Source organism: Amblyomma maculatum, unplaced genomic scaffold (assembly GCF_055883805.1).
Source record: "Amblyomma maculatum isolate TAMU_Amacu unplaced genomic scaffold, ASM5588380v1 scaffold_53, whole genome shotgun sequence".
Classification (NCBI taxonomy): Eukaryota; Metazoa; Arthropoda; class Arachnida; order Ixodida; family Ixodidae; genus Amblyomma; species Amblyomma maculatum.
Window position 1 is genome coordinate 265,245 of NW_028146778.1, and position 144,179 is coordinate 409,423.

The following is a 144,179-nucleotide window of genomic DNA, read 5'->3' on the forward strand; positions in this document are numbered from 1 at the left end:
CTTTACGCCTAACACAGTATGGCAATGTGCAGGCCGCGCATCCAGTATGTGCAGTTCCACAGCGGCCGCATACAGCGGCGCTCGTACAGAACGCTTGCATGTGTCCTGCTTCGTGACAAAGGAGGCACACAACAGGGCGATGTTCGAACGGGTATGCCTTCACACTAAAGTTGTAATAATAAACACATTTCGCTATGCTCGGGGCTTCCATTGCAATTAGGACAGTGTTCGATTTCCCAACCATGCGTGCTGCGAGTATGGTTCTATGCGGCGAAAAAATATTGGCGATCAAATCTTTGCTGGAGCTGCCGGGCTCGATGGAATGCAACACAAACAGTACAGTTTTTAGGCGGTGCCATTTAGCTGGTAACTCCAACTGAGCCCCATGTGGGGTCGCAAAGCTTACGAAGATGGCGGGTTAAGTTTACAGCATGCTCCGACTCTTTCACGATTGCCGTTATTGTATTGCTGCGACTGTCAGGTTGGTACACTGCAAGTTTGGCAACGCTGGGGTCTACGGCGTGCTGGTTGAGTAACGTTGCTAGTCGGGCACGTGAGAACGATGAGATGTCTATTGGTTCCGTTGGTTTAATAACTATCACATGGTAAGGCATGTCTCTTCCCTAGTGAAAAATCCCGTATCGCGACAAACGGGTTTGAACCGGTCCTGTATTATCCCGTATAAATTTGATTCCGGTGGGACCAGTCCTGTATGAAGCTTAAACTGGTTTATATCAAACAGGTCATGTCCGGTATGAATCTCAATCCGGACGATCCAGTCCGGTATCGAGTTAATACAGGGCAGACCATTTCCATTATGCAACTGATACATGACATCCCAGTCCGGTAAGGATATGAAACAGGGCGGACCAGTCCTGTATTGAGCTCATATACAGGACAGGTCATGTCAGGTTTAACAGTAACCGGACAAATTCGAATGAATGAAATGATACGGGACAGAGTATTTCCGCTTCTCAGTACAATTCGGGCGGATCGTGAAGCTCAGCCAGGATGAACACGTCGGAACATGCCTTCACGATAAATAAGTATGAAACCATACATAATATACGTTAAAACTTTTCTGTATATGTGGAGTACGCGTTGTTTTGTACATACCTAGAAGATAGGAAGCCGTGGATGTGTGCGCTAGCAAGTACATACATGCATCGCGTTTTATTTTTGCGTGTGCAACAGTCGCTGCAGCTTGTACGATTTTGCGGTGCATCTTCATAATCTGCGACTGAAGATCTGCCACCTTCAACGCGAAAGTGCAAGCAAGAACGTAGCGTTTCGTTAGCGCCGATAAAATACGCTCGAGAATAAATGAAACATCGCTGACCATCGAAATATGCACAGGTCAGCCGGACATCGGCAGTCGCTTCCTCGAGTGTTTACGCATGCAAAACACTTGGTCAGAAGTAAATTCATTGACGTCGCGGCTTCGCTGGCAGCAGGTGAAGCTAAAACAAGCAGTATAACAAGTGTTGGTGCACCGCATATATCTATATGTAGCAAAAATTGCATGTGTTCGAAGACGATGACAAAACACATCAGCACTAGTAAATTGTGACATTCGGAGGTTTGTCTGCAAGAAAGCGATACATTGTAAAGATGCGGGACACGGATAACACTTCGTGATAGCCAGGAAAAAGTTGCAGCGTGTTTAAAGGGCGATCGTTCAATTACGACCACAAATTCTACACCCTACAAAAATGCACAAACTACAAAAGAGCAATCCCGACTACATAAGCAGATATATAACCTCAATCACCGCGTCCTGCCGTGGTGTAGTGGTTAAATTGCGTGTTTGCTGGCTGAAAAGACCGAGGTTCGAATCATATGTATATTTCTTTTCCTTTTCTATTTCCTTTTCGTTTCTTTTTCTTTTTTCTTTTCTTTTTTTTCTTTTTCAAATGTCGTGGTGTTAAGTAGTGTTCAGCCTGTATCAATTAACCAGAAACCGGACGAACGCGTCGTTTCTGGAACTGATACCGGGCAGAGTATTCCGCTTCTGAACAGAAGCCGGGCCGATCGACGAAGCTCAACCGGAATGACCATGCCGGACACGCCAGCGCACAAAATAAGCATGATACCAAACATATTATACAACTGTTCTGTTTATAAAGGGCACGCTTCGTTTCCCAAATACCTCGAAAATGCGAAGCCGTCGAAGTTTGCGCTAGCAAGCATATACGCGCGTCGCGTCGCTTTTGCGCGTACAACAGTCGCTGAATCTCGTACGATCTTGCGGTGCGCCTTCATATCTGCGACTGAAGATCTGCCGCCTACAACACGAAAGTAGAAGCACGAACGTATCGTTTCGCTAGCGATGACAAAAAACTGTTCGAGCAAAAATAAACAAACATCGCTGACTATCGAAAGATGCGCAGATAGCCGCACACCGGGCGACGCGTTCTCGAATGTTTACATATTGAAACCGCTCAGTCGGAAGTGTATTCATTGACATCGATGCTCCGCTGGTAGCACGTGAAGCTAAAACGCCCAGTATTACAAGTATTAGTGCACCGGATATCTCTGTATGTAGGAAAACTTACTAGAGTTCGTAGACAATGAAAAACACATCAGCACTAGTAAATTATGATGTCTTGAGGTTTGCCTTCAATAAAGCGACGCATTATAAAGATACGGCACATTTGGGAACCCTCGTGATAGCCTGCAAAGATATTCAGCGTGTTTAAAGGGCGATCGGTGAATTACGGCCACAAATTCAACTGCCAAAGAAAATATACAAGTACGAAAGAGCAAAAGTAGCTACATATACTTAATAATTACCAATGTAACCAAAATCCGCCATAGAGTAGTTTTTTTTTTCTTTATTGCATGGAAAAACTTCCGTAAAAAGGAACAACTCCACTTACTTAAACATGTCCATGTCTAAAGTTACCGGACTGCTTAATACGAGCCCGTCATATCCTCAGCCCGACAATGCACAATCATCAGAACATCAAAAGTCTGGGAGACGTACACATGCGTCTAGATACGGCATCCAGTTTGGAGGTTCTTCACGTGCAGCATATACACTTCTCACCAAAGCACACTGCTCCCGAAACACGGATTTCGACGATCTTGGTGGCTCTGCATGCCTGTCGATCATGCGGATTTTCCAAAGGCTGAACAGTCCCATCAACACAAATAGATCGTAAGGCACGACAGAGTTTTTGTCAGGAGGCAAAAATCGAATTGTATAAGCGATAGCGAACGGTCGCAGAATCATGAGCTCCGTCAGAGCGGCGATAGCGGCCGATGCTGGCCGCGGAAACAGGTTTAGCGCCGAAGAAGATAAGGACTACGAGATCGTTTTGCCTACCCTGCCCACCGGACGTGTTGTGTTAAACACGATGTTTTTGCACGGCGACGTGCGTATGAGGCCCTACAGGGTCGAGGACTTCAGGGATGCCCTCGCTAACGTTGGTGCGCTCCCCGACGTCGTGGCGTTGGGGGCGTACCAAATCAACCATGTGTGGGCGGTAACCATGAACAGCACGGAAGCCGCGAAGAAGCTGGCTGCCTTAAAGGAGCTGGAAGTCAAGGGACGCCGCTGCCTCATATTCGACCCTGAAGACCAGCAGGTGAAGCTACGCCTGCACTGGATGCTACACGGTGTCCAAGACGAGGACATCCGGACTGCTTTCGCGGCGTTCGGAAACGTGACCGAGGTGACGCGGGAGCGTTGGCGCGTCGTTGGAATGAAGGAAAAGGGATCCACCACGAGAACAGTGCTGCTCAAGTTGAAGCCAGGTATGAAGGTGGACGACCTGCCCCACTAGCTTCGCGTCGCCGGCGAGTTGGCTCTCGTGGTGGTTCCCGGGCGGCCGATGCAGTGCCTGCGGTGTCACGGCGCAGGCCACGTTCGCCGTGACTGCAAGGTGCCCAGGTGCTCCAAGTGCAGGCGCTATGGACACGCGGACGAGGACTGCGTCCGCACCTACGCGTCAGCGACCGGGCTCGGTGCGAAGGACGACAACAGGGAGCTGATGGACGTCGCCGAGGCTGAGGAAGCAGCAAAGGGTGCCGACGTGCTGGACAAGGTTCCCGTGTCGCAGGGCACCTCGGTGACTCCGAGTGGCGACGCCCCCCTTGCCGATAAGCCAGAGCTCGCGCCAGCTACGGTGAATTTGCCACAGCCAAGCGAGGAGACCTCAGCGGACGCGGAGAGCCTGCCGGCTCCCAAGGACGCAGAAGCAAAGGAAGTGAGCGAGGTTCACCGGCACAACTGCGGTGGTCGGACGACAACGGCCGCTACCCCCGGGAAACGCCCACATGCCGACACCAGCACCGGCGACGACAAGGAGGCAACGCCCACTTCCGAGGAACCACCAGCAAAGGCGCCTCAAACAAGGAGGCCCACGTTGAAGCTTCGCTCAAACCTTGCGAGCGAGAGGCGGGCCGGCGACACGGCGCCTCTCGAGCACGGCCAGAAGCTCGAGGAGGACGGCGCCAGCAGCGACGGAGGCGTCTAGCCTTGTGCTAGGCGCGAGAGGTAAGCACCGTGCTTTCGGTCTCTTCTTCTTATTTAAAAAATGGCTCCTGCATCACCGTTGAAGGTCGCCACGCTAAATGTTAGAGGTCTGGCAGGAAAGAGAAAACAAGGCCAGGTGTACCGACTTTTAACGGAGCATGATATTGGCGTATTAGCTGTGCAGGAGACGAAAGTTGACGGTGAGGAAGAGACCGAGAGCATGGTGCAACGTTTCACGCCTAGGTTTTTTGCTGTGGTTAGCCACGCTGTAGGAACATCGGCTGGCTGTGTTCTTTTTGTGAAGTTGCCGGGGCTTGAAGTGCTTGGTCATTTTTCTTGTGAGTCGGGCCGGTGTGCACTTCTAGATTTTTCGCTGAATAGCACGGATTGGCGGATTGTCTGTCTCTACGCGCCTAATGTAGCAGATGAAAGGGCGCAGTTTTTCCAAGGCATCCAGCAGCGGCTCTGCACCGATAGACAACTGATCGTCCTAGGTGATTTTAATTGCGTCCTTAGTGCGCGAGACAAGACAAGCCGGCGGCCATACCGAGACGTAAGCACTGAAGTGCTATCGCGAATTGTTGAGGAGTGTAACCTCGAGGATGTGGCAGAGTGTCTCGAGGGAGCCCGCACCGTAAAGCTCACGCACTTCCAGGGTTCGAGCCATGCAAGGCTGGACCGCATTTATGCATCCCTCGACATCTTACCTGAATGCAATAGTTATGAAGTAGAGCCGGTATCGTTTTCAGACCATTGTTTAGTTAAATGTTCTTTTGGATGGGTAAAGAGAGGGAATTCTTTTTCGTGGGAAATGTGGAAATTCAATAATAAACTCTTGCAGGATGAACATTTTACCCGCATAGTAAAAGAAGAGATTGAAAAAATAAACCCAAGTAAAAATATGCACCTTTGGCAACAGTGGGAGCTGTGTAAAGAAACTATAAAAATTAAAGCAATAGAGAGGGCAACCTGTATACGGTTTGAGGAAAAACAGAAAGAGACGGAGTTAAGGACACTGCTCCGTACGTTGCTTAAACAGGAAACTCGAGCGCCGGGGAAATGGATTGAAGATATACGGAAAACAAAGCAAAAACTAGAATTGATAGACGAAGATCGTTATCGAGGTGCGTTAGTGAGGGCAAGGGCAGAAGACACAGCTGCAGGGGAGGCGCCATCAAAACGAGCGCTGGGGTTCTAAAAAGCAAACGCTCAACGGAACCACATCGACCAAATAGATTGGGGCGGTATCTTGGCGGCGGACAACGACCACATCAAAGCAGCGTTCAACGCCCATTACCAAACCCTCTTCGCATCCCACACGGTAGACGCTATCACTTTTAAGAATAAGTTTCTGGCGACGATACCGCGTCTGGACAATGAAGTGAAAGAGAGATTAGAACTAAAGATAACTGAAACAGAAGTGGAGCACGCTATTGACAGTTTAAATGCCGGTAAATCGCCGGGACCGGATGGGTTCAGCGCGGGTTTTTACAAAGAATTTAAGTACGAAATCACACCTATTTTGAACGCAATTTATAACGATGCCTACACAGTAAATGCCCTGCCTCCGTCATATGGGTCATCCCACACCGTACTCATTCCTAAAACTGATGAAATAGACAAATTACGCCTGGTAACATCTTACAGACCCATAGCACTTACAAACGTTGAATATAAAATTTTTATGAAGGTTTTGGCCCGAAGGTTGCAAACGGTTATTAAGGATATAGTAGGACCACACCAAACGTGTGGGATAAAAGGGAGGTCAATAGTGACCAACATTCAAAAGGCGCGAAGTGTCCTTGAGTGTTGTGATGACTGGGATGGCCGGGTCGCCATGCTTCAGATCGACCTCGAAAAAGCATTCGACTGCGTCGATCACGAAATTTTGTTTTCCCTTTTAGAACATGTGAATATTGGTTCAGTTATATGTAAGGGTGTGGCCCTGGCGTACCGTAACTGCACGACGAGAGTGATTATTAATAAGAGTCTGGGAGCCCCCATTCGACTGCAGCGTTCGGTGCGACAGGGCTGTCCCCTCAGCCCTCTTTTGTTTTGCATTTATATTGAAACATTGTGCATGAAACTTATGCATAATGTCAACATTAGTGCGTTTAGGTTACAAGCAGCCGAAGTGAAGCTGCTCGCGTATGCAGACGACATCGTTATTTTTACGGTTGACCAGGAGAGTATCACCGAGGCTGTCAAATGTATCCGTGAGTTCTCTCAAGTTACCGGTAGCGGGGTGAACTGGACCAAGTGCCTTGGGCTCTGGCATGGACAGTGGCCGTCGAAACCAGATCGCTTTGCCAATGTTACGTGGACAGACACACCGACCAAGTACTTGGGCGTCGAGCTGGATGCCTACCGCGAAAGCGAGCATTATTGGAAAGGGCAAATGACCGAACTACGGGATAGAGCCGAGAAGTGGAAAGGCGCCAACATGTCGATTTTTGCCAGAGCTACTGTATGAAATCTTTTTTTTATCAGCAAACTTTGGTTCGCAATGCAAGTTTTGAGTTGTTCGCGCGTAAACGTACAGAAGTTACACAGGATTTTCGCCGTTTTTGTTTGGGCAGGTAAATGGGAACGCTGCAGCAGGACGAATTTGTTCCGTCGGGTAAAAGACGGCGGTTTGGGACTCGGCCATCTGTTTTTACGGCAGGTGGTCAACCGGTTTTTGTTTTTTCGGGATGCTTCGGACCCTTTCTTACGCACCGTCTGCCAAGTTAGACTACGGCGCCTACTGCCGGAGTTTGTTGTCTCCACCGAAGAAGCTACGGGTGGGATTTTTGGTTATTACAGGGAGGTCGTCGCTAGTGTAAGATTTCTTTCAGTGCGTTTTTCTAATGAATATTTGTCCACTGTAAAATGAAAAAAGCTGTATCGCGATTTATGTGACATTGTTTTGCCACAACCCTTGTACAGAACCTTATACAGTGGAGGTCCGGGCAGAGATGTCTTGAAGAGAGTAAAGAAAATGCAGGTGTCGCCAGGAGCTAAGACATTTTTCTTTAAATTACACACCGGAACATTATCAGTAAAGAAGTTTTTGGAGGAAAGGGATTTTTTTTTACCGTGGGGGGCGCACTGTTTAATCTGCAAGCAGCCGGAAACAATAGACCATGTTTTTTTGCATTGTTGGGAAGGGGTTTATTTCTGGGATGTTTTGCAACGTACGATAAAGAAAGAATTTCCACTAGACTCCCACGGCATCCGGTATTTAAGCATTGATAATGAAGATGGCGTTCCGTATGATTTAATCATGCTCATGGGCCTCCACTCTATATGGCGCTCCAGAATGGCGGGCTATCACTGCGACAGGGACGCTCGACCCGCTAGAATATACTTTCGAGAAAGTGTGAATTGGTTTATTGCCATTGTAAGAGTGCGTTGAAGCTCAGGTCGGTGTTCAGGTCGACCGTCTAACTAGCGCGTCAGTCTCTTGCGTCTTCGTCTTTTGTCTGCCGTCTTCTTTTTCTAGCACGCGCCTTCCTACATACACTCGTCGTCTTTGTCATCGTCGACAATTACCAAGCGTTGGTGTGACACTACAATTATCCCCGGGAGAAAAAGGAGGCATCCTGCCGACTCATGGTGTGGACACAACAGGCGGGTCGTAACAGGGCTTGAGGCGGTCAACGTGCACCGTTTCACGCCCGCGGCGACGCATATCCGGTGTCGGTACAAGCGGTTCTATAACGTAGTTCACCGGAGAGGTCTGGCAAATAACCCGATATGGGCCATGGTATCTGGAAGCAAGTTTGGTAGAGAGGCCGGAAGGGGTGGCAGGAACCCAAAGCCACACGAGGGAGTCTGTGCTGTATGAAGGAGCTGGACAAGACGGTGCGCGAAGGAACTGCTGGTGACCTTGGTTCTGGGTTGTAAATGAGCGGGCCAACTGGCGACATTCTTCTGCATATGCTGCTGCTTGAGAGACAGTGGTCGCTTCGGAGGTGTCAGGGCGATAAGGAAGTATCGTGTCCATAGTTGAGGTGGGTTCACGGCCATATAGAAGGAAAAAGGGGGAGAAGCCGGTCGTGCTTTGTATGGCAGTATTATAGGCGTACGTGACGAATGGGAGAAGCCGGTCCCAGTTTGAGTGGTCGGACGCGACATACATGGCCAGCATGTCACTTAAGGTGCGGTTAAAACGTTCCGTCATGCCATTTGTCTGCGGATGGTAGGCCGAGGTAGAACGGTGGACAATGCGGCACTGCTGAAGAAGGGCTTCAATGGTCTCGGAAAGAAAAACCCGGCCACGGTCACTGAGCAATTCTTTAGGTGAACCGTGGCGCAGAACGAGATGGTGCAGGACGAAAGACGCAACGTCTGGCGCCGACGCCGAAGGTAAGGAAGATGTTTCTGCGTAGCGGGTAAGGTGGTCAACAGCCACGATGACCCAGCGGTTACCAGCTGGAGTGACTGGTAGTGGCCCGTAAATATCAATACCAACACGATCGAATGGTCGGCTGGGGCAGGGCAAGGGCTGCATCGGAACGGTGGAGTGGTGTGGAGGGTTTTTGCGGCGTTGGCATTCCTGGCATGCGCGAACGTAATGACGCACGAAGCGGTACATACCCTGCCAGTAATAGCGGAGGCGAAGACGAGTGTAAGTTTTCAACACTCCGGCGTGGGCACACTGAGGATCGGCGTGAAAAGCGGCGCATATTTCCGAACGGAGATGCCGAGGAATGACAAGGAGCCACTTGCGTCCGTCGGAGAGGTAATTTCGGCGGTAAAGCATGCCGTCGCGGATGGAAAAATGACGAGCTTGGCGTTGAAGCGTTCGTGAAGCTGGGCGCAGAGAAGGTGTAGATAAAAGCGTGAGAAGAGAAGCAATCCAAGGGTCTTGCCTTTGTTCATTGGGCATGTCGGCAATTTCTAGCGAAAATGAGTCACTTATGGTGATAGCTGTCGAGTCAGGGCCACATTGAAGAGGTGACCTCGACAGGGCGTCGGCATCAGAATGCTTACGGCCAGACCGGTAGGTGACCTGAATGTCGTACTCTTGTAAGCGGAGGGCCCAACGAGCAAGACGGCCGGATGGGTCTTTAAGGGTGGACAACCAGCAGAGTGCGTGATGGTCCGTAACAACAGAAAAGGGACGACCGTAGATATATGGGCGGAACTTCCCAATGGCCCAAATGATGGCCAAGCACTCCTTTTCGGTTACAGAATAATTCTTTTCGGCCTTTGTTAAGGTACGGCTGGCATAAGCAACAACGTACTCTGGGTTGCCGGGCTTTCGTTGTGCTAGGACAGCGCCGAGACCTACACCGCTGGCATCAGTGTGAATTTCGGTAGGCACCGTAGGGTCAAAATGGCGGAGAATCGGAGGCGACACTAGAAGGCGGCGAAGTGTCGAAAAGGCCTCATCACAGTCGGATGTCCAAGACGAAAGAATGGCGTCACCGGCAAGGAGATCAGTCAGCGGCGAGATGATCGAAGCGAAATTGCGGACGAAGCGACGAAAATACGAGCACAGCCCGATAAAACTACGCAGCTCCTTTAGAGAAGTTGGGCGTGGAAACTCAGCTACTGCACGGAGTTTCGCAGGATCTGGACGAACACCGTCTTTCGAAACAACGTGTCCCAATATAGGAAGCTGGCGAGCCCCGAAGCAGCACTTTTTCAAATTTAGTTGCAGACCGGCATCAGTCAAACACTTTAGCACACGTTCGAGACGGTCCAAATGTGACGTAAAATCTTTTGAAAACACGACAACATCGTCCAGGTAACAAAGACAGTCATGCCACTTGAGTCCGCACAGAATGGTGTCCATCATGCGCTCGAAGGTGGCCGGCGCGTTGCACAATCCAAACGGCATGACGTTAAATTCATAAAGACCATCAGGTGTCACAAAGGCGGTTTTTGGTCGATCGTCAGCTGCCATGGGTACCTGCCAGTAGCCCGAGCGAAGATCCAGAGATGAAAAGAATTCGGCACCTTGAAGGCAGTCGAGAGCGTCATCAATACGTGGAAGGGGGTATACGTCTTTTCGTGTTATCTTATTCAAACGCCTGTAATCAACACAGAACCGTATAGAGCCATCCTTTTTCCTCACGAGAACAACTGGAGAAGCCCAAGGGCTGTGCGAAGGCTGGATGACGCCACGCTGAAGCATGTCATTAACGTGCTCGGTGATGACTTGACGTTCAGCAGCCGATACCCGATAAGGGCGCTGGCGTACCGGGGCGTGCGTACCGGTGTCGATGCAGTGAGTGACTACGGATGTGCGCCCCAAAGATGTCCGAGGAAGGTCGAATGAGGAACGGAAGCGCTGCAGCAAGCTGACGAGCTGGTCGCGTTGATCTGCTGAAAGGCTGGCATCCAGACAGCCAGAAAAAGCTGCAGTGGAGTCGTCGTTCTGTACAGAAGCGGGCAAGTCAATAGTATCGAGTTGCAGTGGGGTTGGGTCTTCTGAGACGGCAGATGTCATAGCGTCATCAAAGGACTCGACATGACCAAGACGTTCTCCATGAAGAAGCGTTGACGGACAAGGCGACGGGTTAGAGACGTATATGGCGCTGTGGCCACCACAGAAAGTCAGAAGGGCGAAAGGCAGGACTAAGCAATGGCAACGATTAGCGGCGTGAGTCGGAGTGAACAGAACTGTCGATTCAGGAAAGCCGGCGCAGGAAACGGGCACGAGGACGGTAGAGCAGGCGGGGATTTCAGTATCTTCGGCCACAGTTATCTTATCGACGTGGAGCGGTGTGTCAGACGAGGCGGCCGGTGAAAGCGGAGACAATTCGATGCTGGCTCGGGCACAATCAATAATCGCATGATGACTGGTGAGAAAGTCGCAACCCAGAATCAGTTCGTGAGAGCAGTGAGGCAGCACAAGAAATTCGGCGACGTACAAAACACCCTGAATGACAATTCGAGCTGTGCACGCCGCAAGCGGTTGAATGCGATGGGAGCTGGCAGTTCGGAGAAAAAATTTCGAAACAGGCGTCGTAACTTTACGAAGTCGGCGGCAAAGGTTGGCACTTATAACAGACACAGCGGCGCCAGTGTCCACAAGAGCGAGAACTGCGACGCCATCAACAAACACTTCGAGAACGTTGGTAGGAGAAGACGGAGGACTTGCACAAGTAGAGGAAAACGCAGTTCTTGCCTCCGGAACTGCGGCTGTTAGTTTTCCTCCGGGCCAGCAGGAGAGCGACGGCGCAGCGGCGAGAGGGAACGACGGCGGGGAGACGGCGATCGACGGGAGGAGTGGGAGGAGCGGTCAGGATAAAATGAGTCCGTGGAAGTGCCAGCAGGGACAGGGGGAGGGGAAGGTTCCAAGTTTGAACTGTAGTTATAACTGTACAGGCGGGGGCCATTGCGGTATGACTGCGTGCGCTGGCGACAAAGCCGGGCGACATGGCCAGGAACGCCACATGAATAACAGATCGGGCGGTTGTCGGAGGTCCGCCATGGATTGTTGACCGGACGTCGAGGAGGGAGATAAGGGCGGGGCGGAGGTGGTGGCGGTGGTAACGGCGCAGCATACGCGACAGGGCCGGGTGGTGGTCTGGCGGTGACAGCGGCGTACGTTAACGGGGCTGTCACAGGTGTAATTTGAGGGCTTGGCGGTAAAACTTCTGCAACCTGCTCCTGGATGGTGCGTCGAAGTGCAGAATCTATCGATGTGGTGGTTGCGGCAGAAGCAGGGAGGAGCGATAGTTGGCGAGCCACTTCCTCCCGTATAAAGGCCTTGATCTCGGGAAGGAGGGAAGGTGGTTCAGAAGTGAGGCCGCATGCTGTCGGAGGTACGAATAACCGATCGTTCACGAGAGAACGCCGGGTAGAAGCTCGTTGCCTTTTGAGGACGTCGTAACTCTGACAGAGCTGAACCACTTCGACGACGGTTTGGGGGTTTCTGGCCGTCAACATGTGAAATGCATCGTCGGAGATTCCCTTCACGATTTTGGTGATCTTGTCAGCTTCGGACATGCAAGGATCAACACGCCTACAAAGATCCACAATGTCCTCTATGTAGCTGGTGAACGTTTCATCGGGATTCTGAGCGCGGGCTTCGAGGCGTTGTTCGGCGCGCAGTTTGCGCACAGCGGGGCGGCCGAACACCTCGGAAAAGCTCGTTTTGAAGGCCGACCAGGTGGGTAGGTCGGGTTCGTGGTTGCGGAACCATAAATTTGCTACATCGGTCAGGTAAAAGAGGACGTTGGCTAACTTCGTGGTGTCGTCCCACTTGTTGTAGGCGCTTACGCGTTCGTAGGAGGATAGCCAATCGTCTACATCTTGGTCGTCGGCGCCACTGAAAAAGCTGGGGTCACGCTGGCGAAGCCCACCAGAGCACAGGATGGTAGGGGAAGCGGTGGGATCAGTCGAGTGTGGAGTGGCGGTCTGGCTTGTTGCCTCAGGCATGGCGGATGGCGGAGCGAGGGTGCGGCTGCGAAGCTCCAGCTTGAGAGGAGGGAACGAAGAGCAGCCTCCACCAAATGTAAGAGTGCGTTGAAGCTCAGGTCGGTGTTCAGGTCGACCGTCTAACTAGCGCGTCAGTCTCTTGCGTCTTCGTCTTTTGTCTGCCGTCTTCTTTTTCTAGCACGCGCCTTCCTACATACACTCGTCGTCTTTGTCATCGTCGACAATTACCAAGCGTTGGTGTGACACTACACCATACAGAAAGTGGCTGCTGAACCTCCCGAATGGCTCTCAAGGGTAGAGCCTTTGCTGTCGTTGCGGGAGTTTTAATGTACTGAGACGAAGCCAGCCTGACATTGGCTGATGATGACCTTCCAATATGTACTTTGTTTTGTGTTATTCGTGTTGTGTTCTTGTGAAATGGTATGAACCAAAGCCAGGAACTTCGACCTAATACCTCCGGAAGAGGGAGGATCCCGCCGCGATGACTGCGCGGAGAGGCCGCAAGGGGCGCTGCTGGTCGAGTGGGTGCATGCGAAAGCTCGCGAACTCCTGTCGTCTGCTACCGCGTCTGTGCCACGCAGCCTCGCGCGATTGCTTAGGACGTGTGAAGTCAACGTTTGACACGCATCATCTCTTGGATTGTGAAGCTGGAAGACGCTGAACGTGAGCAGAAACATCCTAAGATTTAAAGGCTCAGCGACAATGCAAAGAGCGGACATGTTTAGTGCCGTTTTGTCGAAGCGGTTATCGGTCCAACGAAGAAAAGGTGTCTGTTTACTGCACAGGCGGACCTAGCACTGCTTGCTGAATGGGAAAATAGAATCAAGAGGGCAGACAAAAGGCTGACACCGAAGGCTGTTGTGTGTGAAAACATTTCGAGGGCGAATCCATCGAAAGATCTTTTCAGATTACGGTGAACGGCGTCGTGAACGAACTCGCCCGAGATAAGCCATGCCTGAAGCCTGATGCTGTCCCTATAATATTCAAAAATTACCCAGTTCATTTTGTGCCTAAAAAGACAGTAAAAAGGAAGGTGCAACACAGGTGCGGCACCTAAACAACGAAAGCGAAATGTCGAGCTGGTGGCTCCCGAGTTGTGCTCCGTCGTCGATGGGAATGATGCCCGGGTTAACCCCGATTGCGTTATTCGTGGAGGTGCATCAGAGGAACTCCAGAAAGGTCCGATTTGGAGCAAACAGACATTTTTACAGGACCAGTGTGTCATAGCGAAGCGACACGGCAGTCTCCGTGCCGAAGTGATGTTCAACACCCATTCGATAGAATTCTGATGCCGGTGACATGTAGGAAGTTGACTGTTGCGTTAAATGGCGCTTTGACTTATTCCTGTTGCGAGACCGAAGCTGATGACTTCTGGAAGCTATTCATCGAAAGAATAGGGACTTTGGAAAACCTCTTGAGCACGGTTTTGTAATTGCCGCAATTTACTTCCGAGGAAGAGAAAAGGAAAAGTGCGTGCTTACAGCCTGCCATGTGGCAAAGATTTTGATTAAAGAAATGGTTCTCCGTGGCCTCTGTAATGGATGTGGCATGATTCCTGTTGCAGGCAAGCACACCTCATACAGAAACATGTACTTTGCAGAAAAATGCTTGCTGACCACCGATGAAAAAGGAGAGTCATGCTTACACAGCAAATATTTACGGAAGCTCTCGCGGAACAACATGTACAGAAGAAAAAAGACGAAGGGGTCTTGCAGTGACAGAAAAAGTTCAAGAATTGTACTCGTGCTTTGAGAAAGACGACGAAATGCGTGGCTGATGCACAGCAGCAGGTTGCTCAAATGAAGGAGCAGAATAATACAATGAGCGAAGAAGCTATTGAGGCAAAAATACATACACTCCCGAAAAAGCAGCAGTCAGCTGTGGGAGTTTGTTTCCTGGCCGCAAGACAAAAGTCTCTGAGAGGGATGCCTTATGATGATGCCTGGATTGTCGTATGTTTGCTAATGCGAATGCGGAACCCAAAGCTCTAAGAGCACCTTCGCAAGCAGAGCATTATGATTCTGCCTGGACGAAAATATTTGCAAAAATATCTGCAATGATTTAAGGGTGGCTTTGGGTTGAATGCCAAGGATTTTACGGCTTTAAGCGAAAGACCAAAAACATGGAAACGTTCAGCCGTCATGGAGGCCTTCTTGTGCACAAAATTAAAAAACTGATTTATTTATAGGACGGGAAAGGCACGGTAACTGTCTCACTTGTCTTCTGTGGACACCGCAACCGCGCCGTAAGGGAAGGGAGGAAGGTGGGAGGAAAAGTGGAAAGAGAAATAGGAGCCGTAGTGGAGGGCTACGGAGTAATTTCGACCACCTGGGGATCTTTAACGTGCGCTGACATCGCACAGCACACGGACACCCCTTCGTTTCGCCTCCATCGAAGCGCAGCCGCCGAGGTCGGGTTCGAACCCGGGTACTCCGGCACAGTAGTCGGGCGTCTTACCACTGCACCACCCCGGCGGGGAACAAAAGTAAAATTAAACTCTCGGAACATCTCAATGTTTAGGCAGCGGCTGAGTTTCAAGACTACTTTGATTGGTTGGTTCACAGGAAGGGAAAAGCGCAGTATCTGTCACGCTTGCTCTGTGGACACCTGAACCGTGCCGTAAGGGAAGGGAGGAAGGTAGGAGTGAAAGCGGAAAGAGAGAAAGAGGAGCTGTAGTGGAGGGCTGCGGTGTAATTTTGACCAACTGGGGATCTCTTAACGTGCGCTAACATCGCACTGCACACGGACGCCACTTCGTTTCGCCTCCATCGAAACGCAGCAGCCGTAGTCGGGTTCGAACCCGGGAACTCAGGCACAGTAGTCGGGCATCTTACCACTGCACCAACCCGAAAAGCAAAATTTCAGTTACTTAAGTTTCCACATAGTCGTGTAATAAGTTGTCTTTAATTTTGTAACTGAAACTTCTTAATATATATATATATATATATATATATATATATATATATATATATATATATATATATATATATATATATATATATATATATATGTGTGTGTATATATTTATACGCACTCAAAGTTGCGTAGACGAGCCCTACACAGTGTCTGTTTCTTGCTGGCTTTTAAAAAATTTGTTCTCGTATAATTTTGTCTTTAACTTATGCACAAAACGTGTTTTAATTGCTTGTGCCACTCATCTGAGAAACACCAAGGAGCCCCCTATCGATCCTGGAAGGGAACTTTTCTTCATCTCAGACTTTCCGCATTTATGAAAAATGTGCGGAATGGATTTGTGTCCAAAGGCTACCTGACCCCGTCTGGCTACGCTCACAGCAGTATTATCGAGACAGCGTGGGAGTCGGACCGTGAAAATGTTACACTGAAAGCTATGCCCAACATAACAAGTTCACACCTGAAGCCAAATTCATTTGAAAAATTTAAAGTAGATTTAGCGTTTCAACTGTTTGGTGACCAGGTGATCAAGGGACTCTATGTGTACAGAAAACGTATACATTACGCGTACAGGAATGGGGAACCAACAGACGAATTCCTCAAGAAAATGAACCGGCTTATCCGCATAATGACCTCAAGGACGAGCCAAAAGGCGATGAAACCTGGAAATGCAGATGAAAAATTCCTAAAAAAATGTTTACATTACTTAGACACATGGCAGCGCCATGCAGAGCCAGCTGGAAGAGGATTTCTTACCAAAAACACGGCTTGTTGACTAAGGGTTACGATAAGGAGCACATTAGACTTGCTATCCTATCTTAGCTCCACTGTAGGATACAATTACATTTTCACTTCGCGTCCGAGTAAAGACAAATTAGAAAACGCGTTCGGCATTATAAGGCAGTCATCCGGTTGTAACGACCACCCCACTGTTTCGCAGTTTCTGGGGACTGTTAATTTAGGGTCCTTTTATAACCTGGCAAATCCACCGAGAGGAACTAACTGCTCAACAGATGTTATCAAAGCACTCTTGAGTGAAGCGCCTGTATCACAGTCCAGCACCAGGGCAGCGCCACTTTTAAACATTATTGATGATTTATTTGACCATGGGAAGTTTGATGAAGTCGAGGAGAGAATTGACAGTGTTCTGTTCAAAAATGACCATGCCGGGTACGTAGAAAAGAAAAGTAACGCGGCCTTGATATAATATGCTGCCGGCTATGAGGCGAGAAAAACAATCGCAAAGAACGCATGTCCGCAGTGTGCATCTTGTCTTTGTGTGACGCCAAAAGACGCAAAAATGGACGAGAGCTCTCACTTCACGGCTCATTTTGACAACGGTAGACTTGCCTACCCTAGTTCCGCCCTGTCCACTGCAGTCAAGCTAATCGAGGACGAATTCTCCGCCTTCTTCAGTAAAAATATTCTGCACGAAGAGAGCTTGCTAGATTTTGCCAAGTGCTTAAGTTCACTCTCATTGCCGCAGCTTGGCTGCTCTATCCATGAGAAGGAAAACTTGTCTGAAGTGATGAAGTTGTATGTCTTGTTAAGGTTAAAGGTTTTCCTTAATGGCCTGAACAAGGAAAGAGAAGGTCAAAGGCAGCGACAAAAACTCCTCAAGTTGCTCCGCTACCAGTAGCCTGAAGTGTGAATAAGTCTAGTTTGTCCCTTCTCTGTACCGATTTGTTCTAAAATACTGTACAATGTTTTGTGAATAAATTACATATTTTATGTTTTTCTGTCTGCAGAAAATGAAGATGACCAGAATTTTCGATTCCTATTTTTGTGTTTTCAGATATCCGTAGATATCATGCATGTAATTACCATTAGCTTGACTCATTAGAAAAGATAAGCTTAAAAGCTGCTGCAAAATATTGTTTTTAAAGCTTGTTTATTTTGATGCAGACGAGAAACAAGTTAAATTATTTGCATGCTTTGGCCGTGCCTTCATGTAAATGCGCCATTCAGCTTATGTTCTCAACATCTCGCTATCTGGTAAGTGGGCTAGTAGAATTGTAAGGAAGTAGCTGAGATTGGTGGAGTAATAAGTCGAGGTTGTAACATTATCGGTTTGTTTATTTGCACATTTGGGCAACATACAAGTAGTGCCCACGAAGCAAGACAAAAGAAGGTGCTGAACCTCCAACTGGGTCTTGACTTCGCCTGGTTAAGCAGCAGGTGTGGTATTGCCTTATACAAAAAAACAAACAAACGCTATCTTCGCCGTCATTTACACAACAGATTCCAAATATCCAAAGGATTTAAATTCATTTTCAAATGTCAATGAATATATAAATTTATCGCGGGGTCATTTTAAATTTCACTGCCATAAAATTCTTGATTTCAATGATTTGATTTCCATTGCAGCGAGGCATCTTGCACGATGCTTTAGTAACAGAAGAAGGACGTTTTTGTCATCCTTTTTTTTCACTTCAAGTATATATCGTCGAATTAAGGCTATGTGGTAAAAGGTTTGAACTTTCTGAAATATTTTTGCTCTCGAGAGCCTAATAACTGAAAAAAAAAAAATGTTCGTTGGATACTGTCGAGTTTGTTGCCGATGAAAGCAAACTGCTAAAATACGCCAACAAATCTATCTCCATATGATACCGCAAAATGTGTGCACTATAAACGAGCTCGCTGAAACATTCTTAGCGCGCGAAATACAGCGTAATTGTTTACTTCTCGCTGCTCCGAGCGCGCGTATCACGGCGCCAATTGAACGCAGATGCACCCACCTAGGGCGCCTCGATGTAGCGAGGCGGCGCTGGTATCGAGGCACCCAACACCGAACGACACAACAGCGGCCCAAGCGGGCGCCGCCGGAAATCATCCTCATTAGGACCCTCTCCTGGTCCGCCCTTGCCGCACTAGCCAGTGTATTTCTAGCCACTATAACGGCAATTCAACCCCTCCGCTCCGACGGAAGTCCACACTGATGCAAGTGGGATTGGTGTCGGTGCTGTGCTTGTGCAACTTTCGCCAACCAGCGAGCATTTAATTGCGTATGCAAGCAGTTTCCTTAGTAAACCTGAGCGTTACTACACTTTTAAGGAGCAAAAGTGCCTCGCTGTAGTTTTGTTGTTCAGCGCTTGTTGGTGCTACTTATATGGACGCCACTTCACAATTGTGACGGACCATCATGACCTGTGTTGGCTCGACAACCTTCGTGATCCATCTGGTCGTCTGGCACGCTGGGCCCTTCGTCTGCAGGAGTGCGACTTCACTGTTTCTTACAAGAGTGGCCGTAAACATGCCGATGCAGACTGTCTTCAGGTCTCCCCCTTCCTACGACCAAATGTGACTCTGCTGACTTCGATCACTACATCTCCTCCGTTGTTGCCGAGTTTTCCGACCTCTCGGCTCTACGGACTGCGCAAGAGACCTACATAAGCCTCAGGCCACTGCTTGTAGCAGCGCGGGATTCCACAGCTGACAGCCCATTCGGTCTCCATGATATCTTTCTGTACAAAAAGGCTTACTCAAGCACCGGTACAAATTTCGTACTTGTGATTCTAGAGAGCTACTGCTCGTGCACCCTGAGTGTCATGCACGGCGAGCCCGCTTCTGGTCGCCTGGGCTCTGCACAAACCCTCCACCGTGCACGCGACCGGTTTTATTGGCCGAAGATGCGCCAGACAACTGAACGATGTGTGCCGAGCTGCACTGAGTGCCAACGACACAAACGTCCCACGTCCACGCCACAGGGCCTTCTACATCCTGTGACTTAACCCCATGCTGCATTTGAGAAATTTGGAATCGACCTTCTGGGTCTCTTCCCGAAATCTTCCATGGAAGTCGCCGGATCGTGGTTTGTGCCAACTGCCTCATCCCCTACTGCGAAACGGCCGCTCTTCCTTCAGCCACCGCTCACCACATGTCCATGTTCTTGCTCCGTGCCGTCATCCAGAGCCATAGTAATCATCAGTGATCGAGGTGGACAGTTTACGGCCGATTTTGTGGAAGACCTTGTACGTTTGTGCTCTTAACATTTTCGACACTCCACACCATATCACCCTCAAACCGACGGTTTGATGGAGCGCACCAACCGCACACTCGCCAACATGCTCTCTATGTACATTGCATCAGACCACAAGACCTGGGATACAATACTGCCGTTTATAACGTTTGCCTTCAACATTGCAACACATGCGACGACCGGCAGCAACCCATTTTTTGCTTCTCCATGCCCGTTATCTTCAGTATTTCATCAATACAATTCTTCTCTATTCCGTCTATGACGAACCTTGCATCGCCAAACTCTTTGTCGGGCAGGATACGCTCGCTGTCTCGCCCTTTTGAGGAACCTGGCTTCGCAAGAGCGTTCCAAAGCTCGGTAGCACAGACAGCATCGCCATGTCTTTTACGCACCTGGAGACTTAGCCTGACTTTGGCGACCTCTCCTGAAATGTAGTTTAGCCCAAACAATGTTGAGGTATTAGGCTTGCCCTTATGTTCTCCTCGACAACGTTAGTGACCTGAATTGCAAAATCGCATGCATAACCGCCACTGGTCGTCGGTCGGCTACAACGGAAGTCGCTCAAGCTACCGAGATGAAGCCGTGCCTATCGCGTGAGAACGAACTCCCTTGCTCAGGGGAGCTTCGGCTGTCCCAGGGAGAAAGTGTAGCAATCCTGAAGAAGAGAAAATACATAGAAGATAGGGAAAAAGAAGTTGAGAAAGTCGTGGAGACTCTCGTGCCCGTGCCGGACTCCCAGCTGTTGACCAGCTGAGATCTCTGCCTCCTCGAACTGTGCAGCGCTCCGACGTCAAACCGAAAATAATCACGATATTGTTACGGACGATCAAGGACGAAGAAGCGGGCAGGAGCGCTCACGTTAGTCCCACCTACAGTTCATTAAACGTCATCTCATGGTCATCCAACATGTCCCTGTTCTCTGTTCTCCTGTTTTCATTGGCTTGGCGTTTCGTAAAATTGGGTTAGAGGTGCGAGGTACTTCATCATCACCCCCTCATCCTGGTCAGGATTTCGTTGCCCTACGACTTCTTGCGCTGTCGGCTGAAGGTTAGGAGGCATCGTATGGCTGTTTCTCAGCCTGCCAGACCCAGCAAGACCTTGCCGGTCCTCCGCCCCGACCACAAGACACGATGAAGGAGAAGCTGACCCGAGACGCCACACATGACCACAAGACACAAGGAGAGACCCGAACTATCCTATGTGACCACATTGACCAGATGTGCCGACCAAAGACCCCACGACCCAAGACACCACTACAGTTGAAGACATACTCCCCTGCCTGTGCCATGCGGTGTGTGCGTTGGCATCCGCCATCGAGTGGTGGCAATGTGTGGCCTAAGAGTGTCCTGGGCAAAGGTTTGTCGAGAATCATCGTGTCGGCAAGCCGTTCTATTGTTCCTTCGTCCTTTTCTTCTTCAAACATCCAGACACGCCCAATATCACGCCATGGAATCGCCAACATCGGTAAACCTCCTCGTTCACGATCGGGACGATTGCTCAGTGGCCCCGGGTCATGTTACGGACGAGCAAGGAAGACAAAGCGGGTAGGGGCGCGCGCGGGAGCGCTCGCGCTGGGCACGCTAACAGTTCATTAAACGTGATCTCACGGTCATCCAACATCTTCTCTAGGTACCCTGTTCTCCTATTTTCATCGTCTTGCCGCTTCGTAACACTATTATCGGTTCGCTAACGCTTGAACTGCAAAATCGCAGTGTTTTACGGGTGGCCAAAGAGAATACTTCATCCGGTAGTTCGTTGAAGATAGCTGAACATAATAGTGCCTGGTTGCTTTACTTGCTTTACAAAATGCTTTACACAGGAAAACTCTTGTTGCTTGATAATATTAAAGTATCATCGGCATAAAGGAATATGGTGGACGCTTGCCCGTGGTCACGTGTATCATTCACATATAGATTAAACAACAAAGGAGATAAAATAAACCCTTGCGGGACAACGCGCAACAGTTACCACGTCACTATAGATAGGCTCAAACATGAATACTTGTGAGAGATTGTGAAGCTGGTTTTTATTGAATAAAAGGACCCCTAAATCGATATGAGTACAGTTGCGAGCCTAAAATTTGATGATGTACCGTATTGAAAGCTTTCTTTACGCCCAAACAAAGCCCAAATGTCACCTCATTGTTCTCTCAATCTCTGGTGCAGTAAATTGAAGAGATTTTTCAATAGCACCTGTGTACCTGACGCACTTGCAAATCCGTACTGATTCACACTCACTAGGTTATGATTAGTAACAAATGTGTTTATCGCAGAAAATGCGTGCTTTTTTAATATCTGGGATACGCAGGAAAGAACAGATATTAGGCGGTAGTTGGAAATATCATTCTTCTTCCTACTTAGCACAGAGGAACAGCGCGAGCATTCTTTATTGATTCTGTTCATGCAGCACTTTTAATTATGCCGTTTAAAATAAACAGCAGAACATGCTTCAAAGCTGTAATGTTTCTAACCAGATCATCTATAAAAATGTTGTCATTTGCGGCAGATGTATTATTTTTCATCCTAGGCAAAATGCTGAAAAAGTCAGATTCCGTCATAAGAGGAAGGAAAGCCGATGGCGATAGACGTTTTGTAATTTTAGTCGAGCTCAAAGTTCGGACTGCGACCCATTGCGCAGCGGAAAAAAAGTTATTGAACTTATTCGGCAAAATATGCGATGCTACACCGAGATTCTTCTTTAGTGATTCCTGGATTGACAAGCGTATGTTACTGCTTAACTGGTTTTTCAGAGACTAAGTGTTCCTGGCGTTACGACGAGTGCTGTGAAACTGGTGTGCAAAGAACGTCTTCGATACGCGAATAAGTGCAGTTACCTTGTATGCCGCCACTTGTCAGAAAAAGGCGACAGGGCACACGTGCTAGAAACTGTCCCAAGCTAACTATTTTGTGGTTTCACATTGTCCTTGTGGAATTTAGTGAATTAAAACCATTCACAGTTAGTATCTCTTCATTTGACGTTAGTTTGGGCTCACTTATTACAACAGAACACAAGAATATAAAAATTCATGTGGTAATTGCCAGTGCACCTTCCTGTCATTTTTCAATGGTGGACAGGACCATGACAAAGAATAAAAACTGAACATGTAGCTAAGTTAAGTTAAATTGGTTCACAGGAAGGGAAAGGCGCAGTAACTGTCACACTTGCTCTGTGGACACCCGAACCGCGCCGTAAGGGAAGGGAGGAGGGTGGGAATGAAAGTGGAAAGAGAGAAAGAGGAGCCGTAGTGGAGGGCTACGGAGTAATTTCGACCACCTGGGGATCTTTAACGTGCGCTGACATCGCACAGCACACGACGCCTCTTCGTTTCGCCTCCATTGAACATGTAGCCACTAAAACGATTCCTGCAATAGAAAATAAAAAGTAGAGATTGAAAACCATCGCGCACGAGCGTGCATGTGCGTTGGTGCGTGTGTGTGTGCGTGTGTGCGCGTGCTTGCGTGCTTGCGCGCACGCGGGCGTGGGTGAGAAACGCTCTGGCCTCATAATCTTGACGGAGGTGCTTAAGTGTCCCACCAAGTTTTGTACTTGGGGAATAGTGCTGAGTGGAAAATTATGGGGTAGCGCATTCCACACCTTTATTGAAAACGTATAACCACGTGCGATTGCGCAGCGTGCCCCGGGCCGGACCGGCCAATTTACCAAAGAGATGAAGAGAAATGCGCCCGAGCGCTCTGCGATGTGGAAGCAGGATTAAGAACCCCAAGGGACTCTACAATAGCATATTTTTTATAGCATGACCCGCTTGAGACCTTAAACCCATAAACCAGAGCGAAGATATGTAAAGGACGTGATGAGTGGCGGTTAACTCCTGAAACGACAAGCTCCGAGTCCGAAAGCATTCGAACGTCCTCTTTGAAGCAGCTTGTCTTCGTTCTAGGTGCAGCACATGTTGAAGAGGCACAGAGCTCGTAACCAAGACAACTGGTCGGTGATAAAACACGAAATGGGCTGTTCTAATGAACAACGCTATAAACAAACCTATGAGCTAGAACAGATTAAGATTTGCTGAGCTAAAGATTATGACCAGGTGTCGAAGTCTAGTGTGCATGCAAGGTTGCATTAAAGAGCTTTTCCAGTGGTAACGCCTGGATTACTAGCTGCAACTAGGATAGCGGTGCTGTTGCATGTCGAGGCGAGTTAAGCTCTAGTCCTTCTATAAAGAAGCCCATGTCACGGCGGCACGAATTATAAGCTGCACATGTGCAAGAGGTGTTATCATCTTGTGCAGGCGGTATCGCCCGTGGATATATGAAATTGCGGATGTTTCTACTACTGCAATGGCCAGAGATCATTGGCTGAGGCGGAGCGGCATGGGAGCTGTTCTGTAGATCTACGGCCATCATCGGCCTACGTGATATCGCCGAATCAAAATTCTAGGTATTGTGCACGTCGAGGACTTTCCTAAAAAAGGGTAAGAACAAAACTTCGGCTAGCCATTTTGGGGAGAATGGCTAGCCATGTTTCTAGGCGTAGCGCATAAATCTTTGTGAGTAGTGGAAGGTTCTGCACATAGCCAGAGACCGTAGATAACAAGCTTTGCACTCTATCCCCGCTGTTTGCCGCAACTACTGCCTGTAGCAGTCGCTAATTGTATTTTGCGGCCGGGTCGGCACGGCAGGCTATGCGACAGCAGCCACAATTGAAATGTTTTTTTTGTAAGTTCTAGTGCCTGCATGATCATGGGACTATTTTGCACTGTGCTGGAAGTTGTTCAAGATTGCTGTGCGATGGTATAGGTAAGAAAATTTCCTAGATCAGTGCAGAATTGTACAGCTAAAATGCGTAAGCTGCTGGGTTGCTTTGTTGTCCGCGAGATCTGTCAGCAGAATTCCGTGAGTGACAGATACCGGGTCTGTTCTTTTCCAGAAATTACCTAATTTGCTCTAATTATATACCTTGTTATTCCTCATCAACAATTTTGCTGCCTACACAAACTTCTTTGATGCTCTATCTGACGGTACAATATTTCTCTGATATACCAAATAGGTCCTCGTTTACAGTTCCGACAATGTCATGCCCATGCGAAACCCGCTTACACAATCATACAATGCTTACGCAATAGTAATGAAATAGGCATGTAATTAGCTCTGCGTGCTTTGCCTTGAACTGGAATTGTGTTTTATGCGCCTTGTATTGTAAGCCTGTTGATTGGTAAGTAACCACAAAATGTGTCGACTGCAGAGTAGCGTAAGTTCAAAGGGGCTTGTGTCAGAATCTCGTCGGCATGCGATGTTTCCTTCTGCGCATGCGCGAATGCACTAAATATTTGTGCGAACAAAGACCACAATAGGCCTTCGCCCCGCCGTCATGGTGCAGTGGTTGGGGGGGGGGGGGGGGTTGGACTACTGTACTCAAGATCGCGGAATTGCATCCCGCCCTCGGCGGCCGCTTTTCTAGGGCGGCGAAAAGCAATGCGCCCGTGTGCTGTGCGATGTCAGTGCAGGATAAAAGCCCCAGGTGGTCGAATTTTCTTGAACCCTCCTCTGCGACACCTCACATAGACTGAGTCGCTTTCAAAAAGTTAAACTCCACAAACGAAACCAAAAAATAAGCCTTCGTTTGCACTGCTCCGTCTTTGATTTCATTCAGTGATTGCTTCCAGTCACATTTGGAGGCATGTATGAACGCGGGCACTGAAAGGTACCGCTGTGAACAGTCATACATGCGCACAACACTATAATATATACTGACTGAACAGTTTATGGTGGCTTCACTGCCTCCGTAGTTTTGCCAGCAGAGCTCCATTTAACTGTAAAAGACGCGGCTAAGGCTGCAAATTGCGTTGTACTCCCTACAGCTGTAAGTATGATGAACTATATAACGGTTTTCTGCTAATAGGAGCAGGCATAGTGGGCTCCGACCTGTGCATGCACGAGGTAGTGCAAGATGATCAAAAAGATGTGTGGTTGCTGTTTCGTCGGTGGAGGATGGAAGTAAATATGGAACCTTGAAGTAACGATAGTGACCGCCGGCTGCACAGTGTGACGCCTATTTTTCCTCTGACTAATCGAGAAATTATGATTGCACTATGAAGGCATACAATGAAGCGCAGATACGGTGTAAGAAAATCTGTGGCCGAGGAAACAACTCGTGTGTTCATAAATGGAGGCAACTTCTAAATCATAAAAATCACTCTTGAGCACCTGATAAACGGAAATACCTTTCGAGGACATCGTCGTTGGCAGAGATAGTACATGAAGATGAGACAACTAAGTTTACGGTCTCTACGCTAGATACAGTCGCGCATTGCTAATTTTAAAAGATGTTCTATTTTCTAAGGCATATTTTGTAACTTGTGATTTACGATAAATGCTATTTCTACTGACTGCATTCGTTCGCAATTCGTCCTAATATTCTGCACTGAGTAGCAATTTCATAAACATCATCTTATATATGCGGATTTGACTCAGGGACACTTATTTTGGGCCCTTTTGGAATTTTTTGGCCTCGTTTAAGGTGGGGAAAAATATCACATTATTTGAATTATATTTTGTACATGTAAATTAATGCTTTATAGTGCTAACTGCTCATGTATATTTACAGAAATTGGGAGGTTTGAAAGTGAGTATAAGTAAATTTAATTTTAGGCACTTTTGTTTTTTTCTTAATTTTCTCTCATCCCATAGATTTGCGAATTTTATCGTGAACTTTACCTTCTCGCTAGGTCAATGCTTACTTGAGTTCTCGAGTTCTTGAACTTTGTTACTGGTGATAGCCAATCCCTTTTCCTTTCCCTTATTGATCAAAGGTTTCATTGTAGTTTTAGTGTTACTGGTGAAGTTGCTGATCTTATTCTTGAGACATTCAATGGATGTAATGATTATTCTTGTTTTGTTTTACCCTTTCAGAAAAGTAGCCTTTTACCGCTATGCTCCACTTGAACCTATTCTATGTTTCATGCTATGCTTTCATGTATGCTCCCTAGACAATAATTGAGCACATCCACGACAAGCACAAAGACAATGAGACAACGAGCGCAGACTTTTGTGTATATCGTTCATCGCGAGCAGATTTTTCTGACTGTGCGGCAACCCCCAGGAAACACGTTCACACTGTTGCCATGGCGTGGTTTTTTGATGTGTTGCTCTCTCTAAGAGATGATTTCTCAAGCAAGTTAAGTAAACCGGATCCGATATGTATTTGGATGCACATTTCATCTGGAAGATAAAATGTAAGATCATAATCGAGAAAGATTACAAGAACATCTCAACTATTTTCCATGGCAACAGGTTTTTTAAATTTACCCGCACTCACAACGCCTATAAAAGCGTTGAAGAAATGTGTACTGAATAAACTGTCTACTGCTTATCACATATAGCAAACAAACTAATAAAATAGTGATAAGGGCATTATAGAAGCTTATATCATAAGTTCAACAATGTCCAAGATAATGTCTTTCCATACAACGATTGCGTCCCAAAACCAGTTTCATTATTATGGCACCAAGGGGAAGAAGACCAACAGTTGCACATACGCAAACAGTGTTATAAGAAACGTTTGTACCTTTATGAATTAAATCATTATAAAGTGTCATGCTGCTCCTATGGGCAATTCATGGCTATTATTGAAGACCAATGGTAAGAACTACAGTATGTCGCACACTAAAGAAGATCCTGCTGAGAAAAAGCCAGCTACAGAATTCCTCAAACGTTCATTTCACGCAAAGCTCATGAAGTGTACTTAAGGACGGTGAACATCATTGCTACGTTAACTTAATATTTGAATGATTTGATTTCGCTCTGGTGCGTTCCCAAACCAACTGCGAGTAAGCAACACGCGAAACAAAAGGGCAATAAAACTATGGGGCAGTTGTTCAACAAGTATGAGGTGAGTTTAAGAGGAGGCTTTCGTGAAGCTCGAATAAATCATTTTCTTATCAAATCGCATTGCTAAGTATTCGCAATAAGCAAGTGAGAGTTCAATCTCGAGCTCTTCAGACTGCGTTTAATGTGAAACTGTTCTGACCTCGGCTCGATTTGCAAGCGAGGTCGTTTTTACAACTAATTCAGCGGTTTTTGTTTGCTGTTTCAACGTTTCCCTATCAAACACAGTATTTATGTTGGGGTGTAATAAGTGTGCGATGAAAGTGTTTGCATGTTTGGCTGTACGTTTAGCATGCTAAGCAATGAGATTGAGGCTACTTCTCAACTAAAGGTAACTTGGTCGCGGAAATGTTCCTGCTCAAGAGGTTAAATTTTGGCATTTTACTTTTGTATGCACCCGGCAGGGTTACCCAATTACGCATGTGCCACTGCGAAGATACCTGCTCCGGAGACAGACCTTGTAATAATTTTTTGCCCCCCAATCGCCGTACTTTACACCGTATGACCCATGACTTATGGAGTTTAAGTACTTGGGGGCATAGAATAAATTGTTTCTTAGAAAGTGCCTCTTTCACAGACTTGCGGAAGACAGGTTCAGAGAAAACCTTCCTTTAAACGTAACCACAAAATTCCGCTGCCTGAAATGAAACAGATTTTCAGGAAATTTCAATCATTGATCCGTTGTGAAGATTACAACTATTTGAATTGTGAGACAGAGCTGCGAAATTTTTTTCCTCACAGGTGGCTTCAGTAAATTACTGATCAGGGTAATGAAATGTGCAGTTTTAATGGCAGGAGACGCTAATATGGTACCTCATCCAGTACTGCATTTGTGACAAACGAAGGGCGTAGTCTCAGCATCTTCAATGCATTGCTAAAATTTGGCGGCATACTATCCACGCGCACTCCTTTGTAAAAGCGGATTTGGTAGCATTTGCACTGATTGCCTCGAGCGAGTATGAATACGAACACAACTTTTCATCATAAGAAACGAGGCAACGTTTTTTTCTCGCTTTATATATAGGCACTGTTCATTCTCTCTCTGTCTACGAAAATGAACATCGTTGTTGGTAATAATAGCTGACTTCACTTCGCCTCTACCACTTCAGTCAGAGAATCTTACGCCTCAGTCAACACATTATCAACCTACTCGATGAGAACCTCAAGCAGCTCTGAACAAGTTACTGTTACTGAAAAAGCGTGTTGGAACTTTTGCACTCATTTCTAACGTATTTTAGAATGCTAAAAATGTCATTTAGAAATTTTTTTACGACACAGATCACTACTTTGGTGAACGGGGTCATGCCACGGTCATCGAATATGTTGCAGTGTTTTAGTCTGGCAGGTAAAACTGGACCTTAGTATTCTATTTCCGAACTTTGAGCACCCTAGAGGCATTCCTTATTTTGAAACGAGTGCCCGATGGTGACACCGCGAAGCTCCTCCACCGACAGCGATCGCAATGTTGAAACGCTTGGTGATGTCACAGGCCGACCCAGGCAAACGCGTAGTCTGCTGCTCTGCCGGCTCCGATAAGCAGCCAATACACTTTACTGTGTTCGAGCTTGCTAAGCGACCAGTACAACTCCGAATACGTGTACTCAGCATGCGTCTGAAAACAGAACACAGACTGTACTGAGGAGAGATTTAGTTCTTACCCAGCAATCAACCTTCAGGGCGACAGGCGTGATGGCATGATTGCCCCACCGCTGTAAACATTTCCGCGCAGGCCGCGCCGCCTGTGCCTTCCATGCAAGCTGTCCGCGCCAGCAATAGGGCTGATCACTTCTGCCAATATCAGAAAAGCATGCTAATTTTTTTATTGTAATGATATTAGGCCCTCGAGAAAGTTGTTTCAAAAATGATTGCTTCTTGTGAAATGCCGACCTATACGGTGGGAGTTCTTGCTCATAGCAGGTGCGGTGACGGCCATATTCTTGTACGCTAGCTCCGCTGCTAAGGAGTCCGCGAAAGTTATCATTTCCTTTATTATGAAATATGGGGTGGGGTTGAGAGTAAAAAGAAGTTTCATGATTCAGTGGCCCATTTACTAAACGCCACCCTGATCAATTACAAAGTGCCGTTCGTTGTGGCTTCAATGTGAAGTAGTTTAGCCCAGGGGGCTATGGAACGAAAAATGGTAGGGGTAACATTAAGAGATAGGAAGCGTGCAGAGTGGGTCAGAGAAATAACTCAAGTGAACGACATTCTAGTGGAAATTAAGAAGAAGAAATGGGCATGGGCAGGACATATAGTGCGAAGAGAGGATAACCGATGGTCGCTGAGGCTAACAAACTGGATACCAAGGGAAGGAAAGCGTAGCAGGGGGCGGCAGAAAGTTAGATGGGCGGATGAGATTAAGAAGTTCGCAGGGGTCAAGTGGATGCAGCTAGCACAGAACCGGGTTAAGTGGAGAAATATGGGAGAGGCCTTTGCCCTGCAGTGGGTATAATCAGGCTGATGATGATGATGATGAAGTTTAGACCTATCGGCGATTAGGGAAAAGCAGACAGCCAGAGCGCCGTCGTCCTTAGGGCTCGCCTGCGCCATTGCTGTAAGCTTGCGGCATCCGGTGCTGTAAGCCTGCTGAGATTATCGTCTACTTTCATGATGTGGCTAGGGCCAGATTTGTGCGGGCTAGCGAACATGCCAGTAAGACGGGTGGGCCGGGGCATTAGGTGCCTCGATGTAGTGCGCCGCGCCCTATGCACTACGCTGCTGCTCTGATGCGTGGCACCCGAACATTGTACAAAATCGCCGTCGTTCGGCACTATATACGTTACGAATTTATGTGTTGCTTTTAAGACGTGTTTCAGTGTAAAATGTGTACGCATTTCAAGCAGGGCAGCTCATGCGCCTTTCGTATTCGGGCACAGAAGTGCACCTGAATCCTGCCAAAAGATGCCGCTGTTGCCTACGTAAAAATCACTAAGAGAGATAGAGGAAAGGTTTTTTTGCTGTAGTCTCTTTAAACGGCACAGGTGCTGTTTGGATGACATTACCGCGGCGTCGCCCAAGCGCGGTTGACGGTGCTCGTGCTCAGAAAATGCAGCATACGACGCAGCGTCAACACTATGTCGTCACCGGCTGCGCCGGTTGCAAGATAAGCAAGTTGTTCACAAAGAAACCAAAGTACTGGTTTTAAAAATATCTGCAGCTCTGATGCAGCTAAAATTTTGAAATTTATTTGCTTGCCACATAAGCAATAATATGCAATGAACAGGTTATATTAAACATTGGTGTCATCACCCATTTACGTTTTTTGTGGTAGAACATTTCGACACTTATGTGCCTCACAACTGCGTATATATTATAATTTGGCTTGACTTGAAAATAATTTTTCTAAGCTGCGCTAAAAACGATGAAAAAGCCTTTTTTTTTTCAGAATATATTCGTTCATAGCTTGGAATTGGAAGTCATACAAATTATAGTGTGCACACAAGAGCCAAACGAAACTAAAAGGTGTAAAGCAATCCGCAGTACACAAGCCTAAGTTTGTGCAATGTTACTTGTTTATTCGGGACACAGGTGAACATAAATCAGTTCCCGATACATTTGCTTGCGGAATCGGGCTCCCCTTTACACGTTACTAGGTTTTCTTCATGTCTGCTGCCATTTCCTTCAACGATTTTCATTCTGCACCGTTGTGCACACTTGTCATATGGGCGGTTATATTTTGCTTTAAGAATCATTGCATAAGCACATAAGGATGTCGCCTGTCTTTACTTTTACCTGGACAAATAGAAGAAAAGTATTGCCCCAAACCATTTTGGCTAAGCTCGTGATAAAAAAAAAAAAAAATGTCCGTAATAAATGACGGCGTCGTCGTCGATCATAAGAATACAGCAGCCCTAAAAACTTGCTTGCCTATGGCAGGCTTTATATTTGAGTGCGTTGGTAATTTCTTGTCAGAAATTCTCCGAATGCATAGAAAGCATGTGTTCGGAGCCTCAGTTTCTCTAAAAATTGCACGTATGCACCTGGGAGGCTCTACTTTGCGCGTGTCAAATACTCGGACCCGTAACCGCCGTTTGAAGCATGGTAGCATTAAAATATTACGAGCATATATCTGAATGCTATTGACTGGCAGGTGGCCTACAGCGGGACAAATTGATCTTAAATTTCGAGCATCGCAACTTCGTGAATTCAGAACCACGCTTGATTTAATGTTGCAGGTGGCAGCAGAGGTACACAAAGATCCTTTTACCACTTTTTGAAGCCTCACAGCCTAGAAAATATATAATAGTGCATCTTATCTGCACTAACCTATCGGGATGAAACGTGGTGGATAACGAAAAGGGTCCTACTTAAGTTGAAGACAACGCAGAGTGCTATACAACGGAAAAAGGGTAGGTGTAACGAGTATAGGAAACGTCCAGAGTGTATCAGAGAAATAACTGAAGTTTCTGATATTCTTGTTGAAATCAAGGACTCGAAAGGAATTAGGCAGGACATGTAGTGCGAAGAGAAGATACCCGATGGTCGCTTAGGGTATCAAACTTGATTCGAAGGGGAAGAAGCGTAGCAGGGTTCGCCAGAAAAATAGGTGGTTGATGAGAATATGTAATTCACAGGGGTCAAGTGGATGCAAGTAGCACAGGACAAGATTAGTTAAAGGAAAATGGAAGATGCTTTTGCGCTGTGGCATGTTTAGTCCGGCTGATGATGATAATTATGAGCCTTGAAATAGCCAAGGCATATATGTGGCCGGTGGTAGTCGGCAGGTAATATGACCGGGCACTCTGAGGCAAGGAGGCTAATGGCCCTTTGGCGCTAATTTTCATCTTGCGTATAGAGGTCGCCGATCGTGCTATTGATCAGATGTTGCTGTGGCGAATAAGCACAAGATGGCGTGGCTGAGTCGGAAGCAGATGCGAACTTGGGCTGGCACGTGAAAGAGTAAGCTAATTATCAAGCACACAGAACCCTTGCTTCGCCCCCAGTCGCCCCTTTAAGCCGTTTGAAGCCTGGACGTCCCGAACAATCACGAACTTGTTTATGTTTCGCAGCATCGGATTGTGCCTTCATTAGACCTAAATTTGTGATGATTGCATTGAGGTGACACCTTCACCTGAAAGAAATTGGCATCGTGTAATGAATAATGTATCCGTCTATTGTTTACATAGGTGATAACACAAGCATGTGGCATCCTGTAGACACATAACGCAGTTGACTACACGCGGCATTAATCTCGTTCATATCCGGGACATTCCTTTTAGTGTCACATAAAGCTAGCCTCCGCGAAAAGTTTTGTGTTAGAATTTACCTAACGAAAAGTAGAAACTTTATTTGAGTGTGTATTTATACTTTTATAGCATACTAAACATTATTATGATACCTAGGGATATTTTGTCAAAAAAAATCTATTCAATAATCTGAAAACTCTTGTCTTGAGTGTACAGTCATCAGCAATATGAACTAGAACAATCATTTTGTACAAAATTGCTAATATTATCGGTATTTCTCTAATAATTATGATGGAGACCTACAAATGTATGCATCCAAAGGAAACCTATCTAAAAAACAAAATTATCTGTACTTGTCAAGCAATATTATAGAGTAATCAATAAATGAACACAAACTTTGTTATAGCTCATATTGCTCATGACTGTACACTCCGATGCTGAGCGGGTGACACGGCAGTGGGCTGTCTGGTATCAGTTCTCCTATTCCCGTATAGAACCATGTAAAATGCTTGAGAGGTAGAATTTAGCAACTTTCAAGCTGTGTTCTACTGTCTTTAACCGCTTGTGACTCTAAATATCGGGCCATTTTTAACGCCGTTGCTTATTTTTGGAAACACGTTTACAAAGCATAGATTTGCTTTGAAAAGCCTCAAGCAGGAATATGGAAAGTGTATACTACATCAACTGTACTCCTGAAGCACTGGCATGTCTAACATGTAAGACGGAGTTCGGCTAATTAGAATAAAATTGGATAATTACAATATTGGGTAATCCGTAAGTTGAGGGAGGGAACCCAAACACTTCAGTATAGCGGTACGTTCAGCTAAACAATTCGTTAAAGACGTGTTTCTATAAATGCGCAGTCAGGGACTGGTTTGTAGCCTTCCGTTTTCAAATACACTCATGGTATTCATAGCTGTAAATGGTTTTTTTTTTTTCAAGCACGGGTCTGTTTTTTTTTTCTCAGAAAGAAGGGCAATGGACCCATATTAGAAATTCTGGAATCGAAGCCTCAACCTATGCTCTCCGTGTTTCATGCTGGTTCAGTGTGTGCAATAAACCATTATACCATATATGGTGTGAAATTGAAACGGAATTTTTTCGATAGGGAATTATGGAAGACGAAATTGCGGTCTTCAGTCGTTTAGATAAAATGGGTTTTTCTGCAATACGCTGGCATCGCGTATTGCAAGGAAATCTGATGTGGGGCTCTAATTGAAAAATGCCCACTAAAGCTTGGAATCACACCGTATCGTGTCAATGAGCAGTTTCTCGTATTTTGAACGTAAAAATTTATGATATACGTGCGCATCCGAAACTGGAGCTATGCGTGATGTTCTTATCTTTTCTCACGCTCTGATTTGGGCGCAGTGGTGCTAAATATCTGTTCTCCAGAAAATCCACAGTCTTCTTTGCAGTTGCGATCTAAAGTCACGAACGTAGCTGTGGAAGATGATAGTTGGCTAGTGAAAGGTCCAGGCATTAATTAAGTCGGCGGTCTGTGCGCTCTGCACATGACCTAACGGAATTGGCAGAATCTTCGAAGACGAACTCTTTGTTTCCCACAGCGGTCAGAGCGGCAATTTGAAAATCGAACCTTTTTCCACACGCTCTGATCCTCATTCGATCCACGTTCGCATAATCCTACGGTTTGGTTAAAGGAGGATGTATGTACTACGGGTGCCACATAATGTGATACCTTGCGACCGCACGCTGATGATTATGGGTGATATAACATGACCAAATAAACAATTTTGGGACTCAGCGAGTGGCAAGTTTATATACCTGAACGAGGGCCGGGAAGGACGTGACAGATGGGACCTAATAACCCTGCCATGTGATATCTTTGAAGGCAGAGCTCAATTGTATCATTTTTATTGTTTTTTTTTTTTGTAGCTGTGAAAAAGCATGAATGATAATATTGTCAAGTGTCTCGGGGGGCCATGAGAAGAAGCTACAGAAAAAAGAAGAATAAGAAGCTGCCGTGCGCTGCGGACGCGCAGGGCCTAGATTTATAGATAGATAGGAATGAGGATGGAAGGCAGTTACGTTAACCAGTAAGGCCTCCATTTTGCTACCCGACACAGGGGAACAAGGATAAGGTTATTAATGAGGGGAAAAGAAAAGGGTGGAAAGGGTGGTTTTCTTCTACATTTCAGGTGAAAATTAAAAGTCTATAATGGCTAAAGAACAGTATTTTTCTTCTTAATTTGCTAAAACGTTATGCGGATAATTGAAAAATATATTAGACTGCTGGGAAGTATTTTTTTTCCTTTACCCTTTACTAACCACACATTTTGGCTACCGAATTTGCAAGTGCTCATTCACTTGGGAAATACTGAAAGCAAGATGCCTCTATCTGAGAGCGTGGTGACCTCTTTGCATGAAGCACTATCAGTGGCACAATTTTTGGTGAAATCTTTTATGAAACAAAGTAAAAATATCGATAAAGTGAAAGCAGGTATCTAGAGGTTTCTTTTATCAAATATGGCTCCTTTTATTTAAATGATAACCGGTAATTTTATTCATTTTTCATTATGAATCCCATCAATGTGGTTGTCAATAATTTCGACTCGTGCTTGAGAAGATGGGTCAATTGACTTGGTTTAAGCTCGGTAACAAATGTATATTGTTTAGCAGTGTTTAACTATTCCAAAGTGGATATTTCATATAAAAATAAAACCTATTTTATTCCGCCTTGTGCAAACATTTGTAGCATTTATTTACTTATTTGCATCCCCTGGGCTTTCAAGAAATGTTAGAAAGGGGAGGGGCTTTTATACAACATTATATATATGAAATACAAAGAAGGTGTAGAACATAATTTTATCGGAAAAAATCAAGTAAATTTAGTACAACGGCAAGGGAACAAAATAGTTAAAAATATATAAAATTACAGTACCCGGAAAAGAGAAATACAGGAAACAAAAACTAACAGAAAATCAATTTTATTTAGGGATAAAGTCACTTTTCAAAGTATTTGTTAGTACTTTGCAAAAGTTATCGGTGTCGGTATAACTTGTTGTTTTCACGGCCATGCTCGGTAAAGAAAAAATCAGCACCCAAAAACGCATCTACCTAAGGGTATTGATACAGCGCATGTCCTTTTGCATGCTATCAGGAGCATCATGCGTTTCAGCAATACACTGACCCCACCTTTTCAGGGGTAGAGTTTTGACAGACGTTTTTTTCGATGGCGATATTTAAGTCAAACTACAGGACAAATATCATTCTTTGAAATAAGAAACACATCAAGCAGTGTCTCTCGATTATTCTCTTGCGTCCGAGCGACGTCAGCGCTGCGTCAAAGAGGAGCTACACTCCATGTAGCCAAAACTACGACAGCTCATTCTACTGTTCTTTGTTAAATAAATTTTTTTCGCCGATATATATAGCACGATTGCACTATTTTCACGTATTCTCAGCTTGAATTTATTTATGGTCCTATACTCTTTTATAACTTTTTGAGCTATAGCGAATTTAGAGAACCCTTATACCTAATTTACTTCACGCTGCCAACGAGTCATCTTAGAAAGCAAGATGTTCTTTCAGTAACAGATTGATCTCTCCTTGTATGACTTCATGTCGGATTGTCGTGAAGGCGTCATGGATGTCTTGCTTTTAGCATTCATCGGTCACACTTTTCATTGTTCTGTTCACACGCAGTGAACAGCATATGTTTAGTATCTGAAATACTTCAGTTTTTCTAAATGTTGTCCTTTAGGAAGAAGCTTATGAGATTTGTGCCACATTCTATTGTTTTATCTCAAAATCAGCCTTTTAAAAATGACCAACGCTCCATCAGAAGCAAGTATTAGGAAACGCTATTTTATCTAATTCTGTATAAACGCTAATACACTTTTTCCAGCTTCGTTCTTTAACTTACCTTTGTTTTCCTCACTTCGATTATTTGAAAGAATCCGACAGGAAAGTCGGTTGCGTTAGTAAGCGTTTAATACTTTCTTTTGAAGAGCAAAATAAACTTTGCTATGCAGTGCATTTTGTCACTTTAGCAAAATCTAGGAGAAGCGACGAAATAAGAATTTCCTGCAAGTGTATCTTGACTAAGCACTAAACTCCGCTGATGCTTTCCATACACAAAAGGTAATCTGTTTCTCAAATAGCTAAACTACGATAAAATGCTGGGTTATTTCTTAGCCTGATAGTCCAATCTGAGCGGGAGCTTGGACATTACCTATTTTGTTTTTTTTATCGTTGTTGGGAAATGAAAAGCTGCTCAAGGAAAGACAGAGTTATGGGCCCATTTTTTTGAAGACAGGACATATTTAATCATTAACGAGAATGCTCAACAGAAGATGTCAAATAAGGGCTTTTTACTCACAAAATATAATAAGGAGTAAAGCAAAAGAGGAAGACTAGAAGAGCTTTGTTGGCCATGAGGTGACAAATGAGAAGTACGAAAGTAAACTGTTCATGTCTAAGCCTGGGTGGTGTCTTAAACAGCATAGCAAAAAGGAAACGCGTTTGGGCAGAAAAGAAGGCGAAACCAACAACATGAGTGAGAGAAAAGAGGCCGTCATCCATGTAAAAAGACAAATAAAAAACAAGAAAATTGGCCTTTGAACTGCATGTAATAAAAGATGACTGGAAGACAAAAAAAATCACTGGGAGATGACGCGAGGGCTACAGGAAAGAGCAACAGCAGATGCGAACGAGAAGAAAAAAGAGGAAGACCATCGGGGGAGAGGTCAAGCTCTTGCTTGAGAGTATGATGCTACGGCGCTAATTGCTGGTCCTCGCTCCTTATAAGCACTTTCCCCCTCGCTTGATTACTAATACCTTACATTGAGTAAAATTTGTTGGGCTAGTTGGTTCATAGTTCAATAAAACACGCTAATAAAACACGGACGAAGGAAAGGCAGGACGCACACAAACGCAGACTCTTCGACCAATCACGCAGAAGCCGCACTTGTCACCAAGCTTCAGACTTCATGATCTTTCAAATCCTTCTGGCATGTGCCCACGACGGACCAATATAACCAAAAAGTAAAAGGACTTGGATAGGCACGATCTTCTTCTTCAAACAAAAGGCCTTGTTTGAGAATCGGACTCTAATGTCGGATTCTCAAACACGCAGTCTCCATCAAGCAAGGCAGCCGGAGGGATCTTTATAAAGTTGGTGAGGCAAACCGGAGCATGGTAGTCGCTCACAACCCTGAATGGTCGTCCGTACAAATAAGGGCGAACTTTAATGCGGCCCAATTGATGGATAGGCATTCTTTCTCTGTCTTCGAATAGATAGCTTCAGCTTTCGGCAGTGAGCGGCTAAAGTATGCGGTACGCGCGGACGTTGTAATGTTTTTTTTTTTTTTTTGTGTGCTCCAGTTTGCTCAACAAGAATGGCGCCTAGGCGAACGCTGTTTCCGTCGGCATAAATTTCCCGCATTTGCGCCGAAGTATCCGAGTACAAGAGGGGTCTATACACGGCGCCTAAGTTTGTTTAAAGCATCATATTGCGGCGCTTCCCGTTTAAAAGGTACGTCAGTCTTTGTAAGCTGCGTAAACGGTTCGGCGTCGCGCGAAAAATTCCTGACAAATTGCTGATAATAAATGCGCTGCCCAAGAAACCTGCGTACAACTTTTTTTTTGGCTGGCTCTGGAAACTGTGTGATCGCAGCTGTTTATTCCGGGTCAGGGCGAACACCATCCTTGCTAACTATGACCTAGGAGCCGTAGTTCCTCGTAGGCGTTGGGGCATTGCTCTGATTTCAACGTTATCTCTGATGTCTTGATTGCTTAGAGCACTGTCCGAAGCCTTTTCAGGTGGTCTTCAAAGCTTGAGGAGAGGGCAACGACATCATCTAGGTATACCAGACAAATCTGCCGCTTCAAGCCCGCGAGCGTAGTCTGCATTACAAGCAACAGAGACCGGATTGCATCACCTTCAACTCAAATAGGCTGTCCGGTGCGATGAATGCGGTGTTATCGCGATGTCTTTCGTCTACAAAAAATTTACCCATAGCCGCTCTGTATGTCCATCGATGTGAAGTATTTATTGTTGCATAACCGCTCCAGTGTGTAATTTAAGCGGCGGAGGGATTAGGTGTCTTTTTTGTTATGCTATTCAAGCGCCGGTAATCGACACAGATGCAAAGAGTACAGTTTTTCTTCTTTACCAAAACGACTGGCGCCGTTCAGGAGACCCCTAATGGGTCGATAACTTCGTCCCGAAGCATTTCGCCTACTTGATCGCGAATAGCCAAGCGTTTTCGTGAGGGTATATGGTAGGGGCTTTGGCGCAGATGTCTGGCGTGTTCATCCGTAACAAGGCGGCGCTTGGCCAAATCAGTTTGTCGCATTTTACAAGCTAGCGAAAAGCACTAGCTGTAATCTTGAATAATGGCCAGTATCTCGTCATGCCTGCTTCGGGGTGGTGCTGGATGAATATGGAACCTGGGATGGTGGCCTTCATCAGTATTGCCATTCGCGGGCTCGATAGAGGGAAGGGGCGAATACATCGCTGATAACTCCTAATTCGTCGACGAAGGCGGCCGTTGTTCTCTTGTTGAGTTGCTGGTATTCTTCGGAGAATTTGTTTAGCAGTACCTGAGCTTGTTTATTCCGGAAATTGGCTACGCCTCTTGCGAGTCCTTTATCCAATAAAACTGGGTGTTTCCTTCGACGAGCCCTTCACAGATTCCTATTTCTTTTGTTCTCACAGGGACCTTGACTCGTAATGTACATTTTCCGTCGCGGACGTTAAAAACGACGTGATGCGTCGAAGTTCTCATAATAGCTATGGCTTTGCCCATTGAAAGGTTGATGAATTTTGAGCGAAGGTCGATAATCGCCCGATGCTTATTCAGAAAATCCATACTCAAAATCGACGCACGAGCATTACTGTAGTACGGCGAATCAGGTAGGGTAGGTACCTCGATTTGTTCTCATCCTTGCGTTGCATCTTTCAGAAAGCATAATAAGGTTACCGCCAGCGGCATACGTATTAGCGGGCCATCCCAAGTGGTCGTCACTTTCTTGAGCTTGGCGGCAAACGCACCACTGATGACTAAATGGACGGCTCCGGTGTCCATTAGGGCGGTAACCGTGCGATTGTCGATAGCGATTTCGTGGTCGCTAGTTCGTGTCCTCGTATTGCATGTGGGCTTCGGTGTGAGATCCATGCTTCATCGTTTGCTGAGATTGCGGCTGGGGCACACCGTTGTCAGTTCGCTGGGTGGCGGCGTCAACTTGGAGTCAGGTCACGTTCTTATCGACGTTGGCGTTGTGTGGAGCGGCGGTTTAATGGCTGCGTGGTCGTCACTCGTCGTCGACGGTGAAGGATATCCCTTTTTTGCCGTGAAGCAACCTCACCTGAAAAGGCTGCCCTCTTAAGTTTGCCCTGCGCGGGAGAGGAGGCCTTCCTTACACGTAACTTTGTCCCATCGACGCAAAGCGGCACCTCAGCGGCAACGAAGAGCGTGAGAGACGAATATTTTAACGCATACTCTCGGCTCCGCAAGAAGTTAATTTCCTGTTGTCGCTCGCTGAGACGGTGCCGTGGGGCGTCGATGGCCAAACCACGCAAGCCGGTATGCCTGAAGAGCAAGTGACGAAAGATAAATCAAGCCTCACCACAATGGATGCAGATAGGTCGGTTGTTAGAAGTGCGCTAGGCGTCGCATTTCCTAGGGCTTGAGAGCCGTTCGCAGGCTTGGCTGGTGGGGGCCAAGGGGCGACTTTCGGGAAAAGGACGGTAGTGGCGAGGAGTTGGACTGTCAAGCCGGGGCGCAGCCCGACGTACGATAGCAGCGAAATTCATGTATGTTGATTCTTGCGGGTCAGCTGTCGGACCCGTCATTTCAGAAAAGCCCAATACTTGCTGGACGTCCTCACGTATGACGTCCGTGAGTGACGCAACCTGAGGCTGCGCGTGCGAAGGCAGGATTCGGCGTAATTCTTCACAAATGAGTTGACTCATCATTTCGCCGAGGTTATCTCCACTGGTCGATGTGGTGTCGTAGTTGCTTCCAAACAGCGTTTCAGTAAACTGGTTGTAGAGCCGCATGCTTTTTTTAAGGTCAATTTGATATTCGCTGTTACCTGGCATAATATTGTCATCGTCTTTGGTGGCTGGCGAAGAAAACCATTATTAGGTGATCTTTCACACCGCGCATCAACAGGTTCACCTTGGTATTTTCTGTCATACTGGGATCGGTGCGCGGAGGAGACGCTTTATCTCCTCAACATAAGCCAAGATAGGCTCATTTTGGAGCTGCTTCTTGATTGGAAGAAAGTCTGAGCTCTTGCTTTTCGGACAGAACTTGCAAAGGCCATCAAAAATCCGCTTTGAATGTCGCCAAATTCTCCAAGAAGTCTCGTGATTTTCAAACCAATCTAGGTTAGGTCCTTGAAGAACAAAGTAGACTTGCCTAAGTTCGACAGCGTCGTTCCAGCCACTGAATTCTGCCAAGTGAAACTGGAAATTTCTCCACCCATAATCTAGCCTTCTGCCCCGTATCAATATTAATAAACCCGAGGTTTTGGAGCCAGCTCGGCTCCTTCTTCAAGGGTGCATGAAGCGGGGCTTGGTTTACATATAAGTAAATGAATGGTCAAGGGGGAGAAGAAGAGGGGAGCGGAGGTGATATGGGCGTGATAAAAATGAGAAGGAAGGAGTGGGAGGTTACGACCTAAGATGAATCATGGTGCCGCAGGTGCAGGGGTGCCCGCTGGCGTCGTTTTTATTTTCTTCAGCGAAATGTCAATGAAGGAATGAAGACCTTGTAAGTAGACAGCAGGAAGGTTGCCTATTGTCCGGTTAATATTGCTTGCGGCCGAATGTATATGCTATAACTCGATAAGGGGTCTAAAGGTTCATCCAGTCTACCGTGTCTTTAGTTGGCAGTCTTTAGAAGACGGGGACTCCCGGGGCTGCACGAGCCAACGGATGCTGTTGACTGGGCCATTGCAAAGGATGATGCCATCCGGCCGGAGTCGAACGGGGTACTGCAGATGACAGTGTTTGGGTTGGAGCCCTTGAAGTCGGCAGCTGGCTCGCTAGCCTATTGGAAGTTCCCCATGGGTGGCAGGAACAGGGCTGTGGTCTTGGCTTGAAGGCGTCCACCGTGACAGGAAGGGCAGCACCTCCACAAGATGTCACGTAGTGGTGACTATGCCACCGACTACATATAAAAAGATTTGATCTTTACAGGCGTCAAATCTAAATTGGGAAGACTCCCACGCGTAAAAGAACTGAACAACTAGGCGGCGGCGATAGCGACAGCAAAGTTCAGCGGTCGTTAATCTACTAACTCCGCCATACCGACAAACGTTCAATTTATAGGTGGCGAGGAAACATTCATATAAAGCAGCAAAGGGTAGCTCGCACAACCTAGAACTTTGCAGAAACATATGTGCGTAGCCATTATTTTCGAGACACATTTCGGCGCATCTTCCGCGACAAAGAATGTGATAAAGCTGCGTCTCGCGCCAACTAGCTTGCTTAAACAAAGAAAACAGAATTTATTCGTGTGCCAGAATCTGAGTGATAAGGCTGCATGCCGCGGCGGCTAGCGAAAAAAAAATCAAATTAATATTTGAATGGTATGCAGAAATATTTCAAAACTATTGAGCACGAAGCTTCATCATATTAAACTTTGTCTATTATTACGCAGAGAAATTATTATGGTTTCCTAGTTTCAGGCCAAAATGTACCAGGTGCGTAAGGTGACAGAAGTTCAAACGTTTGTTTGTTTTCGTTTCGTAAAGGGCGACTTACATCCCCATCCCAAAGAAAGGCAGTGCCAAAGATTGTTCCAACTACCGCTCGATCGCGCTTATTTCGCATGCTAGCAAGGTGATGTTGAAAATCATCCAAGGTAGGCTGCAGCAGTATGTGGATCGGGAGCTTCCGGACGTGCAAGCTGGGTCTCGCAAGGGAAGAGGAAGTAGAGACCAGACTGCCAACCTTCGCTGGCTCATGGAAAAAGCAAAACAGTTCCAGAAACCCATCTATTTCTGCTTTCTTGATTATGCGGAAGCGTTTGATTGCGTAGATCACAGCAGATTGTGAAAAGCTCTTCAAGAGATGGGAGTTCCAATTCACCTCATCTGTCTCCTCAGGAAACTGTATGACGGGCAAGAGGCCACAGTCAGAACTGGGCATGGTCTTACTGATTGGTTTCCGATTGAGAAAGGAGTGAGACAAGGCTTCATACTGTCGCCCTGTCTATTTAACCTATAATGCTGTGTGCGCCATGAGGAAGGCCGGTCTGGACGAGTCTTCACCTGGAGGGAAGATTACCGGAAAATGTATCAAGAACCTTAGATATGCGGATGATACCACTTTAATGGCAGGAACTGATGTGGAACTAAACAGACTTCCGATGCGCGTACTAGAAGAGAGTGAGAAGTTTGGGTCTAAAATGAACATTAAAAAGGCGAAGATCATGGCGTCTTGCCCTATCAAGTCCTGGAGCATCAAGGGACAAGAAGTGGAAGTCGTGACAGATTTTCTCTTTTTGGGCTCCAAGATTACCCCGGAAGGAGACTGCATCCATGAAATTAGAAGATAACTGCTTCTGCGAAAGAGAGCCATGGCTAGCCTTGACCGCCTAGTAAAGAGCAGAGACATTAGACTGCCAACCAAGATCCGTATAACCTGTGCTATGTTCTTTCCAGCTGTGATGTACGGATGCGAGAGTTGGACTGTGAAGAAGGCTGACCGCCGAAGAATTGACGCGTTTGAATTGTGGTGCTGGCGGAAACTCTTGAGAGTTCCTTGAACTGCCAGAAGATTAAATAAGTCGATATTGTCGACCATAAACCCTGACTGCTCATTGGAGAGTCTAATTCTAAAGTTAAAGCTCAGCTACTTTGGTCACCTGATGAGAAGAAAGGAGTCGCTGGAGAAAGATTTGATGTTGGGAAAGGCTGAGGGTCACCGGAGAAGGGGTAGGCAGCGCACGCGATGGTTAGATGGCATCCTCGAGGCGCTGCAGATGAAGTAATGTGATGTTAGGAAGATAGTGAGAGACCGGAAAGCGTGGTGTGATATGGTCCATAGGGTCACGAAGAGTCGGACATGACTGAATGACTCAACTGAACTGAAAGAGCGACTGCTATTTTATAGCTAGAGCACGTTTCCAATCGCTATGCCCAGGTCCACGTAATTGCATTTATGAGCAAACAAACAATCCTAACGTTCAAACACAATACATTAATCGGAAACTGGGGCGCGAAGAAACGTCAGGGTTGTAAACATGCAATTTAGTTTGACAGAAAAGCAAGTATTTTAGTTTTTCAGTTATGAGTGAAGAATAAAAACAGGTTGGCCCCAGGAAACAGCCAACTTCAAACTACGGCAATTCAAGAGATAAATCTGGCCACCCATTTGCATGACAGTTTTTGCTCAAATTCACAAAAACGCGCTTCAGAAATGTCCGGAAAAAGAAAAAGCTTTTGGAGTAATTCACTACGAAAAAACGTTTTTCTTTCTGAGAACTGCGTGCATTCTTTAAAAAAGCAATCAGGTAAAAACCGTAAGTTCTAGCAAGTGCGAGCTCCAAGTTATGCGATTAGGCATGAAGGTTGCGAGTGGCTAAGATGTTATATATATGCACAGAGACAAAACTTATTTGGGAGAGGGCTTGTAATTCAACAAAAAGGTTGATACGCTATTTACACTTCCAAAAACAATCAGTTCAGTCATATTAAAAGATTAGAATAGTGCACGGAGGCTGTGGTCCGTGAAATTAAGGCAGGTTCTTCACTGACAATGCACTAACAATGCGTCGTTCGAACGCAATCGTATAATGACAAAACTAACAACACCAACGTGTATTTAAAATACTATACCCGCTCTGATGTCAATTTATTCTACAGGAACAGTAAAGCACTCTTAACTTCCGGTATGACACAAGTAGGGCGTAAACGCAAAAACACTGCATTAATATATTCCGCCCGGACAGATGCAAGACTGGGTTTGAAGCATATCCTTGAGGGCTGCCACATAAGAAAGAAATATTCAGAAGGTCAGGCCCACGACAAAGCGAGCACAAGAACATGTAGCCGAGCGCATACAACACCAAACCCTGATTAGTGAATCGTAAGACCCTGTATTCCACGCTCGGACTCTCTTGCTTTAGGGTGCCTGATAGACAGCGACGAATTGGATTTGCTGCAAGATTTCGGCGTCCCCAGCGGTTGGCGACCGACGTCCATGTAATTTTACTCACGAAAAGTTGAAGGACAATGGAGGAAACAAAAGCAGGTGTTATACCAAGTGCTGAAAAGGCAAGCCTCCGGTGTGAGCAGACCTTGGCAAGTGCTCCAAACCGTGATATCACTGGGTATTGCAAAAACTTAATTTCAGTAATGTGATATAAGCCCCATGCCGGTGGGATGAAATGAATAATTATCGACGTCAATGACAATGCTAATCCCTGTGTCCCATCGCGTAAAGAAACAAATGAATCGGCTGAGTCACCGCTCAGGCGTATTGTAACTTGTTTTCTGTTCAAAAATGTTTTGACAAGACTACGTACTCTGATGTATATCAGTGGAGTTAAGCATTGCGCCCTGACTGATGCTGAATCACTAATTTGCTACGCACATTTCGGCGGTGGTAAATTGCATAACTGTTAAATCCAACATGAAAATCCCGTAGCAAACATTTTCTCTGCCAGCTTGCACAGCTTTGGTGCTAAGGCGACGGGTCGTAAGTTGTCGATGTCCGTTCGAGGGTTGCCTCTTTTGGGATTAGGGATCACGACAGCAGATTTCCAGCTCTCGGGTTCATTTATGGTGTCTGGTATGTTTATGGTGTGTGGTCGTCGCTGGAGTGCGACACCACTCAGGTTCTTGTAAACATCTTAATGAATATGGTCCGGGCCCGGCGCTTTATTTACAGCGCAGAAAACAGGAAGAGAACTGGAAGATACAAACGACAGGAGTGACTCTGCTTTTTAAGGCGAAAGCCTTTTAATGCCTCATTGTTGTCGACAGAAAGATGCCAGCAGAGATGTCACGCTTTCGAGTTGCGAGAGTCGAAAATAAAAAGAGTAAAGTTTGTCTCCACCGGGGAACCGCACCTCCATCCCTTGAATCTCCGCCGGAGTTCTTTACTACACCACGCCCAGGATTGTGAAATGCTCTTCATAGTTCCCTTTGTTTACCGTGAGCATGATAGGAGGATTCCTCTAGTGACAGATACTGTGCCTTTTTATTCCTGTAAGCTAATTATAGAACGCCGGTGAACTTGATGCGTTCAATGAAATGCTGGTTGTGTCCGAAAAGGGGCGCGCGATGTACCGTCATTGCAGGTCATGACGACACCAGGCGTACCATGCAAAATCCTAAGCTGACCCCGCCGGGCGTCCAATCCTGGCGTCTGTACGGCGCCTTTAATTTGTCCGTTCCTAGAACGTCGCTCCACACATTAAACAGAAGCAGACCCAGATGTCTAGGAGGCGTCAGTACAGCAGGCATCAGCGGCGTTTAAAATTGATTTACAGGATAGAAAAGGGGCCGTATCTGTCACAATTCTCCGTGGACGCATGTACCACGCCATAAGGGAACGAAGGAAGATGGGAGTGATAGAAGAGAGGGAGTTAGAGGTGCTGTAGTGGAGGGCTACGGTCCACCGCGCTATAGTGGCTTTCGCCTAATCTCACTTTAGTGGTCCAAAGTGCCCTCTAGAATTTTTTTGCATAGCAATGAAATTCCCACATATGATACCTGCACCTTGTATGGCCGCTTGAGAAAGGAAATGGCCAGTGTAGACTAAATGAAATGGATTAAATTACCGATCTGGGCTAGTCAATGGTTCATCTTATGTAAATGTATATGCAATTCGAAAAACAGAGACACAAGAGGAAGTCACAAACAACTAATGTAAAGGGGTAGCCCCTTTGTTTGCGTCTTCCTCTTCCATCCCTGCTCTTTGCACTGCATATATTTTGCTTCTAAGAAACCAGCGACTAGCCCACACCAAGAATTTGGTCAAGAAATCGTCGCACACCCTGCTCCACGGTATCACTGCTTTGCAAGGTGCATCCATAGAGTACGGCTTTCAATGAAGGAAACGAGTTAAATTCCTTTGAGGTAAGGTCTGCGTTGTAGGCCAGGGGATCCAGTCTATCTCATGTAAAAAATGTAATCCTTTCTGAACCTTGCTTTGTGTAGCTTAGAATATCAATGCAGCGCATAGACGTTTACCAGAATCAGGTCTTAAATCTCATTGCATGCTGTGACAAATGTCTGAATTTCGGTTACTATGCTGAAAAATAGTTGAGGTATACGTTTTTGTGATGCGATGGTGTATTATTTTTGGGCAGTCAAGTTTGCGCGTGAAAATAAATTACGAACCTATGTCTCGGAACGTCCCTCGTACATTCTGACTGTCGACCACCCTTCTTTCACAAATTAAGGCTTTGGGTTTGCCTTGCTGGCATTATGAAACATTGTACTCTCAACCTACATGAAAACCTCGTTTCGTTTATCGAGTATATTAGCATGAGAAACAATATGTTTTGCAAGGAAATAAAACTGTCATGTTAACTGTAGTTTAGAAAACGTAACACAAGGACACGTTTAAAACATGCTGCTTTTTTATTTCCGAAATACCGGGATACATGAATTAGTGTGATAAATAATTTAAACATAATATCAGATAAATACAGCAGGAAAACGTTAAACGAGCTCAACCGCTGTGGATAGAGCCATTTGTAGAAGAATTAAAGAGCTCGGCTTATTCAACACGCAGATGTAAAATAAATGTTACTATGAACATTAATTCCAAGCATGAAAGCGATGCAGCAAGGAGCTCGAAATAAAGAATTTGACTGGATCTTTTGCCGCAGAGGTTATTTTGCATATTGCATGCAATATGTATGGCTGTACGATTTACATGTGAATAAGCTTTCTTGGGAAGTACTGCTGCGCAGTATTTTGAATACACTTGATGCGTTTTTTGAAGTTCAATTATACAGCTCCTCATGATTGCAAGTACTACTTGCAACAATGCTGTTCCGATACAATGACGCCAAAGATACATCCATGAGGCATGTCACTTCACCGCCTCGCGTTATCTGGGAATTCTGGAAGAGACCAACAGTAGCGCCAATATGAGAAGTAAAATACTGTCTACCAGAAGAAATGCTTTCAGCGCAGAACATTTGGAAATAATTCTTTACGAGAAACGTAATAAATTTATTTATCAAATTCGTATTGGTGATTGTGGTGAGTGGTCTGCCCAGACCACTTTGCTTGAACCTTATAGATATTATGAACTTAACGAGCCGAATAATCAGCCAAAAACACGCCAGCATCTAGTCTTAAGTATATATTTCACCCTTTCTAGGCTCAACTGCGCTCTACATGAGACATTCTTGTGTGTTCAAACATTTTGAAGTAGTAGTAGCTCTTAAAACAAAACCATTATGGCAATGATTGTAACTGACCTTAAAAACCGTTTTCAATTAATGCCATTTTATTTTGAGGGACAGGAGATACTTTGACTAAACAGAATAGCTCAGTACAAAAATATCTATCTGCAGAAAGTGGCATCACAGATATCTTACCCGGAGTTCAACCCAGCTGAGATGCTACTCAACTCTGGGAAAACCTGTACGTCTATGACTGGCTGGAATCTGAAGGCACTTGTGATCGACGAAACAAAACTTTCTGGATGCGAAGCGGACGCTTTTAATATAAGGGGTCTGTTCTGGTGCAATGTTCTCATCATTGAGATGTGAAAATTCTAGAAGCATGGTATCTGCTGTTTTCGTATACATTTTAGTCAAACCTTTTCAAAGAAGCATTATAGCTGATAGTGAATGCCAGTTGTCATAGCAGCATCTTTATCAGCCCTTCGTTGTCTCTGGCATAATCAGTGCTGGCGTGTCATGTCAGGAAGGTGACGCCTTCCATCCCCGGTGCCTCCAGGTTGCATTTGGTGCTCCAAATGGTAAAACACTTACCATTGGCTTGAACAATATCTCACTGGGGTTATATGAGTGGTTCATTTTGAAGGTAGCGCGAAAAACGAGGACCAAGAGTAGAAGGACACAACACGAGCGCTTTTTCACAACTAAACTTTTTATTGAAAAACACGGAATAAATACCCATCTCGCGAAACTAAAACACAAAAAAGGTGATAGCATCAAGTACAGGAAAAGTGTAGGGCATGATACAGCTGGTGGGGGTGCTTACTGACTAAGATAAGATGTAAAAACAAAAGCACGAAAGCCTCATAGTCACGAAAGCAAACAAGACTTACCTAAAAAGATGAAGGAAGCGACGGGAGATATTAGTTCCATGTGTGGTCTAGATGTGCGAGTTCTTTTTGTGTTAAAGCAATCGACGGTGCGCTTATGCATGTACTCCCTTGTCTTGATATGAAAAAGCCTCCGTGATTTCACGCTGAAGTCGTTCCTTATGAGTTGACAATATATCTGCTTTCTCGTAAAGGGGCTCACATTTTTTCTTGCACAACGGCTTACAATCTTGACATCCCTTGCAATGGTCAAGCAAATGCGAGGAATTTGACCCTGATAGCGATTTTTCGTATTCCTTTAGCCGTACATTTACACAACGTCCTGTCTGACCAATGTAGGTCTTTCCACAGGAAACTGGCAGCTCGTATACCACCCCCGTTTTGCAAGGAATGAACCCTGAAGCATTGCATACTTTAGATCTTTTCTTATTTTTGTTTTGTCCGTTCCGACTAGCCATCATTCTGCCTACTAAGCCACACGCTTTCTTGAGCTTATTTGGAGCGGAAAAGATTACCTTTACACCATAGCGCTTGGCCACGTTGCTGAGATTGTGTGAAAGTCGATGCTTGTATGGTATCACCACCTTTTTCTTTTTTGCCATATCGTCAGATGACTTCTTTGGTGCGTTACCTTTTACCCAGCGGATAAGTGTATCACATGCGAACCTGATTGCGCTGTCCGGATAACCTGATGTCTTTATTGTATTGACCTGTTCATGAAAGCTTTTCACCATGTCGTGGATGCAAGATTTTACCAGGACTGAACGCAGACAAGAAAGAACAATTCCGTTTTTTACAACTTTCGAGTGGCCTGAGGCGTTATGTAGTAAGGGTTTGATTGATCTCGGATGATAGCGCCAGCAAACATGACTGTGGTTGAAGGATATCAGCAAATCTAAAAAACTGCAAATTGTCTCCGGTTGGCAACTCAAAAGTAAAATCGAGACCTTTCCCACATTCTCGGAAGACCTTTAAAATGTTCACAACGCTGTCTGTGAAGCGTGCACCTTCCACAAACACTAGGTAATCATCCACATATCTAAATACACGGGAACACATGCCATTTAGATTTTCTTCAAGACATCTGTCCACGCTACAGAGAAAGATGTCTGCGAGAACAGGTGCCACACATGAGCCAATACATACACCGGACTTCTGTATGTATGTTTTGCCTTCCCAAGCAGCATGGGTGGACTTGAGGTAAATTGAAAGTAATTCGAGAAAAAACTCCACCGGGATTCCTGCACTATTTCTGAAACTTAACTCATCATTAGATTCACAAATACAGTCCTTCACACTATGCATAAGGGCTGAGGTAATGAACAAAATAGGTCAGTAATATCAATGCTAAAGGCTCTGCAGCTGCCAGGATTAGACTTCATCAGCACATGTACCAGTTTGTCAGAATTTGGAACTAAAAAAGGGTCATTATTATAGAGGCCAGATAGGAACTTGAAAATATAGCTCGAGATTACATGTTGCCAAGTGTTCCTTTCTGTAACGATAACACGGAAAGGGATATCTGGCTTGTGTGTTTTCGCCGAAAAGAAGATATCTAAATGCGTACTCTTCGCGTTCGAGACAGCCGTTGCAAGACTATTCAAGTTCATGCCTTTAAGTAGCCCAATAGCCTGCTTTCTGATTTTCGACGCTTTCACGTCTACAGCGCTGAAACTCTTTTCAATGGCCGCCTGCCCTTTGACCGCATACATGCTCTCAGGAACAACAACGAAGAACCCTTCTTTATCCGACATGAGTAACCGTAACCCGGAACTGACAAGATAATCCGCTAAGCTGTATCTGGGATCAGACTTACAAAGTCGTGTCCCAAGGTCAGTCCTTGCAATCGTGTCGACACATTCCTCAATGCACCTGAGGCGGGTCTGTTCAGGAGCACACTGGGCGATGGCTCTACCAAAGGACAGTTTATCAATCGGTGTCCAGGCCAGTTGGTAGGCGAAGTTTGGTCCCTGTTGTAGGGTCTTAAGGTGTCGGTCCGGAAGGCACAGGTTCCCCAAAACAAGGACTTTTTCCTGAGGTAGAGGCGCTCGTCTCTTCTTTACTGGCAATCGGTGGCGGATGGGTGCCCAGATGAACTCAGTGGTCCGTTGAGCAGTATCGCACCATTCCCTGTACATACGTGCTTGGTGGTTATGCGGCATATTCAAGTCACACGCCAGACGTAGTCGATCCTTGTAGTACCTGACCTGCCTCCAAAACTCCGAGCTTAGGATACGGTTCACCCGTCGAGAATGGCCGGTTGAAGGTGGGAGGCATCCACACAGGTTGAGGAATTCCGGAAGACAGTCGCCCGATCTTGCGTACCATGAGGCGATCCTTGCTTTCACCACATAAATAGCTATTAGGGTGGCCAGCGAGGCTGGACTGGAAAGTTGGGAGTTAAAACACGGGGGGGGGGGGGGGGGGGGGAGTTCAAACACGGGAGATATTAGTATCACTAATATCTCCCGTCGCTTCCTTCATCTTTTTAGGTAAGTCTTGTTTGCTTTCGTGACTATGAGGCTTTTGTGCTTTTGTTTTTACATCTTATCTTAGTCAGTAAGCACCCTCACCAGCTGTATCATGCCGTACACTTTTCCTGTACTTGATGCTATCACCTTTTTTGTGTTTTAGTTTCGCGAGATGGGTATTTATTCTGTGTTTTTCAATAAAAAGTTTAGTTGTGAAAAAGCGCTCGTGTTGTGTCCTTCTACTCTTGGTCCTCGTTTTTCGCGCTACCTTCAAAATGAACCAGATTCAACTCGCCCAACTTTCAACCTGACTATTATATGAGTGGAATGAAGTTTTATTGCCATTTTCAACAGAAGGAAATATCTTGACTATACTCTTACATTTCACTATATAGCCTCTGTCACTGCAGCGTAAGTAGCATTATTCCATTTCCGTGATATTTGGAAAAACAACATTTGGAAATGAGATGGCTACTTCGAAATGTTTCATCGCCATTAATCTTCCATATGACCCTCCCTTCGCACAGTTTATGAATTACATGCACTTGATATGCACTAACAGGGAATCATATCCCTAGAACTAGTGTGATGTTTCTTTTTGTTCCTCCCAACAAATAGCCGCAATTAATTTAATCACTTATCTGTTAAATGGCAGAGCGAGTCTGTTACGCAACGAAGATTGTGAACTTTTTTATCTCTCTGTCACCTGGACGGGACTTCTTACTTTCTATGGCAAGGGGCGCTAAGGTTTTTTAGAACGTGACCAGACATGCGTGATGGCGTAGACATTGTTCAGTATGATCTAGGTGTATCTGGCTAATTCGCCGTGATGAAATTTGTTGCCTTTAAATTAAACGATGCGGACAGGACCAGATGCTCATTAATTAAAGACCAGTGAGCACGCTTGTTGCTGTCGGTGCTTAGGTATTTGTGGCTATAAGGCATCCCAATAAATGGTGCATTTTAGAACAGCTCTGGTGTATTTATTTGCTGCTAGGGTACTCTAACCACAACATGGCAATGAGCATCTACGTAGAAATATTATAAAGGCGACAGGTGACGCGAAGCTTTTATATGAGCTTTTCTGGAACCTTCTGAATTTAAAGAAAGGTAGCCAAAATATTAATATAGTGTAAATATTGATAAAAATATATCACTGTAGCAATTTAATCTACTGTGCCCTTTTTCTCATTAACCTGTTTTGCATCTTCTTCCGGTGGTAATTTGGCGAGATTAAACATAGACAACTTTAGGTTACGTTTCTTCTGACTGAAGCCTCCTCATTTGCACGTGGAGCTCTTGCTGTTGCCGGGATTTCACATTTTACCTCAACACTCTCAGAGAATAATAAATAAGATACGTAAGGGTGAAAGTAGCATTGCAGAAATACATGAGTTTTGCCGTGTACGCAGCGAAAAGTATCAACCTGGGCGCAGCTACTTTTCAATTTGCAGTTAAAAGGCTCTCATTTCACTACGAACACTTGGACTCTGGACATTAAAACAACCCTTCGTTTCTGAAATTTTCTCATTGTGTAAGTCTGGATAGTTGACATACTCCTCTTTGAACTAATATGAGTTTACCATTTAACCTTTCAGAACCAACAACGTGCTCTAGTGGTCGAGCACTGGTATCTTCTCTGCTCATTAGTTTATAACCTCTTTCGGCGGTCTTGGTGTTTACATTTTCAGTCATTATCATCGTTCATTTCCAGCCAAATGCCTTTTGCATATCTGTATAATGATATCGTTCCTCGGCAAACTCCGACTAAGTATTACCCTCAAACGTCCATGAGTTTTCCCAAAAACTAGTACGCAACACATGAACAGAAGCAAGCAAGACAGAGGCCGCCCTGGCAACTGGAATTTGATTTCAAGATAAGAGACAAAAGAATACTGCACAAATGTGCCCAAGCACGTGGTCTATGAGTAAAAGCGCAGGTGTCGAACCACAGTCACCACTGTACTTCCCGTATTCCAAAAAAGATGACAGATTTAAAGTATTTGAAGTGAGCAGACATGGGAATGATTGTCGTCTATTCCTTGTATTCATATGTTTAAAAGCTAGTTGAAATAAGGGCACGCACCATTTACAGCACTAAATTGAGGCAGTAGAACATTCAGTGATTGCTGCCAAGCATCGCAGTCTCTTCTGCCGAGCAATTTCCTGGTTCAAGTCTGCTCCACGTGAAAGTACTGATTCAGGGTTCACCACCCAGCACATCTGTGTAGCGCTTGTATGTGCGCTTTTAGTAGTTTCACACTGAAAACACTGTCATAAGCAAACGCGTTTTGAAAGCAGATTTTCTCGTAGGAAACGAGCACGCAACGTTGAATATATCACCGAAGCCGGCATTCCTTCGTGTAGACTGCGAAATATTGTTACACTATGAATTGCATGGCGTCGTCTATGTCAAATTCTACCTGTGCGAAAAACCATTCCCACGTCCTAATCGGTTACCTCCGTTACATTCGTACCATTTTTATTGCCTGCTTATAGACGAGTCTCGCAAGCTAATTTTGGGTAACCGCAGAAAACAGAAGTTTGAGACGCTTTGGACAACTTAAGACGACATACGAGATTTATGGCTTACGGATATAAAATGATCCAACCATCTGTGTAATGCTTTGATTTTTGCTTCTGAATGTCTTTGGTGCCTCATGAACATGAGGCGGGAACTGTGATGCCTCGTCTGCCGAATTAAATTCTCGAGGTTCCTTTGGTGTCCGGTATCCGGACGGAGGAAACGAACAGGCGCAGAGCGCAGCTCAGGGTAGACTGTTTATTTACGTCAGAGTGTGAGCGTGTGAGCTCGAGAGAAGAGAAAGAGAAAGTGTGCTGATGATGATAGCACTGGTGTATGGAAACGAAACCAAAACTTGTGCGGGATACAACATCACCTCCCACTTAAAAAAAAAACACGAAACACACGTAAAAGCACAGTATGCACAAGGGCAGAAACAGTAAAGTCAGTATCGAAGTTTGTCAGGTGGGCGACGGTCTCTTGCACTTCTACGCAGCGTTTGTCCTGTGTCGTTGCTTTGCGGAGGAGTTGAACTTGCTTCAACCACTGGAGACTGCGGTTCAGATGTCGTTTCAGCTGGTGCTGGTTCCGCGCGATCTTCAGAAGTAGTTGGATCGTTGTCTGGAAGCAGTGCCCAGGACGGTGTAGAGTCAGAGCTGTTTTCTGGTACGCGAGATAATTTTGATGCATTCCAGATGCGGCTGTCGCTTAGAAGAAATGAATTCCGGCCTCTTTTTCTGACTACTTTAAATGGACCCATGTATGAAAACGATGCCTTGCCTCCAGCTTTGGGAATCCTTACTCGAACGAGGTCCCCGTTTCGAAATGTTGGGGCCCTAGCACCGCGTCTCCTATCCGTATACTGTTGGGTATACGACAGCTTAGGTTGCTCCCTCTCGCGAACGGGCTTCAATACAGCATTAGAGTGTACGTTGCTCCCAGAGGGCATTCCAGCAATACTGAGCCGTGTTCTGGGTTGACGACCATGTAGGAGCTTGGCAGGTGACAAGCAAGTCGTCGCGTGCGGAGTTGATCTATATGTACCGAGGTAGTCAACCAAGGTAGTTTTCAACGGGCGTTTTTCTAATCTCGCCATTTGTATCCAATCTTTGAGCACTCTGATGAATCTTTCTTTTGCACCGTTTCCCTGAGGTAGTACACTGAAGAGCAACGATGTATAATGCTCCTCTCGCGCAAGAATTCCTCGAACATTTGTGACTTGAACTGCGGTTCGTTGTCAGTTACAATTTCGTCCGGGAAACCCTCGCGGCTGAATACTCCCTGCAGGAACTCAACAACAGTATGCGAAATTACTGTCGGTGCAAATGCAACTTCAGGCCACTTCGAGTGGTAATCAATCAGTTTTATTACGTATCGGCAGTTGGAAGGTGCCCATTCAAGAGGACCTACAATGTCCATCGCGAGCTTTTGTCATGGCTTCTCTGGGAATGCTACAGGTTGCAAAGGCGCGAAAGATGGTTTAGCAGACTTGTCCAGTGTCTGACAAATGTGACAGTGACTTATAGCTTCATTAACTTGTTTGTCCATTCGAGGCCACCAATAGAGGTCACGCAGCCTTTGCTTAGTTCTTACTTTGCCAGAATGGTTTTGGTGTGCGAAGCTTACAAGCGTAGCCTTCAGCACATCGGGGATTATTATTTTTTCCCCTCGGAGTGACAAGCCATCCTCCTGAGACAGTTCCTCTCGCACGTCAGAGTAAGGAAACACATTAGGTGTCAGGGACGTTTTCGGCGGCCACTCTTTTGTGACATACCCCCCAACCTTTTGCAATAGCTCGTCTGCAGCGGTAGCAAGCTGCACTGCCCTTTTGTCACGGATGATGACACGACCGAGGCTATTTCTTCGTCTACGGTTTGATTTTAAGCGCTTTCAATAGGCAGGCGTGAAAGTGCATCTGCAAAGACGTTTTGAGACCCTTTCTAATACTCGATCGAAAAGTTGTAGTACATTAAGCGAACAGACCATCTGGATAATCGAAGAGGCTGACGTCCTGCGCCAGCTGACGAAAGCAAAGTTACCAAAGCCTGATGGTCTGTGCGCAACACAAATCTTCTTCCCCAAAGGTAGACATGCCAAAGCCTCTCGTTCACCCACTGAATAGCTTCGTTCCACCACGGTCAAGGCTCTCGATGCAGATGCAACGGTGCGCATTTCTTCACCATCTCGTTGCTGAAGCACAGCACCCAAGCCCTTTTACGAAGCATCTGTGCTGACGATTACATCTAACTCTGGGTTGAACATCTGTATGACGGGACTAGCTAATAAGGAGCTTTTGACGAGATCAAAACTGCGTTGAGCTTCCTCATTCCAATCAAACTTTTGATTTGACCTCAAAAGCTTTCTCAACGGTTCGACCAAATAAGCAAATCGGGGAATAAAACGGGAGTAGTACCCTACAAGCCCCAAGAAAGAACGCAATGTTGAGATATCATGAGGGGCAGGCGCTTTCACAACAGCGTCTACTTTGGAAGGCAATGGGCACAAACCTTTCCCACTAACGACATGTCCCAAAAAGTGCAGCTCAGGAACAGCGAAAAGACATTTATCATTTAGTTTCAATCCTGAAGCGCTTATACGTTCAAGCACCTGCTTCAAATTTTTGTTATGCTTCTGGCGTGTCCTTCCCCAGACGATTATGTCATCAATGTAACAGAGCACACCCTTGCAGTCTTTTGACAACAGTTGCATCATTTTCTGAAAAGCCGCAGAAGCAGAGGCCAGACCAAAACATAATCTTTTCAATCGAAACAACCCATCATGCGTGATAAAAGCTGTTAGGTCGCGACTCTCCGGTGTAAGTTCAACTTGGTGGTACGCAGACGCCAAGTCAACATCGAAAAACACGTCCCGCCTGCTAGTTGATGCAGGAACTTTTCCGTGTGCGGGAGATGAAACGCGTCGGCAATGACAGCTTTGTTAGCCTTGCGGAGGTCCACGCACAACCGAAGCGAGCCTTCTTTCGCACGACGACTATGGGGAAGACCTATTCCGACGCAGACACGGGTTCTATTACCCCCTGCGACTGCAGACGGCTGAGCTCCTCGAAAACTTGCTCTCGCAGAGTCAAGGGCAGGCGCCGCAGTTTTGCAGAAACCGGCGGCACGGACGAGCGACGCTGGATGTGATGCATGAAGTTCTTTACGAGCCCGAGGCCCGTCGACAAGAGGTGCGAAAACTGATCCTGCAGCTCGGCGGGGAGCGAGGGGGGAGAGTCTGCGTGCGCGACGCTGCGGCAGGTTAAAGTTGAACCGATAATGTTTATGCCCAGACTGCGTATGGCGTCGAGTCCCAGCAAAGACATGCCTTTGGTTGTGATGTGGAACAGCACACCAGCGGTGGTTTCGCCATGAACCACGTCGGCCAGAAAGCATCCGATGATGTTTATCTTTTCTCCGGAGTAGTTGCGGAGGGTGACAGCAGGCGAGCACGACGCATAGATATCCGCGAAGAATCTGCGGTAATATTCTTCGCTCAGCAGAGAGACTGTAGCCCCAGTGCCAACAATGAGAGAAAAAGGACGTTGCCCTATCGTGACTGTGGCACGAATTTCTTTCGGTTGCCCATCTTTTTCGTTGACGTTAAAGATTGTAATGGCGTTGGCTGTCTCTGCTTTCGGGTATGGTGCTCTTCTTTTAGCAGTTTTCTTTTTCTTTGGCCTGCAGACGCTTGCAAAATGTCCAATCTTTCCACAGTTGCGGCAGTGTCTGGCTTTTGCTGGGCATGCAGAGAAATTCGCTAGATGGGAAGCCGAACCGCAGCGGTAGCACGTGCCATGCGAGGGGTCGAATGATTCCGTTTTTGTTTCTCGCACGCGGTTCACAGGAGCGCTGACGTTGAATTCTTCTAATTGCCTTTCTGCCTGCTCGATCTGCTTTCCAATGTCAACTGCGCGTTGAAGAGTGAAAGTCGATCCCTCGTAAAGTAAGCGCTTTGGTATCTTTGGCGAAGTTGTTCCCTCAAGTAATTGATCACGGATCATGCTGTCCGTTGCAGTTCCGAAATTGCACGTTGCGGAAAGTTCTCGTAGACCGTTTACGTAGGCTTGAAAATTCTACCCGGGTAGCTGCTTGCTTTGACGGTACCGGTGACGTTCCACCAGGTCGTTGGTTGCTGTTGAGAAGTGGACATCAAACGTTGCGACAGCAGCATTGAAGGGGTCTTCGTGAGCACTTGACGTGACACTTGCCCAAGGATCTGCGGTGCTCCTTGTTGCGTCGAGGCTGTGGTACACAAGTTGGCCTTCGATTCCAAGGGAGTTCAGAAGTATTGCCTTGTAACGCTTGGGCTGTAGCTCGTCGCCTCCCACCGCTTCTAGGAAGTTTAGGAAGACCAGCTTCCATTGTTGCCAAGGTACTGCAGGTTCGCCTGGCGTAGGCAGGAACTGTGGGGGCGGCGGGTAAGATCCGCCCGACGTGTTTGCGAAAGTACAGTTTTCGGAACGGAAAACTATGCTTGAATCCTCGTCACCATTCTGTGGTGTCCGGTATCCGGACGGAGGGAATGAACAGGCGCAGAGCGCAGCTCAGGGTAGACTGTTTCTTTACGTCAGAGTGTGAGCCTGTGAGCTCGAGAGAAGCGAGAGATAAAATGTGCTGATGATGATAGCACTGATGTATAGAAACGAAACCGAAACTTGTGCGAGATACAACAGTTCCCTCTTTGGCGAAAACAAAAACTATATTATAAAGCTGTAAGAATATTCATTATCTAATAGCCGCACAACTGTTTTCATCAGAATGGAAAAATTTGTCATCACTACGCAATTATCTACCATCTGTTTTTCATAGGATACACCTCTTTAGCGAGATAAATATTTGCCCAAATTTTAATACAACTACTAGGTACGTTACAGAAATCAGTCAAATTCCTGAACGCGCAGATCATTTCGCGACATTAAGACGCTATTGTAAAGACGTTTAGAACGCACGCCCTCGAGTGCGGAAATTAAGCGCACAGAGGCTAACTACTATCATGTTATTAAAAAGGCTATTATTAAGTTGAAAAGAGCCAGACGGTGCGCTTCTGGTTATCACAATTCTTTTTCTGTGTCATGAATCAAATACTTTTCACGCGCACTTACCATGCGGTTTAGTGATGAGAAGCAGAATTCTCCTTTCTCTCTTGCCACACACCACTTGCTGTGGTCTTCACTACTTGAAAATTCTGCATATCCGACAGTCAAATTCACGCCTATGGTAGTGACATCCATTACATTATAACTTGTCGTGCAGTGCTTTGTTTGTGCACCACCAGCGCCATTTCTCCATGACTGGACAATGAGGCTGTCATTCATCTGGTAGACTAGAGCTTGTATGTAGATATCTGAAAGTATCCATTGTTTGGATTATTGATCCTTGCTCTCGACACAATTGACTTCATGATTTGTGAAATAAATTAACATATTAACAGCCTAGATGACAAAACGACTTCTGCTTTGACTGATTGCAAGAATAGACATTTTCATAGCTGCCATAAAGCTGGAAACGTTCATTCCCACCTCCCTCCCTTCCCCTACGGGCGGGCCAGGTGTCCACAGAGCAAGTGCGACACATATTGCGCCTTTCCTTTTCTGGGAAGCAATTAATATTATTATAGCATAATGCATCTGAAGTCAAAGCGGAACTTGGTCTAGTAGCTTCGAATGTAAAATGAAACGTATCGAAATTGATATTTGCTAGTTAAAGTCACACGAGCCAGAGCTCAATTGAAATGCACGCCACTAAAAGACAAGCAGGCATTCGCCGCTCCACGCCACACACAACACAAAAATTTTGAATATGTAGTACGTCCTAACATATGCGTAGTTTTTTCAGCCTGTTTATGTTTGTTTTTGCGGCAATCTGTGCGTGCAGCATATATATATATATATATATATATATATATATATATATATATATATATATATATATATATATATATATATATATATATATATGTGTGTGTGTGTGTGTGTGTGTGTGTGTGTGTGTGTGTGTGTGTGTGTGTGTGTGTGTGTGTGTGTGTGTGTGTGTGTGTGACAAAACAAAAGCCAACGCTTGCTGAGAGAAAATAAACGACTTTAGAAGGCAGTCTGCTATTCAACACAGCGTTTAGGCATGTAAAGGGAGAGTATGTTGAGAAAAGGGATTGATGTTTTATTCAAATTCGAAGGACCCTATGAGAAACAGATTATTTGCATTTCGGCCTGAAGTTAAAACCGTATGGCGTTTCAGAATGTTCGAAATATGCGAAATAAATTATTCCTATGTGGTAACCATCAGATTAAATACATGAACGAGCAGATTCAGAAGCCTTCTGTATTGCATATGCGACGCTCATTACACAGAAGTAAATTTTTGCACAGATACTGATGCACGCGTACCTGCTTCAGAGTTAAGAGCACACAAGAACATAGAAGACAAATGATTAGTAGATTTGTTGGTTGGTTGGTTGGTTGATTTGTTAATAGAAGTTGCGTAAATTATGTTAAAGAAAGTAATCGCATTGATAGAAGAAGAGTAAGGGTGCATACCGAGTATGAGAAACTATGAGTATGAAGTATGAGTGGAATAAACTACTGGAATGGCAAAGTGACACCAGGACTGCCATTTTATGCTGTGGAGGAGATGTGACAAGCGCCGCAGATCAAATATTGATTCACTGACACATATTACAAGGATTGTTTATGAGCGCATTTGCAACCCCAGTAAAAACCTATTCGGGTCACATGCAAAAGATTTCTTTTCAGTTATAATATAATGGGTTTTGTCTATTTTTGGCCTAACGTCGATTTAAGGCAAGCAGAGTGCTTTTCGAGCAGTTCCTCTATTTCGCAGAAAAAAGTGCAAGAAGGCGGGTGCGGTATTGGCAACACAGTTTGCGAACTGCGCGTATGGGGGGGCCAAACAATAAACGTCGCTACTCTGGATATATTTGAAGTGAGGCATTCAGAATTTGCGATGCCAAGGCTTGCTTTTTTGTTTTGCTTACAAGTTCGAAGTTTAGGATTTTACATTCCTATTTTTTTTCTGAAGGTGCTGTGAAACTTTGCATGTGAAAGTTAAGTTCAGCAGGCAAAACATAAAATAAATAATTGAAAATAATGAACCATCTAGTAAAGAAAAAACAGAAAAATGGTCCGTATTCAACACTGTCAAACTATAGTTTATTCGGCGTATTCTCATGGTTTTGTAAAGGCTAAGGATTTATGCAACAATAATATGCTGATCACTGCATGTCCACGAATCATCAGCAGCAGCTGCACCATACTCACTGCACGGCGAAGGATCTCCCATTTTCCTTCAAATCACGCAATCCTGTACGAAGTGCATCCACTCGACCCCTGCGAACTTCTTAACTTCATCCACCCACATAGCTTTCTGCCGCTCCTGTTATGTTTTTCTTACCTTGGAATTCAACGTGCTGCCCTTCGTGTGTCCTCTACGGACTACATGCTCTGCCCATGCTAATGTCATCTTGATTTCCACTAGAATTGCTCTCACTGGAGCAATTTTTCTGACAAGCTCTGCTCACTTCATATCTCTTACCGTTACACTTACCAATTTTCGTTCTATAGCCCCCTGCCTTGTCCTATAGGGCACAGTCTCCACAAATAGGGTACACTATGTACGATAATTGAATGCTATATTTTTGCGGCTAAATGATGCGATTAATGTATTTATTTACCCTCAGGGCTAGAAACATTACAGAAGGGAGTGGACAAAATACATAATAAGAACAAGCAATTCAGCGAAACATAAATGAAAAGTATCACTTAATACTATAATTACTAGATATTATCCGATGACACAGTGCATCGAGATATTATAAAATATTGTTCTCCTAATCATACAATTTCAGCTAGAGTGGAAATCGTTCTTTACAATCGTTCGATACAGTCGCACCGAGGATATGGTTCTATACACGATATTTACCCGGGATGTAAGACTGAATCATTTTTAGTGTTACAACGTCCAACACCGACACTGTGAATGCAATTAATGTGATGGGAGCGATAAAGCAGTTCTAGAATAATTGGTTGGTTTGGTCTGAGGGTTTAACGTCCCAAAGCCACTCAGGCTATGAGAGACGCCGTAGTGGAGGACTCCGGAAATTTCGACTACCTGGGGTTCTTTAACGTGCACTGACATCGCACAGCACACGGGCGCTTTGCTTTTCGCCTTCATCGAAAAGCGGCCGCCGAGGCTGCGATTCGATCCCGCATCCTTCAGAACAGTAGTCGAGCGCCGTCACCACTGCGCCACCTCGGCGGGATAGTTCTAGAATAATTATAAGGTATGAGTTCGTAATACGAGTACAGTGCACGAAACAATGCTAAGCGAAAAATGTCGCACTGAGATGCTATACAGTACTATTCAAGACCATTTTTAATTGTTGTTATGCTGGTTCTTTGTTTGGGAAAAGAAGAAGTGGGTTGAAATATTTCGAACAAGTTCAAGATAATAGGGGAATGTGACATAAGCAGCATCCTTCTGATGCGAATTCAAGTTTTCGGTGTATGAGCAACTTGAAAGGAAGCCGTATAAGGGAAGATTGAGCAGTGAAAATGTTAGCACGGAGGCAGCGCAGCATCGGATTAGCATCATTGATTATATAGTTAAAGTGGGCTAGTCCAGGATAAAAATATTCGTAATATAAACCCCGCGGTACTGGGAAGCACAAGCTGATTCTAAAGTAGTGTTATTTGCGTTGTAAGTTGTGAGGCCGTAATATGTGCGAGATACGCGCATGGCTTTGCACTTCAGAATATTAACTTCATGAGCTAATTATTACATGTTTACTATAACATTAAAAGATTCCCTATGACTGTAGCGTAGTTAGTACTTTTAGTCGGTGGAAAATAAGACAGTCAGCGAAAGGATAGATATTAGAAGGCACAGTGGAGGGAAGGCGTTCCATTAAATAGAAATAATGAAAATTTAATGAAAAAGTGGCCAAAGAACAGATTCGTGTGGTGCACGAAAATGCACGTTTTAGACCATTAGCCGAAACAAACTGCCAGCGATCTGCAAGTACGCATTCAATTAATTTCGAAAGACTGCAGTTAATATTCACAGATATTATTTTACAAAGAAAGAGCTAGTTTGAAATTAGATGAAAACGTTTTAGAAAGTCATGTCGGCTCTAAATGAATAAATTTAGACGTCGAGTTTCTGCCTAAAAGTTATACCCTAATGAAAAATCCCGTATCGCGACAGATGGGTTTGAACCGGTCCTGTATTATCCCGTATAAATTTCATTTCGGTGTGACCAGTGCTGTATGAAGCTTAAACGGGTTTACATCGGACAGGTCATGTTCGGTGGGAATCTCAATCCCGACGATCCAGTCCGGTATAGAGTTAATACAGGGGGAGACCATTTCTAGTATGCAACTTATACATGACATCCCAGTCCGGATCATGTCCGGTTTGACCTGTCCTGTATGACCTGTCCGGTGTGACAAGTCCTGTATGAAGCTTAAACGGGTTTATTTCGGAGAGGTCATGTCCTTTGTGAATCTCAATGCGGACGGTGCAGTCCGGTATAGGGTTAATACAGGGCAGACCATTTACAGTATGCAACTTATACATGACATCCCAATCCGGTTTGGATATGAAACAGCGCGGACCAATTCTGTATTGAGCTCATATACAGGACAGGTCATGTCCGCCCTAACAGAAACCGGAAAAACCCATATAAATGAAACTGATACGGGACACAGTATTACCGCTTCTCAACACAATTCGAGCGGATCGTGAAGCTCAACCAGGATGCCCACGTCGGAACATGCCTTCGCGGTAAATAAGCATGAAACCATACATATTATACGTTACAACATTTCTGTATATGTGGAGTACGCGCTGTTTCGCAAATACCTAGAAGATATGAAGCCGTGGATGTGTGCTCTAGCAAGTACATACACGCATCGCGTTTTGCTTTTGCGTGTGCAACAGTCGCTGCAGCTTGTACGATCTTGCGGTGCATCTTCATATCTGCGACTGAAGATCTGCCACCTTCAACCCGAAAGGGCAAGCAAGAACGTAGCGTTTCGTTAGCGAGGATTAAATACGCTCGAGAATAAATGAAACACATCGCTGACCATCGAATTATGCACATGTCAGCCGGACATCGGGAGTCGCTTGCTCGAGTGTTTACGTATGCAAAACACTTGGTCGGAAGCAAATTCATTGACCCCGCGGCTCCGCTGGCAGCCGGTGAAGCTAGAACAAGCAGCATTACAAGTGTTGGTGCACCGCATATTTCTATATGTAGCAAAAACTGCACGCGTTCGAAGACGATAACAAAACACACACATCAGCACTAGTAAATTGTGACATTCTGAGGTTTGTCTGCAAGAAAGCGATACATTGTAAAGATGCGGGACACGAATAACTCTTCGTGGTAAACAGGAAAAAGATTCACCATGTTTAAAGGGCGATCGTTCAATTACGACCACAAATTCTTCACCCTACAAAAATACACAAACTACAAAACAGCAATGTCGACTACATAAGCAGAAATATAACACCTTCCACTAAATTCTGCCGTGGTGTAGTGGTTAAAGAGCGTGATTGCTGACTGGAAAGTCCAAAGTTCGAATCACATGTAGATGTTTTTTAATTTCTTTATTATTTCTTTTCGTTTTTTTTTCTTTTTCTTTTTCAAATGTAGGGGTGTTATTTTATAGCTCTGCATGATTTTTCTAGCCTGGCGTCCAGTTTTTTTTCTGAAACAAGGGCCGCGGTCCATACAGAAATTTCCGAATGAGAGCTCCGCGCGGTTTCATTTCGGTTCAGCCTGTATCAATTAACCAGAAACCGTGCGAACGCGTCATTTCTGGAACTGATACCGGGCAGAGTATTCCGCTTCTGAACAGAACCGGGCCGATCGACGAAGCTCAACCAGAATGACCATGCCGGATACTCCAGCGCACTAAATAAGCATAATACCAAGCATATTATACAACTATTCTGTATAGAAAGAGCTCGCTTCGTTTCCCAAATACCTCGAAAATACGAAGCCGTCGAAGTGTGCGCTAGCAAGCTTATACGCGCGTCGCGTCGCTTTTGCGCGTACAACAGTCGCTGCAGCTCGTACGATCTTGCGGTGCGTCCTCATATCTGCGACTGAAGATCTGCCGCCTTCAACGGGAAAGTGGAAGCACGAACGTATCGTTTCGCTAGCGATGACAAAAAACTGTTCGAGAAAAAATAAACAAACATCGCTGACTATTGAAAGATGCGCAGATAGCCGCATACCGGCCGACGCGTTCTCGAATGTTTACATATTGAAACCGCTCAGTCGGATGTGTATTCATTGACATCGATGCTCCGCTGGTAGCACGTGCAGCTAAAATGCTCAGTATTACACGTATTGGTGCACGAGATATATCTGTATGTAGAAAAACATGCAAGCGTTCGTAGATGATGAAAAACACATCAGCACTAGTAAATTATGATATCTTGAGTTTTGCCTTCAATAAAGCGACGTATTATAAAGATACAGCCCATTTGTGAACCCTCGTGATAGCCTGAAAAATAATCAGCGTGTTTAAAGGGCGATCGGTGAATTACGGCCACAAATTCTACAGCCAGAAAAATATACAAAGTAAGAAAGAGCAAAAGTAGCTACATATACTGAATAATAACCACTGCAACCATAACCCGCTGTAGAGTAGTGGTTATTTTATAATCAACATTATGAAATAACCACTACTCTACAGCGGGTTATGGTTGCAGTGAATTCTGATAAAGGTGTTAGCTAAGAGATTGCAATACATTATAAAAGATATTGTTGGACCTCATCAAACATGGGAATAAAGACCAGAAGCATATTTAATAATATTCATGTAGCGCGTAGTGTGTTGGAGTGCTGCGATGCTCTAAACAGGAGAGTGGCCATGGTTCAAGTTGATTTCGAAAAAAGCATTTGATCGTGTGTCTCATGAAATATTGTACTGATTGTTGGAACATATTTGTGTTGGTGCCGTTGTATTGAAAGGAGTTAAAATGGCTTATGCATGTTGTTCTACATGCCTTATGATTAACAAAGTGTTATCGGAAAGAATTGATGTAAGAGCATCTGTGCGGCAGGGATGTACACTGTCTCCTCTCCTCTTTGCTATATATTTGGAACCATTGTGTAGAATGGTAATTGCTAACGAATACATCCGTGGTTTTAAGCTGGGAGTATATGAAGTGAAAATATTGGCATACGATGATGATGTGGCGCTTTTTTCTGAAGATCGCGAAAGCGTTTCGGAAGCTTTGAAAGTAACACAAAGGTATTGCAGGCAGACTGGTAGTGCTGTTAATTTAAATAAAAGTCTCGGAGTCTGGCACGGGGAATGGGAAGAGGAACCGGAAATTTTCTGTGGAGTAAGATGGGCTACAAAGCCCGGTGTTTATTTGGGAGTCCCATTGAACTAATACGGGAAAATACGAATTACTGGAATGAAAAAGCGGAAGAAATACGGGAAAGGAGGAAAGGATGGATGGGACGTAACCTCTCTATTTTCGCCCGTGCGACTTTATGCAATACCTTTTTGGTGGCCAGAATAATGTATTTACTTCAAGTATTGTAATGTGCTCGAAGCAATATACAAAGGTTCCATTGTGTATTTGCGGTCTTCATTTTGTCGTCCAACTGTGAACGAATTAGCAGAGATAATCTCTTTCGGCGAGTTAAAGACGGAGGGTTGTCTCTAATGCATCTATATGTGCAGCAGATGGTTTTAAGGTTTTGTTTTCTACGTGACGAAAAAGATGCACTCCTGAGAACCTTTATGCAAAGCATGCTATCAAGTGCAATTCCAGAGTTTATTGTCTCTTCATGCTCTGCTCGGGGATACACTGTGTCACGCTTCCTGCGAGAAGGGATGTGGTCGTTCAAGTTTTTGCGCGTGAGGTACTCTGTAGAGTATTTAGCGACGGTACCACCGAAGCGACTGTACGAAGATCTTATTTCACAATTGTTCCCAGCTCCATTGTACAGAACCTTATACTGTGAAGGCCCAGGGAAATATGGGCTAAAACGTGTTAAAAACATGACTGTTGCACCGGGCGTAAAAACATTCTTTTTTAAATTGAATACAAGAACCCTCCCAGTCAAAACATGGATGGAAGAAAAGAGCCTTTTTGTACTTTGGGCCTCGAACTGTCTACTATGTAGGAAACCTGAAATAGTTGAGCACGTGTTCCTGGATTGTTGGGATGCGGTGTTTTACTGGGATGTGTTACAAAGGACACTTAAAAAAGACCTGCCATTGACGCCACGTGGAATTCGGTACTTGACAACTGTTAATGATGATTTTCAGTATGGCCTCATCATGCTATTGGACCTTCCCAGTATTTGGAGGAGTAGGATGGCTTATAGACTCTGTGATGTCGATGAACGATCTGTATGTGATTATTTTGTTGAACAAGTGTATAAACTAAACGAAATTTTGAAGAGCAAGACGCTGCGGAGGAGATCTTGAGTCTGATGGGCGAACGTGTGGTAAAGAAAGTCCATTAGACACGGTTGTCAGCCAAGGGGCATGGCAACCACGATCTTTTACTAAGGTATTTGTACCAATTGATGCAGTAAAGAAACAAAAGCTTTTACAGCTGTAAAAGCTGTAAAGAAACAAAAGGCGTCTAGATATTGTGGCAGTCCAAGAGACGAAGATAGAGAGAGAGGAGGAAACCGAGAGGGCGTTACAGCCCTTTTTGGCAGATTTTAATGTCATTGTTGCGCATGCTGTGGGCTTGTCGGCAGGTTGTTCTCTGTTTCTGCGAAAGACGCTGCCTTGTACTGGCCTAACTTATAATATCGACACCGAGGGTCGGTTGATATGTTGCGATCTTCTACTCTTTAGGAAGCCATGGCGGATAATTAATGTTTATGCTTTTAATACTGTGACACAGCGCATAAGTTTTTTTGAACACATAGCCAGCTTACTTGACTGTGACCGACATCTTGTGCTAATGGGTGACTTCAACTGTGTTTGCAACCCCATAGATCGTTCTAGTCCAGACGCACGCAGTGACAGGAGTGGGGAACTTTTGTTCCGTGTTACAGAAGATGCGGGACTGGTTGATACAGGGGCATCCTGCCGTGCTTTTAGATCATTCACCCACATTCAGGGGCATTCTCACGCTCGTCTAGACCTGATCTATGCATCTTGTACATTAGTTTCCCGCTGGCTTGTTTGCGAAACTATACCGGTTTCATTTTCCGATCATAGCATGGTAGTAGCCCGGCTCCTGCACTGAGCGGTTTGTAGACCACATAGTAATGTTATCTGCGTAGGCTAGCACTTTAGCAAGACTCCCTGCAAAATGCCATAAATATCCTTGATAACTTTCTCAACAACACAGGCATATCCCTCAACCTCACTAAAACATGCTATGTTCATGTGGGCAATAAGGCTGGCCGCAGAAGTTTCAAAGCTAATCCATTCGCGTTGACAATTGACAATACAACCCTCCTTGAAGTGGAACATACCAAGGTGTTGGGTCTCCATGTACATTCTTCAGGAAAAGGCACAGTTTGGCTATCCGATGTACGCAAAAGTGCCATGAACACACTGGGACTAATTCGAAGAATAGCAAATCGTTATGGTGGTGCCCGATCAGATACCGCTCGCCGACTTGTTCGTGCTGTCTTTCAACCGCGGCTTCTATACCAGGCACAGTTTCAGAAACTGACAAAATGGCAATGGTCTACACTCGAGGCACTCAACCACGAGGCCATGCGAGTTATTACGGGACTGCCTCGATCAACTCCTATCCGTCTGCTCCGGGAGTACGCCCACCTTAACTCGCTGGCAGAATTAACTGCCCAAAGACAGACAAGCAGAGCAAGAAAAGCTTCCCTTTGTCTTGAATTAGAGAACCAACCACCTCCATGGGACTACTACCACCTTACTTCTAATAAGCCTCTACTCACCAAGAAGTCGCAGCTCTCATCATCATTCCCAATAATGTCTTGCGCAACACATGATGACTGTATTATTTACACAGATGTAGCCGTAACCCCAAAAGGTGGTTCAGTTGCTTTTATAAGCCCAACCCACCCTCACCTGAACACCAATCGAAGTTACCTTACCGACGCCAAATCAACTCTTGCATTCGAACTGCAAGCTATCTTAAACGCCATAGAAGCGTTACCTGCCGACCCTACGTTTCAACAAGTACTCATAATGAGTCAGTGTCAAGAAGCCTTAAAACACTTAAAGAAAGTCCATGGCACTCTTAGGGTCGCACAGACTATACATGCTGCTTTTCACCGTTACCCAGTGACTATACCCATTCACTGGGTTCAAGACAACAAAAATTTGAATACCATAACAGCAGACGTGCTTCCTCATGCAGAAGATGTGTCACAACCTATTCATAATTCCTTTCCACCGGATCCACTCCTGACCCATTTGACATCATCAGCATCCCTCAGGCAGCGTACACGTGCTCTAATTCCCCCGTGTACGTATCCCCTTCCGCCCAATCTAACAAGGGTGGAGGAGGTATCTCTGAGACGGCTGAGGGTCGGAGTGGCTCTTACGCCCGCCGTTAGACACCAGTGGCAAAGTACTACTATTCCAGTTCCCGACAAATGCCCACACTGCGAAGAACTGGCTTGCGACACGACTGTACGGCATCTAATATGGACATGCCCAGGAACTTCGCATATGCGCAACACCATTCAACAAAAAGCTGGACTTTCACCAAGTAATGACTCTCATTTCCACTTATGGACAACAAACATTTATGCACGCAGTTTGTGTGACTTCTTGCACATGGCTGCACTCCACACATTCCTGTGACGCTATACCACCACCTTTTATGCCGTGTGGCAAACTCAGCGCCATAAATAAATAAATAAATAGTAGCCCGGCTCGGCGGCAATGACCATTCAAAGTTTAGGCCGCAGTGGGAACTTTGGAAGTTAAACTCATCGCTGGTAAATGATCAAGAATTTATCATTCGTGTGCGCTCACAGCTCCAATCATGTTTTTCCAGAAATCTACCATTGTTCGCCGCTTGGGAAATGTTCAAGCAGGAAGTACGTGCGATAGCAATTGAACTTGGCTCAATTAAATCTTTCTACAGAAAACATCAGGAGGAGACACTTAACAAAACCTTGTGTAACCTGTATGAGCTAGAATGTGAATCCCCTGGATCATATACGGACGAAATTGCTAGTGTCAAAAGTCAGTTACAAAGGCATGATGCGGAACGATACAGGGGTGCCTTAATCCGATCTCGTGTCAAGCGTGCTTTGCACTGCGAACGGCCGACGCGGAAAGCTTTGCTTCATGAACGTCATCATGCGACTGCAAAGCTGATTCCGGGAATTATGCGTAATGGCACATTGGTTACGAGTACGAATGAGGTTACGTCCGCATTCGTGGATTATTACTCGATGTTGTTTAGTGCCACTCCTCCTGTAAGAAATTCTAACATCTCGCGTTTCACATCCCTGGTGAGCCCTTTATCAGAAAATGATTGTTCTGTAATTAGTAGCTCTTTCACGCAGCAAAAGGTTGAAGTGGCAATTGATCAATTACCTCTCTCAAAAACGCCTGGTCCTGATGGCATTTCCTCTGAATTTTACAAAGCTTTTAAAACTGTTCTTGTTCCTATCCTGCTAGATGTCTTCGCGATAAGTTTTGATCTAGAAGCCCTTCCCGAGACTTTTACAAAATGCCACACAGTCCTAATTCCAAAGAGTACTGATGAAGAAAAATTACGGTCAGTAGAAGGCTATAGACCAATTACACTGGCAAATGTGGATTACAAGATTTTCGCCAAAATTTTATCAAATCGCCTACAGTTCGCAATTTCGGTTCTCATTGGCCCTCACCAGACGGGCGGCTTGAGGGGGCGAGCCATACAAAGTAATGTACATATTGCTCGCACAGTCCTCGAATCATGCTCCTGCTCTCACGATCAGGTTGCTTTACTTCAGGTCGACCTCGCAAAAGCATTTGATCGAGTTCGTCATTCTTTCCTGTTTTCTCTTCTGGAACGAGCGAACGTTGGTTCTGTAGTACTGAAGGGGGTGCAACTTTGCTATAGAAATTGTTCACTCGCCTAATTGTAAATGGCCACCTATCAAACCCCATACCAATAAACTCTTCTGTGAAGCAAGGCTGTCCGATGTCTCCACTGCTTTTTGCTCTTTACTTGGAACCACTTTGTCAGAGCGTTTTACATAACAGTAGTATCCATGGCTTCCCTCTCCTTGGAAATGAGGTTAAAGTTCTTGCATATGCGGATGATCTTGCGTTTTTCTGCACTGACAAACCAAGCATAGAAAAAGTTATGTCCAGCATAGAAGAATTTGGCGTTGTTTCTGGTGCTCAGATGAATCACTCCAAGAGTTCCGGCCTTTGGTTTGGTTCGTGGGGCTCAACACCACCCCTATATGCAGGAATTGAATGGTCATGTGTGCCACCTAAATATCTACGCGTTCCACTGCATGCATTTAAGTCAAGTTCAAATTACTGGAAAGAGCGCGTTCCAGTAGTCCAGCGTTATGCTGATACATTTGTCCCCTATCGGCTTTCAATATTCGGTCAGGCTCAGGCCTGCAACATGTTTTTGGCGACAAAACTTTATTATGTGCTTCAGGTCCTCCAGTGTGCTAGGCATTACATCCAGCGCTTTCATCGAATATTTGCGACGTTTATTTGGTCATCAAATTTTGAACCGATTCGGCGTGATAACCTAATCAGACCTGTTTGTGCAGGGGCGATCGGCTTAGTGCATCTGTATGTAAGGCAGTTAGTTGCCCGTTTCTTCTTTTTTCGTGATTGTTCACATCCGATTATTAGAGCATTCCTACAAGTTAATTTCATGAATCTGCTTCCCGACTTAGTGGTTTCTTCAGATTTAACTGATCGCCCGCAGTTACTAAGATTTATGCAGGAAGTTTATGCTTCGGTAAGGTTTTTGACAGTACGATTCTCGAATGAGTACTTAAATTCTGTTTCGCGCAAGATACTATACAAGGATTTGGTTGCAATGCTTTTTCCGCCACCACTGTATCGTTCTTTATACTTTGGCTTTAAAGGTCATGATGTGTTAGAAAGGGTACGCAAAATGCAGATTTCTCCTTGCACGAAAACATTTTTCTTTAAATTACACACCGAAGCTCTACCTGTTAACACATGGCTCAATAGAAAAAAAATATTTTTGTATCTTCTGTAAACTGCCATCTGTGTGATGTGCCCGAAACTATTGAGCACTGTTTCATTATTTGCAAAGACGCAATTCTTTTTTGGGATGTGCTGCACTGAACTCTAAAGAAAGACTTTATTCTAAATTAGTACAGTGTGCGGTATCTTGCTGTTACACAATCTGATTACGAACCATATGACATGTTTTTCCTTATTGGACTTCATAGCTTGTGGAAGACACGCATGTCGGATCGCAACGTTGAACCTGTTGTTCCACCTAGGCTCCATTTTAGCAGAATGACGCTGCAACTGAAGGACACTTATGATGAAAATGACTTTCAACCTGATTGGTTTCCGCCGGTGACAAGGGGCTTATTTTTGCCTGCCTTTTAAAAAGTTGTCTTCTGTTGTGCATCTCAGCAAAGGCTGAATGAATTGTAAATAGTGTGTGTACATAACCCTTTTTGTATAATAAATACCATGTCAGAAAAAAAAATGCTGTAGAGTAGTGGTTAAGGCGCCCGTCATGAAGATCATGAGGACCGAGGTTCAACTAGGTTCGATTCCCAGGTTTGGCAGTAAAAGTTTTTTATTTATTATTTTAAATGTGGTTGTGTTATTTTGTCTTGTCGCACGCTTTTTCAAACCTGGCGACGCGTTTCTTTCCGGAAACGAGGGCCATCAACCATACAGGCCGTTCCGGTATCGGAGCTCCGCGTGGTTTCATTCCGGACTTTCCAGCGATAGTACAGGAATTTCCTGAAATAGCCCAAAATCCTGTATCCCCGAACCTGTGCAGTAAACCTGTATACATTTTGCTGTACGAATTTTATACAGGAGTTTTCAGTAGGGAAGCTACGCTACAAAGAATGTGATTAACTGAAGCGATGTTGAGACAAGGTTATAAAATTACAACGAAAGTTTTTGATTATACTTCCTCTCGCCAAGTGTTATGCAATGATGTGCTGCAATATAAAAGTTTGGTCGGCCAATAATCTGAGTGAAGAAATCATGACAAATTACTATGAAATTCCACTTTTCTGGTTTAAATATAACTAGTGAAATGGGTTTTACTGAGGGTTCAACAAGGAATATAGCCCTCTGTGCGCTGCACGGCGAACAGCACAGGAACACAGTCGGTCTAGGCACAAACTAGCGAGCTCGAGCAGCGCAGCGGCACTTCGTTGTTCTCTTCCTCGTGTTTCGTGACATCCGCTCTTTGTTCGCTAAAATTTCCCCGCGAGCGAATAGGAGCCACCCTCGCGACCTATGGCGAGAGCAAGACAAGCGGGTCGTAGTATATTTTGAGGCGGCTCACGTGCACAGTTTCGCGGTCGCGATGACGCATGTCCGAAGAGGGAGTGAGTGGCTCCACGATATAATTTGGTGGTCTGAGGTTTGGTGAACGATGCGGTAGGGGCCGTGGTATTCAGTTCAAAATTTCGATGACAATCTCGGTGGGGTGCCAGGAACCCAGAGCCAAACGAGGAACCCTGTAGGGAAAACATGTGGCGTCTGATCTTTGTCGCTACAATGCTTTTGGTGGCCTTGAGATTCCGATGTTAAACTGCGGGCCAGCTGGCGGCATTCCTCCGCATCCTTTGCAGCATCAGAAAGTGGAGTCCACTCGGAGGAGTCGGGACACTATTTTAATATAGTGTCCATCGTGGATGACGCCTGACGCCCATAAAGGAGGAAGAAAGAGCTAAATCCGGTGGTTGACTCCGTGGCGGTGTTGTAAGCGTACGTCACGAAAGGAAGAACAGCGTCCCAGTTAGTCTGATCGGCGGCAACGTACATCGTGAACATATTTCCGAGAGTACGATTGAAGCGCTCAGTCAGCCCGTTAGCTTGAGGGTGATAGGCTGTGGTGGTTCGATGTATGATGGAACATTCAGCCAGTAGGGCTTCAACGACATTGGAAAGGAAGACTCGGCCTCTGTCACTGAGCAGCATCATGGGGCGCGCCGTGGCAAAGAACAAAGAACAGCAAGAACAGGGCAATCTCACATGCAGTAGCGGCAGGTAGGGCAGCGGTCTCCGCATATCAGGTGAGGTGGCCGATGCCGACGATAATCAAGTGGTTCCCAGAGACCGTGCAGGGAAGTGATCCGTAAAGATCAACGCCAATGTGATCAAAAGGATGGTCCGGGCATGGAAGGGGTTGTAAGGGGCAAGAAGCACTAGGTGTGGATGCCTTGCGGCTTGACAGGCGATGCATGAGCGGACGTATTTGCAAATATAACCGTAGATGCCGCTCCAATAGTAGCGTTGAGAAATTCTTTGAAACGTCTTGACTACACCAGGATGGGCACACTGAGGGTCGGCATGGAAAGAGGCGCAAATTTCATTTCGTAAATGGCGGAGTATTACGAGAAGCCACCGTCGACCATCACTCATATAATTGCGGCGGTAGAGAAAACCGTCTCGTAGGGCAAAGTGTGGTGCTTGACGCCGTTAAGTCCGAGAAGGCGCAGCGTTGGGAGAAGTGGACACGATGTCGATAAGAGGTGCGAGCCACGGGTCTTTGCGCTGCTCCGCAGGCATATCAGCGATGTTTAGAGACGAGAGGACGGGATCAGCCGCCGTGGAGCAAGCAGGTTCGCTGGCTAGGGGAGAACGAGACAGAGCGTCGGCGTTCATGTGTTTACGGCAAGAACGATATACAACGCGAATGTCAAATTCCTGAAGGTGGAGGGCCCATCGTGCGAGGCGGCCAGGCGGGTCTTTAAGAGAGGACAGCCAACGTGACGCGTGGTGGTCCGTGACGACGTCAAACTGGCGACCGTACAGGTAGCGTCTGAATTTCGTTAGTGCCCACACGATTGCCAAATACTCCTTTTCTGTAACTGAGTAGTTGCATTCAGCTTTAGAGAGAACATGACTCGCGTAGGCGACGACGTATTCATGAAAGCCGTTTTTCCGTTGAGCCAAGACAGCTCCGAGGCCAACGCCACTCGCATCAGTATGGACCTCGGTGGGTGCTGTCAGGTTGTAGGGGCGAAGGATTGGTAGCGATGTCAAAAGATGACGCAATGCGGCGAACGCTTCGTCGCACTCGGTCGACCAGTCACTTAACCCACTGTTTCCCCCGAGTAGCTTCGTCAGGGGTGCAATAATAGAAGCGAAGTTCCGTACAAAGCGCCAAAAATACGAGCACAGACCTACAGACCTATGAAGCTTCAAAGTTGCTTGAGTGAGACTGGTTTAGGAAACTCTGCGACTGCGCGCAGCTCGGCGGGATCAGGACGAACACCTTCCTTAGAGACGATGTGACCCAAAATTGTCAACTGCTTGGCACCGAAGTGACACTTCTTAAGATTCAGTTGCAGGCCAGCGTCAATAAGGCAAACCAAAACTTGCCGCAAGCGCTCTAGGTCCGTAGCGAAGTCGGTTTCTACTGACTTCGTTACGCACCTCCAAGTATCAGAGGCAGATGTGCCACTTGAACTTCCGCAAGACGTTATCCATCATCCTCTCGATTGTGGCGGGCGCATTGCACAGACCGAAGGGCATCACATTAAATTCATAAAGGCCATCCGGCGTCACAAATGCGGTCTTCTCTCTGTCACAGGCGGCCATTGGTGCTTGCCAGTAACCGGAACGTAAATCAAGAGACGAAAAGTACTCGGCACCTTGGCGGCAATCAAAAGCATCGTATATACCGGAAGGGGGTAATTGTCCTTGTGGGCAATTTTGTTGAGGCGCCGGTAATCGATACAAAAGCGAAACGAACCATCTTTCTTTACTAGCACCACTGGTGAAGACCAAGGGCTTTGAGTTGGACGGATCACACCACGTTGTAGCACGTCTTCAACTTGCTCATTGATCACGCGACGCTCTGCCGCTGACACACGATAGGGGCGTGTCGAAAAGGCGTGTTAGAGCCGGTCTGAATGTGATGCGCGACTATTGAAGTGCGGCCGAGAGCTGTGTGGGCGGAGTGGAGCGCGGAGCGAAACGTCTGTAAAAGGGCCACAAGCTGAGTGCGGTAGGTGGAAGGAAGGGCGTCATCGATGGCGGTTCGGAAGAAGTCCCCTGGCAACGAATCAAGCGTCGGATCGGACTGCAGAGCATTGATGTAGTTACCGCGGTTGATCTCGGAGGCATCCAGGTCAGAGAGAAGGTGGGCTGGTTCAACACAACTGGGAGATTACCCACGTAGCAGAGTAATCGGGCGCGGAGACGGATTGTAGATGAGTAGCTTCGTGAAGCCACCGTGAACATCGAGAACAGCAGATGGCAGCGGCAGGTGCTTGCGGTGGATGAGGGATGCAGACGGCGTAAATAGAACGGCTGACACGGCAGCACACAAAAGAGACACAAGGGCACAAGCTTCTGGAGCTACGTCGACAGCTTCAGCGATGGTGAGCTTTTGAGGACACACTGAACGGTTTTCGTCAGGCAGTACGTCGCACAGTGCAGAAAATTCCGCTTCAGCTCGGGCGCAATCGATCACGGTGTTATGTTCAGACAAGAAGTCCGATCCAAGGATCACGTCGTGAGAACAAGACGGCAAAACTACGAACTCGACACTGTACAAAAGACCTTTAATGACGACAAGCGCTGTACGTGCTGCTAAAGGTGCAATCCTCTCTTCGCTGGCAGTGCGGAGCGATAAACCGTTAAATGGCGTTGTAACTTTTCGTAATCGTCGGCAAAGTCGTTCATGAATCACAGACACTGCAGCACCCGTATCGACCATCGCATATACAGACAGACCATCGATAGAGATTACTATAACGTTCGTGGGCAAAATATGAGGCCTTGAGCTTTTCGCAGAGCACGCAGTTCTCGCCTAATGAACCGCGGAACTTAGTTTCCCTCATCAGCAGGGGGTGGTCGCCGGCGCATTGGTGACAGTGACCTGCGACGTGGAGGAGAACGATGGGTCGTATACAAACGCTGTTCGGCGGCGTATGCAGGCGAAGAGGGAGCAGAACGAAGCAGCGGTGGGGAGTACTCCGAAGACGTACGCTCGAGATGCGTAGCCATGCGGCGACGGCACCGACGGGCCACATGTCCAGGTTCAACCACAGTAGTAACAAATTGGGCGATAGTCCGAAGTGAGCCACGGGTTGTAATAGCGCGGAGTCGCAGGATGAAGCGGAGCCATTTGAGGAAGCGGTGCATGGCATAGGACAGGCTGCATGGGTGGTAACGGCACAGGCGGAGGCCGCGCAGCCACAGCCGGGTAGGTCAAAGGGGCTGGGACAGAAGGTTGGTTATATTGAACTAGTGCACCGACGTATGTCAAGGGAGCGACAGAAGGAGCTTCAGGAAGCGTGGGAAGTGCTTCTGCAACTTAGGCACCAAAGGAGAGGAAGCGTCAGGACGGTGGGGAATGAGGGACAGTTGACGGGCAACTTCTCGAACGAACTGCTTGATTTGTTGCAGCAAGGGGGACTGTTCTGCGTCAGCTGTTAAAGCTGCAAGAGGCTCCTGGTGTGAGAGTGAAGAACGAGTGATTTGACGACGCTTTCGCAATTCCTCATAGTTTTGAGATGCATTGATTACGTCGACCACGGTTGTTGGGTATCTGGCCAGAAGCATCTGTAACGCGTCATCGTCGATTCCTTGTAAAATATGACCAATCTTGGCATGTTCTGTCATTGAAGCGTCCACGCGCTTGCACAGGTCTACAACATATTCAATATAACTTGCAAAATTTTCGCCGGCTAGCAGCGCACGGCCGCGCAAGCGTTGCTCAGAGCGCAGCTTGCGCACTGCAGGCCTGCCGAAGATGTCGGAAAAATTGGTCTTGAAAGCAGACCACGAGGAGGTATCGGCCTCGTGGTTGCGGAACCGCAGGTTGGCGACGTCCGTTAGGTAGAATATCAAGTTATTTAATTTGAAACCTTCGTCCCATTTGTTGTGTGTACTGACCCGCTCATGTGAGGACAGCCAATCTTCCACGTCGTGGTCGCCGGTTCCGCTGAAGATAGGAGAGTCGCGTTGGCGCAAAGCTCCAGCGTAGAAGACGGGGGACGAGGAGACGGTTGGACTAGGAGTGGTAGCATCGGTCATGGCTGTTGTCGGTAGTGTGAGGCTGCGAAGCTCAAGGGCGGACGGAAATCCTCACCTCCACCAACTGAAATGAGTTTTACTGAGGGTTCAACAAGGAATATAGCCCTCTGTAAGCTGCACGGCGAACAGCACAGGAACACAGTCCGTCTAGGTACAAACCAGCGAGCTCGAGCAGCGCAGCGGCACTTCGTTGTTCTCTTCCTCGTGTTTCGTGACATCCGCTCTTCGTTCACTACACTAGTTATTAATTCATTACCCTAACACTAGCTAGTCAGCATGCGATATACATGGACAGAACATTAACTATGCAGTGATATATACTTAGAACAGGTACACAAATGTGAGGAAGTTCGCAGGACATATGGATCCAATTAGCACTAAACAGGAGGGAAAGCCAGGTCGTTGTGTTCTTGCCTTTTACACCCCTTCAAGATGCTTGCCGATTTGGCAGAAGACGTATATTTCACACATAAAGCGAGACGAAGGACGAGAAACATACAAAGGCGAGATAGCTTATGAAAAATAAGAACAAAAAATTCTGAAAAGTATCTACAAAAATAGAAACAACTCCACGTGCACAACATAAGCTGACTAAAAACTAAGCGGAAATCTATGAGCTGGCAAGTGGACACAAGATTTCATAGCTCGCTTTTCAGGTCTTCGTATAGCCGGTGCCTGCCCTCTACTGTTGTGTGAGCTTCGTCTCAAACCGGCGGTCGCCAGGCGATTAAGTATTAAATACCCGTGACTGAAACTTTCAGGTTGGGGAAAGGATCTTGGTCGAGTGCACAAACCCCACAGGTCTCGCGATCTACGCTTTTCTCTTCTGCCTGGTTTGAGAGACCTGGATTTTCCGGAATTCAAGGTCTGCACGCGTAGTCTTCTCAAGGACACGATGTGAGGAGGAGCGGACCCATGTGTTGTGCTGCATGCGTGGGCCACCGTTGCTTCTCGCCCATGTTGACGGAGGTGATGAGGCACAGGGTGGCGGTCAGGGTGTCAAACCGGAACCGGATCTCAACCGAAAACAGGAACCGAACTAGAATTTTCGGCGAAACCGCAACGGAACCGAACCAAAATTTTTCCATCATCATGGAGTTTAACCCGAAACTGAAAAAGGAGGAAGCATTCCGAACAGGTTCGCGATAAGGTTCGCACGCACTTTTACTAGCAACTTATTTGCATTTTTTATAGCTGCTTGTAAAAGGCCTTCAAACTTATTTCCAAAGTGCCACTGCATACCACAAATACCACAACCAAACTGAAAAATTGCCGCTTGCACAAAAATGTCAATAAGAAAGCTATATTGCCACATGCATAGCACCAATCTGGTGAAGGGCTACATTTCATCAAGGAGACGAGTGGCCGCTGCGCTGCGCAATAGCGCAATGGCTTAAAGGAGAAAGTTGACCATTTCGAGTGCCTTCCTAGGTTGTGAAACATAGCATACAATTAGTGAGTTGAGGTAGCATTTTGATAAATTAATATATAAGAATGTCAACTCAAAATAAAACGAAAAGAATCTGCTAAAAATGTCTGAGGTCATTTTAATTTCTTATCTCTCCACGCCATCGAAATGATTCATAGAATACGTGGATAGCAGCCGCATACATTGCGACGCCTGCAGATGCAATTTGGTTGACCGAGACTTAAGACATAAGCTGACGCTGATAATGGGAACTACGCCTTGAGCAACAATTAACCGCTGTGTTGTTGAGTTGCAGCTGCGCTTATCCCGAAGATGATTTCATAGGTCGGTTTACTCTTTCATTTTTCGTTCCTTTTGTCCCTAAGGATGGCTGCTTGTTTTGTTTCCCTTGGCAAAATAGACTATGCCAGTAGTGAAGCTTCGATGTTGAAATGTGTAGACCGAGTGGAGAAATAGCAGAATGGAATTATTGGTAGAAGTACTTATTAACGAGCTCTATTTGGTATGCTGTTTCAGTACATACATCTACGGTGCTGAAAAAGAATGTGTTTCGTCGCTCTATTCAAAATCCCTGATGCAAATACCTGAGACGAGAGGATATTTTTGCAGGTACTGGGCACAGAGTCCCGTGACACAAAACTGACGCAGGATCTATGCCATTCCTGCGTGTCCTGTCAATACTATTTTTGATTTTCATTCTACTGGAGGGAGTTATCTAGGGGGTGTGGGCAAGCTATCTGTGAAGCACAGTGCGCGGAAAGGAAGAATGCAGGCACTTTGCCGTCGGTGCGCGGCGTCGCGCTGGACGAGGGGAAGTGTCTAGCCACCCTGCAAGCAAAACACACAGCAGCACGCACGCTTTCTTTTGTTCATCTTAGCAGCGCGGAAATGAGGAAAGGAGGGGGGGGGGGGGGGGGGGCAGGCCAGCCAACATAGGCAGAGTTGTTTCAAACCAGTGAAGATTTGGAGAAGCCCTCAGCAAAGTAGATTGCAGTATGCAAGCTTCTTCCTTTTTTTCTTCCTAGCAGATAGATATGGCCTGCTTTGGCCCGAGCCGTAGCAGCGCTACCGACCTGGGCTATAGCAGTAGCCTTTTTAAGGGGTCGCGGGAGCTCCGCGCGCAGGGGTAGTTAGAAATGAAGCAAAAGAAAGCGTAATAAGGGAGGCTGAGCACAACAAAATGTCAAAGAGGAGGTCCAGGAAGAAATGTACAAAAAAGAAATTCAACACTAGGACCAGCTTCATATAGATGCAAGGGGGTAGAAAGAGAGCGCAATGGCCAGAGATAGAACAGCAGTTGAAGGACGACGAAGTAGGTGTGTACGCTCTCTGGGAGACTCATCTCGTGGATCTAAAATATCCATCGTTTATACAAGGCTACGTCTAGGAAGGGTGCTACAGAAAGAGAACGGAGAAAAAAGGAGGAGGGATAGGTGTGTTGATACACCAAGGAACAAATTGGCAAAGAACAACTTCATCTTGTAAAAAACATATCCGAGAATTATGACGTTTACATGGCTAGGGGTAGCTTATTTAGGAACAGGACACCAATGCAGGCAGGAAAACAAGGGTATCATTGAATGTCTCAATGACGATATAAGCCAGTTTGGAGACGGGGCCGATATTATTTTACTGGGCTACATGAAAGGCCACTTCGACGATATGGACGGATACACGGATTGTAACGGGAAGCTAATGCTAGATATTTGTGAGAGACACAAATTAGTTATTGTAAATAGAGAAACTAAATTTGAGGAACAAATCACGTGGGAATTCGTGAACAGGCAGATGACTATTGGCTGCTTTCTAATGTCGCAGGGAATTTATAGCAAGCTCACACAAATGGAAATAGACGAAGAAGGGGTGTGTAGTCTGGGAAGTGATCATAAACGTATTAGTTTGCAGATGGGGCCCTTGATGAAAAGAGAAATGTAACTTAGACAAAAGGTAAACGCAAAATAAACGGCGATCAAATAGCGCAGATAGCAGCAGACATAGAGGAAGCAATAGAGAAAAGCCCCATGGAAGACTGGGATTATGGATATGTAGAGCTACTTAAAAGGAGAGCAATTAAGGAAGTTAAGGTAACAAGCCGCTGGGATGGAAATAGAAAGAAACGGAGCTGGTGGAATAAGGAAATCAGAAAAGCCATTTAAAAACGACGGACAGCTTCTAGGCAACACCGAGAGGCCGAGAAAGCGCAGGTATCTTAGGAAGGAATAGACAAAAAATGGCAATCATATGGAAAAAAAATTGATGTACAGTCCATCGTCCGAAGTAAAATAAAGCACCCCACCCATCGCTGGATGGCTGAAATAAACGATGCCTCCAGAGGCAGACCAAGCAAATTCTGTGACCATGTAAGCTGGCTAGGTGAAACAAATTAAAGTAACTAGGACCAGATTCACAATAACGAGGGAAATTGTTTAAAAGGAGACAACTCAGTGAACTACATTACATCAGTTATAGCCGAGTCATTTAGGAGCCGCGATAGGGTAATCTCCGCAAATCAGGAAGGCACACAATGCCGAATACAATGCAGCGTAGAACTGACCAATATAAACTGGAAAAGGCAGAAAAAATATTCCTTAAAGCACATATTCAGGAATAGATGAAATTTCGATGAAGCTGTCTAATGAACTTGGTTGAAGAAGTAGGGAAACGTTGTTAAAATATTCTGAAACATGCATAACGAATAAGAAAATTCCGGGCACCTGCCGACAGAGTAAACCGAATTGTACTTTTATAGGAAAAGGCAATAGAATGCACGTAAAATCCTATAGGTCCATTACGATAACATCTGTTATATACAGTCTTGCCATGAAGCGGTGAAATTAAATATGCAATCAAGCGTACAAAGTACGAAGATGCTCGGAGAACTTCAGAAAGGCTTTAAAAATGATAGGCGCTTAGATGATAGCCTGTTCGTGCTTGCCCAATGCATCGAAATATCTAGAGTGAAAAATAGAACATTGTACTTGGCCTTCCTCGACATAAATGGGGCGCACAACAGCGTAAACAGGGAACTCCTGTGGAACATATTAAAAGAAGAAGGTATCAGTCATGAGATAACCGATTTCTTACAGGAAATATATACCGGGATAACAAAGTATAAATTACATCTGAAGAGATAAGAAATACGGAAGCTATCAAAGTATGCAAAGGTTTGAGACAAGGTTGTCCTCTATCACCGTTGTGGTTCATGTTTTATATGATAAATATTGAATGGAGGATACAAGAAAGTAACCTGGGTTTCAACATGTCATATAGATTAGGCAGAAAGGTGGTAGAGAAGCGGCTCACCGAATTAATGTATGCAGACGATATTGTGCTATTAGCAGACAGCCAGGAAGACTTGAAAATTATAGTTAAGTACGGCGGACGCTCTAGGTTTAAGTTTGTTAAGTCGCGTCTGATAATTTTCAATGGCTCAACTGATCAAGGTCTTAAAATACACAGCCATGAAATACCCAGAGTAGCAGAATATAAAAATCTCGGGGTATGGTTAAACGAAGGATTGGCATACATCGAAAAAGAATATATAATTGGGGGAGTTGGTATTGATTCATATTGAAAGGGTACAGCGCAAAAAGACCCGGTGTGAAAGGAAGAAAACGTACACACTAGCGCTCGTGTGTGCGTCTTCTTCCTTTCGTCCCGTGCCTTTTTGCGTTGTGCCCTTCCAATAAGAATATATCGAAAAGCATGAGCAATCACTTAAGGGTTAAATGGCGAAAAAATGCCGGGATAATAAAGCATAGGGCATTTTGGGGATACAACAGGTGTCGGGTGCTGAGAGGTATTTGGAAAGGAATTACGGTGACCAGGCTTCCTTTCGGAAATGCGGTTTTGTGCCTAAAAGTGGAGGTACAGTCGCATTACAAATAAATCAGAGAGCTGTCGGACGATTGGCACTAGGTGCCTACGGCAAAAACACAAGTGAGGCGCTACAGGGAGATATGAGCTGGGCATCGTTCGAAGTACAGGTAGCTCAGAGTGTATTTTACGAGGAACGCCTGAGGAAATTAGACAGCAACAGATGGGCAGCTAGAGTATTCAAAACCGATACCTAAAATGCGTTGACTCACAATGGAGGAAAAGAACTATGAAACTAACCAGTAAGTATGCTCGTCACAAAGACGAAAAAAAAATGGCAGAGGCTTAGCTTCCTTAAGCCCGGTAGATTGCGAAAGTAATACCCATGGCAACGCCCAGATTCAGCCAATGTTCGGCTGGTGGTGGTGCTTATGGATGTGCTTGTTATGGTTAGACTGTGGTGGTTATACAATTATTCACTCTGGATACGACATGGATACGCGGTTCCTCCGTCTCTGTAGCTCGCTGCTGTCTCTTACACTCATTGCGACGAGCTTCCCTAGCGGTAGGTGGCATCGTCGAAGCAGATGTTAAACCGCCGGCGGAGGAACCGCCACTACTCGCAGACGGCGCGAGATGGTCGCCCAGCTCTTCGGCGTTACGTCACAACACCTGTTGCGCTCCTGGCGGACAGCGCGGGAGCTAGGCCGCTGGTGGTGGCACCGCCACTACTCGCAGACGGCGCGAGATGGTCGCCCATCTCTTTGGCGTGACGTCACAACATCTGTTGCGCTCCTGGCGGACAGCGCGGGAGTTAGGCCACCGGTAGTGGCACCGCCACTGCTCGCAGACGGCGCGAGATAGTTTCCCAGCTCTTCGGCGTGACGTCCCGCAGAGGTCACGCGAAAGGTCAATGTGGCACCGCTACGGTGCGGCAACGGCTTGAAAGTGCAAGTAGTATTGCTTTGACAATAATAAAGAGCGTGAAGCAACAGGTGAAAAACACAGAAGATAAAAATTGGATAAATTCTGTGGAAAAGAAACAGAGTATAGAACTATATCGAAAGGGGAAAAGGCAGATCAAGAAGGAAGCTTTCTTTTATAACTCAAGAGGTAGTGCCCTACTTTTTGAAGCTAGATAAGGGTGCCTTAGAACACGCTGCTACAAAAAGAAATTTTAACGCTGAAGCCTACATAAGTGGAGTATGTGGTAAATTCGTAGAAACAATTAACCATTAACTCGAATGTGATGGTATCCATCCAGAAGTCTACGCAGGCGCAGTCCGTCTTTATGAGGCCCGTGGTTTAGAGTTACCAGAGGCGGGGTGAATGAACCCGCGGTAAAAGCTAGCAAGAAGGATTGGAAGATTGGTGACTTAAAAGCAGAAAAGTACTATAATGTTAGTAAGCCAGAAACACAAATTTTAATTAATAGAATCATGGTATAGTTAACCGATCTAAAACAATACTTAAGATATAGGAAAAAAACGAGCATGATAGCAACAGATACCGCCCCGTTACAAAAGGAACGCTCCAATATTCCACCCATCCACCCATCGACTGTTTGCGCGGTGCGTTAGAGCACAGAGCTCAATGCACCGTTTTGTACATTACGAATTACGTAGGTTAAGTGAAACAACAATAGTGACGGAAAAGTGTCTTTCTATAAACTAAGCAACATCTTGTATAATTTCACAGCCTAATTCCAAACAAAGATGTTTTCTCGCCCTTAGAAGATGTTCTCAGTCTAAGCAGTCCTTTTGCGCCAGTACATAACTGCTTGTGTTTGGGGACGCGTGCGTGCAAATAACTGACGTGCAAGTACTCAGAATATTTGCGGCCCTGCATACGGTCAGTAGTCGTGCTTGTTTTAATCACAAATTGGGAACCAAACAGACAATTCCTGCATAGCGCTGGGAAAAAGCAGACTCAGATCTCCGAGTCCCTGAGTCGTTTCGAATGCCAGCCACCCCGCCAAACAACCGGAAGAAAAGAACAAGAGCGAAAGTTTGGAATGCAGAGTCGGTGCTCACTTTTCAGTCTTCCGCATCGCGCTTTTTGACTGAGCATTACGCCCCTCTAAAGAAAAAAGAAACTCCACGAGATAAGTGTACGTGACGTATATGCTACATCACCATTGTGTCACGTGACTGCTTACCCAGGATCTGAGAAGTGCTCTCCTACCTAAGAGAATAAAAAAATGCGGTGCTGAAAGCTAGGGGTGCACTACTGAGAGAATATGAAATTTATGAGTAACTTTTCTATTGATTGCGCAGTGACGGGTGAGTTTGGGAAAAAACCTTGAAAATCAGGGAGAGAACGAGGTCAAGCGAAACGAAGGGACATGGGCTTGACCCTAAGGAAAACGCTGAGGAGGTAACGGCATTAGTTGAGAAGTCGATGAACACAACTTGAGGCCCTCGATATCGCAATACATAGACCCACCAGGAAAGGTACGAGCCAAACTAGCATTCGGTCACCGTATGGCCGCGGCTTCGTAAGATCACCGGCAGTAATCAAGTATCGATAAAAGCACAGCAGCATCTCCACCCTAAGCGCTTACAAGCTGAGCATGAGCTTGAAGTGTTTCTATGAATAGAGAAGACTGCCTGCAAGAACTCGGAGACATGGCAGTGCTCTCAAAATTGAAAATGCACAGAACCTGGTCCACAGTTTTGAAAAGGTGACTCTAGTGTATAGAAATTATGCGTGTAGACGTTGCAGCATCCAGAACTGTATTCGCTAGATACAATACGTTTTGCTGTGGAATCTACCCAAGTCAGAATCGAGACAGCATTTTCTGGAAAGAAGTACGTCCTCTTTTGTCATCAAACCCGGATGACGTCAACAACACTCGAAAATGTCCTCTTCCCTCAGTTTTTCTAAGATGGCAAGTCAAAAGCATGCCAGCATTTACTGAGTCAAAAATGAAATATACGGTGCTGCCATGATGTCACTTCATGCTTGAAAATTATGCGACTAAACATGCGAAAGTTGTTCTAGAGGAATGCATTTAGGGTACCAAAGCAAGATGTCATGACGCGCAACAAGACGGGGAATGCATCGTTTTGCGGCAACGTCCACAAACTACGATAATGACTCCAATCCCAATACCTGGTGTTGTCAGCAACTTTCTGGCCAGAACACATAGGTGCTTTGCGTTCGAAAACGCGGATATAATCACACATACGTTCTACACATCTTTACTCTTGGAGAGTGTGCTTGGTTCGACCTTGATTTGATTTCAAAGTCATTTAGTGGGAGCCGGACGACACATTGTTGCAAATCGAGTAGATGATCTTTCAATCTAAAATAAAATTCATGTTAAATTCTGTGTAGGTGAAAAGCGGAGCAGAAAAATTTATTCTCTTTTACTTTCTTTCGACGTGTGAACGCTTTAATTGGTTAAATGTCCATAAAAATATTTTTTCCCCCATTCTGCTCTAATCATCGGTCACTCATAACTCATTTTGTCTTTGCTGAGGCCTTACATCCAGTGAAGACCGTTACATGACAATGACAATGTATGAACTACTATGTGAATTTTCAGCTTTTAGTATAACTAGAACAGAAAAGAAAGCTCAGTATTTCAAAAAAAGTGAAGTGAAGAAAATACTCGAAGTTTTTTTTTCTCTGTCAGTTTGAACCCATTTCAACCGGTTCGGGCAGGGACGAACCAGTTCGAACAGGAACGGAATGTGTCCCTGGAGACAAAACCGAAGCCGAATCTGATAGGCGTGAACCCGAACCCGAAGAAATTCCAGTTGAACATCCTGGTGGCGGCTCCCACTGCGTAGTTGCCCGCTTTTGCTACTAGAAGTTTCTCGGCTGCTCCGTTTGTGGTGTTTTCTCCGACAGGTGCGCCGAAACACATATAAATGGGCAACTGCGGACTTTGCAACCGGGTTATTAAGAGAGATATGGGAGCGCCGTTGGCCGTTGCTGTGGGTATAGTGCGACTGATGATGATGATAAATACAAGGCCATTGGTTGAGCTCAGTGGCTAAGCACTCAATTCGGAATGAGGGCACCCAGATTCCAGCCCACCCGCGGTGGCCGCTTTTAATTTGAGGTAAAACACAAAGGCGTCCGTGTGCTGTGCCGTATTAGTACGCGTTAGGGGTCACCAGATGGTCGAAATTAATCCGCAGTACGCGACTACCGCTCCTCTTTCTCTTTTCATTCACACCCACCTTCCTACTTTCCCTTACACAGAAATTCAGATGTCTACCGAGGAATGTGGCAATCACTGTTCTTTTCGTTCCCTTTAAAGCAATTTACGGCTCTGCCCCTATGCTACTGAGACTAAGCAACATTTAAAGCAGCATAGACAGCTGACTTCCGAATTTGCATCCCTGGTGTGTGTCCAGTGCAAATGTTTTGTACTCGGTCACATTCGCGTTTGAGGCACCTTTCATTTTTGAAACCTTAGCTCAAGTTTTGTGGATACCAGGTACAATTTGAAAAATAGTGGTGTTAGCTAAAGAAATTTCCGAAATGTGCAGCATAACTCAATGAACAGAACAAAACAATTGGTATGACTGCCAGTATGCCTAAGAATAATCGATATGATGTTCCACTCACAACCGTCTCTCCCCAAACTCCTTTGAATTTCCAGACTCTGTCTAGGTTCTTATACCCGGTTATCGCTACACCCCAGCATTTCGTGGCATAACAAGGCACATCCCCAGTACACGCGATGGTGCTCTGAAGAATAGAGCAGTGGCACCTCACATGGCTGGAATTGGGGTTTCTCCTAATCTTCACTATTTTAAATGATACAAGCTCGACATTTTTGCTGTAATATTATTTCAGTGACATGTGTGCATCCATATACCATTAGGTGCGAGTCTGACAGAAAATCCAGCCATAGGTAAAATAGATCAGCCGAAGAGAAAAGGCCACGAGGCGAGCTTATCAGTCTCTTCGGACCTGAAGTCCATAAGGACTCTCATTCAAAGAGCGCGGGCATCGACTATATACATTAGCACACATTAAAGACGGGGTTGTAATTTTGTACTTCCAACCGAAACATAGTTCAGTAGTGAAATATTTCATTATTTGCCTGCCATTTTGTACGATGTGGCCTACTTAGCCTGCCCTATACCTCTTATCATTTTCGTGAGTAATTGTATGTGCTTTTCGACCTGTATGCTTCTTTTTTTCGTTTCAAGCAAGCAACTATGGTTGAAACGCAAAAGTGCACTCTACTCTGTTTCTGTTTTTATTGTGTTCCGGACTCGCAGTTTTTATTGTCTGCTTAGCTTCCATTTCAAAGCCTGTCCTAGCCTATTTGAATTAATTGTGTTTGCGGCTGCATATCTTCACCGAGTCTTTACTTCTTTGAAGAACATAGGAGAGCTGATTTTGTTATATAAATCACACCAAAAACGTGCATTACATGTAAACTTCGTCTCTCTCTTTCATCACAAGGAATTATCTCGCGGTATATGTTCCTAATTTGAAGAGCATATTACGCAGGGAAAGAGAAACCAATCTTAATTCCAATAAACTTCTAGACCTTTTTTTACCTTGCTTCCAGTTTGGAGGCTTTGCAATTGTGGTGATGCGTTTTCCCTTGCTCGTTGAAATGAAATCTATGCTGAGGTTGCTTCCATACCTGCTCGGATACCTCTTGTTGAGTATGCTCCAGAAGGTTGGATATTGTTCCGTCCATGGTACAGGATTTGTCTGGTAGACATTCGCCCCCTGTACTTGTAGGTGTGATGCTGCAAAAAGAAGAAAAGTACAGATGCAAAATGTTAAAAAATCATTTTATATCGCCTGGATATATGTGAGCCGATTCGCTCAGAATATTGTATTGTTTTAAACACTCAGTGTTGGCAAAGCAAATCCTTTGTCCTGGAAATAAATCACAAATATGTCACCCCCAGAATATATAGGACCGTAAGTATCTCCTATGGGCACAGAACCAAACACCGCCAATCAAGTTAATTCAACGATTAGTTTCCGAATACTCTCGATATGTCCAATGATTTCAGCCTTCGGGAAAAGGGACACTTTCTTTTCGCTTCTCAAAGCGATATCATTCGTATTTGATTTCCGACCTATTGCTGACTCTGAGAGAACACCGTGAACTCCTTCCTGTGCAGCCTCCTCTCCTTTTCTCATAATTTGCAGGCTGAAATCAAAAAGAGAAATTAAAATTTTGGGGACTATAAACAAAATAAACAAGTTGTTGCGTCCGCACTGCCTTATTGGCAATAGACACTATTACTATGTATTGGTCTTTATTAATTGCGAGTAACTATAGTTTATTAGCCGTGATCATTAGTAGTATGAAGAGGTGGGAATAATTTAAAGGGCTACAAAAGGAGCTGCATATAGATTAATTACCGTGGACGTAGTTTCATGAAGTGTTTAGGGCTGCTGCCGCCTGTATTGTACGTGTTGCCGTCAGGCCTCAAAAATGTCTTATCCAGAAATGTTCGCGATCAAGATTGCGACTGTTTGATTCCATGTGATCACAGTTCAACTTAATTGACAGTGTCATCCTTTCTTCAAACGTGATTCTTAATATGGTTTCGGTAAAGGTTACGCATTTGGTGGATGATGTAGCACCCGTACAGCAACCCCTGTTAAATTACCTAGCTATGTGAACATGTCCTGCGATATTGTGACGTCAGTTATCCGGGTTACTAAATTGATGTTTACCTTATAACCCGCCAGATTCCACTTGCCTGCTCGTTTTCATCCTGATTACGAAATTGTCGCATTGGTTCAGAGGTTACTGTCAACCCAGTCTCCTGAATTGGACAAGCGCTGGGCGAGAGTGTGGTGCGTCAAGACACCTAAGTGCAATGGTGCTTTACAAAACCATTTGTGTTTTCTTGAACTATTATGAATTACCATAAACTGCGAAAGACGCCGCCGCAGCATTTGTCTCCAAATCCAGACTCTAAAACGTGTCAATAAAAGTTTCCCAAAAAAGGCGGTATCTACTGCAATGTAAAGCAACACATAGGAAAGAATCTTGCAGGATGCACATGAACACGAGAACGTATGTTCAAGAATTAAGATGGCGCTCAATGTCAGACGTCAATCAACACCAAGACGTGCATTATATTTTCAAAATGGTTTGTGTTCTGCGTGTAGAAAAATGTATTTAACTTCGTTTGTGAGATGGCAGTGACGATTTATTCGTGCACGTAATTACTGCGGAGGGACCTGTCACGCGATGTTGCTCTGCTAGCATTTGGTGTTATTGAAGCCGTCCTGTATTTTCCAATCTCCTTCAAAACCAGATACCTTCATTCTAGATTAACACACTTTTTCGTCTAAACAATTTTAGCACTAAATGCGCGAGCTAAGCGGTCAACAGAATCATCGCCTTCGCCATGGGCTGACCTGCAACAGAAGCAGTAGCGTTATATTTTATACATCCGTTAAGAGGTTTGCTTTGCACAGATTTATGGAAAATATTCAAGATCATTTAAAATCATGTAAACTTATTTTTACTGACTAAATGCATGAAGAACATGAGTAACTTGGTGTAGGAGGAGAAAGACTTGTGCAGGAGTTGACGTGCTGTCTCGCTCGGGTGCAGCATTGTTTTGTCACAGTATTGCTTTAGTGTTGACAAGAGTGTTACATTTTGGTGGAGAGTGCAGTTTCGATCACTCATCATCGATCCGCCATTGACTAGCACCTGGAAGCTCGTCGTAGGTGCCTACTTGATGGACTTCCGCCCTGCTCGTTACCTAGCAGCCGCCGACTGGTTCTGGCTCTCAGGCGGCGTCTGGCCATTATTGATAATACGGGGAGCACCGCCCTTCCGCTGGCGCAGCGAGAGAGGGGTGTTGACGTTGGCTCTGCCACTAAGGATGGATAACACTTGGGACACCTCTACTTAGCACGACAACGTTTTATTTCTTCCTTGCCGACATTGCCCTTATATGATTTGAAAGCCATGAGGACACGCCGGAGGCATAGAAGCGCTATGTCACTGAACTTAAAAAATGAAAAGGGTTCAACGCTGCTGAGCCGAATATGGAGCTAAAGCATTAGCTGCGGGTGACCGAGCATTTCTCTTCTTCGCGGCTGTGTGAGGTCATTCGTGACTGCGGCCACGGACTACGCGATGCGCCGAAGCCTGGCGTAGTTTTGTTCGCAATAAAAGTGTTTCGGCGGCCCCTCAGCGCGCAGGAAACTGGCCAAGCAGACACTCGCACATAGTAACCGGTGGAACGGGCACTACCCACACCGAAGAGATCATCAAGTTGTGCAAGGCAATCGATCTCGCATGTCGGAAGAGGAAAAATTCGGGCATCTTTTGAAGGGCACTGCAGATGATGTCTACAAGATTCTCATCGCCAACGATGTTATATGCACTGTCTCCGCGGTCCTTTGTCACATCCGTAATTTGTCACATCCGTAAGCACTGCAGACCCGTCGAGTAACGCCTAATTTTGGAAGGCAGACCAATGTGCCAAACGTCTCCAGCGTTGACGAGCATGTCTTTATGGCTCTAACTTCGACCATTTGAAGAAGCGTTCGTGAATAGCTCCTTCGGCTCGATTCCCTTAGGTGGTACATTTCACCAGTGGCCTACCGTCCATCTTCACCGTGCCAAATCGCCTACAAGCTGCAATTGCAGCCTAAATATTCTGTTCACACTGCACACCCTGCCTCTTTCAACGAACGGTCACTGCAACAATTCGCAAGCCGTTTTTTTAGGCATCCTGATCAGCCTAATGACCTTCACCCACAATACCTAGGTGACCGCCAATATTTACATATAGCCGCGAGCCTGGCTATTAACGATAGCCTGACATTCAGTCCTTTAAGAACGAAACCCTTCGCTGTCCTGCTCCCGTCCGTTACCGGTGCGATATGGCGGATATATCTCAAGGCAATGTTGCCGTCGTCCAGTATCGTGGTATTACCGACCAATGTACTCAGGCATGACTAATGATCACTCAGTTGACTCACCTCAGAAATGGGTCCTGCTCCACACGGCCAGTTTCAGTCCGGTGGCGTACGAAATTACTCCCTGACTTTCTACCGAAATCGTATCCCACAACCCGCATTGTGTGTCCGCTGTTCGCCGTCGCCGCGGCGTTGCCCCCAGCAACCACCTCCGGCAAACTAGGCGCCGCGGTCTATCGAGCTGACAAAGATAGAGAATGATCACTGCTCGCAGAAAGGCCTCTTTCCGTCACTATGCTCCAAAATAAGATCACTGTTTCTATTGACGGTATATTCACACTGGCGATAGTGGAAACGGGTTCAGCGATTTTGATTATGCGCTTACCGTTTCAAAACTTGCTGGGACCCAAATTAATATTTTCTTGGGACAGAAATGCAAGTTTTGCAGCTTTAGTGTTCATTTGGTGTACCCTGTTAATGCGTGATGTGCCAAAGTGTGTCTTTGAAGAACCGTGTTTTCGGCGAATCCTTCATACTGCACCACACCGTGCAAGATGTAATTCTTGGTATCGATTTTCGGCGGATGTGTGGCGTAAATTTGTATTCCCGCACGGGCGAGATCAGTGCTGAATTCTACTTTCCGCCTCATTTCTTCAAGAAATCATTATGATGACGTGCTTTTTGCGTACGACGATACTGTTGTGCCCCCGTTGCCTGTAGAGTGCGTTCCAATTGCGTCTTCCTGCCATGCCACTGAAAGTTTTGTTGCCACCCTGACGCCTACTTGCTAGAACTGCACGAATACATCTTTTTTGTGTGTGTCGGTAACTCAGGGCTGCATGCGATTGTGGACCATTAATTGCTTCTCTCAGACACATTTTTAGCAGCTGGCATGAAGGTCCATTCTTCTAGTAAAGATGTGTCAATATCAGGGGCCTTGATTACGGATGCACCAGAGCAGCATGACGCAGCATCTCAAGTAAATGCTCAAATCCTTAGAATGATGAGTAATTCTCCTAATGCACAGAGCATGACGCTTTGGAAGCTCTTTTATAGAAGTATCTATACATTTTTGAACTCGCGAAGGCCATGAGCTCAGGCTCATTTCATGGGTTGCGAATCAATCATCGCATTGACACTGCATATATGTAACAATTTAGAGAGCACTGTACCGTGTGGCACCGTCCGAACACAACGTAATCCATGAGAAAGTTCGTGAAGTGTTAAAGCGGATTGTCATTCAAGATTCGTACAGTGGCTCGAGTAATTCTGTTGCAAAAGGGTGATGGCACCTGCCGATTTTGTGTAGGTTACCGCCGCCTTAAGTATGTCACTAAAAGGACATCTAACCGCTTCCCCGCTTTGATGACGCCATTGACTCGTTTTACTCTGCATCGTCAGTTTTTATCTAGATCTGCGGTCGGGAGTACTGGCAGATTCCGATGCACCTTGCAGACAAAGGGAAGACCGCCTTCATCACTGCCGATGGACTATTTGATTTTAATGTTATGCACTTCAGTATTGTGCACTTTTGCCAGTGATATGTGAAATATGCAGTGATACTATACTACGTGGATTCATATGGGAGGTCTGTATGTGTTATCTGGACTCTGTAGTCAGCTTTACCTGGACACTGAACGAGCACAAAGACGCCTAGTGCTTGTGCTGGAAATATTGCGCAAAGCTGGTCTCGTTATGATATCAAAGAAGGGCCGATATAGAGAGCGACAGTCGTTGGTGCTTGGTTACCTCGTCGATGATGAGGAATTCTGGCCTGATTATCAGAAGAGAGTAGCCGTCGCCGAGTTTCAACAACCTCGGAATATGAAGGAGCTCGGCAGTTTTTCGTGACAGTTTCTCCTATTTACGAAGATTCATCCCTCGTTTTGCAGATGTCGCGTATCGGCTCAAGTGCGTACATCATAAAGACGCTCCATTCCAGTCAAAATCTGAGTGTGACTCGTCTTTCCGGCCACAAAATTTCCTCTTAACATCGCATCCTATCTTTTGGCACTTCAGTCCTTCTGTTCTAATGGAAGTGCCTACTGACGCAAATAGTGTAGGCATCGTAGCTGTCCTCGTTGTGCGCTATGACGACCGCGGACATATGATTGCTTACGCAAGGTGGACTGCAAGCAAGACTGAGCGCAACAGCATCCGCTCCGAACAGGAGAGTTCTGCGGTTGTTTTTGCCGTGCAGCGGTTTCGTTGCTACTTCCAGAAACGGACATTCGTAGTAGTAACCGATCACCATTTCCAAATGATGGCTACTCAATCTCAGTGATCCTTCCGGTCGCGTGGCCGGCTAGGCACTTCGCTTAAAAGAACACTATACGATTTCCTACAAGAGTGGCCGATGGCACCCAGATGCGGACTGCCTTTCCCGGTTGCAGCTTCCCACAACGGGATGTGACACGGACCACTTCGACAATTACATCGCTGCTTTATCTATAAGATTTCCCGATACTCGTGCCATCCGAGCAGAGCAACACAGTTACCAGCACCTGGAGCCGTTCTTGAATGCTGCTCAGGACCCAAACTCAAACAGTCAGTTTTGTTTAAGTGATATCCTGGTATACAAGAAGATTTACTCAGAGAAACTGGCCGTCAGTTCCTGTTGGTAGTGCCAAAGAGCTTCCGGCTTTCTGTTGAACGCGCCATGCATGACGAGCCAGCTTCGGCACACCTAGGATTTGCTAGAACTTTGCCTAGCCCTAAGGAGCGATTCTACTGGCACCGGATGCGTCACACGAGTGACATGTATGTGGTCAAAGCCTCATACGGATACGTCACACGATCGACTTCTCTGTCCCGAGTGCCAGAACACAAACGTTCTATTCCTGTAGCTTATGGAATGATTCACTCTGTAGCTCCGCCGAAGGCTCCTTTTGAGAAAATTGGACTCGCCCTTTCGGTTCTTTACCAAAGTCGCAAGAAGGCATTGGTTGTTTGGTGTATGTGCGGACCATCTTACTGGCTGCTGTGACATAGCCGAAGTTCTCGCCGCTACGGCGTACCAAGTGTCTCTTTTTCTGTTCAGCATTCAGTCATCTTGTGACATGGTCGCCCGAGAGTTTTGCTAAGTGGCAGAGGCCGCCAGTGTACGTCCAATGTAGTTTGAGAAACTTCTCCGTTTATATGCTTCTGATTTCTGACATTCGACCGCTTACCACCTCAGACAAATGGTTTAACAGAGTGCACAAACAGGACTCTCACTAATGTGCTTTCAATGTACGTCGCTTCGGACACCAAAACCTGGGACTGTGATGTCCCGTTCATCACATACACCTTCAACACTGCCAATTATGAGACCACAGGACACAGCCCGTTCTTCCTGCTGTACTCGTGCTCTCCTCAACCTACCCTCGACACCATCCTCCCATTTTCAACTCGCGACGACAAACGCTTAGCTGAAACTCTGTCTGGCTGAAGACGCGCGGTGGATAGCCCGACAACGGATTTGGCATCACAAGACGTTATCAAAAGCTCGCTGTATGACCACCATTGCCAGATCACCTGCCTCCCTTTTGCCTCTCTACCTTTGGAAACCTATGAGAAAGCGCGGTTTACAACAGAAAATGCTAGCACGCTACACTGATCAATATTTGATTCTAAGACTCAGGAAACTGAATTACCGGATTAAACGCCTTACGACCCACTGGCCGTAAGGCGTTTAATCCGAGATGTCACATGTTGCCCGCCTGAGATGTCACAACTGAGATGTCGCATGTTGCCCGCCTGACGTTTTGTTGTCCTCACAACGCAGGACTTCCCGGAGGATTTCGTTTCCGAGAGAGGGCAAATGCTACACACTAGATGAATGAAGAAGATGGAGAACCCGGTGTAGGAAGGCGAAGAAGTGCGTCGAAATTGAGGTGCCATCTGATTAGGGTGCTCCGCTGTTTTGGATAAATAACATTGCTTTATGTCGCGGCTTCAAGAGTGCTACATTATTAAGGATGAAAAATTATTTATCGTTGTACATAAGTATTGATACGGACGGGGAGGAGGAAGAAGCGGACAGTGGCACGGGCAGAAGCGCTCGCTCTAGGCCCGCCAACAATTCAATAAACGTCATGTCACTGTCATCGAACATCTTTCTGTCCTCTGTTCTCCTGTTTTCATCGGCCTGCCGCCTCGTAATAATTTGTTGGAGGTGCGGGGTACTTCATCATCACCCCCTCATCCTGGTCCGGAGCTTTGGCGCCCTGCGAATACTTGCGCCGTCGGCGAATGGTTAGGAGGCACCGCATGGCTGGTCCCCAGCCTTGCGGGCACAATAAGGCTTTGCCGTGCCTCCGCCCCGTACCCAGCCCCGACCACAAGACACGACGGAGGAGACTGACCCGAGACGCCACCCACACCATAAGACACAGCGAGAGAGCAGATGACAACGTGACCCTACTGACCCGATTTGCCGACCTGTGACAGACACAAGACGCCACCTCGCATGAACCCATGACTCCTTCCCATGCCACACGGTACTTGCCTGGGTCTCGACCATCGAATTTTGGAGAAGTGGTCCGAATGCATATTGGGCCAGGCTTCATCAGAGGATCATCGCGGCGGCAAGCAGTTGTCTTCTTTAGCCATACAGTCACGCCCATCGTCATGTCATCGCTCTACTGTCCCAAGCACAGCGGCCTAATGAAAGCGTCGCCATGTTTGTGGAAGAAATGACTCGCCTTTTCAACCGGGCGGATCCGTCCATGTCGGAGGTAAAGAAGTTGCGCTACCTTATGCAAGGCGTCAAGGAGCAGCTGTTCGTTGGCCTTGTACGTCACCCTCCATGTACTGTTGCTGACTTTACGAAAGAAGCAACAAGTATCGAGCGTGCCATGAATCAGCGGTTTGTACATTTTGCGAACATCGCTGCCAATGGCCGGAAACGACAGGGAAGCCCTTCGCGAACTTATCCGAAGCATCGTGCGCGAAGAGCTGCAAAAGCTGCCCTCTTTCGAACAACATCCACGTGTTGGGGGCATCTTGGATATTGTGCGGGAAGAGCTCTGCCAAGCAGTACCATCAGTACCGTCGCCCCAGCCGCCTGCGCCACAGATCATGACGTACAGCGTGTTGCGTACCCCTGCGCCTGAACCATTGGCACCCTGCAGCCCTGCTCCTCCCGCTCGTCCTCCACCCCAATATCCAGTTTCAACTGGTGTGCCTGACGCTCGACCACCCCTTCGCAAAGCACACGCGTGGCGCACGCCGAACAATCTGCCTTTGTGCTTTCACTGCGGCGAAGCCGGTCACGTTCTGCGCCACTGCCCGTGCCGTGGGATGGGCTTGCGCGGATTTTCCCCGGATGCCCCTCGACCGCCTTATGGCGAACGACCTCGGGACATCGACCAACACCTCAGCGACCAAGTCCCACCTGCGTCCCTCCAGCGACGCCAGTCCTGGTCACCACCGCCGAGACAGGCTTCCACCAGCCGCCGTTCTTTCCTCAGGCAGTCCCTAAGCCCGCACCGGGAAAACTGAAGATGGCGACTCTCTGGGGTAGGGCCGCCGTCGATGGACACTACAACCAACATCCTCCGCTCACCGATTCGATCACACAAACCGACCTCCGACCCTTCGCTCCTACGAACAGTCTGACCACTTTTCGACGATCGCTGAAGATTTCCTCCGACGCCCCCAATCGACGCACCGCACAACCAACGAGTCCGACGACCTCCCGACGATCACAGATGGTTACCTTCGACGCCGTAATTCGACGCAACGAACGACCCGTCGTCAGCCCGACGATCCCTGACACGCCGCACTTTGTCGACGGTGAGCTACATTCCGCCGAGATACCGATCGTCGTTGATAACCACAACACGACTGCCCTTGTAGATACCGGAGCTGATTTTTGCGTTATGAGTCATGGCCTTGCTACCATTCTGCGAAAAGTCCTGACTCCTTGGCACGCAGCCCCGATAAGGACAGACAGAGGGCATGTGATAACGCCGCTCGGAGTGTGCACCGCTCGCGTCGAGATTCACCACGTAACTTTCTCGTGTTGCTTTGTTGTGCTAGCAGAGTGCTCCAAGGACCTGATTCTCGGCCTTGATTTTCTTAGAGAAAATGACGCAATCATCGACCTTCGTGACTTCATGGTGACTTTCTCCACTCACCGCGCAATTTCCGACGAGTAAAGACAGCACAGCGACGACTACACAGTCAGGCCAATTTTCCGAGTGTGCGACGGCCATGTCACTCTACCTCGACGCACCAGCTTGTTTGTTACAGTGCAGTGCGACAACCCCCCCCGCCTTGCAAGGCCTCGCGGAAACGAACGTGAATTTATTGTTCAGCGTCGCTCTGCGTCGCTCGGGGGATCTTTGCCTTGAGACATAAACGAACTGAACTATTTTAACGAACTTTAGTGCCGAATATCGCCATTTACCGCAAGGTACAGCTATCGCTTATTTTGACGAAGTCCGTGCGCGATCCGCCCATTGCGCCCTTTCGCTGGCCAACGAGAACCCTCCCGAGAGCAGTGGACATACTGTTCAAACTGACGTGAACCCAGCTTTGTCTCTTGCCCAGAAACGCCGCCTTCAAGCAATTCTGGACACTTACCGTGACTGCTTTGCCGTCACTTCCAAAGTGAAACAGACGTCAGTAACCAAACATCGAATTATAGTTGATCCCACCGAGCGCCCTATCCGCCAACACCCCTACCGAGTATCGCCGAAAGAAAGAGTGGATATTCGGGCGCAAGTTGATGAAATGCTCCGCGATGATGTGATCCAGCCGTCCACAAATCCATGGGGCTCACCATTTGTGCTGGTCGCTAAAAAGAACGGAGCACTCAGATTCTGCGTCGACTATAGGAGGCTTAACAAAATTACGAAAAACGAAGTCTATCCATCGCCTTGAATCGATGACTCGTTCGACCGACTTCGCCACGCCCGATACTTTTCATCGCTTGATCTACGCAGTGGGTACTGGCAGATCGAAGTCGATGAACGTGATCGAAAGAAAACCGCATTCATTACTCCTGACGAACTGTACGAATTTAAGGTGCTTCCCTTCGGTTTGTGTTCCGCTCCCGCAACCTTTCAAAGATTGATGGACACTGTCCTAGCCGGCCTGAAATGGCAGACGTGCCTCGTCTACCTTGACGACGTTGCCATTTTCTCTGCGACCTACGAAGAGCACCTCAACCGATTGACGGCCGTGCTAAGTGCCATCCGCGGGGCCGGACTCTCACTAAAACCAGAAAAATGCCACTTTGCATTCCAACAGCTCGAGTTCCTGGGTCACGTCGTGAGTGCTGAGGGAACTAGCCCTGATCCAGAGAAGACGGCTGCCGTAGCTGCTTTCCCGACCCCCACTGATAAAAGGTCCGTGCGTCGGTTTTTGGGCCTCTGTGCATATTACAGGAGATTTATGCATGACTTCTCCCAAATAGCGGAACCATTGACTCGACTAACAGAAGACGACCAGCCTTTCATCTGGGCCGACGAGCAGCAAAGGGCCATCGAGGAGCTTCGCAAGCGCCTTAAAACAACGCCCGTACTTGGCCACTTCGACGAGGAGGCCGACACAGAATTGCATACCGACGCCAGTAACGCTGGCCTCGGTGCAGTTCTCGTTCAGTGGCAAGAAGGTGTTGAGCGGGTGATTGCTTACGCCAGCCGCACCCTGTCTCGTTGCGAAGTGAATTATTCTACGACCGAAAAGGAGTGCCTTGCAGTTGTGTGGGCGGTAACAAAATTTCGGCCGTATTTGTATGGTCGGCCGTTTAGAGTGGTCAGCGACCACCACTCACTCTGTTGGTTAGCGAACCTTAAAGATCCTTCAGGCAGGTTAGCCCGCTGGAGTCTCCGCTTACAGGAGTTCGACGTCACTATTGTGTACAAACCCGGCAAGAAACACAGTGACGCTGACTGCCTATCCCGAGACCCTATCCCGTGTTCTTCAAGTGAAACAGATGACTCCGTCTTTCTCAGCGCTCTCTCGACGCCAGATCTCGCTCAACAGCAGCGAGATGACTCCGAACTGCGGCCCCTCATCGATTACCTCGAAGGAACCGCCTCATTGCCGCCTCGCCTTTTCACGCGTGGCCTATCGTCGTTCTGCTTGCGTGACGGCGTCCTGTACAAGTAAAACTACGCTTCCACAGACATTCAGTATCTGCTGGTTGCCCCACGCCGCTCCGTACCGACGTTTTGCAGGCATGTCACGACGAGCTTTCTGCCGGACATCTAGGTTTTTCGCGCACCTTGGCACGATTACGACAAAAGTACTACTGGCCCAAGCTTCCCGCTATGGTTCAGTGCCATGTTAGGACGTGCCGTGATGCCAACGTCGGAAGATACCACCTGTCAAGCCGGCCGGCCTGCTGCAGCCTATTGTTCCTCCGCGAGTACCTTTTCACCAAGTCGGTATGGACTTGCTCGGGCCATTTCCTACGTCATCATTGGGCAACAGGTACATTATAGTCGCCACAGATTATCTAACCCGCTATTGTGAGACGAAAGCTCTTCCCAGCGGCACATCTACTGATATTGCGAACTTTTTCATCTTTAATCTGGTCCTTCGTCACGGTGCCCCTGCGATCGTTTTAACTGACAGAGGCACGGTATTTACTTTAGCTCTAACCCAGGAAGTGATGCGACTCAGTGGCACTTGTCATCGCAGAACAGCTTACCACCCTCAAACGAATGGCCTTACTGAGCGACTCAATAAGACCATCGCCGATATGCTTTCTATGTACGTCAACGAAGATCATAACAACTGGGACCAGATACTACCGTATGCTACATTTGCTTATAACACCACCGTCCAGGAAACGACCCGCTTTACACCGTTTGGTTTGGTGTACGGTCGCGAAGCTGTCACCATGCTGGATGCAATGCTACTGCCAGATGTTGCCCACCCATCGATTGCCGGTGCCGACCAATTCGTCCAGCATGCCGAAACCGCTCGCCAGCTGGCTAGACTGAGAGTCCGGACACAGCAAGTTAAAGATGCTCGACGATATAACCTTCGTCACAGGGAGGTAATTTACAACCCTGGTGATCAGGTTTGGGTGTGGACACCTGTTCGCCAGCGGGGTCGCTCCGAGAAGCTTTTGCGCCGCTACTTCGGCCCGTACGAAGTACAACGCAAACTCAGCGACGTCACCTACGAAGTGACCCCTCAAGGAACTGTTCGCTCATCCCGACGGCAATCACAATCGGAAGTCGTACATGTCGCCAGGATGAAGCCCTTCTACTCCCGCTAGTTCAACCTACATGCGTTTTTTTTTCTTTGCTTCATTTAACTACTTGATGTGAACGCGCATCCTCGCCGACTACGGTTATCCTCGACCTCGCCACTCGGCATCGGGACGATGCCTTTTCCACCGGGAGGGGCAATGCCGCAATGTTATCGTACTGGCGCCGCCATGTGGCGAGCTCGGGAGACTGGCACGCGCTCGTCTTCTTCGCTCTCGGTGCTCGCCCGCTGGTCGGTTCCGTGCCTGACCTTGCCGGTGCTTTTACTTAGTCCTAAGTAAACCTGCTGAAACAGTTTCACTGGCTTCTGTGACAATATATAGTTCCATTAGTTTCCAGGTTCGTTTGGCCGGGTATTTAGACAGTTCTTCGCCAACGTTTAACTGAGCGAAGACGAATGCAGCGGGCATTCTCTGATTAACGCCCGACAAACACACTTTCAGTCGTTGCCACCGCCGAATCGCCCAGCTCTATTACGGGCGCATTTCAGCCCAATAAAGTGTGCATTCCCTTCAATGACAGTTTCTTTGCGCGTTTCACATCGTCAGCGACACGTGACATCTGGTGGAGTTGCTGCTCTGTTTGGTCTCGTCACTATTTCAATCCAAGACCAGAGCCCTGTTTCTGTCGTGCAGAGGGACCAACATACAGGCCGCAGAGCCAGCCGCCGACCTCAAGAGCTCCAATCCAAACACGGGGTCTGTCCGGACCACATTAGGCCCCTAAGGAAGACGCGAAAATTGAAAATGACCCACTGTACAGCACTGGTTATTATCCAGTGACAGTCCTCCTCCCCATTTTCAACAGCTCCCTTGGTCAATGTCCAGAGAACCATTTGATAGAAATAACAACTGGGACTATGTCTTCAAGCTTAAAATCATATTCTTTGCTCTTATAGGAACAGCTTTGACATGGTGTGGAAATCACAAGTCTTCGCTGAGGAAATGGAATGGCGTTACCAATGAACTGTTGGAAAAATTCGAGAGTGCGGCAGGCAAAATGAGCGATACCTTTTATTCTATAGCCAAGCTCCTTAACGAGTCCGCCCTAACCTATGTTGAGGAAATGAAGCGCCTCCTCCGCCGGGTCTACCGAAACATGACTGAATAAGTGAAAGTTGAACTTTAATTACAAGCCGTGAGAGTCGCTTTTGTTGGCCTTGCGTAAAATCCACTGAAAAACGCCGTCGAATTCGCATGAAAAGCGTCCACTATTGAGAGGACTATGGATGTCGGCATGCGCCAGTACAGTGGATCGGCTCAACTAGCGTACGGAACCCCCACAGCGAATCTTCTGCGAGCGAATATGTTTTGTGGGATGTTATCCGTAAAGTGGTCCCAGAATAACTTCACAGACTCAGACGGCTGTCACAATTTCAAAAACTTGAATTAGTGACACTCGCGGACGTGGTACGTGAAGTCCAACAAGGACTAGGCTTACATAGGCAAACGGCGCCACTGGCTCCGACGCAACAAGCAACAGCAATGAACTATGCTCAAGCGGTACGCCGGCTTACTTTCCGACGAAACCCTCAAAAAACACTCGACGTGAAGAGGCTGCTTTTGAATGCCGTTATTTACTCTGCGTGCCAAGACTACAAATGACCCTCAAGCCTCTGGAAGTGCGACACCAAGAGACTATGCTTCCAGAGTGGCGAGGCCAGGCACATTTTATGCCCCTGTCTGTAGAGCCCTGTCGGCCTTACCGGTTTCTTATTCAAAGCTCCATGACCCAGCTGCAGTGAAAGAGCGCAGCGGAGAGAGTGTGCTGTGAAGCTTCTGCTGCAGATCCTTTGGCATACACCCCACGTTTTGCGTCGCCAGGGCCCCACTACGATGGCAGTTGCGAGAAAGGTTCCCCAAACACGTAAGGAAAACTTACGAATGAAGCCTTTGAAGGTGAGGCTGCTACACGCGACCTAATGAAGATCCTCCGGCACTGACGAGGAGTGACGATGCTGCAACATTACACGCCGCTATGCACGACGACGTGGACGACAATGGGACCAGACTTCAAGCTGACCTTGCGCCTAGCGAAGTGACAACATTTTGTCTCGGCCGAGAGCTCAGTAAACGACATACCTGAAATCGAACACCACGGTGCACACGCAATATAAGAGCGCGAGCAAGTGACCCTAAATTTACGGTCGGAGGTCGCACAATCAAAGCCCTAGTAGAGACCGGAGCTTACTATTCAGTCATCGTGGACTGCTTGTTTCCCAGCGCAGGAAAGTAACAGCCGCTAGAGATGGGCAGGTAATTTGCACTGCTGGTGTTAACCTCATTACTCAATCAAGAAGATGAACTGAAAGGGAAACTAAACCGTACGTACTTACCCTCCAAGATTCGTATTCCTATAACAGGGTTCACGCAACGTGATTGTGGTCATGTACACTCTTAATCGCCATTGAGCGATCATCGACCTTCTGTCAAAGCCCATAAAGCTTTCTATAGATAGTCACTGCGTCATCCTTCAAAGCCCATAAAGCTTTCGACAGATAGTCACTGCGTCATCTTAGATGCATTGCGTTGTTCTAAACTTCCGTGACGGAAAGATGAGCGTACCATTGGGATCAGGCGTCGTGGTATTCATGGGCACCGGAGACATCGTAGCTACTAAAGATGTCATGGAAGGAAACACTCAGTTGCTCTTGGGTCATACAGTGGAATTCTAAAGAGCATCGCTCATATACGGCATGTGCAAGCTCACGGGCTGGTCACGAACTTCGCCGCAAAATACCAGCATCTTTACAAAGGCATGACGATCACTCTTGTCGACAGCCTAGTAGGCATTCGAGACGTCATTACCCTCCCCAAAAAACTCGAAAATAGTTTCTCTTACGAAAGATACCAGCTCACATTCGACATCAACTCAGCGCTGGCCCGAGCCAAAGGAACCAAACGTGCGCCCTTCTTCAAAGTGAGTGTTGATGCTTTTCGTCAGCATCGAACGTTCTCGAACGCGATTAGCCAAGCACCTCACATTCACCGGCAAAGATGCCCAATATTGGCGCTAAAGCCTCTACCCTGTATTACCGCGGAAACGCAAACCCATCCTCGATACAGTTGATGAAATGGTTCCCGACAACGAAATCCAGCCATCGAAGATCCCGTGGGCGGCACCAGTCGTTCTGTAGAAGATTAAATGCACCACCCTCTGATTCTGCGTGGTTAACCGCCTCTTGAACAATGCAGTGAAGAAGGATATTATATTCTCCTTTGCTTTGACAACACATTGGAGAGGTTCTACAATGTGAAGTATTTTTCACTGATAGATCTAAAAAGAGGCTATTAGTAAATTTTTCTGAAGAAAGATAACGCTAGAGCACGGCGTTCATCACACCTAACGGTCTTTTCTGGTTCAAGGTGATGCCATTTGGCCTCTGTGGCAGTTAGGTTTGAAGCTTTATATCACTCCTCTTGTTAATGACATAACGCAGTGGAGACTAAACTCGGGAAAAGCGGTTACTAACGAAAGAGCCGTTGTGAGCCGGTATGGTGTGTCGGTGTACTTCATAGCTCAATCATTATGGCGTAGTATGTTAGATATGCTATACCTTTTCAAACACCATACATCATGGTAAATAAAGTAATTGATTCCTCAATAATATCAACCACCTGGGTTAAGTTAATGTTGATTTATTTTAAACCCTAATTCGTCTGATATAGAAAGGGCAAAAAATAAGAGCAAATAAAAGGTGGCTTCCAAGCTGATAATAGCCCAGTCTTCCTGAACAGTCAACCAAATGTAGCTTTTGTAGTAAAGATTTGATCCAATAAAATACTTTTTCGCATGCCTTACGACTCTAATACATTGTGATAACGACAGCTAGAAAAGAAAAAAAAACTCGCGATTGTAGCACTGCATGGACAAACAAAATGCACAGCCTATATATTTGTGCTTAACAATTCAATATAGCAGGTAATTCTCGACTTTCACAGCAGCCTCAACAACAAAACATAGGAGACTTCAAAAAGGTTTACCTCCAAAAGAAGCAAAGTAATTGCAGGTCGTTTTTTGCAAGCAAGTTGAGACATCGTGTGGTAGCACTGTATTTGTCTTGTTTAAACAAAGATTTTGTGGACACACTTTTTAAAATATTCTGGGCCTAGATTTTTTCGCAGAAAACATTCAAGGGCCGAGCAAGTCACAAAGCGATTAAGTTAATTTCATGTTAATTTCTCATGTTAATTTCTCATGTTAATTTCATGTTAATTTCTCAATCATGTTAATTTCTCAATTCCGTAATTACTTCAAGCTCTTCGAACGCAACCGATATGGGCCAGGTAGGTTTGCTTCGATTCCTGCGTGTTTGCTTTCGCCAGGTTATAAACCAGTATCGCTGTCTTTGTTTTCGGTTCCGTTGGGGAACAGAGAGCACATTATACTGTCAAGTAGTGATGACAAGCCCGGTAGCCCAAAAGGAAGACACTGCCGTTCTCCTGGAATAAACTCTTTATTAAGGCTGACTTGCGCCAGCAAAAGAACTACGGATCGGCGGCCGCGAAAAAAACAAACTTGCTCACCGGTCGTCAATAAGAATTCAGTTTTACTCGTCAGCGCTCAATTTAAAGGTGTGGAAGAAATATCTAGATAAAACCGCGAACGGTGACTAGCTTACCCTCGAACATTGTAGAATCACAGGTGTGTGGCGGGACTATTTCGAGATAGATCTCGAATCTTCAGCACCAAAGGAAATGATAAAGTAGCGTCTTGCGACAACAAACATGGCCAAAAAAAAGAACACACAATTGATCCGTTCGTTCGAATCAGAGTGATAAGTCCGCATTCTGTGGCTGCGAAAAAGGACAAATGGAGATTTGAATGGTTCGCGGCATTACTCCTCCCATAAAACACATCTCGTAGATGTCCCAAAGTAAACCAAGGAAGTTAAACATAAACGTTAGAAAGTTTAAACATCTTTGATTCTTTAACGCGCGGAATAGAGTTTCGGGCGTACAACATGAACGACTGCTGGCAGTGCACGTCGCCATTCTTATGCGGTTGTACCGCCGGAAATGACTTCATAATCCAGTTGTCCAATGCGGTGAAGGATTTTGTACCGCCCAAAGTATCGACTCAACAACTAGTTCCTTAGTCCACGATGGTGAGTATGCTTTCATACCCAAACTTGGTCTTATGGCTTGTACTCTGCGTCGCGTCGCCGAAAGTTGTATTGTCGGGCATCCACGGATTGCTGCTCTTTGATGCGCAACTGGGCGAACAGTCGGGCTTCCTCTGCACGCTGCAGGTAGGCGGCGACGTTGAGGTTGTCTTCAGTCATGTGCGGCGGTATCGCATCGAGCGTTGTGTTGAACTCCCTGCCATACACAAGCCTGTACGGAGTCACTGGTGGTCTCCTGGATGGCCGTGTTTTACGCGAAGACAAGGTACTGCATGATGGCGTCCTAGTATATGTGTTAGGTGTCGACGTACATGTGGAGCATATCCGCGACAGTTTTTTTAGACCTTCTGTAAGCCCGCTTGTCTGCGGGTGGTAGCCGGTCGTCCTGCAGTGGCTTGGCTGACTGTACTTAAAATGGCTTGTGCGAGCTCGGCAGCAAGTACTGTTCCCCTATCCATGATGAGCACTTCTATTGCGCCAGGTCAGAGGAGAATTCAGTCGAAGAAAAACTTGGCGACCTCCGCTGAGGAACCGTTAGGCAGTACATTTGCTTCAGCGTAACTGGTCATGTAGTCAGTGGCACGATGATCCACTTGTTTCCAGTCAACGAAGTTGAGAAGGATCCGATGAGATCCATCCTTATTTGTTGAAAAAGCTTAATGCGGGGTGGTGTATGGATCAGTAGACCAGCACGTCTCATCGAAGGTGTCGTGCGTCGCTAGCACTGACGACACGTTTTTATTTAATGGTCGACGTCGGCAGCTAGCCGTGGACAAAAATACTGCTCCCTAATTAGGTGCAGCGTGCTTTCAAGGCCGAAACGTCCTGTCGTTGGCGCATCGTGGAACGCCAAGAATTTCATCTATGAGGTTTGCAGACAGAACCAGAAGGGGAGCGGCCCTTTTGGATGCAAAGTTCATCTTCACAAGGACTTCATTTCGTAACTTCCGTCACGACAACTGGTGCTTGTACACATCGGGAGGGGAAGCTGTCTTTGCTGCTATGTAATCGGTTAAGTCTTTCAACTCACGGTTTGTCGCTTCTCTTCTGTGAAATGGCTGGCGCTTACCGGTCCAAGAAATGCGGCGTCGTCTTTCGTGGGAGCGTCCATGGGAGCTAGAGATAAGCACCATGCGTCAGGATACTTGCGGGAAGACTTGCCTACTACCGGCACAATAAGTTCTTGAAGACGCCGACTCACTTGAGCAAGACGGCCTGTGATCTTTCACATTTGCCAGCCAGCAGACGTGTGTTGATCGTTTACCACCTTGAATGGCTGGCCGTATAAGTATGGGTGGAACATTGAGATTGCCCAGATGATCGCGAGGTACACTTTTTCGGACGTCGATATATTCGCTTCGGCCTTCGACAGCGAACGCCTGGCCTGCGCTAGAACTCTCTCTTATGGTTCAGTTCCCTGAAGGACTGCGCCGAGGCAAACGCTGCTTGCGTCTGTGTGTGTTTATGTCTGGGCGTTTTCTTCGAAGCGTCGAAGTAGAGGAGGGGTCTACAAGTGGCGCTTAAGTTCCTTGAAAGCTTCCGCGTGCGGCGCTTCCTTTTTAAAATGCACATAACATTTGTTACAGACGTGTTCTGTATGATCTGTTCTTATCATGCGGGCTTCAAATATGGCATGTGGGAATTTCATTATGCAATCTTAGCAAGACTAAAACTTTCAAACGTTAGCTGAAGCTCAGTTTCGTGATCACTGTTTTTGTTCTGAAAAGCACGTATTTTGATTCGCAAACGTTCAACATAACTAATTTGTATTCAGCCATGTAAAAATCTCGTGCAGCAAGTCATTCTCTGCTACTTGCATCTTCTAAAGAATGTGGCATGAAAAGATCCTTTATGTGTTCCACAATATTAAAATTTCATTTGGGAGGGATAAGTTAACTACGTCATTGATGTACAGTTATGGACAATATTTTGCGAGACGCCGGAGCCCCGTTTCAAAGCTGCCTCTGGGCCACTAGGCGGCGTGGTGCGCGCGTCGAGGTTGCGCGGGCCGATGACTAGGCGCATGCCCGTCCTATATGCGTCCGCTGGCCTTTCTCCTCGCTCGTTTTGTTTGAAGCGCTGCTTATTCCGCACTTGGGCGCGGCTGGCGCTGTTTACTGCTCGCGCCGCTCGAGCTATGCGGCCGTCGTGCTCGGCGTGCAGCCAGTCGAAAGCGATAACAGCGCTCGTGCACGGGGCCCGCCACCTTTATACCGAATCATTTAGATCTGTTTCTTTTTTTCTTTCAATAATAACATAACTTCTGGCATGCGATAAAGGTCTCGTTTCTGCAAACTGCCCACTGCGATGAAGACATCTCGATAAAGACACTCGGTCCTTATGCTTCAACTGCGAGCGTTAGCGTGCATCGCAACTCATTCATAGTTATTGTGCCGACCAAAAGCGTAAAAGAGAGAAATAATCCTTAAGCAACAAGTTTATTGTCATAAAACAAAAAATAAAAATAAAACAATGCAGACATCACTGGCAAACGAAAAATTCCTAATACTTGGTGAAACCGCCATCAGCAGCGATGACGCTTGCCAACCGGCGTGGCATCGATTCGTAAAGGGAACGAACCACATCTGTGTCCGCACGAAGCCTTTCCCATTCACCTCTGATCGCTTCCCAGAGTGTGTCTGCGTTGGCATTCCCAATGTGAGACCTCATCAGGCGAGCTTTCAATAGGCCCCACACATTTTCAATGGGACTCATGTCGGCTCCCTTCGGAGGCCATGGCAGCTGCCGCACGCCACGAGCGTCGAGAATAGCGCTCACTTTTCGAGACGTGTGTACAGGACTCCTATCTTGTTGAAAAAGGTAGAATCCATCTGGGAATGGTCCGTCAAGGACATATGGCGTTAACACACTCTCAATGATGTCGACGTAGGCGTCCGAGGTGAAGGATCCATCGACTCTCACCAGAGGCCCCAGTCCATTTCTTGACATGGCGCCCCATACAGCCACGGAACAGCGACCACTGGAGAACACATTTTGCACGTATGGCGGGTCGTATCTATATAGGAGAAGAAAATCAGTACAAAGTTATAATTTGGGTCTTATGCATCAGGTTGAGCGCGAGTGAAAACTAACTTTTCCGTGTAAAAAGGTTTGATTAGCAACTGTGAATCGTTTCTAAATAGTTAGTACTTGAACCACGCTACTAAATGACAAGAGTTGTTTCGGAAGAGCAATTTACAGTAAATTGCGGCATCGGCACTAAGAAGCGTTTGCTAATGGACTCTCTTCGGAAGGGCGCTTCTATCAACATCGTGCACCTCCGAGATATTGCATGCCGAGGAGGAGTATTCGGCATTGTTTACGACGTATATTTCATTTGGGAACACGAAGACAGCAGTTTGCCGCTATATCCTACTTTATTCGTATTCTTCATATAAAATATTCAGTATTTACTTAGACGCAAAAAAAAGGGTATCCATACCTGCAATTCACTGGCCTCCAAACTCGGCACTTCTGGTCCCAGCGGGTGGAAAAAGAAGACTCGTCCGAGAATATAACTTCGGACCAGTCGTCCACAGTCCACCCTTTCAGAGAGTTGGCGAACTCGAGCCGTTCCTTGCGCTGTTTAGTTGTCAGATGCGGCTTCTGGGCAGCCATGCACGATCGGAGACCAATTTCTTTGAGCCGCCGCCTGATAGTTTTAGCAGATATATTCAGTGCAAGTTCCTTGCGGATTTCTTCTGCAGTCATGAAGGGGTCGGCCACCGATGCCGCTATGATCAGGAGGTCATCTTCTTCTGTTGAAGCTCTCGGTCGACCTGGGCGCTTGGAATCTGCCAGGCTGCCTCCATTGCGGAAAACGCGAATGGTTCGGGCTACTGCAGATTTGGAACGACCGGTACGGTGAGCAATTTCTCGCTGGGGAACACCTTCCACGAAGAGACATGCAATCAGTCTCCTGTCGTCGATCGGCACTCTTGGAGGCATTTTGCAACTGGCAGGATTTGCGATGAAATTATATAGGTTTTCCTGGATATCGCTAACCAATCATAAATCAAGTAACGTCGATGGCTGAGCAGAAAATATAGGCGTTATGAGGGAAGAGTGCTTGCGCTATCTCGCCTTTCTACGATCAGACGATGCAAGCATGTGCTCATCAGCCTTATCACTTCGGGGACGTAAGGCCGTAAAATGTACTGTCATTTTATGTGATGTAATACCGTAATTTTCGAACTATGGTTGTTTAAAAGTCACTCCGACGTGATAAGGCTGATGAGCACATGCTTGCATCGTCTGATCGTAGAAAGGCGAGATAGCGCAAGCACTCTTCCCACATAACGCCTATATTTTCTGCTCAGCCATCGATGTTACTTGATTTATGATTGTTTAGCGATATCCAGGAAAACCTATATAATTTCATCGCAAATCCTGCCAGTTGCAAAATGCCTCCAAGAGTGCCGATCGACGACAGGAGACTGATTGCATGTCTCTTCGTGGAAGGTGTTCCCCAGCGAGAAATTGCTCGCCGTACCGGTCGTTCCAAATCTGCAGTAGCCCGAACCATTCGCGTTTTCCGCAATGGAGGCAGCCTGGCAGATTCCAAGCGCCCAGGTCGACCGAGAGCTTCAACAGAAGAAGATGACCTCCTGATCATAGCGGCATCGGTGGCCGACCCCTTCATGACTGCAGAAGAAATCCGCAAGGAACTTGCACTGAATATATCTGCTAAAACTATCAGGCGGCGGCTCAAAGAAATTGGTCTCCGATCGTGCATGGCTGCCCAGAAGCCGCATCTGACAACTAAACAGCGCAAGGAACGGCTCGAGTTCGCCAACTCTCTGAAAGGGTGGACTGTGGACGACTGGTCCGAAGTTATATTCTCGGACGAGTCTTCTTTTTCCACCCGCTGGGACCAGAAGTGCCGAGTTTGGAGGCCAGTGAATTGCAGGTATGGATACCCTTTTTTTTGCGTCTAAGTAAATCCTGAATATTTTATATGAAGAACACGAATAAAGTAGGATATAGCGGCAAACTGCTGTCTTCGTGTTCCCAAATGAAATATACGTCGTAAACAATGCCGAATACTCCTCCTCAGCATGCAATATCTCGGAGGTGCACGATGTTGATAGAAGCGCCCTTCCGAAGAGAGTCCATTAGCAAACGCTTCTTAGTGCCGATGCCGCAATTTACTGTAAAGTAATTGCTCTTCCGAAACAACTCTTGTCATTTAGTAGCGTGGTTCAAGTACTAACTATTTAGAAACGATTCACAGTTGCTAATCAAACCTTTTTACACGGAAAAGTTAGTTTTCACTCGCGCTCAACCTGATGCATAAGACCCAAATTATAACTTTGTACTGATTTTCTTCTCCTATATAGATACGACCCGCCATACGTGCAAAATGTGTTCTCCAGTGGTCGCTGTTCCGTGGCTGTATGGGGCGCCATGTCAAGAAATGGACTGGGGCCTCTGGTGAGAGTCGATGGATCCTTCACCTCGGACGTCTACGTCGACATCATTGAGAGTGTGTTAACGCCATATGTCCTTGACGGACCATTCCCAGATGGATTCTACCTTTTTCAACAAGATAGGAGTCCTGTACACACGTCTCGAAAAGTGAGCGCTATTCTCGACGCTCGTGGCGTGCGGCAGCTGCCATGGCCTCCGAAGGGAGCCGACATGAGTCCCATTGAAAATGTGTGGGGCCTATTGAAAGCTCGCCTGATGAGGTCTCACATTGGGAATGCCAACGCAGACACACTCTGGGAAGCGATCAGAGGTGAATGGGAAAGGCTTCGTGCGGACACAGATGTGGTTCGTTCCCTTTACGAATCGATGCCACGCCGGTTGGCAAGCGTCATCGCTGCTGATGGCGGTTTCACCAAGTATTAGGAATTTTTCGTTTGCCAGTGATGTCTGCATTGTTTTATTTTTATTTTTTGTTTTATGACAATAAACTTGTTGCTTAAGGATTATTTCTCTCTTTTACGCTTTTGGTCGGCACAATAACTATGAATGAGTTGCGATGCACGCTAACGCTCGCAGTTGAAGCATAAGGACCGAGTGTCTTTATCGAGATGTCTTCATCGCAGTGGGCAGTTTGCAGAAACGAGACCTTTATCGCATGCCAGAAGTTATGTTATTATTGAAAGAAAAAAAGAAACAGATCTAAATGATTCGGTATAAAGGTGGCGGGCCCCGTGCACGAGCGCTGTTATCGCTTTCGACTGGCTGCACGCCGAGCACGACGGCCGCATAGCTCGAGCGGCGCGAGCAGTAAACAGCGCCAGCCGCGCCCAAGTGCGGAATAAGCAGCGCTTCAAACAAAACGAGCGAGGAGAAAGGCCAGCGGACGCATATAGGACGGGCATGCGCCTAGTCATCGGCCCGCGCAACCTCGACGCGCGCACCACGCCGCCTAGTGGCCCAGAGGCAGCTTTGAAACGGGGCTCCGGCGTCTCGCAAAATATTGTCCATGACTGTACAACACAAGAACCTAAAAGTTACAGACCAATCAGCTTACTGTCTGTTACGTATAAGGTATTTACTAAGGTAATCGCTAATAGAATCAGGAGAACCTTAGACTGCAATCAAGCAAAGGATCAAGCAGGGTTTCGGAAACGGTACTCTACTATCGATCATAGCCATACCATAAATCAGGTGATAAAAAAATGCTCGTAATATAACCAGCCCATATACATAGCATTCATTTATTACGGAAAAGCATTTGACTCAGTTGAAACCTCGGCGGTGATGCAGGCATTGCGAAATCAGGGGGTAGACGAGCCGTACGTGAACGTTCTGGAAGATATATATAGTGGCTGCACAGCAACCATAGTTCTGCATAAAGAAAGTAACAAAATTCCCATAAAGAAAGGTGTTAGGCAAGGAGACACATTCTCCCCATTGCTATTTACCGCTTGCTTAGGGGAAGTATTCTGATTTGGAATGGGAGCAGTTAGGGATAAGGGTAGATGGAGAATACCTCAGTAATCGGCGATTTGCTGATGACATTGCCTTACTAAGCAACTCGGGGGATGAACTGCAAATAATGATTGATGACCTAGACAGGAAAAGTAGAAAAGTAGGCTTGAAAATCAATATGCAGAAGACTAAGGTAATGTTCAACAGCCTCGGGAAGGAGCAGCAGTTTACATTAGGTAGCGAAATACTGGAAGTAGTAGGCGAATATGTCTACTTAGGACAGTTAGTAACCGCGGATCTGGACCATGAGAAGGAAATAACAAGAAGAATAAGATTGGGATGGAGCGCATTTGGCAAGCACTTGCAGATTATGACTAGCAGCTTACCGGTATCGCTCAAGAGGAAAGTATATAACAGTTGCATCTTACCTGTACTCACCTATGCGACTGAAACGTGGAGGCTAACCAAGAGATCTCTACTTAAGTTGAGGACAACCCAGAGGGCTATGGAACAAAAAATGGTAGGGGTAAGATTAGGAGAAAGGAAGCGTGCAGAGTGGGTCAGAGAAATAACTCAAGTTACCGACATTCTAGCGGAAATTAAGAAGAAGAAATGAACATGGGCAGGACATGTAGTGCGAAGAGAGGATAACCGATGGTCGCTTAGGGTAACAAACTGGATTCCAAGGGAAGGAAAGCGTAGCAGGGGGCGCCAGAAAGTTAGGTGGGCGGATGAGATTAAGAAGTTCGCAGGGGTCAAGTGGATGCAGCTAGCACAGAACCGGGTAAAGTGGAGAAATATGGGAGAGGCCTTCGCCCTGCAGTGGGTATAGTCAGGCTGATGATGATGATGGCAAGTATGATCGGACCAAAACTGATCCATGTGAAACACTTGTCAAGAATGGGCCACTTTTGATTTCTCCCTATCAAATACTGTACTGGTATCGTTTGGAGCGATAGGTTGTTATCAGATCCAATCTGATGCCCCTGATTCCATAGTGAGTTAGTTTACTTGCAATTTTTCTAAGCGTAACTGAATCATATGCTTTTCGTAGTTAAAATAATTCCCATAGTTACAAGCATATTTTCAATGGTATTTTGTGCCTTTTCCTTGATTTCTATGACGCGGATTCAGTGTCGGTGTTTTTTTTAACACCGAACTGCCACGGCGTAATTATCTTCATTCGCTGATTGTACTACAGTATTTCCCGCTCAATTTAATGCAAACGCCAGACTATTTAATCATAGCGCCATAGAATTTAATCTAGGCGCCACAGATAATAATCCAAGCGCCAAAACATTTAATCCTTCCGCCACTGATTTTAATCTGGTCGCACTTCAACAGTTCCTGGACAGCCAAGACCATTAAATCTATTTCATCAACCCTATAATGATGCGCATCAAAAAATTGGTCTTTCTGAGCGTATTAATATGAATAATGTTGTCAATCGATTTTGGAGGGTCATGTGACAGTGTAATGTGATTTGGTGTGACATGTGCGATAATGCGCCCATTTTTCAACTGTATCATCATGGGTGTCAAATGAAAGGGCTTTTCGAGCTCAATAAGGCGAATATAGCGGTAAAACAATTTTGCTGAGTTACATGACAGTGTAACATGATTTCTCTTGACATGCGCGATAATCTGCTTTTTCTTTAACCTTCCAATCATGGGTATCAAATGATCGGACTTTCCTAGCATATTAAGATTAATAACGTTGTAAAGCACTTTCGATGAGTCATGTGACAGTGTAACGTGATTTGGTGTGACATGCGCGATTATCCGTCAATTTTTCAACAGTATCATCACGGGTATCAAATGAAAGCGATTTTCGAGCTTAATAACGCGAATATTGCAGTAAAACCATTTTGCTGAGTTACATGACAGTGTAGCATGACTCCTTTGGACATGAGCGATAATTTGCTTTTTCTTTAACCTTATAACCATGGGCATCAAATGATCAAGCTCTCTGAGCATATTAAGATGAATAAGGTTGTAAAGCGATTTCGATGAGTCATGTGACTGTGTAACGTGATTTGGTGTGACATGCGCGATAATGCGTCCCTTTTTCAACAGTATCATCACGGGTATCAAATGAAAGCGCTTTCCGAGTTTTATAAGGCGATTATTGCAGTAACAGGATTTTGCTGAGTTACATGACAGTATAACATGATTTCTCCTGACATGCGCGATAATTTGCTTTTTCTGTAACCTTATAATCATGGGTATCAAATGATCGGGCTTTCTGAGCATATTAAGATGAATAAGTTTGTAAGGCAATTTTGATGAGTCATGTGACAGTGTAACGTGATTTGGTTTGACATGCGCGATAATGCGTCCCTATTTTCAACAGTATCATCACGGGTATCAATAGAAAGCGATTTTCGAGCTTAATAACGCGAATATTGCAGTAAAACCATTTTGCTGAGTTACATGACACTGTAACATGATTTCTTTGGACATGCGCGATAATTTGCTTTTTCTTTAACCTTATAACCATAGGTATCAAATGATCGAGCTCTCTGAGCATATTAAGATGAATAAGGTTGTAAAGCGATTTCGATGAGTCATGTGACAGTGTAACGTGATTTGGTGTGACATGCGCCATAATCCGTCCCTTTTTCAACAGTATCACGGGTATCAAATGAAAGCGCTTTTCGAGCTTTATAAGGCGATTATTGCAGTAACAGGATTTTGCTGAGTTACATGACAGTGTAACATGATTTCTCCGGACATGCGCGATAATTTGCTTTTTCTGTAACCTTATAATCATGGGTATCAAATGATCGGGCTTTCTGAGCGTATTAAGATGAATAAGGTAGTAAAGCGATTTTGATGAGTCATGTGACAGTGTAACGTCATTTGGTGTGACATGCGCCATAATCCGTCTCTTTTTCAACAGTATCATCACGGGTATCAAATGAAAGTGATTTTCGAGCTTAATAACGCGAATATTGCAGTAAAACCATTTTGCTGAGTTACATGACAGTGTAACATGATTTCTTTGGACATGCGCGATAATGTGCTTTTTCTTTACCCTATAATCATGGGTATCAAATGATCGGGCTTTCTCAGCGTATTAATAAGAATAAGGTTGTAAGGCGATTTTGATGAGTTATGTGACAGTGTAACGTGATTTGGTGTGACATGCGCGATAATGTGCCCATTTTTCAACAATATCATCACAGGTATCAAATGAAAGGGCTTTTTGAGCTTAATAACGCTATTATTGCAGTAAAACTATTTTGCTGAGTTACATGACAGTGTAACATGATTTCTCTGGACAAGCGCGATTTCCTTTTTTCCAACCATATAATCATGGGTATCAAATGATCGGGCTTTCTGAGCATATTAAGATGAATAAGTTTGTAAGGCGATTTTGATGAGTCATGTTACAGTGTAACGTGATTTGGTTTGACATGCGCGATAATGCGTCCCTATTTTCAACAGGATCATCACGGGTATCAAATGAAAGCGATTTTCGAGCTTAATAACGCGAATATTGCAGTAAAACCATTTTGCTGAGTTACATGACACTGTAACATGATTTCTTTGGACATGCGCGATAATTTGCTTTTTCTTTAACTTTATAACCATGGGTATCAAATGATCGAGCTCTCTGAGCATATTAAGATGAATAAGGTTGTAAAGCGATTTCGATGAGTCATGTGACAGTGTAACGTGATTTGGTGTGACATGCGCCATAATCCGTCCCTTTTTCAACAGTATCATAACGGGTATCAAATGAAACCGATTTTCGAGCTTAATAACGCGAATATTGCAGTAAAACCATTTTGCTGAGTTACATGACAGTGTAACATGATTTCTCTTGACATGCGCGATAATTTGCTTTTTCTATAACCTTATAATCATGGTTATCAAATGATTGGGCTTTCTCAGCGTATTAATATGAATAAGGTTGTAAAGCGATTTTGATGAGTCATGTGACAGTGTAACGTGATTTGGTGTGACATGCGCGATAATGTGCCCATTTTTCAACAATATCATCACGGGTATCAAATGAAAGGGCTTTTTGAGCTTAATAACGCTATTATTGCAGTAAAACGATTTTGCTGAGTTACATGACAGTGTAACATGATTTCTCTGGACATGCGCGATAATTTCTTTATTTCCAATCCTATAATCATGGGTATCAAATGATCGGGCTTTCTGAGCGTATTAAAATGAATAAGGTTGTAAGGCGATTTTGATGAGTCATGTGACAGTGTAACGTGATTTGGTGTGACATGCGCGATAATGTGCCCATTTTCAACAATATCATCACGGGTATCAAATGAAAGGGCTTTTTGAGCTTAATAACGCTATTATTGCAGTAAAACGATTTTGCTGAGTTACATGACAGTGTAACATGATTTCTCTGGACATGCGCGATAATTTCTTTATTTCCAATCCTATAATCATGGGTATCAAATGATCGGGCTTTCTGAGCGTATTAAAATGAATAAGGTTGTAAGGCGATTTTGATGAGTCATGTGACAGTGTAACGTGATTTGGTTTGACATGCGCGATAATGCGTCCCTTTTTCAACAGTATCATCACGGGTATCAAATGAAAGCGCTTTTCGTGTTTTATAAGGCGACTATTGCAGTAACAGGATTTTGCTGAGTTACATGACAGTGTAACATGATTTCTCCGGACATGCCCGATAATTTGCTTTTTCTGTAACCTTATAATCATGGGTATCAAATGATCGGGCTTTCTGGGCATATTAAGATGAATAAGGTAGTAAAGCAATTTTGATGAATCACGTGACAGTGTAACGTGATACGTGATATTTTTAGCTTTTGGCACCCTATAGTCATGTGTTCCTAATGATTCAGATTTTTTAGAGTAATGAGCGAATGTTTCTGTAATATAGATTTGCTGAATTACGAGGTCATGTAGCATGATATGGTGTGACATCCGCAATTGTTTCCCTCATTTTGAACCGTACAATCACAGGTATCAAATGAGTCAGTGCTTTGAGAGCAGAAGGATGAGTACTGGAATGAATAAATATTGGTGAAATATGAGACATTTTGACTTGACACGGTTGATATTTCATTAAATAAACACTTTTTTCAACCCTATCAGCACCGGTATCAAGTGATGAATAGTCTTTTATAGCATGCCAAGGCAAATACTGCAGTAATACCTTTTTTTTCTGAGTGATTTGGCACAGTTACGCGGTTTGTTTTTAGATACGCGGTAATACATCACATTCTCAATGTTATCATGATATTTGCCAGAATCATCCACTGAGTGCAGACAAACTACTTTGCAGTAAAGCTCTTCTGCTGAGTCATGAGACGATGTTTGGTAATTTGGTTTGACATGCGCGATAATACGCTTTTTGCACCCCTATTGCGCTTGGTGTCGAATAAATCGGTGTAAAAGGCTAAAACTGCAGCAAAATAATTTTGCTAAATTATTGTATGAAGCTACGTCATTCGCTTGGACATAGCCGATAATATGCTAATTTTTCATATATTTGTTAGGGCCATAAGTTTATCGGTTTCTTGAGCGTTTAGGCGAATGCAGTGAAATCATTTCAGATTTTTCTCAATTTACCTACTTTTGCTTGACATGCGGTAAATCAAATGATCGGGCTTTCTCAGCGTATTAATATGAATAAGGTTGTAAGGCGATTTTGATGAGTCATGTGACAGTGTAACGTGATTTGGTGTGACATGCGCGGTAATGTGCCCATTTTTCAACAATATCATCACGGGTATCAAATGAAAGGGCTTTTCGAGCTTAATAATGCTATTATTGCAGTAAAACGATTTTGCTGAGTTACATGACAGTTTAACATGATTTCTCTGGACATGCGCGATAATTTCTTTTTTTCCAACCCTATAATCATGGGTATCAAATGATCGGGCTTTCTGAGCGTATTAAGATGAATAAGGTTGTAATGCGATTTTGATGAGTCATGTGACAGTGTAACGTGATTTGGTTTGACATGCGCGATAATGCGTCCCTTTTTCAACAGTATCACGGGTATCAAATGAAAGCGCTTTTCGAGCTTTATAAGGCGATTATTGCAGTAACAGGATTTTGCTGAGTTACATGACAGTGTAACATGATTTCTCCGGACATGCGCGATAATTTGCTTTTTCTGTAACCTTATAATCATGGGTATCAAATGATCGGGCTTTCTGAGCGTATTAAGATGAATAAGGTAGTAAAGCGATTTTGATGAGTCATGTGACAGTGTAACGTCATTTGGTGTGACATGCGCCATAATCCGTCCCTTTTTCAACAGTATCATCACGGGTATCAAATGAAAGTGATTTTCGAGCTTAATAACGCGAATATTGCAGTAAAACCATTTTGCTGAGTTACATGACAGTGTAACATGATTTCTTTGGACATGCGCGATAATGTGCTTTTTCTTTACCCTATAATCATGGGTATCAAATGATCGGGCTTTCTCAGCGTATTAATAAGAATAAGGTTGTAAGGCGATTTTGATGAGTTATGTGACAGTGTAACGTGATTTGGTGTGACATGCGCGATAATGTGCCCATTTTTCAACAATATCATCACGGGTATCAAATGAAAGGGCTTTTTGAGCTTAATAACGCTATTATTGCAGTAAAACTATTTTGCTGAGTTACATGACAGTGTAACATGATTTCTCTGGACATGCGCGATAATTTCTTTTTTTCCAACCATATAATCATGGGTATCAAATGATCGGGCTTTCTGAGCATATTAAGATGAATAAGTTTGTAAGGCGATTTTGATGAGTCATGTTACAGTGTAACGTGATTTGGTTTGACATGCGCGATAATGCGTCCCTATTTTCAACAGTATCATCACGGGTATCAAATGAAAGCGATTTTCGAGCTTAATAACGCGAATATTGCAGTAAAACCATTTTGCTGAGTTACATGACACTGTAACATGATTTCTTTGGACATGCGCGATAATTTGCTTTTTCTTTAACTTTATAACCATGGGTATCAAATGATCGGGCTTTCTCAGCGTATTAATATGAATAAGGTTGTAAAGCGATTTTGATGAGTCATGTGACAGTGTAACGTGATTTGGTATGACATGCGCGATAATGTGCCCATTTTTCAACAATATCATCACGGGTATCAAATGAAAGGGCTTTTTGAGCTTAATAACGCTATTGTTGCAGTAAAACGATTTAGCTGAGTTACATGACAGTGTAACATGATTTCTCTGGACATGCGCGATAATTTCTTTATTTCCAATCCTATAATCATGGGTATCAAATGATCGGGCTTTCTGAGCGTATTAAAATGAACAAGGTTGTAAGGCGATTTTGATGAGTCATGTGACAGTGTAACGTGATTTGGTTTGACATGCGCGATAATGCGTCCCTTTTTCAACAGTATCATCACGGGTATCAAATGAAAGCGCTTTTCGTGTTTTATAAGGCGACTATTGCAGTAACAGGATTTTGCTGAGTTACATGACAGTGTAACATGATTTCTCCGGACATGCCCGATAATTTGCTTTTTCTGTAACCTTATAATCATGGGTATCAAATGATCGGGCTTTCTGGGCATATTAAGATGAATAAGGTAGTAAAGCAATTTTGATGAATCACGTGACAGTGTAAAGTGATACGTGATATTTTTAGCTTTTGGCACCCTATAGTCATGTGTTCCTAATGATTCAGATTTTTTAGAGTAATGAGCGAATGTTTCTGTGATATAGATTTGCTGAATTACGAGGTCATGTAGCATGATATGGTGTGACATCCGCAATTGTTTCCCTCATTTTGAACCGTACAATCACAGGTATCAAATGAGTCAGTGCTTTGAGAGCAGAAGGATGAGTACTGGAATGAATAAATATTGGTGAAATATGAGACATTTTGACTTGACACGGTTGATATTTCATTAAATAAACACTTTTTTCAACCCTATCAGCACCGGTATCAAGTGATGAATAGTCTTTTATAGCACGCTAAGGCAAATACTGCAGTAATACCTTTTTTTTCTGAGTGATTTGGCACAGTTACGCGGTTTGTTTTTAGATACGCGGTAATACATCACATTCTCAATGTTATCATGATATTTGCCAGAATCATCCACTGAGTGCAGACAAACTACTTTGCAGTAAAGCTCTTCTGCTGAGTCATGAGACGATGTTTGGTAATTTGGTTTGACATGCGCGATAATACGCTTTTTGCATCCCTATTGCGCTTGGTGTCGAATAAATCGGTGTAAAAGGCTAAAACTGCAGCAAAATAATTTTGCTAAATTATTGTATGAAGCTACGTCATTCGCTTGGACATAGCCGATAATATTATTACGGACGACAAGGAAGAAGAAGCGGGCAGTGGCGCGGGCAGGAGCGCTCGCGCCAGGCCCGCGAACATTCAATAAACGTCATCTACCATCGCCATCGGTCATGTTCTGTCTCCTGTCTTCATCGGCTTACCGCTTCGTAACATTTGGTTGGAGGTGCGGCGTACGGCATCCCCATCCTCGCCTTGGAGCACGACGCCATCTTCAAGCCGGGACCATCACCGAGGGTCCAGGGACATCGCCGAGCAGCTTCGCCCCTGCCCTTCAAGCCCAGACCTGAACAACTACCACCGCCCAGCCCCCAGCCCGGACCTGAAGACAAGGAGAAGAGACATACCAATCAGAACCGAGATGAAGGACCCGAAAGACCCGAATGACCCGAAGGAACCGATGGACACGAACACGCAACCCCCGCCCAAGCTGCCCGACGTGACCTTGAGCTATCGGTCCCATGGACTCTGGTGACGGATGGTTGACCGCTCCAAGGGAGGCGGATCACCCACGCATCAGACATCGTACCGGCAAGCCGTTCTATTCTTCCTTCTTCCTTTTCTTCTTCAAGCTTCCAGACACTCCCATCATTATGCCATAAAATCATTAACTTCGCCAAAATTGCTCGTCCACGATCGGGACGATCGCTCGGTGGCCGCGGGTCATATTACGGACGACAAGGAAGAAGAAGCGGGCAGTGGCGCGGGCAGGAGCGCTCGCGCCAGGCCCGCGAACATTCAATAAACGTCATCTACCATCGCCATCGGTCATGTTCTGTCTCCTGTCTTCATCGGCTTACCGCTTCGTAACAATATGCTAATTTTTCATATATTTGTTAGGGCCATAAGTTTATCGGTTTCTTGAGCGTTTAGGCGAATGCAGTGAAATAATTTCAGATTTTTCTCAATTTACCTACTTTTGCTTGACATGCGGTAAATCAAATGATCGGGCTTTCTCAGCGTATTATTATGAATAAGGTTGTAAGGCGATTTTGATGAGTCATGTGACAGTGTAACGTGATTTGGTGTGACATGCGCGGTAATGTGCCCATTTTTCAACAATATCATCACGGGTATCAAATGAAAGGGCTTTTCGAGCTTAGTAATGCTATTATTGCAGTAAAACGATTTTGCTGAGTTACATGACAGTGTAACATGATTTCTCTGGACATGCGCGATAATTTCTTTTTTTCCAACCCTATAATCATGGGTATCAAATGATCGGGCTTTCTGAGCGTATTAAGATGAATAAGGTTGTAATGCGATTTTGATGAGTCATGTGACAGTGTAACGTGATTTGGTTTGACATGCGCGATAATGCGTCCCTTTTTCAACAGTATCACGGGTATCAAATGAAAGCGCTTTTCCAGCTTTATAAGGCGATTATTGCAGTAACAGGATTTTGCTGAGTTACATGACAGTGTAACATGATTTCTCCGGACATGCGCGATAATTTGCTTTTTCTGTAACCTTATAATCATGGGTATCAAATGATCGGGCTTTCTGAGCGTATTAAGATGGATAAGGTAGTAAAGCGATTTTGATGAGTCATGTGACAGTGTAACGTCATTTGGTGTGACATGCGCCATAATCCGTCCCTTTTTCAACAGTATCATCACGGGTATCAAATGAAAGTGATTTTCGAGCTTAATAACGCGAATATTGCAGTAAAACCATTTTGCTGAGTTACATGACAGTGTAACATGATTTCTTTGGACATGCGCGATAATGTGCTTTTTCTTTACCCTATAATCATGGGTATCAAATGATCGGGCTTTCTCAGCGTATTAATAAGAATAAGGTTGTAAGGCGATTTTGATGAGTTATGTGACAGTGTAACGTGATTTGGTGTGACATGCGCGATAATGTGCCCATTTTTCAACAATATCATCACGGGTATCAAATGAAAGGGCTTTTTGAGCTTAATAACGCTATTATTGCAGTAAAACTATTTTGCTGAGTTACATGACAGTGTAACATGATTTCTCTGGACATGCGCGATAATTTCTTTTTTTTCCAACCATATAATCATGGGTATCAAATGATCGGGCTTTCTGAGCATATTAAGATGAATAAGTTTGTAAGGCGATTTTGATGAGTCATGTTACAGTGTAACGTGATTTGGTTTGACATGCGCGATAATGCGTCCCTATTTTCAACAGTATCATCACGGGTATCAAATGAAAGCGATTTTCGAGCTTAATAACGCGAATATTGCAGTAAAACCATTTTGCTGAGTTACATGACACTGTAACATGATTTCTTTGGACATGAGCGATAATTTGCTTTTTCTTTAACCTTATAACCATGGGCATCAAATGATCAAGCTCTCTGAGCATATTAAGATGAATAAGGTTGTAAAGCGATTTCGATGAGTCATGTGACTGTGTAACGTGATTTGGTGTGACATGCGCGATAATGCGTCCCTTTTTCAACAGTATCATCACGGGTATCAAATGAAAGCGCTTTCCGAGTTTTATAAGGCGATTATTGCAGTAACAGGATTTTGCTGAGTTACATGACAGTATAACATGATTTCTCCTGACATGCGCGATAATTTGCTTTTTCTGTAACCTTATAATCATGGGTATCAAATGATCGGGCTTTCTGAGCATATTAAGATGAATAAGTTTGTAAGGCAATTTTGATGAGTCATGTGACAGTGTAACGTGATTTGGTTTGACATGCGCGATAATGCGTCCCTATTTTCAACAGTATCATCACGGGTATCAATAGAAAGCGATTTTCGAGCTTAATAACGCGAATATTGCAGTAAAACCATTTTGCTGAGTTACATGACACTGTAACATGATTTCTTTGGACATGCGCGATAATTTGCTTTTTCTTTAACCTTATAACCATAGGTATCAAATGATCGAGCTCTCTGAGCATATTAAGATGAATAAGGTTGTAAAGCGATTTCGATGAGTCATGTGACAGTGTAACGTGATTTGGTGTGACATGCGCCATAATCCGTCCCTTTTTCAACAGTATCATCACGGGTATCAAATGAAACCGATTTTCGAGCTTAATAACGCGAATATTGCAGTAAAACCATTTTGCTGAGTTACGTGACAGTGTAACGTGATTTCTCTTGACATGCGTGATAATTTGCTTTTTCTTTATCCTTATAATCATGGTTATCAAATGATCGGGCTTTCTCAGCGTATTAATATGAATAAGGTTGTAAAGCGATTTTGATGAGTCATGTGACAGTGTAACGTGATTTGGTGTGACATGCGCGATAATGTGCCCATTTTTCAACAATATCATCACGGGTATCAAATGAAAGGGCTTTTCGAGCTTAATAACGCTATTATTGCAGTAAAACGATTTTGCTGAGTTACATGACAGCGTAACATGATTTCTCTGGACATGCGCGATAATTTCTTTTTTTCTAACCCTATAATCATGGGTATCAAATGATCGGGCTTTCTGATCGTATTAAAATCAATAAGGTTGTAAGGCGATTTTGATGAGTCATGTGACAGTGTAATGTGATTTGGTTTGACATGCGCGATAATGCGTCCCTTTTTCAACAGAATCATCACGGGTATCAAGCGCTTTTCGAGTTTTATAAGGCGATTATTGCAGTAACAGGATTTTGCTGAGTTACATGACAGTGTAACATGATTTCTCCGGACATGCGCGATAATTTGCTTTTTCTGTAACCTTATAATCATGGGTATCAAATGATTGGGCTTTCTGGGCGTATTAAGAGGAATAAGGTAGTAAAGCAATTTTGATGAATCACGTGACAGTGTAACGTGATACGTGATATTTTAAGCTTTTGGCACCCTATAGTCATGTGTTCCTAATGATTCAGATTTTTTTAGAGTAATGGAGCGAATGTTTCAGTAATATAGATTTGCTGAATTACGAGGTCATGTAGCGTGATATGGTGTGACATCCGAGATTGTTTCCCTCATTTTGAACCGTACAATCACAGGTATCAAATGAGTCAGTGCTTTGAGAGCAGAAGGATGAGTACTGGAATGAATAAATATTGGTGAAATATGAGACATTTTGACTTGACACGGTTGATATTTCATTAAATAAACACTTTTTTCAACCCTATCAGCACCGGTATCAAGTGATGAATAGTCTTTTATAGCACGCCAAGGCAAATACTGCAGTAATACCTTTTTTTCTGAGTGATTTGGCACAGTTACGCGGTTTGTTTTTAGATACGCGGTAATACATCACATTCTCAATGTTATCATGATATTTGCCAGAATCATCCACTGAGTGCAGACAAACTACTTTGCAGTAAAGCTTTTCTGCTGAGTCATGAGACGATGTTTGGTAATTTGGTTTGACATGCGCGATAATACGCTTTTTGCATCCCTATTGCGCTTGGTGTCGAATAAATCGGTGTAAAAGGCTAAAACTGCAGCAAAATAATTTTGCTAAATTATTGTACGAAGCTACGTCATTCGCTTGGACATAGCCGATAATATGCTAATTTTTCATATATTTGTTAGGGGCATAAGTTTATCGGGTTCTTGAGCGTTTAGCCGAATGCAGTGAAATAATTTCAGATTTTGCTCAATTTGCCTACTTTTGCTTGACATGCGGTAAATCAAATGATCGGGCTTTCTCAGCGTATTAATATGAATAAGGTTGTAAGGCGATTTTGATGAGTCATGTGACAGTGTAACGTGATTTGGTGTGACATGCGCGGTAATGTGCCCATTTTTCAACAATATCATCACGGGTATCAAATGAAAGGGCTTTTCGAGCTTAATAATGCTATTATTGCAGTAAAACGATTTTGCTGAGTTACATGACAGTGTAACATGATTTCTCTGGACATGCGCGATAATTTCTTTTTTTCCAACCCTATAATCATGGGTATCAAATGATCGGGCTTTCTGAGCGTATTAAGATGAATAAGGTTGTAATGCGATTTTGATGAGTCATGTGACAGTGTAACGTGATTTGGTTTGACATGCGCGATAATGCGTCCCTTTTTCAACAGTATCACGGGTATCAAATGAAAGCGCTTTTCGAGCTTTATAAGGCGATTATTGCAGTAACAGGATTTTGCTGAGTTACATGACAGTGTAACATGATTTCTCCGGACATGCGCGATAATTTGCTTTTTCTGTAACCTTATAATCATGGGTATCAAATGATCGGGCTTTCTGAGCGTATTAAGATGAATAAGGTAGTAAAGCGATTTTGATGAGTCATGTGACAGTGTAACGTCATTTGGTGTGACATGCGCCATAATCCGTCCCTTTTTCAACAGTATCATCACGGGTATCAAATGAAAGTGATTTTCGAGCTTAATAACGCGAATATTGCAGTAAAACCATTTTGCTGAGTTACATGACAGTGTAACATGATTTCTTTGGACATGCGCGATAATGTGCTTTTTCTTTACCCTATAATCATGGGTATCAAATGATCGGGCTTTCTCAGCGTATTAATAAGAATAAGGTTGTAAGGCGATTTTGATGAGTTATGTGACAGTGTAACGTGATTTGGTGTGACATGCGCGATAATGTGCCCATTTTTCAACAATATCATCACAGGTATCAAATGAAAGGGCTTTTTGAGCTTAATAACGCTATTATTGCAGTAAAACTATTTTGCTGAGTTACATGACAGTGTAACATGATTTCTCTGGACAAGCGCGATTTCCTTTTTTCCAACCATATAATCATGGGTATCAAATGATCGGGCTTTCTGAGCATATTAAGATGAATAAGTTTGTAAGGCGATTTTGATGAGTCATGTTACAGTGTAACGTGATTTGGTTTGACATGCGCGATAATGCGTCCCTATTTTCAACAGTATCATCACGGGTATCAAATGAAAGCGATTTTCGAGCTTAATAACGCGAATATTGCAGTAAAACCATTTTGCTGAGTTACATGACACTGTAACATGATTTCTTTGGACATGCGCGATAATTTGCTTTTTCTTTAACTTTATAACCATGGGTATCAAATGATCGAGCTCTCTGAGCATATTAAGATGAATAAGGTTGTAAAGCGATTTCGATGAGTCATGTGACAGTGTAACGTGATTTGGTGTGACATGCGCCATAATCCGTCCCTTTTTCAACAGTATCATCACGGGTATCAAATGAAACCGATTTTCGAGCTTAATAACGCGAATATTGCAGTAAAACCATTTTGCTGAGTTACATGACAGTGTAACATGATTTCTCTTGACATGCGCGATAATTTGCTTTTTCTATAACCTTATAATCATGGTTATCAAATGATTGGGCTTTCTCAGCGTATTAATATGAATAAGGTTGTAAAGCGATTTTGATGAGTCATGTGACAGTGTAACGTGATTTGGTGTGACATGCGCGATAATGTGCCCATTTTTCAACAATATCATCACGGGTATCAAATGAAAGGGCTTTTTGAGCTTAATAACGCTATTATTGCAGTAAAACGATTTTGCTGAGTTACATGACAGTGTAACATGATTTCTCTGGACATGCGCGATAATTTCTTTATTTCCAATCCTATAATCATGGGTATCAAATGATCGGGCTTTCTGAGCGTATTAAAATGAATAAGGTTGTAAGGCGATTTTGATGAGTCATGTGACAGTGTAACGTGATTTGGTTTGACATGCGCGATAATGCGTCCCTTTTTCAACAGTATCATCACGGGTATCAAATGAAAGCGCTTTTCGTGTTTTATAAGGCGACTATTGCAGTAACAGGATTTTGCTGAGTTACATGACAGTGTAACATGATTTCTCCGGACATGCCCGATAATTTGCTTTTTCTGTAACCTTATAATCATGGGTATCAAATGATCGGGCTTTCTGGGCATATTAAGATGAATAAGGTAGTAAAGCAATTTTGATGAATCACGTGACAGTGTAACGTGATACGTGATATTTTTAGCTTTTGGCACCCTATAGTCATGTGTTCCTAATGATTCAGATTTTTTAGAGTAATGAGCGAATGTTTCTGTAATATAGATTTGCTGAATTACGAGGTCATGTAGCATGATATGGTGTGACATCCGCAATTGTTTCCCTCATTTTGAACCGTACAATCACAGGTATCAAATGAGTCAGTGCTTTGAGAGCAGAAGGATGAGTACTGGAATGAATAAATATTGGTGAAATATGAGACATTTTGACTTCACACGGTTGATATTTCATTAAATAAACACTTTTTTCAACCCTATCAGCACCGGTATCAAGTGATGAATAGTCTTTTATAGCACGCCAAGGCAAATACTGCAGTAATACCTTTTTTTTCTGAGTGATTTGGCACAGTTACGCGGTTTGTTTTTAGATACGCGGTAATACATCACATTCTCAATGTTATCATGATATTTGCCAGAATCATCCACTGAGTGCAGACAAACTACTTTGCAGTAAAGCTCTTCTGCTGAGTCATGAGACGATGTTTGGTAATTTGGTTTGACATGCGCGATAATACGCTTTTTGCATCCCTATTGCGCTTGGTGTCGAATAAATCGGTGTAAAAGGCTAAAACTGCAGCAAAATAATTTTGCTAAATTATTGTATGAAGCTACGTCATTCGCTTGGACATAGGCGATAATATGCTAATTTTTCATATATTTGTTAGGGCCATAAGTTTATCGGTTTCTTGAGCGTTTAGGCGAATGCAGTGAAATAATTTCAGATTTTTCTCAATTTACCTACTTTTGCTTGACATGCGGTAAATCAAATGATCGGGCTTTCTCAGCGTATTAATATGAATAAGGTTGTAAGGCGATTTTGATGAGTCATGTGACAGTGTAACGTGATTTGGTGTGACATGCGCGGTAATGTGCCCATTTTTCAACAATATCATCACGGGTATCAAATGAAAGGGCTTTTCGAGCTTAATAATGCTATTATTGCAGTAAAACGATTTTGCTGAGTTACATGACAGTTTAACATGATTTCTCTGGACATGCGCGATAATTTCTTTTTTTCCAACCCTATAATCATGGGTATCAAATGATCGGGCTTTCTGAGCGTATTAAGATGAATAAGGTTGTAATGCGATTTTGATGAGTCATGTGACAGTGTAACGTGATTTGGTTTGACATGCGCGATAATGCGTCCCTTTTTCAACAGTATCACGGGTATCAAATGAAAGCGCTTTTCGAGCTTTATAAGGCGATTATTGCAGTAACAGGATTTTGCTGAGTTACATGACAGTGTAACATGATTTCTTTGGACATGCGCGATAATGTGCTTTTTCTTTACCCTATAATCATGGGTATCAAATGATCGGGCTTTCTCAGCGTATTAATAAGAATAAGGTTGTAAGGCGATTTTGATGAGTTATGTGACAGTGTAACGTGATTTGGTGTGACATGCGCGATAATGTGCCCATTTTTCAACAATATCATCACGGGTATCAAATGAAAGGGCTTTTTGAGCTTAATAACGCTATTATTGCAGTAAAACTATTTTGCTGAGTTACATGACAGTGTAACATGATTTCTCTGGACATGCGCGATAATTTCTTTTTTTCCAACCATATAATCATGGGTATCAAATGATCGGGCTTTCTGAGCATATTAAGATGAATAAGTTTGTAAGGCGATTTTGATGAGTCATGTTACAGTGTAACGTGATTTGGTTTGACATGCGCGATAATGCGTCCCTATTTTCAACAGTATCATCACGGCTATCAAATGAAAGCGATTTTCGAGCTTAATAACGCGAATATTGCAGTAAAACCATTTTGCTGAGTTACATGACACTGTAACATGATTTCTTTGGACATGCGCGATAATTTGCTTTTCTTTAACTTTATAACCATGGGTATCAAATGATCGGGCTTTCTCAGCGTATTAATATGAATAAGGTTGTAAAGCGATTTTGATGAGTCATGTGACAGTGTAACGTGATTTGGTGTGACATGCGCGATAATGTGCCCATTTTTCAACAATATCATCACGGGTATCAAATGAAAGGGCTTTTTGAGCCTAATAAACGCGAATATTGCAGTAAAACCATTTTGCTGAGTTACGTGACAGTGTAACATGATTTCTCTTGACATGCGTGATAATTTGCTTTTTCTTTATCCTTATAATCATGGTTATCAAATGATCGGGCTTTCTCAGCGTATTAATATGAATAAGGTTGTAAAGCGATTTTGATGAGTCATGTGACAGTGTAACGTGATTTGGTGTGACATGCGCGATAATGTGCCCATTTTTCAACAATATCATCACGGGTATCAAATGAAAGGGCTTTTCGAGCTTAATAACGCTATTATTGCAGTAAAACGATTTTGCTGAGTTACATGACAGCGTAACATGATTTCTCTGGACATGCGCGATAATTTCTTTTTTTCTAACCCTATAATCATGGGTATCAAATGATCGGGCTTTCTGATCGTATTAAAATCAATAAGGTTGTAAGGCGATTTTGATGAGTCATGTGACAGTGTAATGTGATTTGGTTTGACATGCGCGATAATGCGTCCCTTTTTCAACAGAATCATCACGGGTATCAAATAAAAGCGCTTTTCGAGTTTTATAAGGCGATTATTGCAGTAACAGGATTTTGCTGAGTTACATGACAGTGTAACATGATTTCTCCGGACATGCGCGATAATTTGCTTTTTCTGTAACCTTATAATCATGGGTATCAAATGATTGGGCTTTCTGGGCGTATTAAGAGGAATAAGGTAGTAAAGCAATTTTGATGAATCACGTGACAGTGTAACGTGATACGTGATATTTTAAGCTTTTGGCACCCTATAGTCATGTGTTCCTAATGATTCAGATTTTTTTAGAGTAATGGAGCGAATGTTTCAGTAATATAGATTTGCTGAATTACGAGGTCATGTAGCGTGATATGGTGTGACATCCGAGATTGTTTCCCTCATTTTGAACCGTACAATCACAGGTATCAAATGAGTCAGTGCTTTGAGAGCAGAAGGATGAGTACTGGAATGAATAAATATTGGTGAAATATGAGACATTTTGACTTGACACGGTTGATATTTCATTAAATAAACACTTTTTTCAACCCTATCAGCACCGGTATCAAGTGATGAATAGTCTTTTATAGCACGCCAAGGCAAATACTGCAGTAATACCTTTTTTTCTGAGTGATTTGGCACAGTTACGCGGTTTGTTTTTAGATACGCGGTAATACATCACATTCTCAATGTTATCATGATATTTGCCAGAATCATCCACTGAGTGCAGACAAACTACTTTGCAGTAAAGCTTTTCTGCTGAGTCATGAGACGATGTTTGGTAATTTGGTTTGACATGCGCGATAATACGCTTTTTGCATCCCTATTGCGCTTGGTGTCGAATAAATTGGTGTAAAAGGCTAAAACTGCAGCAAAATAATTTTGCTAAATTATTGTACGAAGCTACGTCATTCGCTTGGACATAGCCGATAATATGCTAATTTTTCATATATTTGTTAGGGGCATAAGTTTATCGGGTTCTTGAGCGTTTAGCCGAATGCAGTGAAATAATTTCAGATTTTGCTCAATTTGCCTACTTTTGCTTGACATGCGGTAAATCAAATGATCGGGCTTTCTCAGCGTATTAATATGAATAAGGTTGTAAGGCGATTTTGATGAGTCATGTGACAGTGTAACGTGATTTGGTGTGACATGCGCGGTAATGTGCCCATTTTTCAACAATATCATCACGGGTATCAAATGAAAGGGCTATTCGAGCTTAATAATGCTATTATTGCAGTAAAACGATTTTGCTGAGTTACATGACAGTGTAACATGATTTCTCTGGACATGCGCGATAATTTCTTTTTTTCCAACCCTATAATCATGGGTATCAAATGATCGGGCTTTCTGAGCGTATTAAGATGAATAAGGTTGTAATGCGATTTTGATGAGTCATGTGACAGTGTAACGTGATTTGGTTTGACATGCGCGATAATGCGTCCCTTTTTCAACAGTATCACGGGTATCAAATGAAAGCGCTTTTCGAGCTTTATAAGGCGATTATTGCAGTAACAGGATTTTGCTGAGTTACATGACAGTGTAACATGATTTCTCCGGACATGCGCGATAATTTGCTTTTTCTGTAACCTTATAATCATGGGTATCAAATGATCGGGCTTTCTGAGCGTATTAAGATGAATAAGGTAGTAAAGCGATTTTGATGAGTCATGTGACAGTGTAACGTCATTTGGTGTGACATGCGCCATAATCCGTCCCTTTTTCAACAGTATCATCACGGGTATCAAATGAAAGTGATTTTCGAGCTTAATAACGCGAATATTGCAGTAAAACCATTTTGCTGAGTTACATGACAGTGTAACATGATTTCTTTGGACATGCGCGATAATGTGCTTTTTCTTTACCCTATAATCATGGGTATCAAATGATCGGGCTTTCTCAGCGTATTAATAAGAATAAGGTTGTAAGGCGATTTTGATGAGTTATGTGACAGTGTAACGTGATTTGGTGTGACATGCGCGATAATGTGCCCATTTTTCAACAATATCATCACAGGTATCAAATGAAAGGGCTTTTTGAGCTTAATAACGCTATTATTGCAGTAAAACTATTTTGCTGAGTTACATGACAGTGTAACATGATTTCTCTGGACAAGCGCGATTTCCTTTTTTCCAACCATATAATCATGGGTATCAAATGATCGGGCTTTCTGAGCATATTAAGATGAATAAGTTTGTAAGGCGATTTTGATGAGTCATGTTACAGTGTAACGTGATTTGGTTTGACATGCGCGATAATGCGTCCCTATTTTCAACAGTATCATCACGGGTATCAAATGAAAGCGATTTTCGAGCTTAATAACGCGAATATTGCAGTAAAACCATTTTGCTGAGTTACATGACACTGTAACATGATTTCTTTGGACATGCGCGATAATTTGCTTTTTCTTTAACTTTATAACCATGGGTATCAAAGGATCGAGCTCTCTGAGCATATTAAGATGAATAAGGTTGTAAAGCGATTTCGATGAGTCATGTGACAGTGTAACGTGATTTGGTGTGACATGCGCCATAATCCGTCCCTTTTTCAACAGTATCATCACGGGTATCAAATGAAACCGATTTTCGAGCTTAATAACGCGAATATTGCAGTAAAACCATTTTGCTGAGTTACATGACAGTGTAACATGATTTCTCTTGACATGCGCGATAATTTGCTTTTTCTATAACCTTATAATCATGGTTATCAAATGATTGGGCTTTCTCAGCGTATTAATATGAATAAGGTTGTAAAGCGATTTTGATGAGTCATGTGACAGTGTAACGTGATTTGGTGTGACATGCGCGATAATGTGCCCATTTTTCAACAATATCATCACGGGTATCAAATGAAAGGGCTTTTTGAGCTTAATAACGCTATTATTGCAGTAAAACGATTTTGCTGAGTTACATGACAGTGTAACATGATTTCTCTGGACATGCGCGATAATTTCTTTATTTCCAATCCTATAATCATGGGTATCAAATGATCGGGCTTTCTGAGCGTATTAAAATGAATAAGGTTGTAAGGCGATTTTGATGAGTCATGTGACAGTGTAACGTGATTTGGTTTGACATGCGCGATAATGCGTCCCTTTTTCAACAGTATCATCACGGGTATCAAATGAAAGCGCTTTTCGTGTTTTATAAGGCGACTATTGCAGTAACAGGATTTTGCTGAGTTACATGACAGTGTAACATGATTTCTCCGGACATGCCCGATAATTTGCTTTTTCTGTAACCTTATAATCATGGGTATCAAATGATCGGGCTTTCTGGGCATATTAAGATGAATAAGGTAGTAAAGCAATTTTGATGAATCACGTGACAGTGTAACGTGATACGTGATATTTTTAGCTTTTGGCACCCTATAGTCATGTGTTCCTAATGATTCAGATTTTTTAGAGTAATGAGCGAATGTTTCTGTAATATAGATTTGCTGAATTACGAGGTCATGTAGCATGATATGGTGTGACATCCGCAATTGTTTCCCTCATTTTGAACCGTACAATCACAGGTATCAAATGAGTCAGTGCTTTGAGAGCAGAAGGATGAGTACTGGAATGAATAAATATTGGTGAAATATGAGACATTTTGACTTGACACGGTTGATATTTCATTAAATAAACACTTTTTTCAACCCTATCAGCACCGGTATCAAGTGATGAATAGTCTTTTATAGCACGCCAAGGCAAATACTGCAGTAATACCTTTTTTTTCTGAGTGATTTGGCACAGTTACGCGGTTTGTTTTTAGATACGCGGTAATACATCACATTCTCAATGTTATCATGATATTTGCCAGAATCATCCACTGAGTGCAGACAAACTACTTTGCAGTAAAGCTCTTCTGCTGAGTCATGAGACGATGTTTGGTAATTTGGTTTGACATGCGCGATAATACGCTTTTTGCATCCCTATTGCGCTTGGTGTCGAATAAATCGGTGTAAAAGGCTAAAACTGCAGCAAAATAATTTTGCTAAATTATTGTATGAAGCTACGTCATTCGCTTGGACATAGGCGATAATATGCTAATTTTTCATATATTTGTTAGGGCCATAAGTTTATTGGTTTCTTGAGCGTTTAGGCGAATGCAGTGAAATAATTTCAGATTTTTCTCAATTTACCTACTTTTGCTTGACATGCGGTAAATCAAATGATCGGGCTTTCTCAGCGTATTAATATGAATAAGGTTGTAAGGCGATTTTGATGAGTCATGTGACAGTGTAACGTGATTTGGTGTGACATGCGCGGTAATGTGCCCATTTTTCAACAATATCATCACGGGTATCAAATGAAAGGGCTTTTCGAGCTTAATAATGCTATTATTGCAGTAAAACGATTTTGCTGAGTTACATGACAGTTTAACATGATTTCTCTGGACATGCGCGATAATTTCTTTTTTTCCAACCCTATAATCATGGGTATCAAATGATCGGGCTTTCTGAGCGTATTAAGATGAATAAGGTTGTAATGCGATTTTGATGAGTCATGTGACAGTGTAACGTGATTTGGTTTGACATGCGCGATAATGCGTCCCTTTTTCAACAGTATCACGGGTATCAAATGAAAGCGCTTTTCGAGCTTTATAAGGCGATTATTGCAGTAACAGGATTTTGCTGAGTTACATGACAGTGTAACATGATTTCTTTGGACATGCGCGATAATGTGCTTTTTCTTTACCCTATAATCATGGGTATCAAATGATCGGGCTTTCTCAGCGTATTAATAAGAATAAGGTTGTAAGGCGATTTTGATGAGTTATGTGACAGTGTAACGTGATTTGGTGTGACATGCGCGATAATGTGCCCATTTTTCAACAATATCATCACGGGTATCAAATGAAAGGGCTTTTTGAGCTTAATAACGCTATTATTGCAGTAAAACTATTTTGCTGAGTTACATGACAGTGTAACATGATTTCTCTGGACATGCGCGATAATTTCTTTTTTTCCAACCATATAATCATGGGTATCAAATGATCGGGCTTTCTGAGCATATTAAGATGAATAAGTTTGTAAGGCGATTTTGATGAGTCATGTTACAGTGTAACGTGATTTGGTTTGACATGCGCGATAATGCGTCCCTATTTTCAACAGTATCATCACGGCTATCAAATGAAAGCGATTTTCGAGCTTAATAACGCGAATATTGCAGTAAAACCATTTTGCTGAGTTACATGACACTGTAACATGATTTCTTTGGACATGCGCGATAATTTGCTTTTTCTTTAACTTTATAACCATGGGTATCAAATGATCGGGCTTTCTCAGCGTATTAATATGAATAAGGTTGTAAAGCGATTTTGATGAGTCATGTGACAGTGTAACGTGATTTGGTGTGACATGCGCGATAATGTGCCCATTTTTCAACAATATCATCACGGGTATCAAATGAAAGGGCTTTTTGAGCTTAATAACGCGAATATTGCAGTAAAACCATTTTGCTGAGTTACGTGACAGTGTAACATGATTTCTCTTGACATGCGTGATAATTTGCTTTTTCTTTATCCTTATAATCATGGTTATCAAATGATCGGGCTTTCTCAGCGTATTAATATGAATAAGGTTGTAAAGCGATTTTGATGAGTCATGTGACAGTGTAACGTGATTTGGTGTGACATGCGCGATAATGTGCCCATTTTTCAACAATATCATCACGGGTATCAAATGAAAGGGCTTTTCGAGCTTAATAACGCTATTATTGCAGTAAAACGATTTTGCTGAGTTACATGACAGCGTAACATGATTTCTCTGGACATGCGCGATAATTTCTTTTTTTCTAACCCTATAATCATGGGTATCAAATGATCGGGCTTTCTGATCGTATTAAAATCAATAAGGTTGTAAGGCGATTTTGATGAGTCATGTGACAGTGTAATGTGATTTGGTTTGACATGCGCGATAATGCGTCCCTTTTTCAACAGAATCATCACGGGTATCAAATAAAAGCGCTTTTCGAGTTTTATAAGGCGATTATTGCAGTAACAGGATTTTGCTGAGTTACATGACAGTGTAACATGATTTCTCCGGACATGCGCGATAATTTGCTTTTTCTGTAACCTTATAATCATGGGTATCAAATGATTGGGCTTTCTGGGCGTATTAAGAGGAATAAGGTAGTAAAGCAATTTTGATGAATCACGTGACAGTGTAACGTGATACGTGATATTTTAAGCTTTTGGCACCCTATAGTCATGTGTTCCTAATGATTCAGATTTTTTTAGAGTAATGGAGCGAATGTTTCAGTAATATAGATTTGCTGAATTACGAGGTCATGTAGCGTGATATGGTGTGACATCCGAGATTGTTTCCCTCATTTTGAACCGTACAATCACAGGTATCAAATGAGTCAGTGCTTTGAGAGCAGAAGGATGAGTACTGGAATGAATAAATATTGGTGAAATATGAGACATTTTGACTTGACACGGTTGATATTTCATTAAATAAACACTTTTTTCAACCCTATCAGCACCGGTATCAAGTGATGAATAGTCTTTTATAGCACGCCAAGGCAAATACTGCAGTAATACCTTTTTTTCTGAGTGATTTGGCACAGTTACGCGGTTTGTTTTTAGATACGCGGTAATACATCACATTCTCAATGTTATCATGATATTTGCCAGAATCATCCACTGAGTGCAGACAAACTACTTTGCAGTAAAGCTTTTCTGCTGAGTCATGAGACGATGTTTGGTAATTTGGTTTGACATGCGCGATAATACGCTTTTTGCATCCCTATTGCGCTTGGTGTCGAATAAATCGGTGTAAAAGGCTAAAACTGCAGCAAAATAATTTTGCTAAATTATTGTACGAAGCTACGTCATTCGCTTGGACATAGCCGATAATATGCTAATTTTTCATATATTTGTTAGGGGCATAAGTTTATCGGGTTCTTGAGCGTTTAGCCGAATGCAGTGAAATAATTTCAGATTTTGCTCAATTTGCCTACTTTTGCTTGACATGCGGTAAATCAAATGATCGGGCTTTCTCAGCGTATTAATATGAATAAGGTTGTAAGGCGATTTTGATGAGTCATGTGACAGTGTAACGTGATTTGGTGTGACATGCGCGGTAATGTGCCCATTTTTCAACAATATCATCACGGGTATCAAATGAAAGGGCTTTTCGAGCTTAATAATGCTATTATTGCAGTAAAACGATTTTGCTGAGTTACATGACAGTGTAACATGATTTCTCTGGACATGCGCGATAATTTCTTTTTTTCCAACCCTATAATCATGGGTATCAAATGATCGGGCTTTCTGAGCGTATTAAGATGAATAAGGTTGTAATGCGATTTTGATGAGTCATGTGACAGTGTAACGTGATTTGGTTTGACATGCGCGATAATGCGTCCCTTTTTCAACAGTATCACGGGTATCAAATGAAAGCGCTTTTCGAGCTTTATAAGGCGATTATTGCAGTAACAGGATTTTGCTGAGTTACATGACAGTGTAACATGATTTCTCCGGACATGCGCGATAATTTGCTTTTTCTGTAACCTTATAATCATGGGTATCAAATGATCGGGCTTTCTGAGCGTATTAAGATGAATAAGGTAGTAAAGCGATTTTGATGAGTCATGTGACAGTGTAACGTCATTTGGTGTGACATGCGCCATAATCCGTCCCTTTTTCAACAGTATCATCACGGGTATCAAATGAAAGTGATTTTCGAGCTTAATAACGCGAATATTGCAGTAAAACCATTTTGCTGAGTTACATGACAGTGTAACATGATTTCTTTGGACATGCGCGATAATGTGCTTTTTCTTTACCCTATAATCATGGGTATCAAATGATCGGGCTTTCTCAGCGTATTAATAAGAATAAGGTTGTAAGGCGATTTTGATGAGTTATGTGACAGTGTAACGTGATTTGGTGTGACATGCGCGATAATGTGCCCATTTTTCAACAATATCATCACGGGTATCAAATGAAAGGGCTTTTTGAGCTTAATAACGCTATTATTGCAGTAAAACTATTTTGCTGAGTTACATGACAGTGTAACATGATTTCTCTGGACATGCGCGATAATTTCTTTTTTTCCAACCATATAATCATGGGTATCAAATGATCGGGCTTTCTGAGCATATTAAGATGAATAAGTTTGTAAGGCGATTTTGATGAGTCATGTTACAGTGTAACGTGATTTGGTTTGACATGCGCGATAATGCGTCCCTATTTTCAACAGTATCATCACGGCTATCAAATGAAAGCGATTTTCGAGCTTAATAACGCGAATATTGCAGTAAAACCATTTTGCTGAGTTACATGACACTGTAACATGATTTCTTTGGACATGCGCGATAATTTGCTTTTTCTTTAACTTTATAACCATGGGTATCAAATGATCGGGCTTTCTCAGCGTATTAATATGAATAAGGTTGTAAAGCGATTTTGATGAGTCATGTGACAGTGTAACGTGATTTGGTGTGACATGCGCGATAATGTGCCCATTTTTCAACAATATCATCACGGGTATCAAATGAAAGGGCTTTTTGAGCTTAATAACGCGAATATTGCAGTAAAACCATTTTGCTGAGTTACGTGACAGTGTAACATGATTTCTCTTGACATGCGTGATAATTTGCTTTTTCTTTATCCTTATAATCATGGTTATCAAATGATCGGGCTTTCTCAGCGTATTAATATGAATAAGGTTGTAAAGCGATTTTGATGAGTCATGTGACAGTGTAACGTGATTTGGTGTGACATGCGCGATAATGTGCCCATTTTTCAACAATATCATCACGGGTATCAAATGAAAGGGCTTTTCGAGCTTAATAACGCTATTATTGCAGTAAAACGATTTTGCTGAGTTACATGACAGCGTAACATGATTTCTCTGGACATGCGCGATAATTTCTTTTTTTCTAACCCTATAATCATGGGTATCAAATGATCGGGCTTTCTGATCGTATTAAAATCAATAAGGTTGTAAGGCGATTTTGATGAGTCATGTGACAGTGTAATGTGATTTGGTTTGACATGCGCGATAATGCGTCCCTTTTTCAACAGAATCATCACGGGTATCAAATAAAAGCGCTTTTCGAGTTTTATAAGGCGATTATTGCAGTAACAGGATTTTGCTGAGTTACATGACAGTGTAACATGATTTCTCCGGACATGCGCGATAATTTGCTTTTTCTGTAACCTTATAATCATGGGTATCAAATGATTGGGCTTTCTGGGCGTATTAAGAGGAATAAGGTAGTAAAGCAATTTTGATGAATCACGTGACAGTGTAACGTGATACGTGATATTTTAAGCTTTTGGCACCCTATAGTCATGTGTTCCTAATGATTCAGATTTTTTTAGAGTAATGGAGCGAATGTTTCAGTAATATAGATTTGCTGAATTACGAGGTCATGTAGCGTGATATGGTGTGACATCCGAGATTGTTTCCCTCATTTTGAACCGTACAATCACAGGTATCAAATGAGTCAGTGCTTTGAGAGCAGAAGGATGAGTACTGGAATGAATAAATATTGGTGAAATATGAGACATTTTGACTTGACACGGTTGATATTTCATTAAATAAACACTTTTTTCAACCCTATCAGCACCGGTATCAAGTGATGAATAGTCTTTTATAGCACGCCAAGGCAAATACTGCAGTAATACCTTTTTTTCTGAGTGATTTGGCACAGTTACGCGGTTTGTTTTTAGATACGCGGTAATACATCACATTCTCAATGTTATCATGATATTTGCCAGAATCATCCACTGAGTGCAGACAAACTACTTTGCAGTAAAGCTTTTCTGCTGAGTCATGAGACGATGTTTGGTAATTTGGTTTGACATGCGCGATAATACGCTTTTTGCATCCCTATTGCGCTTGGTGTCGAATAAATCGGTGTAAAAGGCTAAAACTGCAGCAAAATAATTTTGCTAAATTATTGTACGAAGCTACGTCATTCGCTTGGACATAGCCGATAATATGCTAATTTTTCATATATTTGTTAGGGGCATAAGTTTATCGGGTTCTTGAGCGTTTAGCCGAATGCAGTGAAATAATTTCAGATTTTGCTCAATTTGCCTACTTTTGCTTGACATGCGGTAAATCAAATGATCGGGCTTTCTCAGCGTATTAATATGAATAAGGTTGTAAGGCGATTTTGATGAGTCATGTGACAGTGTAACGTGATTTGGTGTGACATGCGCGGTAATGTGCCCATTTTTCAACAATATCATCACGGGTATCAAATGAAAGGGCTTTTCGAGCTTAATAATGCTATTATTGCAGTAAAACGATTTTGCTGAGTTACATGACAGTGTAACATGATTTCTCTGGACATGCGCGATAATTTCTTTTTTTCCAACCCTATAATCATGGGTATCAAATGATCGGGCTTTCTGAGCGTATTAAGATGAATAAGGTTGTAATGCGATTTTGATGAGTCATGTGACAGTGTAACGTGATTTGGTTTGACATGCGCGATAATGCGTCCCTTTTTCAACAGTATCACGGGTATCAAATGAAAGCGCTTTTCGAGCTTTATAAGGCGATTATTGCAGTAACAGGATTTTGCTGAGTTACATGACAGTGTAACATGATTTCTCCGGACATGCGCGATAATTTGCTTTTTCTGTAACCTTATAATCATGGGTATCAAATGATCGGGCTTTCTGAGCGTATTAAGATGAATAAGGTAGTAAAGCGATTTTGATGAGTCATGTGACAGTGTAACGTCATTTGGTGTGACATGCGCCATAATCCGTCCCTTTTTCAACAGTATCATCACGGGTATCAAATGAAAGTGATTTTCGAGCTTAATAACGCGAATATTGCAGTAAAACCATTTTGCTGAGTTACATGACAGTGTAACATGATTTCTTTGGACATGCGCGATAATGTGCTTTTTCTTTACCCTATAATCATGGGTATCAAATGATCGGGCTTTCTCAGCGTATTAATAAGAATAAGGTTGTAAGGCGATTTTGATGAGTTATGTGACAGTGTAACGTGATTTGGTGTGACATGCGCGATAATGTGCCCATTTTTCAACAATATCATCACAGGTATCAAATGAAAGGGCTTTTTGAGCTTAATAACGCTATTATTGCAGTAAAACTATTTTGCTGAGTTACATGACAGTGTAACATGATTTCTCTGGACAAGCGCGATTTCCTTTTTTCCAACCATATAATCATGGGTATCAAATGATCGGGCTTTCTGAGCATATTAAGATGAATAAGTTTGTAAGGCGATTTTGATGAGTCATGTTACAGTGTAACGTGATTTGGTTTGACATGCGCGATAATGCGTCCCTATTTTCAACAGTATCATCACGGGTATCAAATGAAAGCGATTTTCGAGCTTAATAACGCGAATATTGCAGTAAAACCATTTTGCTGAGTTACATGACACTGTAACATGATTTCTTTGGACATGCGCGATAATTTGCTTTTTCTTTAACTTTATAACCATGGGTATCAAATGATCGAGCTCTCTGAGCATATTAAGATGAATAAGGTTGTAAAGCGATTTCGATGAGTCATGTGACAGTGTAACGTGATTTGGTGTGACATGCGCCATAATCCGTCCCTTTTTCAACAGTATCATCACGGGTATCAAATGAAACCGATTTTCGAGCTTAATAACGCGAATATTGCAGTAAAACCATTTTGCTGAGTTACATGACAGTGTAACATGATTTCTCTTGACATGCGCGATAATTTGCTTTTTCTATAACCTTATAATCATGGTTATCAAATGATTGGGCTTTCTCAGCGTATTAATATGAATAAGGTTGTAAAGCGATTTTGATGAGTCATGTGACAGTGTAACGTGATTTGGTGTGACATGCGCGATAATGTGCCCATTTTTCAACAATATCATCACGGGTATCAAATGAAAGGGCTTTTTGAGCTTAATAACGCTATTATTGCAGTAAAACGATTTTGCTGAGTTACATGACAGTGTAACATGATTTCTCTGGACATGCGCGATAATTTCTTTATTTCCAATCCTATAATCATGGGTATCAAATGATCGGGCTTTCTGAGCGTATTAAAATGAATAAGGTTGTAAGGCGATTTTGATGAGTCATGTGACAGTGTAACGTGATTTGGTTTGACATGCGCGATAATGCGTCCCTTTTTCAACAGTATCATCACGGGTATCAAATGAAAGCGCTTTTCGTGTTTTATAAGGCGACTATTGCAGTAACAGGATTTTGCTGAGTTACATGACAGTGTAACATGATTTCTCCGGACATGCCCGATAATTTGCTTTTTCTGTAACCTTATAATCATGGGTATCAAATGATCGGGCTTTCTGGGCATATTAAGATGAATAAGGTAGTAAAGCAATTTTGATGAATCACGTGACAGTGTAACGTGATACGTGATATTTTTAGCTTTTGGCACCCTATAGTCATGTGTTCCTAATGATTCAGATTTTTTAGAGTAATGAGCGAATGTTTCTGTAATATAGATTTGCTGAATTACGAGGTCATGTAGCATGATATGGTGTGACATCCGCAATTGTTTCCCTCATTTTGAACCGTACAATCACAGGTATCAAATGAGTCAGTGCTTTGAGAGCAGAAGGATGAGTACTGGAATGAATAAATATTGGTGAAATATGAGACATTTTGACTTCACACGGTTGATATTTCATTAAATAAACACTTTTTTCAACCCTATCAGCACCGGTATCAAGTGATGAATAGTCTTTTATAGCACGCCAAGGCAAATACTGCAGTAATACCTTTTTTTTCTGAGTGATTTGGCACAGTTACGCGGTTTGTTTTTAGATACGCGGTAATACATCACATTCTCAATGTTATCATGATATTTGCCAGAATCATCCACTGAGTGCAGACAAACTACTTTGCAGTAAAGCTCTTCTGCTGAGTCATGAGACGATGTTTGGTAATTTGGTTTGACAT

At 44.5% G+C, this 144,179-nt stretch overlaps 1 protein-coding gene across 1 annotated transcript; it reads right to left on the bottom strand.

Moving 5' to 3' along the window:
• Positions 1-47,309: 47,309 nt before the first annotated feature.
• Positions 47,310-89,172, bottom strand: LOC146170763 (cell-death-related nuclease 7-like). The gene is made up of 3 exons (XM_084586794.1): positions 88,980-89,172; positions 59,115-59,356; positions 47,310-47,840 (listed from the first exon to the last, which is right to left on the bottom strand). The coding sequence occupies exons 2-3, from the start codon at positions 59,325-59,327 to the stop codon at positions 47,721-47,723; spliced, it is 333 nt and encodes a 110-aa protein (XP_084442920.1). The 5' UTR covers positions 59,328-59,356; positions 88,980-89,172; the 3' UTR covers positions 47,310-47,720.
• Positions 89,173-144,179: the final 55,007 nt, after the last annotated feature.

Bases quoted from the DNA above. Each gene is read 5' to 3' on its own strand.
- LOC146170763 (XM_084586794.1), bottom strand. From the start codon at position 59,327: ATGAATGACAGCCTCATTGTCCAGTCATGGAGAAATGGCGCTGGTGGT. The intron at 47,841-59,114 runs GTAAGTGCGCGT...GGTCTCTTCCAG, and splicing joins TCTCATCACTAAACCGCATG to AATTCCCAGATAACGCGAGG.